This window comes from Tiliqua scincoides, chromosome 2 (assembly GCF_035046505.1).
Source record: "Tiliqua scincoides isolate rTilSci1 chromosome 2, rTilSci1.hap2, whole genome shotgun sequence".
NCBI lineage: Eukaryota > Metazoa > Chordata > Lepidosauria > Squamata > Scincidae > Tiliqua > Tiliqua scincoides.
The window spans coordinates 252,197,507-252,341,085 of NC_089822.1; the positions used below are offsets into that span (position 1 = coordinate 252,197,507).

Genomic DNA, 143,579 nt, shown 5'->3' on the forward strand with positions numbered 1-143,579 from the left:
CATACAGTTTGATTGAGTTAAAACAGTACAATGAATAGGAGACACTTAAACAATGATTTAAGATGCCAGACTTCTTCATAGGGAGGTGGATTTAAGATGCCTATATGTGTAACCACAGGGAGGTGGAGGTTGTGTAAGCTTGTGACTTGACCTGACTGTTGAATGTAGGAGACCCTTAGTACATAGTACATAACCAGATTTAGAGAGAAAATCACACCTAAAAGGTAAAAGGGGATTTTCACGTAACACCAGGTATGAATCTCTGCTCCATTGGATGTTGCCAGGCTGCTACACTTGATGACCCCACATCCTCCCTTTCTGGCCAGCCCTGATCTGGATCTCTTGATGAGGAGGGTAGCCCTAACCTGGGGGCATGGTGCCATAAATGAGCTGGAAATCCCTTGGCTGTCCTTTGGAGGAGGTGGGCGTGTTTTGATGGGCACTTCCCCCTGTCTTTGGGCTCTGTGTGCAGGAGCCACCTGAGAGAGAAACAGCCTAAGTATTCCTGCAGAAGCAGTGAGGTGGCATTGAGAGCTCATATGGGAGAGCAGCAGGGGACAGATATCTCTGGGGAATTTGGAACTCCCTCATGTAGAATGCACAGAGATGACAAGTTTCTTTCCTTGAGGGAGAGGTAGGTGTTCAGACCGCAGAAAGAGGAAAATATCTTCACTGCAGACTTATATCAGTGTACTCTGGTGATACCTCTCCTTATAGGAGCCCATTTCATGACTGCACATTGCTTACACAGCACATTTGACAGACTGAACAAAAGCAGCATTCTGGGAGCTTCCTAACTTGGAACAGAGATATTAAAAAACATTTGAAAACCACGGGTGGCCTCACCAACGTTGTGGCCATATTCAATCAAGGAGTTCATACTGATGAAGCAACTGCTCTCCAGAATTAGCTATTGCATGCTTGGTAAGATGCAAAACAATACCAGCACTTGTTTAGGGCTATGGATGAGACTTTGTGGGCTATCAAGCTATAAAACTAAGTTTATTGGTGAGCTCACATCCTAAAAGAGATGGAGTATTGTAACCCTTAGGTGAACCGCTGGGTCCCCTCAATCAAACTTTGGTTCCTTGCAATGTTTCATAGGAAACATGGTCTGTGTTAGCAGGAAATGTGTTACCTTCCTCTCTGTACTGTCAAAGACAAGAGAGTTGGATGTCCCTATGAAAGCAGGCCCTGTGCTTGAAGAATTGGCACTCATGGCCCTGTGAAGCTATGCAGTATATCAATCTGCTAAAAGCAGCCAGGTGCTAATTACAGAGATTTTTGCATTACCTCAAAATTGGGCATCTGGAAGATGTCTGACAGTGACTCCAGGTCAGAATGAATTCCTTATCCAGTATTCAGTAGGATCTAGAAATAATTGGAGTGCCTTGTTCATTTAATTAAGTTACAATCCCCTTCCTGAAGCATTCTTTATGATACGGTTTTGGATGAGAGATGGGATAGGTCAAACAAATATTTCCCCTTTTAGTGAAATTTCCATTCTAGGCTTTTGTGGAGACCGCATTTAGGCTTATGATAGGCTTTGGTGTCCCCCTTCTCAGGTATCCCCGAAGGCTTTATAGTAGGGGAAACCCACTCCTAAGAGGGGGAATTTCTTCACTTTCCTAACTTCATCTTCTCCTCCTCTACTAAAAATCCTCTTGGAGATCCAGGACTCTGCTTTAGGTGGCAACCCTGGTGTAAGATTTTGGGAAATTTCTGCCTTTAGACTAAGGGGTTGTGTGGAGATTTGGAAAGACCCTCCAAGCACCCTTTGGTCCTTTGTCCTTAATGGACTCTGTTAAGCTCACTATGGGCTATGGAGGGTGAACGGAGGTGCTGAACATTAGGAATAAGTGCCTTGTCTTGAAGCACAAGGGTCAGTTCTCCATGTCTTGGAGAACTCTATCCTCCATCATGGGTATCAACAAAAAACATTCCTCCAGACTTCAGAGAAAGGAAACCTCCTACGTCTTCAGGGTCAGGTAACAACCTCTGCTTTCTGCCACCTTATCTTTCTTCAGTATTTGTATTTTCCTCCCAGTAGGCCATCTGCCTGCCAATGGGTCTCCAAGGATGTATGCTGAATCATTTACTGGCACTGGACCAAGGAGTCCTGGAGGCGGGCCTGGGCCAGGACAGGGGGATAGGATCCTGACGTGTACTGCTGCTGCAGAGATCCACCCTCCCTCCTGCCCCCCTCCCTCCATGCTTCCTACCCCGATTCTTCCCCAATCTGCCTCCTTCACCACATGGTAGCTCCATAGCGCACAGCAGCAACAACATCACAGAGGCATTTATGATGGTGGATCAGGAGATTCACCACTATAGAGACCCTTTATAGAGACACTATAGAGACACTATGTAGACTATATATGGATTGGGTTGTTTGACAAGTAACTTCCTGATTGTTCTGGTTCTCTCGTGGGACTGTCAGACCCCCCACCGCCTAGCAACAAGACCAGCAATGCAACACGAAAAGCAGTGGTGGTAGGCTCTGTGGGCAGTCCAGCATCTGATTTATGCACGTTTGAAAAAACCTTCCCATCCATCCTGAGCCTCTTAGTGGAGTTTGTTGCATTGTGTCTCACCTCCTAGTTTGGTAGTAACTGGCAATAACATCATCGCCAGTGACTTTTGATGGTACTTCCAATAGGTGGGCCATTCACAGCAGTATGGAGAGGGACAAACGTTGAGAAATGCTGACCTAGATGCTTTTTTAAAATAATTGTGTTGAAACATATTAGTGGCAGTGTTTGCAGTTTGTCATTATTTTATTACTTATTTTTTTGGTACTGTAAAACAATTGTATTTTTTCTGGGAACAATGTTACAGCCCCTGTCTTTGTGACTGCCAAGCCACCTAGGAGAATCTGCTACCCTCCTCATATAGGCATTGAGACTTGGTCCAGGAAACCTAGACAATCAAATGGGGTCATGCTAAAAACCAGTCACTAACCCTACAGGAAGCACTGCTGCCTGCAGGTGGAACACAATGCATCATGAGACTATTTATGTTTCTCCGAAGGCAGAATTCCTGGTTCCCAGGTGACAGGGACACTAGGGAAGCGTGTTGGCTGGAAAGGGGGCGGGGCAACACATGCCTCTATGGGAGACCGCAAATTAAGGGGTTAAGTCAGTGCCAGTAATGAAGTATAGTGGCAGGATGCAAGACTGAGGGCTCTGTTTTCTTAGCCATCTGCTGCCTGGTCTGAATCCCAGCAATGATGGGGAACTTGGGAGTGCACAGCCATGCTTCACTGATTGTGGTTAGACCACTTCCCCCTGACTCAGGGGTGCTGGAGGTCATGAACGTCACACTTCCCCAATTAGTTGCATTTTCTTCTGCATTACTTTTCTTATTTCAACAGCATCAGTTTGGGACCTGATTGGAAGAAAGAAGGAGCAGGCTCAGTCTTCCCAGCAAAGAGGCCACACAGGAAAGATGCCTTCTAAGATCCAAGAGTGCAGAAAGATTTTCATTCAGAGTAGTGTAAATATCCACCAGAGAAACCATACAGAAAAGAAACTCTATACATGCCAGGAGTGTGGAATGACCTTCAGTCAGAGTGCTCATCTTATAAGCCACCTGAGAACCCACACAGGGGAGAAATCCTACAAGTGCCAGGAATGTGGAATGACCTTCAGTCGGAATGGTCAACATATGAGACATCATAGAACACACACAGGGGAGAAACCCTATAAATGCCTGGAGTGTGGAATGACCTTCAGTCGGAGTGGTCATCTTATAAGACATCATAGAACACACACAGGGGAGAAACCTTATAAATGCCGTGAGTGTGGAATGACCTTCAGTCAGAGTGCTCATCTTATAAGCCACCTGAGAACCCACACAGGGGAGAAACCCTACAAGTGCCAGGAATGTGGAATGACCTTCAGGTTTAATAATGGACTTAAGGTCCACCAGAGAACTCACACAGGGGAGAAACCCTATAAGTGCCAGGAGTGTGGAATGACCTTCAGGTATAATAATGTACTTAAGGTCCACCAGAGAACTCACACAGGGGAGAAACCCTACAAGTGCCAGGAGTGTGGAATGACCTTCAGTCAGAGTGGTCATCTTATTAGCCATCTGAGAACCCACACAGGGGAGAAACCCTACAAGTGCCAGAAATGTGGAATGACCTTCAGTCAGAGTTGTAAACTTAAGCGCCATTACAGAACCCACTCAGGAGAGAAACCTTATATGGCTTAGGAGCTTTAAAACTGGTTTTGGGCTCAGTCGGTGAAAAAAAGTTGATTCCCTTGTTTGCATAAAAAAATTGATGTTTGAAAAATTCCTGCTGTTTCTGCAGTGTTCTTTAGAAATGTAGATGAACTGTCTTGCTTGTTATTGTTTCTCGGAAAATAAAACTTGTCAAAATTGCCCTGTTATTATTTGCGAGAGTCTATGGACTGGGCTTTGTTCAGCCATTGTCCAAGTTGGGGTCTAGCACCAATCATTATGATTCAGTGAATCCTCAATTTATCAGAACTTGATTATACAGACTTCAGAAATGGACACTTTCTGCTCCATTGAAAATTACTTTTATACTTTTTGCAGACGTGCATCTTCAGTGCATTTTGATTTAATGAACTTTCAGCATTAATGGAACCCCTTCCTATTATTCTATCAAATGGAGAGTTCATTATACTACCAACTTCATTTTCTATCCTCATTAGGAAAAGTTATAACATCCTAATATTTCCCTAATAATTGCTTGCCTACAATTTTGCTTAATTTTCACAATCAAAATAACACTAAATTCTCTAGGAGGTGCAGTCACTTGACCCTGTTCTAAACTGTTTGCCCCACCCAGGCCATATTCTGTTAATGGTCTGCTAATGTCTTCAGGAAGCACAAAGGAAGACGATAACCATAAAGCATTGCTGGTGAGCTGGGAATGGCTGCTCCAAGTCCATGTCAGTTTGAAATCAGCCAAGTTGGGGAGTTTCCTGTTCAATAAAGGTATATGGAGGGGGAGGAGGATTTGGAACAAGTTTAGTGACCAGATACTTCTGGTCCAACGCTATCCCTTGCTGGTGTGCAGGGTGGCTGATGTAGCAGCACTTGTATCCTGTGCGCTACCAAAGGAGCAATCCGGCTGGGAGAGGTGAGTAAAGAAAAATTTTACTTTCCTCTCTGGTGGCTGCCTGGTCTGGGGATTCCTCAGAACAACACCAGGTCTTCTGCTGGCATACATCTGAAGAGTGGCAGTGGGTGTGCCTGGGTTGGGCTGGGAAGATAGGATTTGACAACTGCTACTCATATCAGTATTCCCCCTATTCCACCCTTGAGTCTCCCCTGCTGCCAGAAGGCACCAGTTGATGACCAATTGTGGAGTGCTGTTGCTGGCATGAGATTCAGAGTCATACACTGCCACAGAATGGCAGAGGGGTTGCCGCTGGTGGATGCTGGTGGACCTTGCGATCTGACGGTTTATCCCATGGATAGTATCGGGCTGTTAGCTACTTTAAAATTATACCCTGCCTTTCCCCTCCACTCAGAAGTTGTCCTCCTAACATGCAAAGATAAACCAGTGTCAAAATACGATGACCAAAACAGCAGCATCAAATGCATTGAAAACGAGAGGAAGACATTGGCTGCTCACCACCAAAAATGCACAAGACAAGGCATTGTGGGGGTTTTGCACACAAATCTGCACAAGGACTGTACAAACGAAAACTCTGCTCCCAAGGAAGTGCAGATTCCTGAACTGAGGTTCTTGAACTGAGGGAGAAAACAACTGCTGTCCCACCCCTTTTTTGTGACTGGAGGTGATTTCTCAAATGATTTTCTATTATTCCCTTTAATAATCATAGACTGTATATGCGCTTATGCCAAGCCAGGCCTGCCAGCTTATGCCAATGTTGCAGTGCATTCTGGACTGTTTAAGCGTCAATGGACACGGTTGTCTGAGCCCCTGGTCATACATCCAAGGCCCCTGACCTCTAGTGTTACCTTGCAAGAAGACAAGGCTATAAGACACCAGATAGTGGGTGAAGGATGGTGGTGCCATCCAATATGCCAGACCACCCTTTTCGGAGACATTGATTTGAGGGAATGAATATACAGATGAATATCTTTTATACATTTCCAAATAATCCCAATCCCAGAAACACATCTGGGTAGCAGTGGCATACCTAGGCCATCTGTCACCGGGGGCAAACTAAAATTTTGGCGCGCTCCACACACAATTTAATTAATTAAATGTATTATTTGCAAAACTATTTGATTTTAAAAAACTGCCTGACACACAGCTGCCTAAAATAGACAGCACCACATTGGACAAGCAGCACAGCAGCATATTAATGGCGCATAGAAGGCTCAATTTGCAGCATTGGACTGCTTGAGAGCATAGGGAAGAACCCTGCTGAACACACTGAGAGCCACATAGATATTTATGGCATAAAACCACAAGACCAGATTTGCAGTGTTAGTGAGACACTGACAGCAAAACAGACATGTGCATGTGAGTTCACTGAAAGCAAAAGAGACTTGCATGAGTGGTTCTCAAGAGAGCATGGAAACAAGCCATACTGGAAACTGGCCTTGCCCTGGCCTATCTAGCCCAGCTTTCTGCATCTCTGTTTCCCACAGAAAGCAGCGTAAGGTAGACACCACTACATTGGAGAAGCAGCACAACACAGCAGCCATCTCACATCTGACAAATGATTTCAAGCAAGCAAACTGTAGCAAGCAAACCCAGACTTCTGGGCGTGGTGAAAACCACAAGGCCAGCAAAAAGAGACATGTGTGAATCAACCTAAGGCAAGGCCAATTTAGTCCTGCTTTCTTTATCGCTGTTTCCCCACAGATAGCTGCCTAAGTGGCAGACTAAATAACAGTGAAGGCCAGGACAGCACAATAGCATATTACTGAACACAGCACTGTAGCAAGCAAATGCATGATTTGTTTATGTAACACAACAGTAAGGAGCATTGGCGTTAGAGCATTAGAATAAAGCATCAGCAACAGTACTCATTAAGTTCAGGTCTTCATTTTTTACTGCATATATGTTTATTATTATTAACAGTAGCACAGAATAACAGTGTAATAATAGACACCCAATTCCCTGCCTCTCAGCAGATTATGAATGTTTAGTGGCTTTGTTGCAAGGTCCAAAACAGCAAGACTCAGTAGTCAAGGGTGATCGTTTGCAAGCCTTTATTTCATTGCTAGCAACGGGCATCTCATGGGACTCCTGTCCAAAGCATTGAGAGCGAGTATCAATCTTAACCAGACCCTTTATAATATTTTGGGTCCTTTGTTTGAAGATTTGAACTTCCCATTGGTGGAAATTTGACATCATAGATGGGGCTGTAGATAGCCTCTTAATAGGCTGTAGATAGCCTTAGAGACACTTGATAGGTGAGCTTCAAGTTACAGGTTTCCAAATAAGGCAAAATTAAACCATTAAACATATTGAAAACAAAGTTTTCAAGAATCAGTAGAGTGTGCTACTACCTTATTTTATTCAGGTCTGACCTTCTTGGCAGGACTTCAGACCTATTTCTTGGCATACATCTCCCTTCCTGATTAGGATGGCCTTGCTTGAGCCACCTGTCTTATCTCTCCTGTTCTCAGCAAAACACTGTGGGGTTCTCTGCCAACCTCTGTTAAGCAAGGTCCTTTAAACTACCCTTTAACAGTTTTACTCTATGTACTTTGAGTACATTTAAGGCAGCCAGCTTCTTGCGATTTTTCATATATTTTAACATAAAACTAGCCAAACTTTCACTGCATATGTGATTTCTTTTTAAGAAATCCTTCTCCTATTTACCTTTAAACAGATTACATTACATGTCAGGCAAATTGCTTTTCCCCTGCATCAGCCCCCTTTAACATTCATTTCAGTTACAATTCAAACAAAGGCTGAATGTTCTTGCTTATCTAATTAAATGTATTCTTTTTCTAAACTCATCTCTGCAGGTGTCTGTGTCCAGCCAGCTAAACCAATTTCAGCCTGCCAACTGATAATACTAAGACTTTTCTTACTACAATGTTGCATATATGTGTGTTTGCCCAGCTTGGCTGTATACTTCTGCCAAGAAGGAGTTTTATCTATCTTTAAGATACAACTCCCTTTTCCAAATTCCAAAGTCTGTGAAACTAGCAAAACAGCTTTCTAAGCAGCTTTTCTGTGATACTAACTATGATTTTTAGATGGAAATGGCTTTCACTATTCTATATGCCTTTATGCTTTAGCCAGACCTTTAATAAAATCAGGCAGTTAAAATTTACTTCTAATAGCTACCATGTCTCTATATATGTTGGTTACACTTTAAGGGCAAAGACTATTTTAAAGCTTGGAAGAATAACTGGCAGGCAAGCTTGGTGACATCCTTGGCACTTCTGTGAAAATAGGAAACAGCTTCTAAAGTAATTCTTCCAGTGTTTTAATGTAAGGCTACTAGCTAAGACAATGACACTGTCCTTTGCTCTAAAAAGCATGAAAGAATAACAATTTTAAAACTGTAAACTGTCTTTGCTAAGATGGGTTTTCTTCTGCCAAATAATGCCCTTCTGCTCATTGTTATCTGTTTTAGTTTGCTATTCAAACAGAGAGTCTTCAAAGGCAGAAGTTTCCCTGGTATTTTCTATTTCTTCCTCTTATTCTTGCCTCTTTATCTAACTAAAATATGTGTTGTTCTTCTAAAGTTTTATCTCTTGCCAGTGTCTAGATACCTTGTTATTTTGCCAAGAAGCAACCTTGATATTTAGCAGAGCTGCCAATTCAGCTCTTGCCAGCTAGCTTTTTAATTTTTAAGCTTTCCCCTAAAGGAAAATAGTGTAGCTTTTAAGCATTTGCCCTAATGGCATATTACCATTCTGTCATTCTGACCATTCTGTCATTCTGTCACCTTCCATCAGCTTCTATTATTAAGAACATAAGAAGAGCCCCAAGATCTGGATCAAGTCCATCTCACAGTGGCTCACCAAATGCTTCAGGGAGCACACAAGACAACAGCACAACCTGCGTCCTGGTGCCCTGCATCTGGCAATCATAGGCACCCTGCCTCTAAAACCAAGAGCTTGCACATACCTACTATGACTTGTAACCCATGATGAACTTTTCCTCCAGAAATTTGTCCAATCCCTTCTTAAAGACATCCAGGCAAGAGGCCATCACTACTTCCTGTGGCAAAGAGTTCCACAGACTAATTACATGCTGGGTAAAGAAATATTGGCAGGGAGGAGGTGGCTGCAAGACCTTGCTGCTGCTCATTTTCTCAAACAAGAAAATATTTTTTTTAAAAAAGCCCCATGCACAGAAGTGAGCTCCAAGGCTACAATCCCAGCCCCCCTTTCCTCGGAGTAAGCCTCATCCACTATAATGGGGCTTACTTCTAAGTAGACACACACAGGAGCGGACTCTGAGGCTGCAAGCCCAGCCCCCCCTTTCCTGGGAGTAAGCCTCATCCACTGTAATGGGACTTACTTCTGAGTAGACTCATCTCTACCTCTGCTGTGGAGGAAAAGCCTCTACCTGCACTGAGTCGGGAGCTGCTCTCGGGAAAGGCGGGCTGTAAAGGCTGGCAGTGGCTGAGAAGGAGGGCAGCTCACTGGTGGTCAGCCAGCGAAGGGCCCTGAGCCATTCCAAAGAAAAAGCCAGGAGCCTGCTGGACAGTGATTGGCTGAGCTGGCTGGAGACTTGGAAAGGAAAAAAAGCGGGACCTCAGCGGAACTGAAAAGGAACAAAGACGCGAGCGGGGACAGAGCGACAGGACAGGAGGGCAGTGGCTGGGAGGGGGCGGGCAGTGAGCTCAGGGTACAGCCTGCCCGCCCCACACAGGAGGCTCTGAAAAAAGCCTCAAAGGAGCTGCCAGGGGACGATGTTTTTTTCAAAGTGGCGCTCAGCTTCAGCGCCCCTCTCCAGGCTGCTGGGCCTCAGCGCCTGGGGCTTTTGCCCCCTCTGCCCCATGGCCAGGCCCGCCAGTGCTGGTTAGGATCTCCCAGCTTGCCTCATCCTGATCAAAACCTGAGCAGTCCCCCAGCGTCCAATAAATAGTGTGTGTGTGTGTGTGGGGGGGCCTATGTGCCTTTGTGTCTCCTGGAGTGAAACAGAGATCCCCTTTGTCTGCTTCATGCTCATGTCTCCAGAGCACGAAATGGGACTGCACACCAAGGCTTGGCAAGCTTCTTTCAGGGCAGAAGGTATCGTTGTGCTATAAAAAGAGGCGAGATACTCCAATATGTGTGCATCCAGCCTCAGATCTGTAAAAGAAACTTGCTTTAAAAGGAGCTGAATTAGTGGAAGATTAAAGACATTGCTGTCTTCCAATCAAATGGGAACCCAAGGTGACTGGGGAGGGCTTTTCCATCTCCCTCCCTCTCTGTATTTTAATGGTCTCTCTTTCGTACTTTCACTGCTATACCTTACTTTCTTCCTCTCTTTTGTGTTCCTCTCCTCTTGTGGTTGCTCCTAAGGTCAATCAGTTTGGATGTCTGTCATCACAGTTTTTGTCTTAGGAACCTTCATTAAGGGGGCAATTCTATCCTGCACTGGAACAGGCAAGCCAAGAGGCCTGCACTGTATCAAGTGCAGGATACTGGTCAGAATCGGCTCAGCCAGGGGCAATGGGAAACTTTTCCCTATAACTCTGCATAAGGCACCCTGGCCCTTATGGGTCTCCTTGACCTGCACCACCTCCTGAGGTGGCACAAGTCCAAGAAGAGCGGAGCGACTTCACGCCGCTCCAGCCTCCCCTAGAAGGGGTTGGGATCTGGCATAAGCGCCGGATCCCAGCCGCGCCTCCTACTCCCCGCCCACCTGCCACTGGACCACCCACTGACCACCCTCCCCCACCCCGGAACACCTCCTTCCCACCTCCTCCCTGCCTCCTCCCCACCCACCTCAGAGCCTTGCATTGGCCAAGCTCGGCCGATGCAAGACTCACTCCCTCCATCAGCATGGAGGCATGTTCCAGCGCCGGCATTGCCAACTCCCAAGGAAACGTGCCTTACATGGGCCTCCATGTGCAGCTCAGGATTGTACTGTAAGTATCTGCAGACTTCACTAGTCAAAGCCAACAACCAGACTCTTACCTACATTCTCCTTGCATCCCTTCTGTTCTCCTTCCTGTCCTCCTTCCTCTTCCTTGGCCAACTTCACCAGCTGACCTGCCTTCTCAGACACACTGCCTTCAGCATCATCTTCTCAGTTTCTGTCTCTTCTGAGCTGGCCCAGACGATCATGGTGGTGCTGGCATTCATGGATATAAAGCCAGGAAATGCATAGGGAAGAGAGAAACATATGCCACTGTCCTTTTCTGTTCTGTCAGCCAGCTTGGAATCTGTGTGGTCTGGATGGGAATCTCTCCCCCCTTCCCAGAACTTTCCCAGAACTTTCTCCTCCTTTCCCAGAACTTACATTCCCAGTTTGACCAGATCATCTTACAATGCAATTAAGGGTCTCTCATCATGTTTTACTGTGCCCTTGGCTATATAGGCTACTTGGCAGCCACTGCTTTCATTGTTGCCTTCCTAGCTAGGAAGCTGCTGGGGGGTTTCAATGAAGCCAAGTTCATCACCTTTAGCATGCCAGCAACTGTTGCCCTGCATGTTCCCGATCTTGTCTGATCTCAGAAGCTAAGCAGCTTCAGGTGTGGTTAGGACTTGGATGGGAGACCTCCAGGGAATACCTGGTGCTGTAGGCTTATACCATAGTCTTTCAAGACTGAAGGTTGCCAACCAACCCCCTTTTGCAGTATTTGGGTGTCCTTTGTACCCATCTGCCTGAGCAGAAAGGGGAAATACATGGCAGCTGTGCAGAACTTCTCAGCCTCCAGCGCAGGGCTCCTGGGTTGCATCTTCCTTCCCAAATGCTACGTTATTCTATGAAGTCTGACAAAGAGCACCTAATGAGCACCTAGATGGCTGATTTTTAATATACAGACTTTGTATTATTTTATTATTTGTGTGCACAGTATAATTATAATAATAATGAGTTTTCCATGAAGAGTTTTGCCATGATATGACTTTCAGCCATTGTTGTAATGTTTCCTCCCTGGCTCTTTCAGTGCCATAAAGAAAGCACTAGTACTGTTAATGATCGTAATAAGCCTACACACATTAATAAAATTACTGTATCCAGAACTGAATGAGTGTTCTCTGTTTATGCAATGCATAAAGACCACACAGGGGATGTGTCTGGAGGTTGAATGGTCATCATGCTTGAAGGTCAATTATTTGATTCTCACTCACTTTTAGCAAGCAAGGAGTGAATCAATGCGACTTGCACCTGCAGCAGGCTGGAGGGAGGTGGCAGTGTCAGAGTCAGGGTGAAGTGTACCCCAGATCTCTCTCTCACATCGCCATCCACTGCTGGCATAAGCGGCACCAGGTCAGTTCACAACTGGGCCATCAAAGAGAATGAGGGAGACTAGGGTAGAGATGTAACAATAGAGCCCATGTTCTTTTTGAATTCAGCAGCTTTATAGAAGGGCTAGGTGTCATCTCATGATCTTAACTCATCCAGTTTGATGACTGTATGACATAAGCAACCCATACATCTTTTAAATCCATGCACACAGCTTGATGCTTCTGGTTTGTCATTGATGTACCACATCCACGCAAAGGGCTCACCCACTCCTCAAAGGAGTGCAGAAACCAGACCCCCTATCCTTTTCTTGGACAACATAGCTAAGGACAAAGAAAGGTATTCAACAATTTGCATTCAGGCATTTTATTTAATTTTCCACTTGTCTTTTCAGCTCCATGCCAACTTTTTGCCAACCACCCATCTTGGTCAGTAGGGCTGTGGAATTGGAGAGAGACAGAAGCAATTTTGGATGGGGTCAGAGGTTTTGTGTACTGACTAGTCCTATTATAACTAGCCCTGCTAGTTACAACAGTTGGCAGACCATTGTTGACTGGGTGATGACCCAAGAACAAAGATGTGAAGTTGGTACACAAAACCTTTGACTCCAACAAACTCCATTCAAACATGCATCAGACTCTGACTCCACAACTCCGACTCCAGAGCCCTGTTGGACAGTTCTGGTTTTGAAATGAGTCTTGCTTTTGGGTCCTTTGTGTTCCCTTCCTGTTTTTTGTGTTTTTTTTTAACTTGGCCTTATTTACCCAACTTTTACTGAGCTCCTTTTATTGTTTTTATGCACCTGCTTGATGTTATCATAGGTAGTAGGTTGGCCACATTTCCCCAGATCTCTCAGTACTGTTTTGATGTTTGTAAAAGTGAGATCTCTCAGTACTGTTTTGATGTTTGTAAAAGTGAGATCTCTCAGTACTGTTTTGATGTTTGTAAAATCCAACTCTTTGGATTTTGGGAACATCTTTTTAGATCAGAGTGTATGTTATCTGAGATGTCCACCCTTCTCTCTCTGACTTTCCCTGCCTTGATGGTGGCAGTGGAGACCTACCCAGCCCCCAGATATCCTCAGACCAATCAGTGGGAAAGGAAAGGGAAAGAATAAAAGTAAGAGTTGGTTGGGGTTTCTTGGAAGCATTCAACAATGGTTTTCTTCCTCTCCTATCCCCCAATACCCAGCAGGGAAAATTATGTAAGGGATGCGGGGAGACCTCAGTTGGCCCAAGGAGGTTGGGGAGATAATGAATGCCATTTCATCCCACAAACGCACAAACTATTTCCCTGTAATCTTATCTCCAAGTATGTATGACAAAGAGCAGCCCCTGGACCCCATATCTACTCAACAGGAAGGGTCTTCATTGATCAGATGCTTTTTCTGCTGTTCTGCTCTTTATATTATATTCTGCTCTATGTATTACTTTATATTATCACCCAGAACCCATAACTCCAGTGTTCTTGGTGTTTCCTTTCAGCTGAGCCAACAGACTGAGGCAAAGAGGCAAAGAAGGAAGGCCAATAGCCAGGGCAACAGACTGGGGACACACTATACTTGCTCCCGGTGTGGAAGGGATTGTCACTCCCGAATTGGCCTTTTCAGCCTCACTAGACGCTGTGCCAGAACCACCAGTCAGAGCGTGATACCATAGTCTTCCGAGACTGAAGGTTGCCAACAAGTCCAGGAAAGCTTTGTCTAAGTTCAGCGTTCACTCATTGCCTCACTGTGAAAAAAGCCAAAGCTCTAACCTGTTTTCTTCTGCTATGCACCTGCTCTTGTAGCCACAAAGAGAGTATAGACCTTTGGGGAGGTGATGATTTCCACTGTAATTATCAGTCATTGTGATTTTTCTTCCTACCAAATACTACATGGAGTTCCCAGAGGTCACTTTGAGATCCATAATGAAAGAGTACCATAATGTCCGTATATCTTTGTCAACTAAGACTTCAGGTGTAGTTTAGATTAGGCTGAGGATGATTTCATTGCTAAAACCAGGCCTGGGCTCTTCATTTACAAAACCAGGCACAGTATGTGCCTTGCCAAAGAGCTGGACAACTTATTTCTTGACATGCAAGACCTTTCTTGACACTCTAATGCTCAAACTGGGTAGAAAGCCAGTTAAAAGAGGGTGTCTGTCGCTTGCTCAGCCCTACCATGACTCTGCTGTTAATTTTACTGCTTCATGTGGTCTTCATTTGGCCTGTGAGTGAAAGTGGTCGTATCGATCTCTCTGATCAACAAACACCTCCAAATCATTATTACCGACCAGGAGATTACCTCATTACTGCAGTTGTACCTTTGAGGACAGCTATGTATCCGGAACATACTTTCAAGTTTGATCCCATCCATGATTTTGTTACGTAAGTAGTCACCGTAATTGGATTTGAATTGTTCCCAGCCAGTTCTGGTCTTGGCTGCTACCATCTCTATTTTGAGTTATTTCTCAGAAAGGAGCAGAATAATTCTGTGGAACCCTTGTGATCATTGCTTTTGAACAGTGCTTTGCATTGTGATGGGGAAATCAGAGCATTCAGCTCCTGTTATTGTCTCTATTTACCAGCAATACTGTCCTGATTTCCCCATTTCAGATGAATCGCCATCCGTATTTTGCTTTTTGGGGGGAATTTGGTTCAAGCTGTTTTGAAATTATGATTGTCATTTCTACCCCACCTTTGATCTTCACAACAACCCTGCCCTACCCCTGTCCATTTGATCTTTGTTCTACCCCTGTCCATTTGATCTTCACAACAACCCTGTGAGGTTGGATAGGCTGGTCCCAAACCACCTGATTTAGCTGAGTGAACCCAGATCTTCCACCCCTAATGCAAGACTCTCAGAGCCCAATACTGAGCTCTTAGCTGAGTGCTGCTGCTGAGTGTCGCACACATGCTGTAAGAAACATCTGCAGCCCTCAGCCCAGCATCCAGAGCCTCTGTGTTGGGCCATCAGCCTGCCACAGAGGCTATTGATTCTGTGCCAGCCCAAGGGCTGCTGCAGAATCAAGTAGCCCCATTGTAGGGCTGCTTGCCTTGGAAAAGTCTTACTTGCTTACTTGCCTTACTGCTTGCATTACAAAAGTCCCCTACTTCCAAGAAGCCTCCAGTTACTGCCCTGTTGTGTGCAGGATGCCACGGCAGCTGTTTTGGCACCACAGCAGTCCTGGTGCCATGGGCAGTTCAGGATTGGGCTGCGGCCCATCACTAGACTATACCAGATCCCTTCCTGCAGTTGTTAGTCTGAGTGCTCAAGTTCCTTTTCTTCATGATTCAGCCTCCCTGCCTGAGTATCTAGAAATTGCATCTCTGTGTGGAATGGGCTTGCACGACATCATGTGCATTGCACATGCAACAGCTAGTCAAGTTATTTTGGAACTTGATAATATATTATAGTAGAATTAGCACAATAAAAACATTTTTTTGTTCTAGTGCTTTGAAAGCTAGACTTATTCTTGGGTATGTTTGGGGCGCTGTGTCAAAAAAATGGCATCGTTTTTGCTCTATGAGCTCTAGTTTTGGAGATACACATTTCATAGATTCAATGGGATTTTGACTGTCATCCATCCAAATCCCATTGAATCTATGAAACATGTTATCTCCAAAATTAGAGCAGAGAGGGCAAAAACAATGCCATTTTCTGAATCAGTGCCCCAAATATATCCAAGGATGGGTCTAAGGCACCGAAATGTGTGTTGGGCTGTGTTATGCTTTTTAGGTATATAGATAGACTTTGGATAGATTTCTGGGCTAATATAGAGCATGTCCAGTGTTCTTAAAGGGAATGAATTTAAATATTTATAGCTGATTTCATGAATAAAAACATTTATACCCGAGTGTCTAGATTCTCCAAATACTTAACCAATTCAAACCATTATGCCACGAGGAAGAAGCAGGACTCTGACTGTATTTTAATTGGCTGATGCTCCACATCATTTTCATTCCAGGGTATTGGAGAGGAATTACCAGCATGTCCGGGCCATATTGCTGGCCATAGATGAGATCAATGAAAATCCCCAGCTCTTACCCAATATGACTCTAGGCTACAACATCTATGAAAATTCTTTCAGTGTAAGGATACCCTCTGAGGCCACCATAGACCTGCTCTCCACTGGCCATTGGATGGTCCCTAACTTCAAGTGTGGACGGCAAGAAAGCCTGTTGGCTGTCATTCAAGGAGGGGCAGTTGAAGATTTTTGGCAGATAGCCACCATGTTAGACATTTACAAAGTCCCTCAGGTATGAATGGCAGGAGGGATCAGTCTGAGAAAATCCTCAGAAAGAGGAAACCTACTCTTAGCTGTTCCAATTGCAGTACCTTCAGAAGTGTGAAACGTGGGGCTTATGGGCACTGAAGCGCAGGGATGTGTGGTGGGTGGGGAGGCAGAGCCTCCCACCAGAGTCCTTCAGAAAGCGCCGCTGCATGTGAGGTATGCAAGCACTCACAACCCACATGGGTTGTGTGTGCTTGCACAGCTCAGACGTGGTGGTGCTTGTCAAAGGACTCCAATGAGGAGACTCTGCCTCCCCACCCACTGCATGTCCCTGCCTCTTTCCCTGTCCCTTGGTCGATTTCTGATGGCCTCTATTGTACCTCAGAGAACCAATGTGAACACTCAGTGTTTGCCCATCATAACTGTATGCTTTTAGTGAGTTGGAAGCATGAGGGGATTTAAAACAAAGGCTGATGGAGCAGTGTGCAGTCCCAGGAGCAGTGCGGCAGCAGCACACTCTCCTAGACACCAGGGGACAGGGCTTAAGCACAAGAGTAAACGTGGTAGTGGCAGGCAGGTCGCGGCTGCAGTTGCCAGCCCAGGCCGGATGCAAAGGGGGGGAGGCAAGAGTGACCAGAGACTATGTTCACTGTCACCACCACCTCTCCAAAGGAAAAACAAAAAGATTCAAAGTGTGAACAGCAGCAAAGCAGAGCTAGGTGGCTTTGTTACCTTGGTAATGCCCAGAAGAACACACAAAAGAATCAATAGTACCAGTTCATCAAGGAGAATTGCCTTCCTCAGTGGGGTAGTTGAAGCAGAGGTGTTACTTCCAGATGTTATTCTGACTTTGCCCCCCCCCCCCCCCAGCCATGTGGTTTGTCTTGGTTCTCTCTAAGGCTGTGTTCTTTTTTTAGCCGGGGAAATAGGCAGAAATGACATCTCTAGCAGGCTATTGTGTGCTTCCTGCGCAGGTCTTTTAAAAACAGAAGTCAAAGAGTGTTGAACATACTTCGGGGTGTTTTTGTAACATTTAATCATTGTCTCCAGTCATTAAAGGTAACTTAACATAACTTACCTCTGTACAATCCTTTTACAATCTTGATAATGGATGGCTGTTTGTGTGCAAGTTCAAAACCCCCTCCTCCACCGTTTTCCCAACTCACTGTACAAAATGCAGTGTGGCTAGCACACTAGAACCTAAAAAAAAGAGCATACCCCTAGAGTGCTAGAAGCTATAAAAAAAAGCCCAGCTCTCTAGTGCTCTAGCAAGCTAGCTCTCGAGTGCTCTAGAAGCTAGCACTCTAGTGCTCTAGCACTAGAAGCTAAATAAAGAACCCAGTGTAAGTCTAAGTTGAACTCTTGGTGAATTTCTTCACTTCCACTGCTTCAGAAATCTTTGTGTACTTTTAATTAAGTATTTCACCTACAGAGCTTGCTGTAGGTAATTCTGACCTCTGATCAGAAAGCGGCCAGGAGGGAAGAAGCCTAGCTGCTCTGTTCACCAGGAACTGGGGGAGGAGGAAGAGAAGGAACCTAGAAGAGCTCCAAAAGCTTTTGTTCAAACTTTGAAGAGAAAGAGGGTCATGTGGATGCTAATGGAATTAAAACATGTAGGTCAAGCATGGTGGGGGTGGCAAAATTAAGGGCAGCCAGGTTGTCACCCCCTGGCAATGCCCCCTGGCAGCATGGAGTCCATGACTTTTGCCCCCACAGCCCCCCTTTGCAACATCACTGGTGGTAGCTTTCTTATGTACAAGTAGATCATATTCATGTACTCTTGACATCAGCTAAATACCCGAGACCTGAACAGAGGTACTCTGCAATGTTGGTTTGAGTTTCTCAAATGAAATACATGCCAAAAACCTAATACATACATAAATAAATTGGGTTGATCTGCATTTCCCTGATAATGTTGAAGTGACAAAATGCATGACTTGGAATTAACTAGGCATTCCACATACATTCTCCACTGAAAAAAAATGTGAATGATATCCTAAGATTTTCTATGTCCTGCAGAAGGAAGCTAGTTTTGTAAGGAACCCTCAGGGTAGACTTCAATTATGTGATGTGTGCAAAGGAAAATAGAGTTACTTTACACTTTTTCAACTGCATGCTGTGCAAAATGTTGGTCAGTGATTGTCATATATTTACCTAAATGTGTAATTTCGGCAAGATGTGCAGAGATGTTCTCTCATGATGTTAAATAAAAACTGACTTTAAGAAAAGTGAGGAAGTGGAAGTTATGTTCATATTCATAACTAAAGCATTGGGACATGAAAGAAACGTAGTAAAATGGAGCAAAAGGTGTTCTATCTCAATCCAGCTTTGCAAGGGTACCAAATATATATTAACTGGGGGAAAATGTTCAGATGGAACCCATTTGAGACCTGCAGTTTTTCTGAGCTCAATTTCCAGTGCTAAACATCCTTCCCTTTCCCTATTAGCTCACTTACAGTTTTGTCAACCACGTTCTGAGTGATCAAACTCAATTCCCTTCCTCCTACTGGATGGCCCCAAAGGAAACTCCCCAGTATGAGGGTACAGTTACACTGCTCCTGCATTTCAGATGGACATGGGTCGGTTTCATTGTTCCAGATCATGATGCTGGGGAAAGGTTTGCAAGAACCATGAGGACAATGGTTTCCAGAAGTGGCATTTGTGTCGCCTTCATGCAGAGGATATCGACATTATTTTCTCTTCGCCAACAAGAATTTATTGAAGACGTTTTATGCTTTCTTAGACAGGTTACACAGAGGAAAGCCAATGTGCTTATTTATTATGGGGATTTGAACTCAATGCTTCTGTTGCCTCACATGCTACACACAGCTGAAGAGGAGAGCAATGCTCCTCTAGGGAAGGTTTGGATCACCACAGCTCTGTGGGGCTTCACCTTAAGCAACTCTTTTGAATACTGGGATATCAAATTCTTCCACGGAGCTTTGACCTTCACCACACAAATGAACAAGAAAGCAAAATCTCAGAATCTTTTCTTTACTCAGGATGAATATTTCATGGTTTGGTCCGAAACGTTTAACTGCTTCAGTTCCAGCCACAGGTCATCTAGTAAGACATGGAATGTCTGCATTGAGAGGGAAACACTGAAGGGTCTTCTCTCAGCTTGGCAAGAAAAAGGCCTATCTGCTGAGAGCTACAGTATTTACAATGCTGTCTATGTTGTAGCTCATGCTGTCCATGCTATGATCACTTCCACACCTAACCGCATTGTGATGGCCAAAGAAGACAGATGTGACCTTTGGAATATCCAGCCATGGCAGGTAAGAAACAGAGAAATCCCAGCTGAGAGGAAGAAGTGGTCTACTTTCATTTATGGCATCCATTTGCCCTTACTCATACGCTGGGGACTCCCTGCGTAGTTTGCCTCTGTTGTTCTGGTAATGAATTGAGGCTATGTTTGACTGCCTTATTAGTGACTTCCTAATGCCCCCAAATGGTGTAGTGGCTAGAGTTTGGAGACAAGGATCAAGTCACCCTTCAGCCATGATGATTCGTGAGTGATTGTAACGGCTGGCGCAAGGCCCGGCCACCCTCTTCCATTCTGTGTGCCTCTCAACCATCTTCAGTGTGACTCAATTCCCTGGGAACTACCTTCTTTCTTGTTGAGCTGTTCCCATGGGAAGCAACAAAAACTTGGTCTCCATCCAAGGGCCTCGGCCACTGCACCTGCTCATGTGCTGAACACAAGGCAATAAGGAGTGTCCACCTCTTGACCCTAAGCTATTTTAATTCTCCATCTAGCTGCACCTGCCGGGCAGCTCCCTTTCTCCCTAATGGTGGGAACATTTCTTTCTGGCATCAGCTTGACTGTTGTCAGCTGTATGTGGCTTGATAAGATGATGAGAACCCCAGCAATGGTCATGCATATATATATCATCTACTGTCAAGTAGTCCATCTCCTGCCACTTAGTACAGAATTCCTGATAAGGTAGTGATGAAAACAGATGGCTATAAAAGCCTCTACATTCAGCTATTGCTTTGCTCTTGGAACTTGCTGGACACTTGCAGGCTGTGTCATCCATAGAGTCACCTGAAATGCTGTGTTGAGGGATGCCTCTAAATGCCTGGAGGTGTTCCTGTAAGTAGATGCTATTAAGTTCTTGCCAAATAAAGCTCTCTACTGACAACCCTGAATTTGGACACTCTTCTTCCTCTGATCCAAAAGAACCTGGCCTGAAAGCGCTGGCTAGAACAGTGACCTTGGCCTAGTCACATTGACCTGGTTCAGACTGCCCGGTTTGGAACAACGAAATAAACCATGGTTTGTTCAGTTGGGTACTCAACCTTGAGTGTGACCATTTCCTCCTCCTCAGCTTTGTTGCTACATCATGCTGTTTATAGACCTGACCTGCTGAACCACAGCTTCAAGGCTTGTGCAAAGTTGGAACGTTTTTCAAATGCCTGCTTATGGACCAAATTACAATCTGAAATAAGCTTCACAGGGCCAGCAGCAGGTAGCTGGAGGTCCTTGGGCAAAACCCTACAATGAGTGTCCTATAATATTCCAGTCCTCCTGGTGATAGTACATTGAAAAGAGTAGTAATGGTATAAGGGGACTTGTGGATTGCAACCAGTTTACACTTTTGTTTCTGCTGTTTGGGGTATGAAATGCTGCAGGAATCATGGGATTAGGGTGCCAAGACCAAGCAACCTCCTGGATTGAAAACAGGGTGCAGAAGATGGGAAGTGCTTACCCAGAGGCTAGTCTTAGCAGTTCAAGGAGGAAAGCAAGGCAAGGGAGATGGAACTGCATTCCTGGGAGAAGGGGCACACTGCCAGGCAGCCCACAAAGTCCAGTCTGTGCTGGCACAATGGTTTTTTGGTTGTGCACAAGGAAGAGTATTGGGAAGAAGGTTGGAAAGGGAAGGGAGCGGCCACTCCAGTCTTCGATACCAATTTGGCACAGTGGTTCTTGGGTAACATCTGGAATGGGAGTGCTTCACATAGCACCAGTGGGCCAGCAAATGACAAAACAGCAGCAAGACACTTAAGCTTGAAGCTTGTTGACGACACTTGGGATTCTGCGGTCCAACCTTTTGTACCTTCTTCCCCCATAGAAACCTATGGGATATTTCATGGGATGAGCTCATCCAGAAACCTTCTTTTGTGACTTGATGGCCCTTGATTTCTCATGCCCAGCCTAAATGGGTGCTTGGGAGGCCAATGGAATCATGACCATGGTCTCCTTGATTGGGTTGAGCCATGAAGTTGGTGAGGGAAGCTAGGCTTGGGGAATCTTCATCTGTATTGCTAATGACTTGGTTAAGTCCAAGCCAGGAAGCTCCCCAGATGTGGCTGTCGCTCTTACATTCAATTGTGATGAGCAAGCAAGTTGTGGCTGCCCATGGACTTTTGCAGGAAACAAAAGCCAGGCAAAGCTTTTCCCAAGCCAACATACAAGAGTGGAGAGGGGGTGTGGTATTCTTCACTGCCCATGGGATCTGAGCCCTCTTGCCATCAGCCCAGCTTTAAAGTCAAGTTGTTGGCCTGGGTGGTGCTCTTCTGGCATGCAGTCAGTGCCCTCCCCTTAGCCTTACCTAGCCGCATGGCCACACAGCTTGAATCAGAGCCTTGTGAGCTTCTGAAATTTTGCTCTGGAGCTTGGCAATTATGATGGCATCAGCTCCATTACCTCAGAATACCAGATGCAAGGGATGGCACCAGGATGCAGTTCTCTTGTGGTCTCGTGTGCTCCCTGGGGCATTTGGTGGGCCGCTGTGAAATACAGGAAACTGGACTAGATGGGTCTATGACTTGATCCCATGAGGCTGTTCGTATGTTCTTATTAGGACTCTTGTGCGCTCCCTGTAAAATTAACAGGGAGCATTGCACATGTATACAATGTTGTCATGTGCGATGCGTTCAAATTTTAAAAAAAAGTTTGTCAGGCAACAACTGTTGAACTACATATATCCATTTTGTATAAACCAAAGATTCATGGGTAACAAGACTGGATGTCCAGCAGCACACAAAGTAAAGAGGAAATCAGAAAAGGCGGCCTATTTGCTCAGGTCATGCTCCCATTTAGTAAACTGATGGCACATGGGGCATCAGATAAATAGCTGTGTAATTTTGGAAAAAAGCAATGATTTCCCTGCACTATGTCCCTAAAACATAATTTCTTGTCATAATTCACTTATTTCTGTCTAACCCATCAGTTTCTGCCAGAGAAATGGTAAAACTGGTGGTAGGGAGAGCAACAGAGATGTGTCTCTATGCATTATGAGAATGATGGTATTTTATCTCTTTCTAGCTTCACCCTTTCTTGAAAAGCATTCGCTTTAACAGTACAACCATGAATGAAGTTTATTTTGATGAAGATGGAGAGCTGGCAGCCGATTATGATCTTGTGAATGTGGTCACCTTTCCCAATGAATCTGCTGTAAGAATAAATGTGGGGAAGCTGGACACCCAGGCTGCATCAGGCCTCACACTGACCATTGAGGAGGAAGTCATTGCGTGGCCCAGTTGGTTTAACCAGGTGGGAAATATATGTCTCTTTTACAACTGTTGTAATATAATCAGGAATTGATGTACAATTTGGGAGCGTTCCTGGACTCACAGTTCTCCCTGGAGAACCAGATGGCAGAGGTAGCTAGGAGGTCCAGCTTTGGCTGATGTGCTGGCTGTAGTCATACTTGACTGGACCTCATTTCCAATCCCAATTCAAGGTGCTGGTATTGACCTTTAAAGCTCTTCATGTTTTGGGTCCAGGCTGATTGACCACCTTCTCCCATACATCCCAGCTGGTCATCTGAGGGGGCTCTTCTTCAAGTGCTGCCTCTGTCCCAAGTTAGACGATGGTGGCACGGGGGCAAGCCTTCTTTGTTGTGGCACCACAACTATGGAATTCCCTTCCAGGGGAATTAACCCGTTTCTGCCCAGCCCACAGGTGTACACATTTGTTCCCTGTTGATTTCTGCAACATTGGGCAGAAATGGCTTAAGACTACCCCCTCCTTCATAGCTGTTCGGCAAGGGCTCCAAACATGACTGTTTCATCTGGTATTTGGGTGATGGGTTGACGTCTACCCTATGTACCTCTTTAATAATGCTGTGGCTTGCCTGTTTCTCTCTGTATCAAAAGGTTATCCCCCAATTGCTCTACTTTTTAAAGTTTTGTTTTGATTTGTTTGTTCGAATGATTTTATTTATTTTTATACATTGTATATTTTATTGTAGAACTTTGTAAGCTGTCTTGGGCATTTGCTTTGACAGGATATACATTTTTCGAACAAATAAAAATAGATAAATAATCACTATGAGGCACTTTTTCAAGTGGGTGCTCCTTTTTTTAGCAGGGGGAGAGTAACTGGCCCACCTCACCCCAGCACTGTCTGTTCTAGTGGCTGTCTGCTGGTATTCCTTGGCATCTTTTTAGATTGTGAGCCCTTTTGGGACAGGGAGCCATTTAGTTATTTGATTTTTCTCTGTAAACCGCTTTGTGAACGTTCAGTTGAAAAGCGGTATATAAATACTGTTAATTAATTAATTAATTAATATGAGCGTGAGCAGTGACCAGGGAAATTCCCAGTTCAAAGCAATGATGAAGAAGAACATAAGAACGTAAGAACAGCACCACCGGATCAGCCCATAGGCCCATCTAGTCCAGCTTCCTGTATCTCACAGCGGCCCACCAAATGCCCCAGGGAGCACACCAGATAACAAGAGACCTGCAAGGCCTCCTGGGAATTGTAGTTAAGAACATAAGAACAGCCCCACTGGATCAGGCCAAGGGCCCATCTAGTCCAGCTTCCTGTATCTCACAGCGGCCCACCAAATGCCCCAGGGAGCACACCAGATAACAAGAGACCTGCTTCCTGGTGCCCTCCCTTGCATCTGGCATTCTGACGTAGCCCATTTCTAAAATCCGGAGGTTGCACATGCACATCATGGCTTGTAACCCATAATGGATTTTTCCTCCAGAAACTTGTCCAATCCCCTTTTAAAGGCATCCAGGCCAGTTGCCGTCACCACATCCTGTGGCAAGGAGTTCCAAAGACCAATCACACACTGAGTAAAGAAATATGGTTAGCCATGGAAATATGGAGTAAAAATTATGGTCAGCCATGCGGGCACCCTCCTGGACTTAGTCAAGCCCTTCTTCCTTCGCGGTATACACTCCCGCTGGGCGTCTATTACTGTTGATTTGAGCAACCTCCATACACTCTGTAGAGAATGGTTTCTTTTTACCTTCCCTTTCAACCTCCTTCTAACCAGCCTCCTCATTTGAGGGAAGTCCGTTCGTCGGAAGTCAAGGGTTTTTGTGAGAGATTTGCCCGGTATTCTTCCCCCGATGTGCATGTCGAAACGGATCGCAGCAAGATTACTGTTCCCCAATGGCTCAGTAACATTGACATCAATAACCAGGTCCTGAGTACCACACAATATTAAATCCAGAGTCACCTGTCCTCTGGTGGGCTCCATGACTAGCTGCTCTAAGGCACAGTCATTTAGCATGTCAAGGAATCTTCAATCTCTACTTTGCTGGATTCTATCCCTTCCTTAACATAAACGGCCACCCCACCTCCAACACGCCCCTCCCTGTCCCTCCTGTAGAGTTTATAACCTGGGATTGCGGTATCCCTCTGATTCTCCACATTCTACCAGGTTTCCGTTATGCCTACTTTGTCAATGTTTTCCTTTGTCACCAGACATTCCAGTTCTCCCATCTTTGCTTGGAGACTTCGGGCATTCGCATAAAAGCATTTGTACATGGAATGCCCCAGGATGGGCTGCTTATTAGCTCCTTTATCCCTGAATCCTCTCATTGTGCCAAACTGTCTATCACATCCCATCACGCTACCATTCCCAATTTCTTCTCCTACTCTGTCTTTGCCTGAATCTGTAGGTAGCTTTATTCAATGTGGTTTCTCAGCCTCAGTTGGTTATCTGGAGAAAGTAGTATATAGGATTTTTAATTCCTTCTGAAAAGGGGCAGGGAGAAGGCTGGGCCTTTATATGGGAACAGGGGACAAATGTCATCCTTACCCCAAGGAGATCTCCAGGTTGCTCCTTCCCAGCACTGGATACAGTGTGGGCTGCACCAGTGCTGGGAAGGATTGTGTTGCTCATGAGTAAATTCTCCAGACATGTGCTTTCTTCTTGCCTTTTAGACAAGGCCCCGTTCTGTGTGCACTGCGTCCTGCCAACCTGGATTCCACAAGGTGGTCCCAGAAGGAAAGCAAATGTGCTGTTATGACTGTCTTCCATGCACAAAAGGGACAATTTCCACTCAGGAAGGTAGGTGGCCCTGAAGGAAATGATACCCATTTTTACCAATAGATGTAAAATGTAATGGTAGGTTCTTTTGAATGTGTTCTGAGGCAATAATTTGTTAGATACAATAACTCACAGAATAGTTCCAGGGAAGCTTCACCTGTGGTCTGATCCTCTAGATCAGGGGTGCCCAAACCCCAGCCCAGGAGCTACTTGCGGCCCTTGGGGACTCCCAATCCAGCCCGCGGGCAGCCCCCAGTCTCTAATGAGCCTCTGGCCCTTGGAAGAATTGCTAGAGCTTGTGCTGGCCCAACACAACTGCTCTCAATGTGAGGGCGACTGTTCAACCTCTCGTGTGAGCTGTGGGACAAGGGCTCCCTCCACTGCTTGCTGTTTCACAACTGTGATGCAACAGCAGCAGCAAAGGAAAAGCTGGCCTTGCTTTGTGCAAGGCCTTTTATAGGCCTTGAGCTATTGCAAGACCTTCATCCATTCATATAAGTTCCATCTCTAATATAGTCATTTATGTAAATTTAAGTAAATTTATTCAAATTTGAAATGTAAATTAATTTGTTTTTTTCCTGGCCCCCAACACAGTGTCAGAGAGACAGTGTAGCCCTCCTGCCAGAAAGTTTGGACACCCCTGCTGTAGATGCCACAGCTGCACTTCACCTGTGCAATCCACTCAACACTATGGTCTCACGGGTGTCCTTCAATAGTAGGGGTGGGCAAACCCTGGCCCGGGGGCCATTTGTGGCCCTCAAGGTCCCCCAATCTGGTCTGCAGGGAGCCCCCAGACTCCAATGAGCCTCTGGCCCGTTGGAGTCTGTCGGAGCCCGCGCTGGCCCACAACTGCTGGTTGCAACTGCCAGACACGAGCTGTGAGCCAAGTTAGAGCAAAGCCTTTCATAGCCTCCATGTGTTCATAGTTCTCATGTGGTTACATGCCTGTATTATAGCTCTCATTTGTATTATAAATAAGCTCAGTAAAATTCATTCATTCATATGCTCCATATTTAATGTATTCATTTATATAAATTTATTTAAATTTGAAATGTAAATTAATTCTTTTTTTTTTTTCCTGGCCCCCGACACAGTGTCAGAGAGATGAGGCCAAAATGTTTGCCCACCCCTGGCATGTAGGTACGGGCCACACCATCCATGGCTCACTTCACTGAGTGGAGGAAGCTGCAACCTCCTCATCTGCATGCATCTCGCTAACACTTTTCTCCTAAAGGTCCACACATTATTACAGGGTCCTGGGAGGGGGAAAAAAAAAAAAGCCCATAGGCTGATAGGAGGTTTGACAAGAAGCTGCAAGATGCTATTTTTTATACTTCTGTGTCCAACTCCATTCACAGCTCCCAGAGGCGGATCTATCCTTGGTGGCTTTTGTGTGTGCCTGGGCCTTTGGGCCCATGTCCATTAAGACTCCACCTCTGACTGTGGCCCTCTGTGGAACTACTCACTTGATTTTCACTGTGGGTCTTCAAGAGAATTTGCTAAAGATGTCATTTTTGTCCTCTACATTGGTTCAGCTATCCTTAAGTGCCTTAGAGCCTAATCCTACCCTTTTCCCTGCCATAGCTTGCAGCTGCACTAGAAAAGGGGGCCAATCAGGAGATTTGGGAGAGGTAGGGCTAAATATTTTTCTTACCCATCTGTAATCCCCTTGATCACCAGTGGGTCTCCTCAGACCTGCACTAGCTCCTTAGTTGGCACAAGTCTAAGGAGACCAAGGGAGCCTCTGAAGCCTTCCAGTCCCCGTCCCCCAGCTATAGCACACCCATCCTTACTACAGCTGCACCAGCCAGGGGGGGGGGGGCGATGGGATTGGGCTCAGAGTAATATAATAAACCTAACTACAAGAAAGAAAGTGCTTGGAGTATGAAATTGTTCTGGATTTTTTCAGATGCTGATCATTGTGATGAGTGTCCCGAAGATCAATACTCCAATGGGAACAAAGTTCAATGTATCCCCAAAGTTATAGTTTTCCTGTCCTATGTAGAGCCTCTGGGGATCACTCTGACTTTCTTTGCTCTCTTTCTTTCTCTTACCACAGTTTTTGTCTTTGGAATTTTCATTAAGTATCTGCAGACTCCATTAGTCAAAGCAAACAACTGGACTCTCACCTACGTCCTCCTTGCATCCCTCTTGCTCTCCTCCCTGTCCTCCTTCCTCTTCCTTGGCCAGCCTAACCAGCTGACCTGCCTTCTGAGGCAAACTGCCTTCAGCATCATCTTCTCAGTGGCCGTCTCTTCTGTGCTGGCCAAGACTATCACGGTGGTGCTGGCCTTCATGGCCACCAAGCCAGGGAATAGGATGAGGAAATGGATGGGGAAGAAGTTGGCAAATGCCACTGTCCTTTTCTGTTCTGTCGGCCAGTTTGGCATCTGTGTGGTCTGGATAGGAATCTCTCCCCCTTTCCCAGAACTTGACGTGCATTCCCAGTTTGACCAGATCATCTTACAATGCAACGAAGGGTCTGTCACCATGTTTTACTGTGCCCTTGGCTACATGGGCTTCCTGGCAGCCATTTCTTTCACTGTTGCCTTCCTAGCCAGGAAGCTGCCTGGGGGTTTCAATGAAGCCAAGTTCATCACCTTCAGCATGCTGGTCTTTTGCAGTGTTTGGGTATCCTTTCTGCCCACCTATTTGAGTACAAAGGGAAAATACATGGTAGCAGTGCAGATCTTCTCCATCTTGGCCTCCAGCACTGGGCTCCTAGGTTGCATCTTCCTTCCCAAATGCTACATTATTCTACAGAGGCCAGATCTGAATACAAAGGAGTATCTAATGAGGAAATGAAAAGACAGCTGATTATCAATGCATTATTATGTACAGGCTCAGTACAATTGTAGTAACACTAAGGCTGCAATACTAACCAAACTTTCCTGAGAGTAAGCCCCATTGAACAAAACAGGACTTCTGAGTAGACCTGGTTAGGCTTATGCCCTTAGATTGATTTACACCATAATATGATTTTCAGTTGTTATTGTGATAATTCCTCTCTGGCTCTTTAAATGCCATAGAAAAATCCTATTTTTGCCAATAGTGATAATCCTAAGCATGTTCATAAAAAACTAGGAATGGTATGAATGTTCTTCTTTCATGTAATGTATGTATTCTTGGAAGTAGCGCATATTGTCAGTATGGTATTTTAGATTGTAAGCTTCTTGCAGTAAAGATCTGGTTTTGTCATTCTTATGTCACTCTGTAAGATGCTAAATATAGAAATATTATATCAGTTAAAATAATGAATATCGTAGCATGAAACCCTTTTTTGTTTTAAGAGAAGAGCCGAGAATCTTACAGGTTTGCTCGTGCACCAAAGAACATGGCCATTTTAAGAACTTGAATCAGCCGCCACACCTTCATAAGAACATAAGAAGAGCCCGCTGGATCAGGCCAAAGGCCCATCTACTCCAGCTTCCTGTATCTCATAATGGCCCACCAAATGCCCCAGGGAGCACACAGACAACAAGAGACCTGCATCCTGGTGCCCTCCCTTGCATCTGGCCTTCTGACATAGCCCACTTCTGAAATCAGGAGGTTGTACATACACATCATGGCTTGTACCCCGTAATTGATTTTTCCTCCAGAAACTTGTCCAATCCCCTTTTAAAGGCATCCAGGCTAGATGCCATCAGCACCTCCTGTGGCAAGGAGTTCCACAGACCAACCACACACTGAGTAAAGAAATATTTTCTTTGTCTGTCCTAACTCTCCCAACACTCAATTTTAGTGGCTGTCCCCTGGTTCTGGTGTTAAGCGAGAGGGAAAAGAGCGTCTCTCTATCCATCCCCTGTATCATCTTGTATGTCTCAATCATGTCCCTCTGTTTGAGCTGTTTTGTTCTCAATATCTTTTCTAATGCTAAGCTGGGTTCCTCGCAATGTTCAGGCTGCTGTGTGGAGCCTTTCCATGGCTGTGTGGCAGTGCCTCCTCAGTGTTCAGTAGAGGTGTTTGAAAACGGTGCCATTTACCTTTCTCAAAAGTATGCCCATTGTATTCAGTAAGACGTGCAGTGCCATCCCATCTTGCACTGCAACAGGCAGGCCAGGAGGCCTGTGCTGTATCCTGCACAAGACTGGGGATAGAAGTGCCTCAGCCAGAGGCAAGGGGAAACTCTTCCCCTTACCCCTGGGTACGCCACCACAGCCTCAATGGGTCTCCTCAGACTTGCATCACCTCAGGAGGTGGCATGAGGAGAACAAAGTGGCTTTCAGGTGCTCTGTGCAGCTCAGGGAACAGGGTTGGGATCCGGCATAACAGCAGGGTCTCAGTCCCACCTCCTGCTCCCTGCCTGCCCCCAAGACTGCTATGCGTCCGCCCCAAAATGCCTCCCTCCCACCTCCTCCCCATCTCCTCCTTGCATTGGCCCAGCTTGGCTGACGCAACCGTCCCTTCCCAAGTCGGCGTGGAGACAGGATGCAGTCTCCGTGGCCGCCACGCGTCCCTGTGCTGGCCCAGGAGATTCTAAAGAAGGTGCAAACGTGCTTTATGGCATGTTTGCGACCCTCCTGCGCCAGCACAAGGGACTTGCACTGGCCTAGGGCGCAGACATAATTGTGCCCTTAAGCTGTAATTATATTTTAGTCACTGGAAACAAACACCTCTAGTGACTGGTGATGTGCGGTTGCATAGTGGCCAGGGTGTGTGTGATAATATTGGGGCATTTGAAGAGCATATTACAAATGCTGGTGAAACATTCCCACTTGTGCACCTTTGGATGGAGCAATCACTCAGAGGTCTGTGCTCTCCTCCAGTTAATCCAGTTAGTGTTGTGAAGAGAGACTTGGTATCTCACCATTCTGCTCTCCTCCACACTTTCTTTTCCATCCATTCTCCTCTTCCCTTTCCAATTCAGGAAGCACAGAGTAGGGGGAGTGGCAGGGACCCCTTGCATCTATTGGTAGTGGCAGAGTGTGACAAAGTGCAGCACACTTCTGAATAAGGGTGGAAGTGGCAGCATTTGATACCCCACCTCCAGTGTTGACTTATGCTAGCCTTTGTTCCGAAGCAGGGGTGTCCAAAGTTTTTGGCAGGAGGGCCACATCATCTCTCTGACACTGTGTCAGGGGCCGGGGGGGAAAAAGAATTTTTACAGTTAAAATTTGAACAAATTTACATAAATGAATATATTAAAGATGAACTTATATGAATGAATGAAGGTCTTGCAATAGCTCAAGGCCTATAAAAGGCCCTGCATAAAGCAAGGCTGGCCTTTCCTTTGCTGCTGCTACTGCATCACAGACCTGAAAAAGCAAGCAGTGAAGGTAGCCCTCATCCCACAGCTCACGCGAGAGATCAAACAGTCTCCCTCATGCTGAGAGCAGTTGCATCAGGCCAGTGTGGACTCCAACAAATCTCTGGAGGGCCAGAGGCTCATTGGAGACTGGGGGCTCCCTGAGGGCTTCATTGAAAAGCCTCGATGGCTACAGGTGGCCCCAGGGCCCGGGTTTGGGCACCCCTGAGCTACAAGCAGTTCTGCTGGTAAATTGGCATAGGGGGAAGGCAGTGGGAGGAATGGGACGGGGCAAGGAACATGAGGGTGTCTGGATGATAAGGCTGCAGGTGGAATGGAGGAGTGAGAGGTGGATCCTGGTGGAACCAGAACGTGCCAGGACCCTATGCCAGTTCCTTTCCTCTCTCGTATTGGTTCTGTACCAGGAAAATGACTGGCACAGATCCAAGAAGACACACTGGGGCAGCAGAGGCTTGGCCTGGTGTAGCAGAACCAAATTTCCTTACCTTGAGGCCAGGACCTAGGAGAGGAGGGTAAAGAGGGTAATTTGTACCCAGGCCCAGGGTCAAAAGGGGGGCCCAAGAGCCAATGGAGGGGGCCCAGAAATTTCCTGGGATCTTCTTATCAGAATTGTTGCCCATATGGGATGCTGGAGACACTACCATGACCAGGGATGCTGGGAACTCTACTGATGCCACATGGGTGGATAGACCTGGGCTCCAAAGACTCTTCCAGCTGTGTCTACCCTCCCCTCACCCTGCTTCGCCCCTCCCTCCCATTTTGCTCGCCTGTCACCACCCTCCCCCGCTCTGTTTCACCTCTCCCCCTTTGCAAAAGGGCCCAAAAGAAACTTTGTACCCCCTGATAAAATTCCTTTCAGAGGCCCTACTTGAGGCGGTCTCTGAGATTCCCACTTGCTCCCTGCAGGATGCAGCATGTGCTCTGTTGGCATGGTTGCATCAGAGGCAGGGTTTATTTTGAATTGTGCTGTAATTTATATTAATTGATACTGAGCAGGACATATACTTAAGAATATGTAATGTTTGTGTGCAAGATGAGATCCAAATCCACCCTATCCAGCATTTTTTGCATCCTGGGGACTAGGAGATGCTTGTTGTGCCGCCCAAAAGGGGGTAGAAGTGCACTGGTGGACCACAAATGATGTTTGCAAATCATCCTGCAAACTAACAGATGAGAGGTGTAGTGCCAAAAGTGAGTAAGTGAACCTTTAGTGCAGGGGTCTCCAAACCCCAGCCCGGGGGCAGATGCAGCCCGAGGAGAGCCTCTATCCGGCCCGCGGCCAGCCTCTGACCCCGAGAGCCTCTAGCCCAGTTGACCAAACACAACCAGAGTTGTGCTTGTGGGATGGGGGAACGGGGGTCTATTTAAGTGAGTGTGCTTTATTTCTTGGGCTGTGTTGGTGCTTGGAGACCGACATTTGAGCCCATTCATTCATTTCAGTCATTCATCTAAGTTCCATCTCTAATGTATTTATTTAAATTTTATATTTAATTTTCTTTCCGGCCCTCAACACCATGCCAAATATTTGATGCGGCCCTTTGACCGAAAAGTTTAGAGACCCTGCTTTAGTGGCCCACAATCTGCCTCTCTTCACCTCCTGCTTTAAACATTCCTCCCTGAATCGAAGGTGTGGATGCTGCTACCAGGTCATGCCCAGTGCAAACATTGACAGTTCTTCCCTTTCAAAAAGAAATGTGATATTCTTACACTCCTGTCTTCTTTTCTTCCATTCCAGGAAATGGGCTCTCTTATTGTATGTTTAAAGGGGCTTGTCAACAGCCCAAGAAGAAACCAAATCTTAGGTGTTGCAGCAAAGATTTCTGCAATGTTATAAAAGCCTCTCCAAACTCCACCTCATCCAACCTAAGCCTCAGGGAAGGACCTTGAGTCCTCACCATCATCTGGTCCTCCTGACACAACCCACTGGGTATATTGTCTGACTTAAATGGTCATGTTGGGTTGATGAAGTAGTGGGGGATGAAATTTCAATAAAGCTACACCCAGAAATTCTGAGTCTGATTTCTGTCCTATGCTTTTACCTTCCATTTGCCAGGCACATGTGAAAGACTGCCGTGGAAAGTATCAAAGGTTGGGAAAGGAGGGCAATAGATGAACTTGGTAATCATTTAAATACCCAAATGCAAGACACCACAGGTGAGCCTTGAACCTGGGATGGGGGCTGAGCCTGAAGACGGGGGAGATCGAATTTCCTATTATTTGTTCTTTTGCATGTCTTCTCCAGTAGAAAATCATCTTCCCAAAATCCTGAGCAGTGGTGCACCAATATAGGAATGTGCAGGTCATAAAGTTACTGTCTTGGCCACTTAACTAGCAGAGATTATGAAGGGGAAGCCCAACTGAGTGATTCCACCTGCTCTTGGTGTGAGCAAGAAGCGTCTTGGCTGCCCTCCATGTGAGAGATGGAGCTGCTTGTCAGCCTGCGTGGGAGAACTGGAGGCCAGAAGTGAGACCAAACCAGAAAGATCCATCCTGAAATGTTGGTTCTTGAAAGAGAGAACCTCTATGATTGTAAAAATCCCCTTGAGGGATTTAGAAACACCTGCCTACGTAAACCGCCTTGAATAAAGTCAGAGAGTAACCCGATGACCAGAAAGGCGGTATATAAATACCTAGTTATTATTATTAAGATGCACTTGCCCTTTGAAAAAGAGTATCAAAACATAGGGAGAGTCCCAAGATCTGGACCAGGTCAAAAGCTCATCTAGTTCACCTTCCTGTATCTCACATTGGCCCACTCAGGGATCCCACAAGACAACAAGAGAACTGCATCCTGGTGCCCTCCCTTGCCTTTGGATGATGCAAGACTTAAAGAGGCATCAGCCATCAGAAGTTCTCCCGACCCAAGGCAAGTGATGATAAACAGAGTTCAAGATGAAGTTCAGGGTTTGACAAGTTCACAAGGTTGTGTCCATGATTCCTGTTACAGTCGATGGATGAACACAGAGACTCTAGGAAAAGTGTCCAGAATCCAGTGCTAGTTAATTAGGATGTTGGCAAACAGAGATGGCTTGAGCTGTTCTGCCTGATGTGCACTTATAGGCATTTAAAACCTATCCATAGTCTATAGATAACATAAGTATCACAAAAAAATATAAAACATGCTAAAAGACTTGTCATCACTTGTAATATGGTGGTGAAACTGTAGCAGGAGGAGGCAAACCCTCCCATCCTCCAGGCAGGCAAAGGGCCTGGGCAGGTGGGCATGGAAAATGACACAGCCCCATTAGTTCACCACCCCTCCCAGCCTGCCACCTAAGGGTGAGGGGCTCAAGCACTCTTATGGAAGGGTCAGGCCAGCTTCTTGCAAACAAGCTCATCCACAGCCCAAGAACACCAACAAGCCAAGTTCAACTAAAAGCTGCTTCACATCACTCAGTGCCAGTTTGAGAATAATGAGTGATGCCCCAGAAGAGGAATCCCATTTCATTGCTCATTTCCAGTATCCCTGTTCATCCAGTTTGGGGGGGGGGCAGGTTGAGGCCAGTCCAGGGGTATAGGATATCAGCAGTGCTGCTTCCAACAATATCTGCCTCCAGCCAGGGGTGGATCCAGTGTTTGGGGGGGGCATGATAACTACCAACTCCAGAACCCAGGTTAACCGGGCGGGTAGACCTTGGCTCCTGGTTAATGTGGCCTCCATGGCCAAGGTTTTCTGGGTGGATAGACCTGGGCTCCCACATGGATTTGGAGCCCAGATCTACCAGCTGGGTTGACCTGGGCTCCTGCCTGGACTTCGGCTGGAATGGGAGCCCAGTCTACCCTTCCAGTAGATCTGGGCTCCAAGTTTAGGCAGGAGCCCAGATCTACCTACCCACCAAACCTTGGCCACAGAGGCTGCAAGTTAAATCGGAAACTCAGGTTGAACCAACAGGTAGATCTGAGTTCCAAGTCCAGGAAGGCGCCCAGGTCTACCCAGCTGGTAGACCTGGGCTCCTGCCTGGACTTTGAGCCATTGACTGGAATGGGAGCCCAGGTCTACCCGACCAGGAGATCTGGGCTCCAAGTCCAGGCAGGAGCCCAGGTCTACCCACCCACCAAACCTTGGCCACAGAGGCCAAGCCAAAGATGGTTTCATTTATCCATCCTGACCTTTTGTCAGGGTTCATGTTGGTTCCTCCAAAAGAAGGGAGTAATAATCTCAGGGCTCTCAATAAGATCCAAACCAAAGGGAACATGCAACACAGGGTTTATTAGGATCCAATTAACAAATAAAAAAAGCTTTAATATAAACCCAATATGCAGTTACTAAAGCACTACTAAAACAGGAGGCTCCTAAACCTGCAGGACTCCAGGACCCAGGCAAAAAAACTCTTTTATGAACTTGCCAAGAAAAACAACTGCAAAAATTAAAAACCTAAGGCAGTCTAACCCCTTTTTCCGACTAGCCAGAAGTACTGAAGATACTTGCCTATAGTATGTAAAATTTTTGACAAGTAGTCAAGCTCCAGTTATCACTTTGCCTTATCTCTGGGTCAATCAGAGGGCAGAGCTTTAGAAGCCATGCAGAGATCACTTGTTTCTATAGTAACTTTCCTGGGAAATTCCAGCCAAAGTTAACCTTTTATTCCATTTTGCTGCTGCAACCTGGTTCCTTTTTGCAAATGCTGCATTTGGCAGAAGATTTTTTTCACCACCAGGATGGGATCCTCCTTTCCATTAGAAACAAAGTCCCAGGCTACAATTCAGTGCACCATTACTTAAGAATAACACCCATGGAAAGCAGTGGGTCTACTTCTGAGTAAAAAGGGTTGCAAATATATGCAGCTGCATCTCTCTGCAGTGAATTGAACTGCACACTCCCAGTTATATGTTATAAGTTGTATGTTGTAAGTAGAGCTTCTGGCTTAACACACCAGACACCTTAAAGGTGGATTTGATTCCTGGATCTCCTGCAGTGGTTCCCAACCTTTTTCACTTGCATATCCCTTGGCAGCCCATTTCCATAAATTGTACCCTTCATATTAGCAAAATGTTTGTAATAATACAAGCCCTCATCTCCTCTATATGAAAACCCAGACTTTATTCATCACATACTTTCTCTTTTCATCTGTTTGAAGAACAGAAGATCTTCCTTTGCACTGTTTTGCACCAGAAGTGTCCTGAGAAATTCTGGGTGATGGATCACTTTCCACATTATGTATGTTTCAGCTTTTTTACTGTGCTGGTTTTCAATCACTGGTTCATACATGAATTGATGACCAAAAACTAGCTATTGGTGGGGCTTTCACAGCCAACTAGCTCCCTCCCTTCCTGGTCCTGGAACAGGACCTGCTTTTTTCTGCCATTATTCCATTCTTTTTCAAGTACCCCTAAAGGTCCTGTTGAGTGTCCCTGGGACTACATGAATACCAGGTTGGTAACCTGTTATGATATGTGCCCCAGGCCTATAGTGAATTTGCAGGCTGGATAGGGCAAGTCTAGGCCCTGATGTCTTGGCCTGCATAGATGCAGTGTAGCCCAAGTGCATCATGGGATTGGCTGATGCAGCAGGGATGATGCAACACCCTGCAATACTCTGTCACAAGACCATGAGTTATATTGTAATGAGTCATCATACCCTGCTTGCCATTGGCCAGTGCCTATATATACTGCAGCCTGTGCAAGCTGCTGTGTGCAAAGCTATACTGGTGATCTGAGCATTGAGAAAAGTGCTGTCTTTGCTGATTGCTTGCTGAGCTGCCTTTGCACTGTAAATATTGTATATATCTTCAAGTAAAGGACATCTGGTGGTGGAGCACTGCCTGTCTGTGCCTTGTTATTTACCGGGAGTATCTGCCTGACCTTGAGTCTCTGGGGCTGTGGTGTCGGCTGCTACTTCAACAGAACCACTGTCTTACAGGTATGTTGTTTACACTGTGCTTACTCTGATAGTGTTTACAAAAAGGTGGTGAAGACCAGAATTTAAAAAGAATAAAAATGTATTTTATGATCTTTTACTATGTTTTAAATAAATTAGAGACTACAGTTCTTAGGTAACCATTAGTGGTTGGTTATTTTTCAGGATCTGGCCTTGGGTAAAGTCAGACAAAAGTATAGTCAGACACCCCCCTAAGTTTAACCCCCAGCTTATCTGAGGGTCATAGAAAATTCTATGATTCTTTGGCTCAAAACCTGCCCTTAACTTATCTGTGGGATTGACTTATAGGCAAATATCTGCAGTAGTTCAACTCACAGTGCCAAGCTGCTACTCCTCCTCCAGATCCCCTCCAACCAAGGAGACAACAAAGTTTGCTTCTCCACAGGGTTTTATTCTCTGTACTAATAGGCCAACACTTCTCACCTGGATCCTTTACACCTGAGGAATCCCAACTAATCTAATACCAATGGAAGGAAAGTAAAGACCTACATAAAACAACAGTTTCATGACAACTTTAATAAATAAACCCTTCATGAGTTTTATCCAATCCGGTGGCTCCCAAACTGTGGATAGGGACCCACTGGTGGGTCATGATTTGATCTTGGGTGAGACACCCAAAAGATGATGGAAAGATCAGATAACTAATTATCTCAAGTTATTCAAAAACCCGGATACTGTAGCTACTAATTACTCTGCAAAGAGCTCAGCTCCTGCAGTTTGCAAGATAACTGCTACTATTATTTCTTACCAGATCTTCTTTTTAAAACATCTGGTAAGCCTTGTGGGATTTCATAGAGTGTTGTTTAAAAATGCGGGTCCCAGTGCTAAAAGGTTTGGGAACATAAGAACATAAAAACAGCCCCACTGGATCAGGCCATAAGCCCATCTAGTCCAGCTTCCTGTATCTCACAGCGGCCCACCAAATGCCCCAGGGAGCACACCAGATAACAAGAGACTTCATTCTGGTGCCCTCCCTTGCATCTGGCATTCTGACATAGCCCATTTCTAAAATCAGGAGGTTGTACATGCACATCATGGCTTGTAACCAGTAATGGATTTTTCCTCCAGAAACTTGTCCAATCCCCTTTTAAAGGCATCCAGGCCAGACGCCGACACCACATCCTGTGGCAAGGAGTTCCACAGACCAACCACAAGCTGAGTAAAGAAATATTTTCTTTTGTCTGTTCTAACTCTCCCAACACTCAATTTTAGTGGATGTCCCCTGGTTCTGGTGTTACGTGACAGTGTAAAGAGCATCTCTGTATCCACTCTGTCCATCCCCTGCATAATTTTGTATGTATCAAAGACCACTGATCTAACCTCCCCTTATAGCCACCTGTCTCCATCACCTCCCATGGGAGTGAATTTGCAGATGCATTACAGGTACTTCCTTGTGACCAACCTGGAGCTTTTAGTGTGCATGCTGTGTGATCTAATCTGAGGACCACTAGTCCCTTAAAGTACCATGTAGAACAGTGAATAGCTCCCTTGCCTCTGTGCACATCTCATGAGTGTGGATGATGCAGTACGGCTTCCTACATGTTAGTGAGAGACAATTGATGTTTCTGTGGGACCTCAGCAATGTGTGAAGCTTGAAGAAACTTTGGAAAATTTCATGTAAATTATGACTTATTTATGACTGAGAGCCTAAGCCTATGCTTCTCTACTCAGGAGTAAGTTCTGTTATAGTCAAGGGGGTTTACTCTCTTTCACTGCCGCAGCCCGGCCCAGAAACTCCCTGCCAGGGGGTTGCACAACGTGCTGCCTGCAGCTCACTCCTGACACATGCCCAGCTGGCCCTGAACCCCACCCTGATCCTTGCTCAGAATGCCTGCGGTGCCACCGGTTTGCCTGCTGTGGCAGGAGCTGGCATTCCACTGACACACAGTCAAGATTGCCGGCCATTTGCACTACCTGGGCCGTGTGCTGGTGCAACACAATTTCCATCAGAGCAAGGCCTGGACACGATTGGGTCATCAGGGCGGAGAAAGACGTAGCCAGGGATGGGTACAAGTCAGGTGACTCAAGTCTGAGTTGCAACACAATGTGTTTTTGGCTGACGTGAGTGCACTGATGGATAGAAATTGTCCTTTGGTTCTTTTAGCTGAGCAGCCAAGTAGCATGACAGAGACTTGCACTGTTCTTAGTCCATCTTTATTGCTCCAGCAGATATGCTATATAGGACAGAAGCAAGACCGTCAGGACATAGGACCACCCCCAAGTAACCTCCCCTTTGCACACAAATTTATAGCAATGCGTAAACAAGTTTAATGATGTAACTTGGCTCTCATCCTGGGACTTTTCACAATTCTCAAATCCAGAGGTCACCTTGCCCTGAACATCTTTGACATGCTTCCCGTATCTGTTCTTCCAACAAAAGTCCCTGCCCCCAGCCGACTGAGCTTTTGGTCATAAACATGTTTTTCACTTTATCTGCGCAGGCAGACTTTAAGCTAGAGCTGCAAGCCTCTGCCTGCAGCCATGACACTAGGCCCTCAGCTGTCAATTTGCAGAGCAATATTCGTTTCTGGCTTCTTAGGATAACTCACTGGATATAGGATTACATAGAAAGATGATAAAACAGGTAAACCCCTAAAATCTCTCACAACACTCAAGTCGTTTGTGTCGATGATCCAGGCACCGACTCATGCCTGAGGCCACAGACTTGAAATGAGCCCCCATTCATGCAGGCTCAAGTCTGTCTGTGTCTGGGTGCGCTTGCTTCCTTTTTCGTGGTGTGCAAGACCTCACGGGGCCATCATTCAGCCTGGGCAAGCAGCAGGGACTGCTGGGAAGGGTTAATGTTTGGCTTTTGCATTGAGGGGGGAGGCAGGAGCAGGTTGTGCTTCATAGGGCTGTTCTAAGAAAACAAAAGAATACCGTCCAGTATTTCTCAATGTTGGTCCCTTGACATACCACTTACTCCGAGGCTCTCCGCAGAAGTACCAGAAGAGATGACATCATCATCAGTTGCTTCCTAGTTCGGAGACTGCAATGAGAGAGTCCAAGAGTAGTAAGAGGCGCAGGGCAGGCAGGAGGGTTTTTACTAGCTTGTGAAAACCATGCACTGGAGCTCAGCTTCCTGAGCTGAGGCTCCTACTACTGTTGGACACTCATGTCATGGTAAGAATGCTGTGTGTACCATCCAACACTGCCCGGCATACCACCAGTTGAGAACCTCTGATATAGACACATATACATCAGCCATCCAGATTAACGACTTTGCTTTAAGTCAAGTTGAACCTCCTCCTTCCACAGGAAGGTCAAAGCATCTCTAAAGAAGGCATACATTTCTGAGTCGATGTGCAAGTAACCCATCCCACCAGGGAAGAAACCTCAGCCTATAGGAAGAAGAGATGCAACTCTCTCTGATCAACAGTGTAGAAGGATTTTAAAATCAAGATGCCCTTTGTCATGGAAGCAGCAAAAGAGCAAAATGGGAGGATGTGCTTAATTTAGCCAATGTTGTAGGAGCAAGAGGATAGAGATCAAGAGGATCAAGGGAATAAAGGACATGTTCTAATTGTGAGATGCGAGTCTAAAACAAACACCAGAGGGTGTGTGTGTGTGTGTGTGTGTGTGTGAGAGAGAGAGAGAGAGAGAGAGAGAGAGAGAGAGAGAGAGAGAGAGTCTTTTTCTCTGTAGTGTACACTTTGACCACGTTGTGTAAGCTACACATCTTTCACTATTTTGAAAAGGGCCTTGTGGTCCAGTGTTGACAATATGCAAATCAGTTGCACGTAATATATTTATTAATTGGTTAAAAAGGTAGTGATTAGTTAGCTAAACCTTTGGCATTGGTTGACAGCCCTGATTATAAAAACATTTCTCCAGGGGACAGGAACGCATTGAAATAATGGAGGATCCCTTCTCCTGTGAATTCTCTGCTGACATTGCCCCTCTCTTGTGTCCAGTCCTATCTTCCTCCACACCAGAGTCTCTTCCAGTCGGCATCACTCCTGCCCTCTCTCTCCCCCTGCTTTTTCCACCCCTTCGCCGGGCCCTCAGTCACATCTCAGTTTTCAGATTGTCCTGGCACCCTGGGCAAAATGTCCCATCTGACTCCTCAGAATTCCCATCCTAACCCTTGAAATGGCCTCAGTGCTCTGCTCAGACTATTCCTGGAACTGATGCTTTTCTCCTCAGCAGTCCTACTGGGTTTGCCACAGGCTTCCAGAATTACTGAGAATTCCCCTTTCTCATGGGCAGCCTACACATGAGGCAGGGTGGAGCATCCAACAGTGTGCTGGGGGATGCAGGAAACTGACTTAGGGTGTCTGCACCAGTGACCATCCCCCAGTTCCTCATCTGCTCAGCTGTGTCCCCACCTATTCTTGCTCACTTCTCCTGTAGAGTGCACATGAAGAGGGGGGCTGACTGGTTGGGAGCGGAGGATCTTGGGAGTGGAAGCTCACTTTCTAGGAGCAGTCTCAACAGTGTGCCAAGGCTATTGGAATTCATATGGGCCCGGGCAGTGAGCAGGTGGAACACTTGGCCCCATGTGCCTGAACAGCTATGGAGGCTGGCAGTGGAAAGGCTGATATGTCACCTAGAGCAGGCAGTGTCACAAGAATGAGGTGGGGTAGTTGGAGGTGGTTGAAAGCATGGGAAGGGATGGAGCAGAAATAACGAGAGGCTAAGAGACTAATTGTCTATTGTGCAAGGAGACAACTCTCGAACACAGAGCAGTGCTATTCCGTTGGAGCATCAAAAGCAGAAGAAATGCAATTCTTTACATTTTTTGCCACCCCGGGTCAAAGGTTGTTTACAATTACAACACAAAACCAATTTATAACATTTCCTTTAAATCATTTCTGCCCAATCTTGCATATATGCAACAGGGTTTAAATGTGTACCCCTCTGTGCTGGGCAAAAATGGGTTAATTCATCTGTACAATTAAACAGAGTAGTTTGCCACTCTGTTGCCTACAGGGTGTTGCATCTGGCAGAAAGGCTGGTATCCCACATGCACACAGCCATGTCACACAGGTGGACTAGGGCAGCAATCGGGCTTGAGGAGGAGGTGTATTGAGGCAGGACAGGTGCAGATCTAGGCTTCAGTGGCATCTGCTGGATCCTACCTCCCCTATCCCAGGCCTGACATACCCTCTTTGACCTAACAGACCAACTGGCAATTGGGAGATAAAAGCATGGGATAGAAATCAGACACAGGATGTCAGGGTGTAGCTTTATTGCAATTTCATCCCCCACTTTTTCATCAGCCCAAGATAACAATATAAACCAGACATTATGGCTAGTGGGTTATTTCAGGGGGACCAGATGATAGTGTGTACTCAAGGGCCTTCTGGGAGGCTTAGGTCGGATGGGGTGGTCCCAGTGCAAACTCCGCTGCAACACGTAATATTTTTCTTTGGAAATAGTTTTTGCTTATGTTCACAAAACGCTTTAGTAATACACATAGCATTTCCGTCCCCTGGAGTGGAAGAAAAGACATGAGTGTAAGGATAACACCTTTCTTTGTAAAAGGGAGGAACTGTCAAGGATTGTAATGGGTGTGACTTGTAAGTAGTATTCACGTATTCGAAACAGGGAGGAATGCTTCAAGCAGGAATTGAAGAATTCAAGTGGTCCACTAAAAGTTCACTTGCTCACTTTTGACACTATACCTACCATCTGTTAGTTTGCAGGATTATTTGCAAACAGATTGTGGTTCACCAGTGGACCTCTGCCCCCTTTTGGGAAGAAGAATAAGTGTCTGTTGGTCCCTAGGATCCAAAGAATGCTGAATTTGGTGGATTTTGGTCTGATTTTGCACACAGACATTGCATATTCTTAAGTAAATGTCCTGCTCAGAATCAATATAAACTACAGCCCAGTCCCAGATAAACTCTACCCCTGAGGCAGCCATGCCAACTGAGCACATGCTGCATCCTGTGAGGAGGGGGGCAGTCTCATAGACTTCCTCAAGGTAAGGAAACTTAGGTGCCCTTACAGCAGGGCAAGCTCCTGCTGCTCCAATGGGTCTTCTTGGAGCTGTGCCAGAGGAAGAATAGGACACTGCAGTGTAGTCTGCTCCTAGTGTCATATTTAGAATTGGGGGTCAAGATACACATTCCAAAGTTCATCATTTCCAAGACATTGTTTCCACGCAACCTATGACAATAGCAGGAGACTCTGCGTCTTACCTTTTTCGTTCAGTTCTGTCATACAAATTATATTTCGTTGGAATCCTTTACATATACTTTTTCCTTTTATGCATTCAAAGTTCTTATATTTGTGGCACGAATCGCATTGATGATAGTCTGTGAAACAAAGGATGGATGATCACTACAGAGAAATTCTGGATTCCGGTTAGTGTGCTGCTCTGGAGTGGACTGGAGTGTGCTGCAGCGAGTGGAGGCCATAGTGAAGGGACTCAGCTGCGTAAGGAAGGATAGGAAAGCTGCAAACGGGGCAGAAAGATCAAAGGAGGTCTGAGGAAAGAGCTGAGCTGACACAAAAGGTTAGGAAAGAAGGAAACTGCTGAACAACACACTATTCAGAAACATATAAAGTAGAAGAAGAAGACAGAAAGTGACTGATTGATTGATTGAACGAACAAAGAGACCACTACGAGTGAATCTGCTCCCCTTTTTATTCCTGGTTCTGCTATTCTGATCTCAAGCAATATTCCATATGCCAGCATGCTGGATGAACTGTTCTCCCAGAGTCACTCTGCACATCATGAACCAAAGACATGATCCACTCTGACATTAGGTAACAAGCCAACTGCCTCATTCTCCAGAGTAAAGTCACCCCAGGGTGACTTAAAACAATTCAGAAAATAGATCTGTGAAGGGGTGAGCTTGGATACTTCCTCCAGGTCCTGGAGAAAAAGACGGGGAACCCCAAAGTGCTGAGGAGATGTTATTTTTGATACGCTCCAATACGCTCAGGAGCCTGAGCAGGAACCCCCCTCAGTGAACTCTCAGGCACCCAAGAGGATCCTCATTAGAAACCCTCACACAGTCATGCAGCAGCTGTAACATCATCCTCCAGAACTCAACTCTTCTCAGCTGGCCAGGTCTGGGGTTGCAGGACTGAGGTGAGGGGAAATTCCCCCTAAAGAGGACCTTTCCTGCAACTATCCCCTCCTTTTCCTGTCTGGAGGATCAGAATTGTACTCACCGCCACACATCACCCAGGCGCTCCCCACTTCTCCTCCCAACCATCTGTTGAAAAATGACAAGCAGGACTCACCAGAGCTCCCAGAGAGCAGGGAGATAGATAGATGCTTACTATATCCGTGTTCCCCTTGCCATCAAACATTGCAGTTCCCCCATCTTTGCTCAGAGACTTCAGGCATTTGCATAAAAGTACTTGTATATGGAGTGCTCCAACAGGGGCTACTTATTTGCTCCTTTATCCCTGCAACCTCTCATTTTGATGGACAGGCTATTACATCCACCATGCTTCTACTCCCAATTTCTACTCTCTCGCTACCTTGTTATTCCTTAATCTTTCCATCCTCATTCCACAGAGATGAGGGGTCCTGAACTGGATGCCCCTCGGTCCCTGTAGGCTTTCCCCAAGTGTCAGTTTAAAAGCTGCTCTGCTACCAGTGGCGTAGCTAATGATCATGAAGCCTGGTGCCAAGTTGAAAATGTTGCCGGGATGTGAAGTCACAACCGGAAGTGACATCATGCCCAGGCTTTTTAAAAGGAGAAAATTGGGAGGAACCCACCTCCTCCCCCCAGCAGATCACCATTCTGTTGCCTTCCCCAGTCAGTGGCATAGCTAAGGCATCTACATGCTACCTGGGGTCAAAGAAGATTTTGTAGCTCCCCCTCCATGACAAAATCAGATTTAATTAATTAACAAAGTTATTGGTTCCATGCTGTATCATTATAACATTTCATTGGCGCTCAGAACAATCAGTTTCAGGTTGGTTTTGAGTTAAGCAAATCCACTTTTTGTTCCATAAAGACAGTTGTGCTTTCATTTTCTGGTTAGTTGGCCATAACTTTTGATAGAATACAGAGGTTCCAATGCTGTTTGTTTCACTACATTCTGCATTACATTACCTTTCCAATGATCTATAGCATGATGGTATTATTCATACATACCAAGATTTTTACAATTTTGGTCACTAGTGTCAAGCTCAGCTTGTTGCCCCCCTACAGCTTGATGCCCAGTGCAGCTGCTTCCCCCTTCACCCCGTTAGCTATGCCACTGTTTGCTACCTTTTTAATGTTACATGCCAGCAGTCTGGTTCAAGTGAAGCCTGTCCCTCTTGTACAGGCCCGACTTGTCCCAAAATGTTTGGCAGTACCTAATGAATCTTCCTCCAGACACCACCATCTCATCCACTCATTGAGACCCCTGAACTCCACCTACCTAGCTGCCCCTGCACGTGGAACAGGTAGCACTTCTAAGAACACTACCTTTGGAATCCTGGCTTTGAACTTCCTACCCAGCAGCGTAAATTTGGCCTCCAGGGCCTCACGGCTACATTTCCCCATATCGTTGGTGCCACAACAGGACCACAACAGCTACCAGGACCACAACAGCTACCTCCTCCCCAACAGTATCTACTAGCCTATCTAGATGAGATGTGATGTCCGCAGCTTTCACACCAGGCAGGCAAGTCACCATGCGGTCCTCCCATTTGTCACAGACCCTCCCTTTATGTTCCTAACAATTGAATCACCCACTACAAGAAGCCCCAAACCCCCTCCCACCAAGTAATAAGTGCAGCTACATACGTGGCGGTCCCATGAAGAAGTGGGTCCTTTCAGGGAATTGTTCCTCTCCTTTCCAGAATGAGCCGCCTTGAGTTCCTTCGGGGAGAAAGGCAGGGTAAAAATAAAGTATAATAATAATAAAGTATAAATGACATCCTCTAGCCCTGAGACTTCCTACCCCAACAGCTGGGGAGCTGCCTGCCTGAGGGTGGAACAACACCCACACATCCCTGGAAGTCTCATGGTGGTCCCTCGCTGCCTGCCTCTGCTTCTCCAGGTTGGCAACCAAAGTTTCAAGGGAGCAGGCCCGTTCCCTGAGTCCCTGGAGCTTCCTGCACTGAGGGCACACCCATGACCCCCAGAGGCACATAGCCAGACGTGTGACACTCAGTGCAAAACACTTGATAGCCTCCAACCTGCTGCTGGCTGTCTGACCGCATAGTTTTGTGATACTTAAGAAAGCTTACCCGGCTTTGCTACCCCCTCTTCTCAAGGGAGCTTCTTTGCCCAGCTTCTGAACTGACACAGATACTTAACTCACTCTATCTTGGCACTTTGTCCCAGGAAGCCAGAAGCTCACTTCCTACCTGACCCTAGCTTTATATTCTTAGATCAGTGGTTCTCAAACTGGTGGGTCATGACCCACCAGTTCATGTAAAGGTTCTCCCAACCATCTTTTGATAAATGACAAGCAGGACTCACCAGGGCTCACGTAAAGCAGGACAACAAACACAAGGAGCAGAACCTTATTCATCCTGCTGGATGTGACAGGCAAACCGAGATCACAGCTGAGGCAGACAGGAAGAGAATCACCTTCAGACCAGAAAGCTCTTCTCTGGATACCTCAGGACAGCTCTGTGCTGATCTTTTATCCTCTCCGAGTCCCTAGGAAGAGCCAAGGTGTGAAGCAAGAGGGTGCAGCCAGGCCTTCTTACTGGAAAGGGGTGCTAAGCTCATCGTGTACCTCTACTGGAACAGGAAGACTTGGCAATAGGTTTCAGACACTGATTATCACTCTTGTCACCCCTGGGAGGGGCCTGGCCAGAAATGCTGGATGTTCAGCTCATTTGTTAGAATCAGGTACATTGACATTCGTGGCAGTCCATATACAGGGGGCTGGTGGTGCTTTTTAGCCTCGAGCATCGTCATCCTTGGGGTACTCCTTAGTTATGTGGCAAGAATGAAGAGGAAGAGAGAGATAAAGGTGAACTGAGCAGCTTGCAGACAGATCCCAATGAAATCTCCCCCCCCCCCATGCAATTGTGCCAATTGAGCTGCATCCTGCATCAGCTGTTGCAGAGTTGGGGACGTTCATTCCCTTACCTTGGGAAAGCCTCTGCTGCCCAAATGGGTGTCCTCTGACCTGCACCAGCTGTTGTGCTCTGGAAGTAACTGGTGTGTGATGGTGATTGATCCTGAATGGCGGGTTTTCCAAATATCTGAGAATTTTAAAAATGCAGGAGCAGAGCTATCTGCAAAAGCTGTGATTCCTCCTGCAGATAATGGTATCAGAGGGGGGAAGCAGGGCTCCCATTCAAGTGCAGTGGGAAGGCGCTGCAGGGGAAATGTGTTGCCTTCCCAACCGCCAGTGTTCCTACACTGCTAGGCTGTCACCCACTCCGCCTCCCCCAATCCACAGAACTCTGAACCAATGAGAAAGACTCAGGTTCATCCCAAAGGTTCTCCTCAACAGCATGATGAGATGCACTGAACTTGTTACACGATATACGGGACCAAGTACATGAACAGCTGACGTTGAATCATTAATCCACCACTTAGATCCTTTTCAAACATGCTGCTGCCAAGTCAAGTTTTTGCCACCCTGTCCTTATTCCCCTGATTTGCTGAATATGCAGAATATTGTAGTTGTTTCCATGGAGCTGCATCTAATGGGTCTGGGCCCAATGATCAAGCCTGTCTCAGTCATTCTGAATCCTCATTCAATCTTCCAGGTTGTAAGATGTCCCTCTCCTTCAGTTCAGTGTCATGGGCCAATTGTACAAGCAACCCACTATGACAGGGCTTCTCAAACTGGGGTATCCCGACGCCGCAGCCTGAGGGCCCTGGAGTCCTTCCCCTTAAAGGGTGGGGGCAGGGGGGAGGCAGCGACGTGATCTTCAGGATCGAATTGCTAAGGGGCTGCAGGGACTGGCTTGTACTTACCAGTCCCTGCAGCAGCCTCCTGGAATTATCCAGGAAACACCATCAAGCAAATTATAATAAATAATTGTAAATAATAAAATAAAATAAAATAAAATAAGGGGAAGCCAGCCCTGTCCCATCATGTGAATCCTCTCTGTAACCTGCCTGCAATAACATAAAAAAATCAATGAGATTTTCAGTTCTACCCGGTGCCCAGTTCAATTTAAGTTCTTATATTTAAGTCATATCACAATCAGGACCCACCTTCACAAGTCTAAAATAGAAAAAATTAATCTTATCATCTGAAGCCTCTGTTTTAATCCTTTTCAGTGGGGGGAGGGGGTGCCTTCGGGAGCATTTGTTGAGCTCCACGTTCATCAGATCGGGACCATTCTGATGGCTTCACATTCCCTTTTGCCTGACCTGTCAATGAGCCAAGGCACATTTGCTTACTCGTGAATAAAGGGACCGTGTGGCTTAGTTTTGCTTTCCATGGGGCTGGATACATTTGTCAGCTTGGAGGGAGGGACTTCCTTCTTGGGTGTTTTTGGGCAGCTGCTTTCATTGAATCAGGACCATTCTGGTGTTGCTGGATCCCTCTCAGTCCGCCCTTTTCGATGGACAAAGGGATGTTTGCCCACTCACGAGTAAACATGGGTATGGATCAGTTTCACTTTCCATAGGGCTCCAAGCATTTTTGTTTTCTGGTTTTTTGGCCATAACTTTGGGTAGAATGGAGATATTTCACTCTGGTTTTTTCATTGCATTCTGCTGTAAACTCCACATCCAGTGGTATATAGCATGATGGTATTATTCCTAAAAACCGCAATTTCTCCAATTTCTTGGAGAAGCAAATCCAAGGAATTTCTTCAATTCCTAAAAACCGCAATTTCTGGTGGGAAACTTCAGCTGTTGCAAAAGGAGGGCTAAGGACAGCCCTTAAGGCTGGCCTTTCCTTTGCTGCCGCTGCTGCATCACAGACATGAAAGAAGCAGTGGAGGGAGCCCTCATCCCACAGCTCACATGAGAGGAAACAGTTGCCCTCACGCTAGTTGCATCGGGCCAGTGTGGGCTCCAACAAATCTCCGGAGGGCCAGGGGCTCATTGGAGACTGGGGGTTCCCTGAGGGCCGCATTGAGAGGCCTCAAGGGCCGCAAGTGGCCCCAGAGCCAGGGTTTGGGCACCCCTGTTATGAAGTAATCTTCACAATGCAGGTTTCAAGGGAGAACTGGAGAAAAAAATGCTCATTTTTCGCCTTGCTAATCATTAAAATGCATTAGATTATGCATGTAGTAAATACAGTACAATACTCCCACGCGTCCCCTCCCCCACATTCACCAATCATTTGCTTGTACCTTTATGGCCCAATTCTATCCTTTGCCCCAGCCTGCAAAATGGCATGCATTATATCCAGGATTGGGGGGGGGGGGGTAAATCTGAAGGCTTTAGAAGGGAAAAGGGATTTAAATCCTCTTACAAAAGAAAGTATTTCTTTACCCAGCACATAACTAGTCTGTGGAACACCTTGCCACAGGAAGTAGTGATGGCATCTTGCCTAGATGCCTTTAAGAGAGAATTGGACAAATTTCTGGAGGAAAAGTTCATCACGGGTTACAAGTCATAGTAGGTATGTGCAAGCTCTTGGTTTTAGAGGCCAGCTGCCTCGGATTTCCAGATGCAGGGGAGGGCACCAGGACGCAGGTTGTGCCTGTTGTCTTGTGTGCTCCCTGGGGCATTTGGTGGGCCACTGTGAGATACAGGAAGCTGGACTAGATGGGCCTCTGGCCTGATCCAGTGGGGCTGTTCTTATGTTCTTATGTTTATGTACCCTTCTGTAAACCTCCCTCTCCGCAATGGGTCTCCTCAGACCTGTGCCAGCTCTTTAACTGGCACAAGTCTAAGGAGAGAAAAGGGGCAGGGAGGCTGCTAAAAATGATGATAGGATCAAGAACACACTATTGCTACTGGGTCCAACCCCTCCCACAACCTCCCTGACCCATTCCTCCCCCATCCTTACCCAGTTTTACCCCTTGTCCCTCTCCGCCCACTCTCTGTCGCCTCCCTGCCCCTGCTGTTCCCTTATCTGCTCCAGCAGGACCACCAAGATCTGCTGACCTTCTGGAACTGCTCCCAAAATGGCCACCAGCTGAGCACTGCACCTTCTGTTGGCAGCCGCTTTGTGACAGCAGAACAGCGGGTGTAGCTAGAGGGGGGTGGCGCAGTCAGTTTTGCAGGGAGCCTCCCTGCAACCTGCAAGCAGCTCCTCCCCCTCCCCTTGGGAGTCATTCGCCTCCATTTCCCCCCCCCCCACATGGCTTGAAACACCAATTCTGAATACGTTAACTGGTTTGGGAATTCTAGTACCAATTCTGTTTGACACCTTGATAACTATTGCCAGCTCTGGACCAAGCACTGCAGCAATCCAGATCGATGGGTGCAAAGTGCTAAAGTGATGGATGAAATGATGGGAAAATAGGCTTCCAAAAGGGGGTATTGGGGTTGGAGATAGACAGGCTGCTGATGCCCGGATCCTCTTCCTGTTTGATCCCAGAAAGTGAGAAGAGAAACCGACTGAAGTGACCAGGTGGACAGCTGGTCAGGAGGGGTGGCAGGCAGATGTGGGTTGTAGAGCATCCATCATTAGTTCTTTGCTCCCTGAAAACCCACTGCTCAGAGCAGCTACTCAAGCACCCACTTCAGTTTGTCACATTGCTGACCTGCTAATACTAATGTTCAAAAGGGAATAAATAAGGGAGGATTGGTGCATGCAAAAGGTATAATTAAGGCTGAAATCCTATCTACACTTCACTGGGAGTAAGTCCCACAGACTATATTGGGACTTACTTCTAAGTAGACATGCATAGGATGGGGCTCTAACCCAAAAAAAGTAAGATAAAAACTGCAGTCAGTCATACCCTACAAAGGGCACAAAGATCTAGATTCCGCTTTGCCACTTTGACATGCTGCCCAAGTGAACTTGCAAAGAGGACCCGGTGCCCCTCTTCCAGTTTCTATTCCAGCTCCTTTGTAGCTCTTCCCCTCTTCCAGTTTCTATTCCAGCTCCTTTGTAGTCTCAGCAAGATGGGTGTCCCTTGCTCACCAGTCAGTCTAGAAGCCTTGTTCTCGTTGGCATGAAGGACCGGGGTTACCAATGCCAATGTCAAGTGTCCTACATGTCTTCTTGTGAGTAGTACGAAACTTTAAAAAGAGGGGGAAAGTTGAGCATCTGGGTCTCAAGATGGCACTAGAAGAGTCTGGAATTCAGGTCCTATTTTTCAGGATAACATTACAGTGAAAGGAAAGCTATGCTTCTGGCTCTTATCAACTTTGTTTTCCACTCAGTGGTTCCCAAACAGTGGGTCCCTGGCCCACCAGTGGGCTCACTGCCCAATTTTTGGTGGTTTGCAAAATTGACAGGGTTGATTAGGCTATGTGCATCAAGGGTTAAACAACCTGCTACTTGGGGGAGGAAGCAGGGGCCTAATCACAGTTATAGGCGCAGAGGCTTGAGGAGCAGTCTTTACCACTTCAAAGTGGGTCCCCATGCTAAAAAGTTTGGGAACTACTGCACCAGATATTCCAGTAAATATTTGTCTCAACCCAGCTTCCTGTTCATTGCCTCATTGCAAAAAAATGCCATAGCTCAAACATGTTTTCTTCCGCTATGCACCTGTGTATGTGGCCGCAAAGAGAGTCTAGAACTTGGGGGAGATAATTATTTCCACTGTAATTATCAAAACCATTGCAATTGGATTTTCTTCTAACCAACTACCAAATGGAGCTCCCAATTATCATGTTGAGATCTATAATAACCAGAAACCAGCATTGTTGATCATTCCTTGCATCATGTTTGGAATGAGTATTCTTACATTTATATCTTGAGATAATGAGGGTTTGGGTTTAGTCTGTCAGTCTGATATTTGATTGCATTTTCACTTGTTGAGACCAGTCTGAGCTCTTCATTTATAAAGCAAACCACTGAATACATCTTGCAAGACATCTGGACTACTTATTTCCTGCCAATTCTCTGCTAAGTCCAAGCGGTAATAAAGCCAGTTGTAGGAGAATGAATATAGCTGCCCCATGCCTCAAATGGCTCTGCTGTTAATAATATTACTGCTTCATGTGACCTTCATTTGGCCTGTGAGTGAAAGTCTAGATTTATCTGATCAGCAAACACCCCCTAATAACTATTACAGGCCAGGAGATTACCTCATTTCTGGAGTTATACCTTTGAGGACAATCACATATCAAAAACATAAATTCAAGAATAATCTTGTCCGTGATGTAATCTCGTAAGTAGTATTCACACTTGGATTTTAACTATTCCCCAGTCAATCCAGATCTTGGTTTCTATCTTCTACATTTTGTGTTATGTCTCAGAAATCAGCACAGTGATTATGTGAGAGTCTTGAGATCATGAGCTTTGAACCATGTCTTGCCGTGGGACAGGGAAATTGGAGAATGAGAGTTCTACGGTGCAATCCTAACCAACCTTCCAGAACCGAGATAAGGGCAATGCAGTTCTGAGGTAAGGGAACAAACATTCGCTTACCTTGAAGAGGCCTCTGTGACTGCCACCCAACTGCAGGATGCAGCATGTGCCCCATTGGCACAGCTGTGTCAGTGAGGGAAAGTTGGTTAGGATTTGGGCCTAAGACACATACAGTACACTCATTGAAGGCACATGCTCCTTTTTACATAGAATAGATCAAGCTACCTGCTTCAAGTCAATCACCATCCCTGCAGCATGAAAACAGACTGAAAACTTGATATATTTTTTATACTTTACTCTTTATGACCGTTTATTTGAGGTTGTCCAAATCATGCATATTCTTGATAAACACTTATGTTTATATAATACAGTTGTTACAAACAAATGTAAAGTTTCTTGAATTTGGATAACTAATAGCTCTGAATTCTTGTTTTTAAAATGTTCAAAGAAATAGATAGTATTATTCCTTATCTGATTTAGGGCCCAATCCTGTCCAGTTTTCCAGCACCGGTGCAGCCACAATGCAGCCCCAAGGTAAGGGAACAAATGTCCCCATACCTTAAGGGGCCCTCTGTGACTGCTGCCTCACCACAAGATGCAGTGCATGCCCCATTGGCGCAGCTGCAATGGCGCTGGAAAACTGGATAGGATTGGGCCCTTAGGGGTCCAATTTTCCAACTCTCCAGCACCAATGCAGCCACAAAGCAGCCCCAAGGGAAGGAAATAAATGTTCCCTTACCTTGAGAAGGCCTCCATGACTGTCCCGCCCCCCCCCCCAATGCAGTGCACACCCCATTGGCATGGCTGTGTCAGCGCTGGAAAGTTGGATAAGATTGGACCCTTGCTCAAGAATTGTTTCATGATTGTGTTTTAATTTCCAGCAATTACAATTTCTGACCCTACAAAATTGAGGGTCAGAAAAGTTTGTCCCAAACTTTATGGTGGTTTGATATGAATTTGGGGTGCCAATTCCAAAAATGGCATCCGTTTTGCCTATCACGTATACTTTTGGAGATATAGCCTCATTAGAGAATGGTTCAAGCAGCTTCCTCATGAGAAAGCCGTGGTGTAGGCTTCCTCATGAGGAAGCTGCTTGAGCCATTCACAAATGAGGCTATACTATATCTCCAAAACTAGACGTGATAGGGCAAAACGGATGCCATTTTTGGAATCGGCATCCCAAATATACCCAGGAATTGGTGTAACGTTTAAGGAAGCAAAATGTGTGTTGGCCTGTGTTATTTTTCACTGTCTTAGACAATTCAAAGCTTATAGAGGTTGAATGAATAATTACACAAGAAAACAGCATAGTTCTTATGTTCTTAAAGAGGTATACATATTTATAGCTCTGTTCTCCAAGTAATCCACCAATTCAGGTGAAATAGGTCATTAATATTAAGACTTTAACAGAATTTTAATTGGCTGATGCTCCACATCATTTTCGTTTCAGGGTACTGGAGAGGAACTACCAGCATGTCCTGGGCGTATTGATTGCCATTGATGAGATCAATGAGAATTCAGACCTCTTAACCAATATTACCCTAGGCTACAACATCTATGAAAACTCTGTAAGCACAAGGATACCCTCTGAGGCCACCATAGACCTGCTGTCCACTGGCCACTGGATGATCCCTAACTTCAAGTGTGGAAAGCAGGAAAAATTGTTGGCTGTCATTCAAGGAGGGGAGTCTGAAGACTTTTCTCAGATGGCAACTATGTTAGGCATCTACAAAGTCCCGCAGGTATGGATGGCAACAGGGATCAGGCTGAGCAAATCTGAAACCCGCCCCTTGCAATTCCGATTGCAATAGTTTCAGAAGTGTGAGGACTCAAGGGCCCTGAAGAGTGTGCAATCCCTGTTCCTGTTGGAGGTTTCCATTGGCATTTGCCTCACAGTTATATCTGTACTGATCTCGCTTGTCTTACCTCTTGTAACTCTACAATGCTAGTAAGATCAAAATATGATAACATTAAAAAAATTAAAACAATTGTTGGAGAATTGTTCTTGCTTCTCAATGCAAAACAAGATTTCGTATTTTCCTCTTTCAGAATGAAGTGAGAAATAATATTAAATTTCCTAACAGTGATTATTATAGAGATCTTGTATGTTTTCTAGAGATCCTCTGGGGAAGAGCAGGAAAACTCAAACATTTCATTTATGTATGTGAGAATAACGTTCATTTTCTTTACAGCAATCTTGACATCAACGGGAGGTTTCCAAATTCAAATAATATAAGTATCATTTTTGCTTGCCAAAATTGTGATGGCTTCTATTTTCAACACTTTTCAATTCTTTTCCTTATCACAAGCTGACAAAAGGAGTGCTTAATCATTTCATATAGCTTCAATCTCTAATCATGGATATAGTTGCAATTATTGTAGAAACAAAAATGCAGAAACATGCTACTGAAGGTTTTCAGAAAGCTGTCCTAGTCCAAAGAAAATTCTTTGAGAAGTGTTCTTTGGGGGCAGGGGTTACCCGCTTCCTCCTCAAAAGTGGAGTGGTTGCAGCTCATTTGAGTACACAAAGATCACATTCCCATAATATTGAGGCAAGCTAAATACCATTTTCATGGCCCGAGATCTCAACAAAGGGAATCTTGTATGCTTGCCTCAGCTGCTGAAGAGACACATAGGATCAAAATGTAAAAAATACATTGCATTGATCAGCATCTTCCCAATAAGGTCTAGGAGAAAAAAATGCATGCCCTGATGTTAAGTTAATATTCCACATGGATACCCCACTGCAAGCAGTAACCAATGGGTTGAATCCTAAGCTCATCATTGGGATGAATCCTATTTTTGTTGGCAACCTTCAGTCTCCATGATCATTCATTCATGCATTCATTCATTCATTCAAAAAACCTTATATCCTGCCATTCCCATGCCATAGCAAGTGCCCAAGGTGGATTACAAGTTCCATACTTAAAGGTACAGAATATAAAAAAATAAATAAAATCATTAATTAAAAAAATAAAGCCATAGGCAGGGGAGGAACCATTTGAACTAAAGCTTTATTACAGAGGCTCAGAGGGCGGACATCAATCCATCACCCAAACACCAGAAAATCCATCCATCCATCCATCCATCATCACCAGACCAAACAGAAGGATTTTGAGCCCTTACTGAAAAACCATGAAGGGGGGACAGTTCTTAATTCCCTCCCCCCCCCCCCCCCCGCTGGTAGGGAATGTCATAATTGCAGTGCCACTACAGAGAAGGCTTGCACTTGTGCCACGATCTCACTAACTTGGGACAAAGGTGGCACTTTTAGGAGAGTCCCTCAGATGACCTAAGGGGGTGGGCTGGAATGTATGGGAAACAGCAGGCCATGATATAGCAGTGATATGAAATAGAACATAAATGCTAAAATAGAGCAAAAGGAGTCCAACTGAGAGCCAGCTTTGCAGAACTGAAAAAAATACTGTTGAAAAGAAATGGACTCATTTTGATCTAGCAATTTTTCTGACCTCAGTTTGCAACATAACCACCCTTCACTCTCCCCCCAGCTCACTTACAGTTTTGTCAGCCATATTCATTCAGGCGATCACACTCAATTCTCTTCTTGCTACTGGATGAGTCCAAAGGACACTCACCAGGAGAGGGGGATCGTCAAGTTGCTCCTGCATTTCAGATGGATATGGGTCGGTTTCATTGTCCCAGATCGTGATGACGGAAAAAGATTTGCAAGAACCATGAAGGCAATGGTTTCCAAAAGTGGTATCTGTGTAGCCTTCACACACAGGATACCAAAGGCATTTTTTCTTCACTTTTATACTTGGAATGAAGAAGTTTTATGCTTTCTTCAACAGCTTACACAGAGGAAAACCAACGTACTTATTTATTATGGGGATTCGGATTCAATGTTCTTGTTGCCTCACATGCTAATACAAGCTGAAGAGGAAAGCTGTGCTCCTCTAGGGAAAGTGTGGATCACCACAGCTCTGTGGGGCTTCACCTTAAGCACCTCTTTTGCATACTGGGACATCAAATTCTTCCATGGTGCTTTGTCCTTCATCACACAAACTAACAAGAGGTCCAAATCCCAAGAGCTTTTCTTTGTTCAGAATGAATATTCTGTTGTTTGGTCAGAAACAGTTGACTGCTCCAATTCTACAAAGACCTGGACAAGATGCACAGGGAAGGAGAAGTTAAAGGGTCTTTCTCCAGCTTGGTTTGGAAAAGTCCTGTCAGCTGAGAGCTATAGTATTTACAATGCTGTCTACATTATAGCCCATGCATTCCATGCTATGGTCACATCTACATCTAATCGCATGGGGACTGCCAAAGAAGACAGATGGGACCTTAGGAATATTCGGCCATGGCAGGTCAGAAGCATTGACATTCTAGCTGGAAGAAACAGTGATTTGCTTTGATTCCTGGTGGATTGGGCTGTTGGCTGTTGGAGTCCTCCATTTGTTCCCTAACCCCAGGGTCAACTCCTGCCAGCCTGGTGGGCCTACTTGAACCTGCACCAGTGATATTGCTGGCACAAGTCCGCTTGGACCCATAAAGGTGGATCAAGTCTGGGAACGAGGCTTGGATTTGCCAGATGCTGCTGCTGCCATTGAACCTGCTCCATGACCAGTCCTGATCTGCCCTCATCTCTGCCCCTGTTGCTGCCCCATTGCACCCACCCTGTTCTGTCCACCCCTCCCTCCCTCCCACCCCTTGTGCAATCTTTCCTGGGGCGGTAGGTGTCCAGAGTCTGCTGCCACATTCAGCTAGACACTCACCACTTGAGTCAGTGGCTAGGCTGCATGCCCCGGTGTGTGGCCTTTTTCTACTGCCAAAAAGCATCTAGTGCCACCAGAAAACTCCTTCTGGCGGCACTAGGCACTGATAGGGTGGAGCCTTTGTTCTGCCTAGAAAGAGTGCATGGTGTGGTGCAAGGCTGTCAAACTCGTTTCATACAGAGGGCCGAAGTCAGCATTCATGGTGGCTGCTGAGAGCTGGAAGTGACATCGCTGAGCAGAAAGTGACATCATTAAGCAGATGATGACCAGAAATAAGCACTTTGTTCTCACATAGAAACTCATTAGCTGCAAATGACAATGTGCCAATCTTGTTCACATTTTCAAGAGATGAGAGAGCCCAATTATCAAGCTGGGAGAGCCCATTTATAGCAGGGGCTGGATAAATTGCCTGCGGGCCTTATGTCTGACACTCCTGGTGTAGTGGCTAGGGTTTGGGGCAAGGATCAAATCACCACTCAGCCATGGTCATTAGTGCCCTGGGGGTAAAACCCTGCACTGGCTGTCCCATAGTTCCCCTGCTGTTCCTACCAGAGATATTGGGGGGAGAGCAAGGGAATTGCATCCAGTTCGTTTACACATTATGGAAATGATGTCATTTTATCTCTCTCTAGCTTCACCCCTTCCTGAAAAAAGTTCGCTTTAACAGTACTACCATGGGTGAGGTTTATTTTGATGAAAAGAGGGAGCTGGGAGCTGATTATGATCTTGTGAATGTGGTCACCTTTCCCAATGAATCTGCCATAAGAATGCATGTGGGGAGGCTAGAGACGCAGACTGCATCAGGCCTGGTGCTGACCATTGAGGAGGAGGCCATTGTGTGGCCCAGTTGGTTTAACCAAGCACTTTTTATGTTTATTATATTAATAATATAATTTATATTTGGGATTCACCAGAAGTGTTGTCCCGGCTGGAGGTTACACCATCAAGCAAATTATAATAAATAATTGTAAATAATAAAATAAAATAAATAAGGGGAAGCCAGCCCTGTCCCATCATGTGAATCTTCTGTGTAACCTGCCTGCAATAACATAAAAAAATCAATGAGATTTTCAGTCCTACCCGGTGCCCAGTTCAATTTATGTTCTTATATTTAAGTCATATCACAATCAGGACCCACCTTCACAAGTCTAAAATAGAAAAAATTAATCTTATCATCTGAAGCCTCTGTTTTAATCCTTTTCAGTGGGGGGAGGGGGTGCCTTTGGGAGCATTTGTTGAGCTCCACGTTCATCAGATCGGGACCATTCTGATGGCTTCACATTCCCTTTTGCCTGGCCTGTCAATGAGCCAAGGCACATTTGCTTACTTGTGAATAAAAGAGACCCTGTGGCTTAGTTTTGCTTTCCATGGGGCTCGATACATTTGTCAGCTTGGAGGGAGGGACTTCCTTCTTGGGTGTTTTTGGGCAGCTGCTTTCATTGAATCAGGACCATTCTGGTGTTGCTGGATCCCTCTCAGTCCGCCCTTTCTGATGGACAAAGGGATGTTTGCCCACTCACGAGTAAACATGGGATAGGGATCAGTTTCACTTTCCATAGGGCTCCAAGCATTTTTGTTTTCTGGTTTTTTGGCCATAACTTTGGGTAGAATGGAGATATTTCACTCTGGTTTTTTCGTTGCATTCTGCTGTAAACTCCACATCCAGTGGTATATCGCATGATGGCATTATTCCTAAAAACCGCAATTTTAGCTATTTTGTTCACTTGTGGTGTCACCTCCCCTAGGCTGGTCGCTAGGGCGGACTACCCCCCTGCCTCTTGCTAGCTACGCCACTGCCCTTTGGCACTTGATTCCTCCCTCCCGGCTGACACAGAGTCATTTCATAGCGCTCATTGACATGCCTGTTCAACCAGAGTTCAGCCTGGCTGAGAGTAGTAGCGTCTTGCCCACCCTTGACTCTTTGATTCACAAGGATATCACAGCAGATATTTCCCAATGCCTTTCTGAAATCTAGCTGCAGTCTGTCAGTGGTGTTTCCACAGTCAGCCAGACAAGTCACTCTGCCCAAGGAGATGAGACTGGTCTGGCATGACGTGTTCCCGGCACAACCCCTGCTGGCGCCTAGAAATCCTGCCAGGACAAATGTTTCTCACCTCTGATGCAACTGAACAGGACCCAGAACTACAACAAAGCTCTCCATTGCGAGGAGGAAATCAACAAGTCTTGCGACTGGGGGGTGTACTTGGCTTCAAGCTCTTCTCCTGACAGCCTCCCTTTCCCACACATGTAGCCAGTGTGTGTTCCTTTCAGCCTTTGTGCTCTGTGTCTTTTCTTTTGGGCTCCATCTAGTTCTTTTTCTACTGGGCCTCTGCACTGCCAGAAAACTGTTGTTGACGGTGGTCTCAAAGCGGGACCTGCCGTACTGTGCAGCCAGGGCACTGCTACAAGCAGTGAGTGGCTGCAGCCAAGCACCAGCTGCCTCCAGAGAAGCCCAGTGCTGGGACAGAGGGTGGGGGGAATGGGGAGCGGAGGTATAGGGCAGAGACCTGGGAGAGAGAGGTGTTTTGAGGCTGGGAAGGGGGCAGTAGCAGCAGCCGTGGCTCTGCTGATGTCCTATCAGATTGGTACACAGTTCAGGTTGTTCCTGGGATGGACACTTTTCCCATAAGTGGCTGGGGCTTGTCAGAGGCTGCCAGACTTCTGGAGACATGTACCCTGAAGTGAGTAGACTTCTTGTCAGGCCTTTGGCATCTCTCAGGCCTTGAATTGTTGTCAGCCAGGATGTGGCAGAGGGGCCTTGATGTCCAGGCCCGGTGAATGTAAACAAATGTAATTACAGCACTGATCAGTAATTAGATGCACCTGTGTAAGGTGGGAGCCATGTGACTCAGGGTGTGTGTGAAGACTACGTAGCCCATGGAGGTGCCATGCACCTCTGGGCAGCCAATCAGAACATAAGAACATAAGAACAGCCCCACTGGATCAGGCCATTGGCCCATCTGGTCCAGCTTCCTGTATCTCACAGCGGCCCACCAAATGCGCCAGGGAGCACACCAGATAACAAGAGACCTCATCCTGGTGCGCTCCCTTGCATCTGGCATTCTGACATAGCCCATTTCTAAAATCAGAAGGTCGCACGTACACATCATGGCTTGTAACCCGTTTTGGATTTTTCCTCCAGAAACTTGTCCAATCCCCTTTTAAAGGCATCCAGGCCAGATGCCATCACCACATCCTGTGGCAAGGAGTTGCACAGACCAACCACATGCAGAGTAAAGAAATATTTTCTTTTGTCTGACCTAACTCTCCCAACACTCAATTTTAGTGGATGTCCCCTGATTCTGGTGTTATGTGAGAGTGTAAAGAGCATCTCTCTATCCACTCTGTCCATCCCCTGCATAATTTTGTATGTCTCAATCATGTCCCCCCTCAGGTGCCTCTTTTCTAGACTGAGGAGGCCCAAACGCCGTAGCCTTTCCTCATAAGGAAGGTGCCCCAGCCCCGTAATCATCTTAGTCGCTCTCTTTTGCACCTTTTCCATTTCCACTATGTCTTCTTTGAGATGCGGTGACCAGAACTGGACACAATACTCCAGGTGTGGCCTTACCATCGATTTTGGACACAGGGGACAGATGGTGCTCTTTAACCTTGAGCATCATTATTCTTGGGGTGCTCCTTAACTATGTGGTAAGAAGGATGAGGAAGCGAGAGATTGGCAGGAACTAAGCCGCTTGCAGCCCAATCCTAATGAAATCTCCCATCCCCAAAGCAGCTGTGCCAATGGAGGGTTCGCTGTATTCTACATCTGGGGATTTGGGTTTTCCAAATGTCCAAGAATTAAAAAAAAAAAAAATCAGGAGCATTAGCTAAGCTAACTCGAAACACTGTGATTCCTCCTGCAGATGATTGAGTTAGATTGGGGGGGGGGAGCAGGGTGTTCTATTCTAATGCCATGGGAAGGAGCAGGGGGACGGGACTGGGTTGCCCTCTCAACTGCCACTGCCCCTGCACTGCTAGGCTGGAACCAGCTCTGCCCTCCTCACCTCCAGAGATCCTGAAAGACCCATGTTCATTCCAAGGGTCCTCCAACATAACTGCCAACATGGCACTCATCACGTTACATGATATTCTGGTTCAAGAGTATGAACAGATGACATTCACGTGTTACACTGAGTCAGATCATTAATTTGCCACCTGCATCCTTTTTAAACATGTTGCTACCAAGTCAGGTTTCCCCCACCCTGTCCTGATTCCCCTGATTTGTTGACTCTACATGCAGGACATCACATTCGTCTCTACGGAACTGCATCTGACTGGTGTGGGCCCAATGATCAAGACTGTCAAGATCATTCTGAATCCTCATTCAATCTTCCAGGTTGTAAACTGTCCCTCTCCTCCAGTTCTGAATCACGGGCACATTTTATAAGCAACCTCGTGCGACATCATCCATATCGTTAATAAAAACTGTGGCACTTGATTCCTTCCTCTGGTTTACACAGAGCTGTTTAATAGCACTCTTTGACATGCTTGTTCAACAAGCTTGGAACTCAGCTGTCAATAGCATCATCTAGCCCACCCTTGTCTCTGATGCACAAGGATATCGCAGGAGACTTTGTCCAATGCTTTGCTGAAATCTAGCTGCAGTCTGTCAGTGGTGTTCCCACAGTCAACCTGACTAATCACTAAGAAGATGAAATCAGTCTGGTATGACTGGTGTCCCAAGAAGGTATTGACAGTCATTTGTCCTGCATAGATTTAATTTGATCAGATCACAGAGCGTGAGAACACAACATCCCATCAGGGTACATGTCTCAAGAAGTCTGGCTGTCTCTGACAAGCCCAGCAGGACCTCTTATGGGAAAAGCTCCCATCCCAGGAACAATTTGAACAGTGTACCAATGTGCTCATGTGAATGAATGCGGGGACAGTCGGTAAACAGACGAAACACTTTGTCCAGAGCAAAGTGTACCCACTGGTCATGATGACTCTGGGAAGATGGTCTTGTTTTTCTACTTGAGTTGAAGACTAGATGAAAACTTTTTGCAAGCATCACAATGATCCCAAGACCTCATTAGGAAATGTGAAATGTCTGCAGCTCTGGCCCTACCATGTAAAGGACATTTTGACTGTGTTTATGAATGCATTGAGGTCCAGATGAATGCATTGATGGCAACAGCTCCTGGTTTTATTTTATTGTATTGTCATATGTTGTTCTTAACTGTATTTTTCCAAATGCTCACAGTGTTTGGTGTACAATATTACACAAAAACAATAAATTGTACATCAAACACTGTGAGCATTTGGAAAAATGGGTATATAAATGGGTATATACATCTTTTCAGTACATATATTAAATGATTAGTCCCATCTGGATTAAAGCTCTCTTTGTGGGGTTGCCATTAAAGATGTTTTGGGAAACTTCAGCTGTTGCAAAAGGAGGGCTAAGGACAGCCCTTAAGGCTGGCCTTTCCTTTGCTGCTGCATCACAGACGTGAAAGAAGCAGTGGAGGGAGCCCTCATCCCACAGCTCACATGAGAGGAAACAGTCGCCCTCACGCTAGTTGCATCGGGCCAGTGTGGGCTCCAACAAATCTCTGGAGGGCCAGGGGCTCATTGGAGACTGGGGGTTCCCTGAAGGCCGCATTGAGAGGCCTCAAGGGCCGCAAGTGGCCCCAGGGCCAGGGTTTGGGCACCCCTGTTATGAAGTAATCTTCACAATGCAGGTTTCAAGGGAGAACTGGAGAAAAAAATGCTCATTTTTCACCTTGCTAATAATTAAAATGCATTAGATTATGCATGTAGTAAATACAGTACAATACTCCCACGCGTCCCCTCCCCCACATTCACCAATCATTTGCTTGTACCTTTATGGCCCAATTCTATCCTTTGCCCCAGCCTGCAAAATGGCATGCATTATATCCAGGATTGGGGGGGGGGGGTAAATCTGAAGGCTTTAGAAGGGAAAAGGGATTTAAATCCTCTTACAAAAGAAAGTATTTCTTTACCCAGCACATAACTAGTCTGTGGAACACCTTGCCACAGGAAGTAGTGATGGCATCTTGCCTAGATGCCTTTAAGAGAGAATTGGACAAATTTCTGGAGGAAAAGTTCATCACGGGTTACAAGTCATAGTAGGTATGTGCAAGCTCTTGGTTTTAGAGGCCAGCTGCCTCGGATTTCCAGATGCAGGGGAGGGCACCAGGACGCAGGTTGTGCCTGTTGTCTTGTGTGCTCCCTGGGGCATTTGGTGGGCCACTGCGAGATACAGGAAGCTGGACTAGATGGGCCTATGGCCTGATCCAGTGGGGCTGTTCTTATGTTCTTATGTTTATGTACCCTTCTGTAAACCTCCCTCTCCGCAATGGGTCTCCTCAGACCTGTGCCAGCTCTTTAACTGGCACAAGTCTAAGGAGAGAAAAGGGGCAGGGAGGCTGCTAAAAATGATGATAGGATCAAGAACACACTATTGCTACTGGGTCCAACCCCTCCCACAACCTCCCTGACCCATTCCTCCCCCATCCTTACCCAGTTTTACCCCTTGTCCCTCTCCGCCCACTCTCTGTCGCCTCCCTGCCCCCGCTGTTCCCTTATCTGCTCCAGCAGGACCACCAAGATCTGCTGACCTTCTGGAACTGCTCCCAAAATGGCCACCAGCTGAGCACTGCACCTTCTGTTGGCAGCCGCTTTGTGACAGCAGAACAGCGGGCGTAGCTAGAGGGGGGTGGCGCACTCACTTTTGCAGGGAGCCTCCCTGCAGCGTGCAAGCAGCTCCTCCCCCTCCCCTTGGGAGTCATTTGCCTCCATTTCCCCCCCCCCCCACATGGCTCCAAAGGGGAGGGGGGGAGCCGCTTGCACGCGGCAGGTAGGCTCCCTGCAAAACCGACTGCGCCACCCCCCCAGCTATGCCAATGCGGACAGAGGATCCTCTGCAACAGGATAAGATAAATAGAATTATTAATTAATTTATTAATTATTCCAGGTTGAGTACCTGATTATTGAAACACCAATTCTGAATACGTTAACTGGTTTGGGAATTCTAGTACCAATTCTGTTTGACACCTTGATAACTATTGCCAGCTCTGGACCAAGCACTGCAGCAATCCAGATCGATGGGTGCAAAGTGCTAAAGTGATGGATGAAATGATGGGAAAATAGGCTTCCAAAAGGGGGTATTGGGGTTGGAGAAAGACACAGGCTGCTGAGGGATCCTGTTTGATCCCAGAAAGTGAGAAGAGAAACCGACTGAAGTGACCAGGTGGACAGCTGGTCAGGAGGGGTGGCAGGCAGATGTGGGTTGTAGAGCATCCATCATTAGTTCTTTGCTCCCTGAAAACCCACTGCTCAGAGCAGCTACTCAAGCACCCACTTTAGTTTGTCACATTGCTGACCTGCTAATACTAATGTTCAAAAGGGAATAAATAAGGGAGGATTGGTGCATGCAAAAGGTATAATTAAGGCTGAAATCCTATCTACACTTCACTGGGAGTAAGTCCCACAGACTATATTGGGACTTACTTCTAAGTAGACATGCATAGGATGGGGCTCTAACCCAAAAAAAGTAAGATAAAAACTGCAGTCAGTCATACCCTACAAAGGGCACAAAGATCTAGATTCTGCTTTGCCACTTTGACATGCTGCCCAAGTGAACTTGCAAAGAGGACCCGGTGCCCCTCTTCCAGCTTCTATTCCAGCTCCTTTGTAGCTCTTCCCCTCTTCCAGTTTCTATTCCAGCTCCTTTGTAGTCTCAGCAAGATGGGTGTCCCTTGCTCACCAGTCAGTCTAGAAGCCTTGTTCTCGTTGGCATGAAGGACCAGGGTTACCAATGCCAATGTCAAGTGTCCTACGTGTCTTCTTGTGAGTAGTACGAAACTTTAAAAAGAGGGGGAAAGTTGAGCATCTGGGTCTCAAGATGGCACTAGAAGAGTCTGGAATTCAGGTCCTATTTTTCAGGATAACATTACAGTGAAAGGACAGCTATGCTTCTGGCTCTTATCAACTTTGTTTTCCACTCAGTGGTTCCCAAACAGTGGGTCCCTGACCCACAAGTGGGGTCACAGCCCAATTTTTGGTGGTTTGCAAAATTGACAGGGTTGATTAGGCTATGTGCATCAAGGGTTAAACAACCTGCTACTTGGGGGAGGAAGCAGGGGCCTAATCACAGTTATAGGCGCAGAGGCTTGAGGAGCAGTCTTTACCACTTCAAAGTGGGTCCCCATGCTAAAAAGTTTGGGAACTACTGCACCAGATATTCCAGTAAATATTTGTCTCAACCCAGCTTCCTGTTCATTGCCTCATTGCAAAAAAATGCCATAGCTCAAACATGTTTTCTTCCGCTATGCACCTGTGTATGTGGCCGCAAAGAGAGTCTAGAACTTGGGGGAGATAATTATTTCCACTGTAATTATCAAAACCATTGCAATTGGATTTTCTTCTAACCAACTACCAAATGGAGCTCCCAATTATCATGTTGAGATCTAGGATAACCAGAAACCAGCATTGTTGATAATTCCTTGCATCATGTTTGGAATGAGTATTCTTACATTTATATCTTGAGATAATGAGGGTTTGGGTTTAGTCTGTCAGTCTGATATTTGATTGCATTTTCACTTGTTGAGACCAGTCTGAGCTCTTCATTTATAAAGCAAACCACTGAATACATCTTGCAAGACATCTGGACTACTTATTTCCTGCCAATTCTCTGCTAAGTCCAAGCGGTAATAAAGCCAGTTGTAGGAGAATGAATATAGCTGCCCCATGCCTCAAATGGCTCTGCTGTTAATAATATTACTGCTTCATGTGACCTTCATTTGGCCTGTGAGTGAAAGTCTAGATTTATCTGATCAGCAAACACCCCCTAATAACTATTACAGGCCAGGAGATTACCTCATTTCTGGAGTTATACCTTTGAGGACAATCACATATCCAAAACATAAATTCAAGCATAATCTTGTCCGTGATGTAATCTCGTAAGTAGTATTCACACTTGGATTTTAACTATTCCCCAGTCAATCCAGATCTTGGTTTCTATCTTCTACATTTTGTGTTATGTCTCAGAAATCAGCACAGTGATTATGTGAGAGTCTTGAGATCATGAGCTTTGAACCATGTCTTGCCGTGGGACAGGGAAATTGGAGATTGAGAGTTCTACGGTGCAATCCTAACCAACCTTCCAGAACCGAGATAAGGGCAATGCAGCTCTGAGGTAAGGGAACAAACATTCGCTTACCTTGAAGAGGCCTCTGTGACTGCCACCCAACTGCAGGATGCAGCATGTGCCCCATTGGCACAGCTGTGTCAGTGAGGGAAAGTTGGTTAGGATTTGGGCCTAAGACACATACAGTACACTCATTGAAGGCACATGCTCCTTTTTACATAGAATAGATCAAGCTACCTGCTTCAAGTCAATCACCATCCCTGCAGCATGAAAACAGACTGAAAACTTGATATATTTTTTTTTATACTTTACTCTTTATGACCATTTATTTGAGGTTGTCCAAATCATGCATATTCTTGATAAACACTTATGTTTATATAATACAGTTGTTACAAACAAATGTAAAGTTTCTTGAATTTGGATAACTAATAGCTCTGAATTCTTGTTTTTAAAATGTTCAAAGAAATAGATAGTATTATTCCTTATCTGACTTAGGGCCCAATCCTGTCCAATTTTCCAGCACCGGTGCAGCCACAATGCAGCCCCAAGGTAAGGGAACAAATGTCCCCATACCTTAAGGGGCCCTCTGTGACTGCTGCCTCACCACAAGATGCAGTGCATGCCCCATTGGCGCAGCTGCAACGGCGCTGGAAAACTGGATAGGATTGGGCCCTTAGGGGTCCAATTTTCCAACTCTCCAGCACCAATGCAGCCACAAAGCAGCCCCAAGGGAAGGAAATAAATGTTCCCTTACCTTGAGAAGGCCTCCATGACTGTCCCGCCCCCCCCAATGCAGTGCACACCCCATTGGCATGGCTGTGTCAGCGCTGGAAAGTTGGTTAAGATTGGACCCTTGCTCAAGAATTGTTTCATGATTGTGTTGAAATTTCCAGCAATTACAATTTCTGACCCTACAAAATTGAGGGTCAGAAAAGTTTGTCCCAAACTTTATGGTGGTTTGATATGAATTTGGGGTGCCAATTCCAAAAATGGCATCCGTTTTGCCTATCACGTATACTTTTGGAGATATAGCCTCATTAGAGAATGGTTCAAGCAGCTTCCTCATGAGAAAGCCGTGGTGTAGGCTTCCTCATGAGGAAGCTGCTTGAGCCATTCACAAATGAGGCTATACTATATCTCCAAAACTAGATGTGATAGGGCAAAACGGATGCCATTTAAGGAAGCAAAATGTGTGTTGGCCTGTGTTATTTTTCACTGTCTTAGACAATTCAAAGCTTATAGAGGTTGAATGAATAATTACACAAGAAAACAGCATAGTTCTTATGTTCTTAAAGAGGTATACATATTTATAGCTCTGTTCTCCAAGTAATCCACCAATTCAGGTGAAATAGGTCATTAATATTAAGACTTTAACAGAATTTTAATTGGCTGATGCTCCACATCATTTTCGTTTCAGGGTACTGGAGAGGAACTACCAGCATGTCCTGGGCGTATTGATTGCCATTGATGAGATCAATGAGAATTCAGACCTCTTAACCAATATTACCCTAGGCTACAACATCTATGAAAACTCTGTAAGCACAAGGATACCCTCTGAGGCCACCATAGACCTGCTGTCCACTGGCCACTGGATGATCCCTAATTTCAAGTGTGGAAAGCAGGAAAAATTGTTGGCTGTCATTCAAGGAGGGGAGTCTGAAGACTTTTCTCAGATGGCAACCATGTTAGGCATCTACAAAGTCCCGCAGGTATGGATGGCAACAGGGATCAGGCTGAGCAAATCTGAAACCCGCCCCTTGCAATTCCGATTGCAATAGTTTCAGAAGTGTGAGGACTCAAGGGCCCTGAAGAGTGTGCAATCCCTGTTCCTGTTGGAGGTTTCCATTGGCATTTGCCTCACAGTAATATCTGTACTGATCTCGCTTGTCTTACCTCTTGTAACTCTACAATGCTAGTAAGATCAAAATATGATAACATTAAAAAAATTAAAACAGTTGTTGGAGAATTGTTCTTGCTTCTCAATGCAAAACAAGATTTCATATTTTCCTCTTTCAGAATGAAGTGAGAAATAATATTAAATTTCCTAACAGTGATTATTATAGAGATCTTGTATGTTTTCTAGAGATCCTCTGGGGAAGAGCAGGAAAACTCAAAGATTTCATTTATGTATGTGAGAATAACGTTCATTTTCTTTACAGCAATCTTGACATCAACGGGAGGTTTCCAAATTCAAATAATATAAGTATCATTTTTGCTTGCCAAAATTGTGATGGCTTCTATTTTCAACACTTTTCAATTCTTTTCCTTATCACAAGGTGACAAAAGGAGTGCTTAATCATTTCATATAGCTTCAATCTCTAATCATGGATATAGTTGCAGTTATTGTAGAAACAAAAATGCAGAATCATGCTTTTGAAGGTTTTCCACATGGATACCCCACTGCAAGCAGTAACCAATGGGTTGAATCCTAAGCTCATCATTGGGATGAATCCTATTTTTGTTGGCAACCTTCAGTCTCCATGATCATTCATTCATGCATTCATTCATTCATTCATTCATTCATTCAAAATACCTTATATCCTGCCATTCCCATGCCATAGCAAGTGCCCAAGGTGGATTACAAGTTCCATACTTAAAGGTACAGAATATAAAAAAATAAATAAAATCATTAATTAAAAAAATAAAGCCATAGGCAGGGGAGGAACCATTTGAACTAAAGCTTTATTACAGAGGCTCAGGGGGCAGACATCAATCCATCACCCAAAACCAGAAAATCCATCCATCCATCATCACCAGAACAAACAGAAGGATTTTGAGCCCTTACTGAAAAACCATGAAGGAGGGGACAGTTCTTAATTCCCTCCCCCCCCCCCCGGTAGGGAATGTCATAATTGCAGTGCCACTACAGAGAAGGCTTGCACTTGTGCCACGATCTCACTAACTTGGGACAAAGGTGGCACTTTTAGGAGAGTCCCTCAGATGACCTAAGAGGGTGGGCTGGAATGTATGGGAAACAGCAGGGAAACACTGGATAAATAGCAGTGATATGAAATAGAACATAAATACTAAAATAGAGCAAAAGGAGTCCAACTGAGAGCCAGCTTTGCAGAACGGAAAAAAATACTGTTGAAAAGAAATGGACTCATTTTGATCTAGCAATTTTTCTGACCTCAGTTTGCAACATAACCACCCTTCACTCTCCCCCCAGCTCACTTACAGTTTTGTCAACCATATTCATTCAGGCGATCACACTCAATTCTCTTCTTGCTACTGGATGAGTCCAAAGGACACTCACCAGGAGAGGGGGATCGTCAAGTTGCTCCTGCATTTCAGATGGATATGGGTCGGTTTCATTGTCCCAGATCGTGATGACGGAGAAAGATTTGCAAGAACCATGAAGGCAATGGTTTCCAAAAGTGGTATCTGTGTAGCCTTCACACACAGGATACCAAAGGCATTTTTTCTTCGCTTTTATACTTGGAATGAAGAAGTTTTATGCTTTCTTCAACAGCTTACACAGAGGAAAGCCAACGTACTTATTTATTATGGGGACTCTGATTCAATGTTCTTGTTGCCTCACATGCTAATGCAAGCTGAAGAGGAAAGCTGTGCTCCTCTAGGGAAAGTGTGGATCACCACAGCTCTGTGGGGCTTCACCTTAAGCACCTCTTTTGCATACTGGGACATCAAATTCTTCCATGGTGCTTTGTCCTTCATCACACAAACTAACAAGAGGTCCAAATCCCAAGAGCTTTTCTTTGTTCAGAATGAATATTCTGTTGTTTGGTCAGAAACAGTTGACTGCTCCAATTCTACAAAGACCTGGACAAGATGCACAGGGAAGGAGAAGTTAAAGGGTCTTTCTCCAGCTTGGTTTGGAAAAGTCCTGTCAGCTGAGAGCTATAGTATTTACAATGCTGTCTACATTATAGCCCATGCATTCCATGCTATGGTCACATCTACATCTAATCGCATGGGGACTGCCAAAGAAGACAGATGGGACCTTAGGAATATTCGGCCATGGCAGGTCAGAAGCATTGACATTCTAGCTGGAAGAAACAGTGATTTGCTTTGATTCCTGGTGGATTGGGCTGTTGGCCGTTGGAGTCCTCCATTTGTTCCCTAACCCCAGGGTCAACTCCTGCCAGCCTGGTGGGCCTACTTGAACCTGCACCAGTGATATTGCTGGCACAAGTCCGCTTGGACCCATAAAGGTGGATCAAGTCTGGGAACGAAATGAGGCTTGGATTTGCCAGATGCTGCTGCCACCATTGAACCTGCTCCATGACCAGTCCTGATCTGCCCTCATCTCTGCCCCTGTTGCTGCCCCATTGCACCCACCCTGTTCTGTCCACCCCTCCCTCCCTCCCACCCCTTGTGCAATCTTTCCTGGGGCGGTAGGTGTCCAGAGTCTGCTGCCACATTCAGCTAGACACTCACCACTTGAGTCAGTGGCTAGGCTGCATGCCCCGTTGTGTGGCCTTTTTCTACTGCCAAAAAGGATCTAGTGCCACCAGAAAACTCCTTCTGGCGGCACTAGGCACTGATAGGGTGGAGCCTTTGTTCTGCCTAGAAAGAGTGCATGGTGTGGTGCAAGGCTGTCAAACTCGTTTCATACAGAGGGCCGAAGTCAGCATTCATGGTGGCTGCTGAGAGCTGGAAGTGACATCGCTGAGCAGAAAGTGACATCATTAAGCAGATGATGACCAGAAATAAGCACTTTGTTCTCACATAGAAACTCATTAGCTGCAAATGACAATGTGCCAATCTTGTTCACATTTTCAAGAGATGAGAGAGCCCAATTATCAAGCTGGGAGAGCCCATTTATAGCAGGGGCTGGATAAATTGCCTGCGGGCCTTATGTCTGACACTCCTGGTGTAGTGGCTAGGGTTTGGGGCAAGGATCAAATCACCACTCAGCCATGGTCATTAGTGCCCTGGGGGTAAAACCCTGCACTGGCTGTCCCATAGTTCCCCTGCTGTTCCTACCAGAGATATTGGGGGGAGAGCAAGGGAATTGCATCCAATTCATTTACACATTATGGAAATGATGTCATTTTATCTCTCTCTAGCTTCACCCCTTCCTGAAAAAAGTTCGCTTTAACAGTACTACCATGGGTGAGGTTTATTTTGATGAAAAGAGGGAGCTGGGAGCTGATTATGATCTTGTGAATGTGGTCACCTTTCCCAATGAATCTGCCATAAGAATGCATGTGGGGAGGCTAGAGACGCAGACTGCATCAGGCCTGGTGCTGACCATTGAGGAGGAGGCCATCGTGTGGCCCAGTTGGTTTAACCAGGTAGGTGCTTTTGTAGACACTGATGTAATGTAATCACTAGGAGAGTGAACTGTGAGCTGGAAAAGCCCCAGTTCAAATAAATGATGAATGTTTAGGTAGCTTTAGTCCAAGTTGTGTTCTCAGACTCAACCCCTTTATCTGGAACATGGTGTAATAACATAAAGGTTTTTTTTAAAATTCCTTCTGAGATGCTTGCAATATAAATGCCAAAATATTAATTAATATTTAGGGAGTAAGGGCCCAATCCTATCCAGTTTTCCACTGCCGGTGCAGCTGTGATAATGGGGCATGCGCTGCATCCTGTGGTGGGGAGGCAATCATAGAGGCCTCCTTGAGGTATGGAAACATTTGTTCCCTCACCTTGGGGCTGCATTGTGGCTGCACCAGTGCTAGAAAGTTGGATAGGATTGGGCCCTCAATCGCCCTAAAAGTTTGAGAAATGCTGGTCTATAGAATCTGCCAATATCCATCCTTGGAGCAGTTGAAGGATAGTCTGGAATAGGGGTTCTCCAAACTATAGCCCAGGGGCCGCATCCAGCCTGCCACAAGATATTATCTGGCCCTCAGCAGCGCATTTATTTATTTATTTATTTATTTATTTATTTATTTCACAGCATTTCCTAGTGTTTGACATTTTTATTCATATATCATTTCTCAGCTGAAGGGCAGCATTGTTACTTTGTAATGGTTATACTTCTCTTTTATTCTGAATCTTATCAAGCCGATTACAAAAAAGATCCTTTTTAAAACTTATTCAAAAATCCCCTGCAGGATCAGGCAAAAGTCACTTTGGCGCCTCTGCATCACTGCATGGGGATTTAGGCTTCCACTGTCCCTGGCAGGCCCACAGATTGCGTTCCTTTTTGTTCAAGAACAAACTCCCAAAACGTTTGCTTTCTTCCCACCCTCTAGACAAGGCCTCGTTCTGTATGCGCTGAATCTTGCCAACCAGGTTTCCGCAAGGTGGTCCCAGAAGGAAAGCAGATTTGCTGCTATGACTGTCTCCCGTGCACAAAAGGGACCATTTCTACTCAGGAAGGTAGGTGACCCTGAAGGAAATGATGCCCATTCTTACAAATAGGTGTACAATGTAATGGTAAATTCTTCTGAACAAGTTCTGAGGCAATAATTTGTGAAATGCAGTAATTCAGAGAATAGCACCAGTAAAACCTCACTTTTAGCCTTCCTATGGCTTCACTTCCACCTTCTCTCAACCCTATGGCCCACTTAGGTTGCTGAATTTGGGGCTTCATCTTCTTGTTTTCTGAAATTTGTCAGCTTCCTGATAGCTGTCTTTCTAAAGAAGAGGACATGACATGGCGCCATGGCCTAATCTCTTCTCTTGCTTTTGACATGAATTGTTGCACTGGTATCATGACAACTTAGAGTCCAGTCCTATCCTGCACCACACTGTAGCATGCAACTGCACCATGGAAGTACACGCTGCTTGCTGTTGTGGGGGAGGGAGCAATCCGGGGGCCTGGGAGAGGTATATAAGTACACTAAGCATGAAAGTTTTGAAGAAGCAAAATGCAATGAGCCAGAGATGTTAATTCTGGATTCTTTCAGATGCAGATTATTGTGCTGAATGTCCTGAAGATGAATACTCAAATAAGGACCAAGATCAATGTATGCCCAAAATCATCATCTTCCTGTCCTACACAGAGCCTCTGGGGATCACCATGGCTTCCTTTGCCTTATTTCTTTCTCTAACCACAGTTTGTGTCCTTGGAATCTTCATTGAATATCGACAAACTCCATTAGTCAAAGCCAACAACCAGACACTCACCTACATTCTCCTCTCCTCCCTCCTGCTCTCCTTCCTGTCCTCCTTCCTCTTCCTTGGCCAGCCTCACCAGCTTTCCTGCCTTCTCAGACAAACTGCCTTCGGCATCATCTTCTCGGTGGCTGTCTCTTCTGTGCTGGCCAAGACTATCACGGTGGTGCTGGCCTTCATGGCCACAAAACCAGGGAATGGGATGAGGAAATGGATGGGGAAGAAGTTGACAAATGCCACTGTCCTTTTCTGTTCTGTCGGCCAGCTTGGCATCTGTGTGATCTGGATGGGAATCTCTCCCCCCTTCCCGGAACTGGACATGCATTCCCAGTTTGACCAGATCATCTTACAATGCAATGAAGGATCTATCACTTTCTTTTATTGTGCCCTTGGCTACCTGGGCTTCCTGGCAGCCATTTCTTTTGCAGCGGCCTTCCTAGCCAGGAAGCTGCCTGGGGGTTTCAATGAAGCCAAGTTCATCACCTTCAGCATGCTGGTCTTTTGCAGTGTTTGGGTGTCCTTTGTGCCCACATATGTGAGCACAAAGGGGAAATTCATGGCAGCCATGCAGATCTTCTCCATCTTGGCCTCCAGTGCTGGGCTCCTGGGTTGCATATTCTTTCCCAAATGCTATATAATTGTATTGAGGCCTGATCTGAATACAAAGGAATATCTCATGATGAAAAAGAAAGGGAAATGATCAATATACTTTTCTTTATTGTTATAGTTTTATTTATGTGCACAGTATAACTGTAGTAACACCAAGACTTATTTACAAATTTATATCCTTCTTTATCTCCTTATCATTCAAAAATGCATTCAAGGATCTTCCAAGAAGATGAATACTATAAATTGATTTTCAGCCATTATTGTCACTTCTCTGATTCTTACAATGTCATCATCATCATTGGCAACCTTCAGCCTTCGGAAGACTATCGTATGGGTAAAGTAGGTATGGAGGATAGGCTGTTACCCATGCAGCAAATCCCCCCTCTCCACATTGCTCAAATAGTCCAATGGAAAGGCAGAAGCCAATAAGGTTGGTTCCAGCGGCGTCACAGGAGTTGCCTGAGCGTGACTGTATACAGCCATGAACTGCCTCAGGGACTCCGGCTCCAGATTTTGCCTCGAGGTTGACTCCTGAAGCCTTTTCCATAACTGGATGTAGCCACAAGGCAATGGAGGTTTGAAGTCAGAGTTTCCTTCTCTTAGATGAGCTGCCTTCCCAGGCTGACGAGTCCCATCTACCCGGTGGCTGTTTAGTCGCCTCTTACGACAAGTACAGCCAAACTGAGGGACTATTCTTATCCCCAGCACCTAGGGAAATGTCATAAATAAAGCCTATTATAGGTTCAGAATGCATTTCAGTAAAATAATCAGAAGCTATAGGAATTGCTTCTCTTTATGTAACCTGTGAATCTTTGGAAGTAACAAAAATTGTCAATATGTTATTGACATATAGCTTGTCATTGACTGTAAACTTATATATTGACTGTAAACTTCTTAGTCATTTTTATGTCACTCTGCAACATACTATGTACAGTGGTGCCCCAGTATCCATGGATACATGGGACACCCCCTCCCCCACTGCTTGCTGTTGGGTGTCATAAAGCTCTGGAGGTTCTTCTGAGCCCTGCAGAGGTCGCACGCTTTAGAAGGAAAAAAAATGACAGTTCTGGCTTTTATGCCTTTGAAAGGCATTATGAGAGCCCTCAGTGGCTTCCCTGATCCTCATAATGCCTTTTAAAGGTCTAAAAGCATCACTTCTGGTTTTGCCAAAAACCCAGAAGTGCTCTTCCCCTTCTAAATGTCACTCTGAGCCCTGCAGAGGCTGCAAGTAGATGCAAGCAGCCTCTGTGGGGCTCAGAAGAGCCTCCAGAGGATGCAGAGGGGAGTGCAGGGGGCCCTCACATCCGTGGAATCATGGATAAGTGAAACTGTGGTACGGGATCTGTGGATACGTGGGCCCCCATGTATAGCAAAGATGTGATATAAAATAAAATAATGAATATTCTAACATAAAATCCTTTTTTGTTGCTGCAAGAGAAGAGCTAAGGATCTTACAACCTCACTCATGGACCAAAGAGCACGGACATTTTTGGATCTCATCTGAACTGCCATGTCTTCTAAGAAATAAACACTTTCATGGGTTATATTTAGTTGCAGTTTTGATGTTTGTACTTGAAAACCATGGCTTCCTTTCTGAATGTCTTTCAATTTCTGCTTTTCTTTGATTGGATTTAGTTTATATTATTTCCTTGAATATTCACAATAAAATAAATATATTGATAACTACAGGAGTTGGTGCTCTTCGTATATAGCGCTATCCAGCAATTGTTCTACAGCTGTACCAGATTTGGTTTGTGACTGACTTTGGCCCCCACCAGATGTGAAGTTGTTCTGTGGCAAACCACATCCCTGAGTCACATATCGTTGGGTGACTAAGCAACACCCAAGAGGGCAATGTTCTCCCCAGTAACTCATGTAACATTGGTAGAAAATCACCATTGCCAGCCACAGGCTTACAAACATTGGGTCAGTCCAAGTTGAGAAGGGAAGTTCTTTCACCACATTCTGTTCCTTGGTCTGGAAGGTGGGGTTCTCTCTAAGTCCATTGGCTCACCTGTAGGGTCACTCTGACTGGAAACAGGGAAGGGAGCTGGTGGGTTGTCAGACCAGATGAACAGCACTGCTGGATCTGAACCACTTCTGCCAAAGAGATCAGAGACACTCTTTCCAGCCACTGCAAGAAGAAGGGGCTGGGTTGATCAGTGGCTCAAATTAAGTGATGAGATGGATGTTTTTAGTACAGACAAGGCTTTCAAAAAGAAAAAAATTGGTGTCCTGTTACCTCTTAATAAATTTTCCAAAATAAATTTTAACTGGTGTGTTTTCTGCATTCCAATGCAAGAGCACATCAATACAAATGCACACAAAACAAGTGCCATGGTTCTATGTAACCACATATGCCCCTAGTCACACTTCTGAGTTTGCCTCCTGCTGAGAGTGATGGTTCTTTTGGGTTCAGAGTCTTTGAGAAAAAGTTTCAAAGGCAGCGCCTGCTGATGACATCATTGCTCCTGCTGTAAAAGAAGTCCCGAGACTCTCATTCCCCTCCCTGCTCCCCTCTGAGTCCACCCTACTGATGAATATTATGCTCCTGACTTTTCTCAGAACAATTTTTCCACTAAGGATTAATCAAAGGTCAGTTCTCCTCTCATTATCTCATTGCACTGAATGCCACAATGCGGGTGGGCTGGTGCAAACTTGTTTTGACCTGTTACAGAGCTGCACGTGGTCACCGAGAGAGCACAGAACAAAGTTCTGTGAACAAAGTTCAGGCTCCAGTGATTATTTGGAATATCAGTGAGTTTATTATTTGGAATGACTTTGGAATATCAGTGATTATTTCTCCTGTAATTATCCAAATGGTTGTGATTTGTTTTTTCTTCCTAACAAGCCTATACAGAGTTCCCAGAGGTCACTCTGGAGATCCATAGTCAAAAACGCAGATAGCCAACACAGCTGATCTTGCATCAGATTAGGAGCAAGTACTAAATAAATAGTGACCTCATGAGGGTTTGGGTGGGATTTAGATCAGACTGTGGTTAGTCTGGTGCTTGATAATATCTACACTAGTTGAAATCAGATCTTTCTTCATTTACAAACCAAAACACAATGTGAGCCTTACAAGTGATTTGCACTCCTTTCCTGGCAGGTTTCTCCGCTAAGGCTGTAACTTCTCGTAAAGCCAGGGGAAAAAGAGTGTTTCCTTGTGCCTAAAATGATTCTGCTGCTGCTGCTAGTCCTTCATTTGCCCTTTGGGGTCCTGATCAGTGATACCATAGATCTCGCAGACATACAAATGTATCCAAATAATTATTACAAACCAGGCGATTACCTCATTAGTGGAGTGATACCTTTGAGGGCAGCCATGTATCCGAAACATAAATTCAAGAAAGATCCCATCCATGATTTCAAACCGTAAGTGTTATACTTGTTGAATCAAAATTTGCCTGCCTGCCTGCCTGTCTGCCTGGTGAATTTCTATCCCACATTTCCTTCACATTAGTAGAATTCTTCAAGACATTTTACCTCTCAGAAGGCAACCAATGATTTTTAATGCTCTTGAGTTAGTTAGGTTTGAATGACTTCCAGCACCATCCTAGGCATTCTGTCTACCATTCTGTTCAGTGGCGCTTACTCCCTGGAAAGTGTCATAGGATTGCAGCCTTCATGTGACAGAGAAAGCAGACCGTTCACATTAACATGCTCTAATGCGCAGCATTCATCACCCTCCCTTCAGTACCTACATGCTGCGTCTCTGAAGTGGTACTAGTTGTATCTTAATTCTAGATGCATGTGTGTCAATGTATATAACGACTAAGGATGAAACCATATGTATGCATCTTGAGCATAAATCCCATTGAATTCCCTGGTAGTTAAAAATGCATGCGTTTTGGCTATATACAGTTTACCACTTCACACACTGCAGTTGGTGACCAAACAGTTCATTCATTCTGAACAGTTGATATCAGACAATAATTATTCTTTATAGTAGACAGTTAACAAAAACAAACACACACCCCAAACACTTTCTGATTTTACATGAATTTAGAATATCCTATAACAGAGTACGTGGATAAATATAGTGTACAGCAGGTGAAGTAATAATACCTCCATATCATTGTATAGTGTGATCAGATATGCCTGTGGGGGTCATGATTGAGACATATAAAATTATGCATTGAATAGAGTGGATAGAGTGATGCTCTTTTCCCTCTCACTTAACACCAGAACCGGGGAATGTCCACTAAAACTGAAAGTTGGGAGAGTTAAGACAGACAAAAGAAAATATCAAAGGAAAAAGTATCAAGGGAATTAATTACATATTTTTATTTTATTCCATATAGAGGCGAAGGGATAGTGTAAACATGAAGTTTCTTGGACTTGGACCTTCAACCATCTGTTATGAACTGGGAATGAAATGATTCTATTCCATTTTGAAAATCCCTTGATCAACAATTTGAATTGTCCATTCATTGTCTTGGAGAAATTCCTGAATGAATGGAGTCAATAGCAGTTAATATACACTCAAAAAGTAGGCTAGAAACCTTAGGGCACAATCCTACCCAACTTTCCAGCACCGAGATAAGGGCAATGCAGCTCCAAGGTAAGGGAACAAACATTCCCTTACCTTGAGGAGGTCTCCACGACTGCCCCCCAACTGCAGAATGCAGCACACACACGCCCCATTGGCACAGCTGTGTCAGTGCTGGAAAGTTGGTTAGGATGGTGCCCTTAGTGGTTTTTAAAATGAAAATTCTTGAGAGAACAAAGGACTTGGCTAGGAGACTGGCAGCACAAGAGAGTAAGAAATTGACAGTGTGGTTTGGGGTGGGGCTGTGTAGCTGCAGGTAGTAGCGTAGCTAGAGGGGGTGCAAAGCACTAAGTTTTGCAGGCGTCCAAATGCGCCGTGCAAGGAGCCCCTCCCTTTTGGAGACACTAGAGCAAAACAGAGATGAATGCATAGTTAAATAGTATTTTTGAGTGCCAGATACTGGGAATAAAGAGGGCTTGATGCTATTGGAAACACAGACTGTTGAACAAGGTGGACTTTTGATTCAGCAGTGCTCATCTTCCATTCTTAAAGGGCATGAGTAGAAGTATTGATAGCTCTGTTATCCAAGAAGTCAAACCATTCGAGTTCTAATGCCACAGCTATTAATACTTGTATTAGGATTTGGGCGTTATTTTAATTGGTGGATACTCCATATAATTTTCATTCCAGGTTATTGGAGAGGAACTACCAGCATGTCCTGGCCATATTGCTCGCCACTGAGGAAATCAATGCAAATCCCCAGCTCTTACCCAATACTACCCTTGGTTACAATGTCTATGAAAATTCTTTAAGTGCAAGGATACCCTATGAGGCTACCATAGATCTGCTCTCTACTGACCATAGAATGGTTCCTAATTTCAAGTGTGGGAGGCAGGAAAAGCTGTTGGCTGTCATTCAAGGAGGGGAGTTTGAAGACTTTTTTCAGGTGGCGACCATGTTAGGCATCTACAAGGTTCCCCAGGTATGGATGACAGTTTTGAGATCATGTTGAGTATATCCGGAAGCACACTTGACCTGTCTGTTTGCAATCTTTTCATGATGTTATACTTGGTGGAGGGGGGGGGGATCACAGGGTATTGAGGATAGCTTTTCCCAATTTGGGCATTTTCTTCTGTTATCTAACTGAGAAAAGGTATATACTAGTGAACATACATTTCTAAATTTGAAAGGCATTGAGAAATGTCTCATTGCTTGGTTTTTGCTTCACTGCATCATGAGCACGATGAAAGATTAGAGAGAAAAGAAGGCATTTTGTCACAACAAAACCCTTTGTTGTGCTCTCCCTTTCTTTCCTGAAGGACTGAAGAGGCAACCTCAGCTCAAAGAACGCAAGGTGGAGAGATGTTTGGATGCTGTAGAGCTTTGCCTTCCTAGTAACACGAGTTTACAAAAATGGTTGGATTAATATCGTTTTATGTCCTCTCCTCAGTCAGCGAGCTGAGGGGTAATATGTGGTGGGGAAACTCTTACAGAGTTATCTTAAGTTCCTTTTTAAAATTTCATGTTATCATCTAGTCCTGTGGTTCTCACACATTTAGCACCGGGACACACGTTTTAGAGTGAGAATCTGTCAGGACCCACCAGAAGTGATGTCATGACTGGAAGTGACATCATCAAGCAGGAAAATTTTTAACAATCCTAGGCTTCAATCCTACCCAGACTTACCCAGGAGTAAGTCCCATTTACTATCATTGTTATGATACTGAGGCTGCAATCCTAACCACACTTTCCTGAGCCCCATTGGACAAAACAGGACACTTCTGAGTAGACCTGGTGAGGATTGTGCCCATAGTAGCTTGTTAAAAGTCCAGGTCTGTAACATTTCCCCAAATGCAGTTACATACCATGATAGCATCAAGTCTAATATATTAAAAAATAAAATATTGAAATGAATGGGGACCCACCTGAAATTGGCTAGTGGGTCCCGATCCACAGTTTGAGAAAGACTGGTCTAGTTGATGATACATTTGATTGCAATAAAAAGAAGTTTATTTTTTTTTATACTTTATTTATTTATTACAGATACAGGTAAGGAAAATTGGATAGACTTAGGGCTAGGACTACATAGGTTACACATGAGGGTGGTGGCCATCGATTACAACAAACATTAATCCAAACGAAATTAATAATCAATAGAAAAATTATCATATTCTTTAACCCTACTGGTTAATACTTTGACATTCCATATTTTTCCTCTAACCTTATCTATCCCATCATAAAAAAAAAACAGTTCAGACTTTTACTTATACACTCTTCTTACCACTGAACTAGTCTCTAAAATAAAATCTTTCTTATCTAATTCTTAATTTCTAATATGACATCTAAAAAAGAAGTCACTGATTACAATGGTATTACCTCCTTTAATATCTCTTATAACATGTTATACATCATTTTCCATAACTATCCAATCAAAAAAGGCTTCAAATTTTTACTTATAGATTCTTCTTACCACTAAACTAACCTCTAAAATACAATCTCTTATCTGATTCTTAATTTCTAATATCACATCTAAAAACAAATATCTCCAATTACAATAATATTATACTTCGCTTATCCACAATACTTATATTCCAAAATTGCAGTTCCATCTAATTTATTTCATATATTAACCACTTTAATTTTCACGATACTTATATTCCAAATTCCCTTTTCATCCACTTTAATTTAATCTAATTAATAAAATATTATATCTTAATACCACTTAATTTCCGCAATATTTATATTTCAAATTTTTATTTACATCTATTTTAATTTAATATATTTTAAAAAAAATTCTATTTATTATTCAACTATTTTGCCCTTCTTCTTATTGTTTACTTTGTACTCTATCTTATTGGTGTTCCCTCTTAGTCTTCCTACTGGTTCTTCCACTTCTTCTTTTTCTTCTTAAGTTCCCCCCCTCTGTTTTTCTTTCTTCTTTTTCATTCTATTATTCTTGAATTCAATCCATAAATTCTTCCTCTTCTTGAGACAGCTTGCTCTCTGAACATTTAAATAAATGTTCAATAAAAAGAAGTTTAGTTGTGAGACCAAAAAGGGTAAAATTTAGAGAACTGAAGATTGTGCAGACCATATATGCCCTCAAGCTCCACCCATAAATATTATTTATCTAAAGCCAGCTTTCCATTAATAATAATAATAATAATAATAATAATAATAATAATAATAATAATAATAATAATAATAATAGGTTAAAACAGAAACCATTTTGGGTTCTCAATGTCACTAATTGCCCCTTCCTTTTCTTTCTAGCTCACTTACAGTTTTGTCAACCAGGTTCTGAGTGATCAGTCTCCATTTCCTTCTTCCTACTTGATGACTCCAAAGGAAACCCCTCAGTTCAGTGGGATAGTTAAGTTACTCTTGTATTTCAGATGGACATGGGTCGGTCTTACAGCCTCAGACAATGATGGTGGAGATAACTTTGTGAAAATTATGCAAGGACTGTTTTCCGTGAGCGGTATTTGTGTAGCATTCGTGCAGAGACTACCAAAAGTGTTTGCTGTTGGCCTTTACGCCTGGCATGAAAAGGTTTCCGTTTTTCTTGAACAACTCACACAGAAGAAAGCCAATGTGCTCATTTATTATGGGGACTCAGATTCCATGATTGTGTTGCCTCTTCTACTAGTCAAAATTGAAGAGGAAAGCAGTGCTCCTCTAGGGAAAGTTTGGCTCACCACAGCTCTGTGGGGCTTCACCTTAAGCACCTCTTTTGTATACTGGGATGTCCAATTCTTCCGTGGTGCTTTGTCCTTCATCACACAAACTAAAAAGAGGTCCAAATCACAGAACCTTTTCTTTGCTGAAGATGAATATTCTGTTGTTTGGTCAGAAATATTTAACTGCTTCAGTTCCAGTCACAGTTCATCTAGTAAGACATGGCATGTATGCGTTGGGAAGGAAACTTTGAAGAGTCTTCTCTTAGCTTGGTTTGAAAAAGTTTTGTCTGCTGAGAGCTACAGTATTTACAATGCTGTCTACATTGTAGCTCACGCTATCCAGGGCATGATCACATCCATATCTAAGCGCATGGTGACAGCTGAAGAAGAGAAACTGAACCTTCACAATATCCAGCCGTGGCAGGTAAGGCTCACCACAGCTGAAATGAACATGTTACAGTATGTGCCCCATACAGCAAGGAAATTTGGTGGCTGGATAAGGCAGGCCCACCAGACTGCTGCTGTGTGTAAGCAAATGTAAGCATACCTGTCAGACAATGGGGCAAGGACCAATCAGGGCAAAGTGCTGAGTCATTGCACAGAACAAGGAGAGATGGGAAAAGCTGATGCAATCCCCACCCAGGATGATGCAATGACATTCCTCAGGGATGAGGTCATGGCCTTTCCCATTGGCTGACAGGAGTATAAATGGCCAACAAGCACACTCCACTGGGTGAGTTGTAGGAGTGAGTTGCTGCATGAATCTCTGCTGGATGGATACCTGATTTCCTGACTACTTGGACTGTTTGCTGGACTGCTTCTGCTTGCTGATTTCTGGAACTGCCTTCTACCTGTAAATACTGCCTGTAAATAGACTCTGGTGTTGGTACTTCCCTGGGTCTTGCCTGCTTTTTGGGGGGGTTCTTCCCTGTGCTCTGAGCACCACACACTGCAGCTGCCGGTTTGCACTTCCGCTATCTCTGTGTTTTGCCCAATTATCTCTAACAGAATTTCTTGCATTTCTAGCACCCATTTTCTTTCACATATATTCTGGGAGCTGAGTAGCTCACCTCTACTTGCTGTCCTGTTTGTGGTTTCATCTGACTGCTTGACTATGGCTGCCTCATTCTGCCTAAAGACTTCCCAGTTTCTTCTATGGCAGCGTTTTGTCACCAACTAACATTTGAAAGATTTTAAAGCACTTTTCTTTTTTACATTGATTGTCCATTTAACATTACAATTAATCACATTCTTAGATTTTATAGCTCAGTATGTGTGGTTATTGTGCTCACTACATGTTAAATAAAGTCTTGTGTAACAGAAAAACTCTGGAAGAAATTAATATTCAGTGTCTGGTCTTGGATTCATCAAGGGGCTGCAGGGAGTCCTGCCTCCCTGTCAAGTCAGCACAGAAATCTTCAGTGCACTTGACAGTTGCTTCCAATCCTGCAGCCTGACAGACTCCTCTTGCACCAGTGCAGGCCAACATGAACTCTCTTACGCCATCATGCACATCTCCTCTCATGAGTTCAGCCAGCACTGGGGGCATGGCCATGCTGTCAGAGGTTTACAGGCTGGATGAGGTTCCAGTGGCAGAAGGCAGGGCTGCAGGATATGCTTGCAGTACACTGGGGATGGGTGGCGGCCCTTTAGCTGATGATCTAATAAGATGTAGAGCCCACAGGTCTGCAGGCGCAACCTGTAAGCAAGGTCTGAAAGGGGTGCATAGTGACTCATAGCCCAATCCTGAGCTGCCCCAAAATGGTGCCAACAGCATCCAACATGCCCTAGACAGCAGCCGCCATCTCCTTGGGAGAAGGGGACTTTTGTCTCCTTCCCCCACATAAGGAAAGTAGTCCCTCAGTGGGCTATTCTATTCTGCGCCCACTATCAAGCAGGCACAGAGTTGTGTTGAGCCTAGATACGGGGCTCTGGATCCAGTGGAGCCAAGCTCCACTACCAGCCTCCCACCGGCAGTGCGGGCTTGCGCTGGGCTAGCTCTGGTGCTGGGCCAGCTCAAAGCCCCACAAACATTTTTTTTTTTTGAGGACATTGTCTCTGAAGCCGTGTTCCTCTCATGGTGATCTGCATGCCCACTGGTGTACTGGAGAGGAGTTTACATCCATACTGTATATTTTACACATAAAATTCAATAGGAGCAGCCATTTTTCCTCCAAAGTCTGATATTATAATATAAACCCTTTTTCCCCTGAGATTAATGTACTATATCCCGTTAACATAGGCATTATGGCTGATTTCCATATTTTATCCAGGCATTCTTTTCATTTTGGTGTCTCAAAATGTGGCATGAGACAACTGTTAATATGTCAAGAGAAACCATGTGTCAAGGAAAGGGGGGACTCATATAGTGGACCCTGCCACCACACGGGACAAATGCTAAAGAAGGAGGAGGAGGAAAGGGGGGACCCTCTGGGACTGTAGGGTGGCCCAGAGCAGTAGTACCTAGTGTTTAGCATGGTTGCTTCTCCCCTATTTGGACGCACAGCTAAATGGGGAAAAGCCCTGGTAGAATGTATCTGTTCGCATCAGTCCAGGCTATCAGGCCAGGCAGAGGGTGGCCATGTGGGCAAACTATTTATACTATTTATTTATATATACTGCCTTTCTTTGGTCGTCAGATTTCTCCTCAGACTTTAATCCAAGGCGGTTTACATAGGCAGGCTGTTCTAAACCCCCGTAGGGATTTTTACAATTGAATCGTTCTAGTCTTTCATAGAACGCCTCCTTCCAGCCCGAAAAATACGGAGCCTCAGGGGTTCTTATGAAAACTACTCTCACAGTGTATGACAGGGCCTTTTTGGTCGTGGTCCAAAGTCTCTGGAGCTCATTCCCTTGGAGGTCTTTTTGGCTCCCTCACTTGTGGTTTATTGTTTGATAAAAGTTTTTTTGATTAGAGAGCCAGTTACTTTCACCCTACTATAGTTTTTCCTTAATTTACCTTAACTATTGGTGTTATTTAGATGGATTGGTGGGATTTACTTTTATATTTTTATAATTTTATGCTTGCAAAATGTTGGAAGCTGCCCTAGGGACATCCTTGGAGGCAGAAAGGCAGTGTGTAATGTTTGGATAAAGAAATAAATAGTTCAGTTTTGTGGTGCTAGATTCTAGTCTCAAGGGCTGCATTCCTTGCCCTTGGCGCCCCCCCCCCCCCAATAAAACATGTTAGAAAAAGGCTTGGATTTAAATTGGGTCTCTTTATTACTTATTATTTCAAATCACCTGCAGCAGGGACATACTAAAATCCCTTCCCTCACATGTGGGCATCTACCAGGGGAAATGGTAAGAGACCATATAGTCCCCAATTTACTGGGCGAGACCATTCTGACTCCAAGTCATGATCCATCTGAAGGCAGCTCAAGTTTTTCATGATCAACCCTGAAGGATCAAGGCAGCTGGACTGCCCAGACTCCCACAGGCCAGGGAGCACTTGAGTTTGCCTTTGCGAATCCAAGCCAGAGGGCTTTGCTTTCCTCACCTTTCTCTCACATGACTGATGGATGCTTTCCATCACCTTTCTTTCCCCACCTTTCTCTCACAGGGCAAGATTGGCCAGTGCCATGTCACAAGGGTTCCTGCCAGAGAAACAACATGACTGGAGGTCAGGAGGACAAGAAAGAGATATACCCATTTCATTTACCCAGTTTATCTCCCTCTTTAGCTTCACCATTTTCTGCGAAATGTTCGTTTTAACAGTACTATGCTGGATGAGATTTATTTTGATGAAGATGGGGAGCTGGTAACTGACTATGACCTGGTGAATTTGGTCACCTTTCCCAACGAATCAGCTGTAAGAGTTAAAGTTGGGAGGCTAGAAACCCAGGCTCCCTCAAGCCTAGAGCTGACCATTCATGAAGAGGTGATTTTGTGGCCCAGTTGGTTTAACCAGGTGAGAAATGGATTCCTCTTTTACAAGATGATCTAGTATAATAGCTAAGAGTTTCTCTCCATTAAGCTTATCAAGGTCAGTTGGTGTGGAGCAATGGTATCCATAGATGCAGTGGAAAAGGTACAAGCAGTTTGGTTACTGTTCTGCTTCTCTCCCTGCAATTGTACCCAGCACCTGAAAAACTAACCAGGAATCATGGGAGGAAGCAAACTGCAGGATGGAGTCAAAACACAAGGTTTTGGCTGAGAGACCCCTGCTAGCTGATGTCAACCCTACAAACAGGTCCTAGCCAATAGGATCACAATCAAAATGCAACAAAAGGAAAGCTGCCTTGGAGAGAAAGGGAAAAACTTTGCACCAGATATATGGTGCAAAGATTATGGTTAGATTAGAAGCATTAAGTGTACTACCCCTGCTGCCTCAATCCCACTTCCCTCTTCTCTTGTCTCCCTTGTGTCAATATCTAAATTGAGCCTTTAGAGCTGTCTTCTCACTCTGTGTAAAACGAACATGCTCATTGATATCATGAGATAAGTGGCAAAGGTATCAGAATGATCTTATTTTAGAAGAAATAAAAAAGAATATCGAGGAAGACGTGTAAGATGGAAAATAATAATAAATAATAAACTTTATTTGTATCCCGCCCTTCTCCCTGAAAGGGACCCAGGGCAGCTTACAACATGTAAAAACAATTTTAAAAAGCATGATTTAACACAGATAAAAACATTAAAAACACATTAACAGAGGCCATAAAAAAGGTGAGGTTATCCTGTCATGGGTTCAAGGAGGGATTGCAAAGTATCAGGTGTATTAGGTTTATTTTCTCCATTGTTTAAGGGCAGGGCTGCTCAATATGTCGATCGCGATGCAAAAGGAGTCGATCGCAGAGCCCTGTCTCTCCAAACTGTTAATATGCTCTTTCAGCCCTCTGCTGCGGCTCTGTTCTGGAGCGCGGCCATTTTGTTGAGGCAGAGAGCCCGGAAGAGGCGAGGCTGGTCTGAGAAGCGCGGGAGAGGCAGCGCTGCTGAGGCGAGGAGCGAGGTGAGCGGCCGTGGCCTCTGTGCAGCCCTCCCCGGGGGCGCCTTGTTAGAGCCTCAGCCGCAGTCCCTGCGTCGGGGGCTGCTCTTGTAATGCGGGGGCGCTCTGCGGCAGGACTGCCCTCTGCCTGGACCCCTTTTGTGGAGGCAGAGAGCAGAGGCGAGGCTGGTCTGAGAAGGGGGGAAGGCGCCTTGTTAGAGCCGGGGCTGCTCTTGGGCTGCACTACTGGGGCTGACTCCTGAGTAGACAGGCAGAGCAGCCGCTCCCAACTGCTCCCCTGTCCATGCATCCCTGGGATAAAGCCCCCTTGACACTTCTGGGGCTGACTCCTGAGTAGACAGGCAGAGCAGCCGCTCTCAAGCTGCTCCCCTGTCCATGCATCCCTGGGATGAAGCCCCCTTGACTCTGTTGGGGCTGACTCCTGAGTAGACAGGCAGAGCAGTCATTCTCAAGCTGCTCCCCTGTCCATGCATCCCTGGGATGAAGCCCCCTTGACACTGCTGGGGCTGACTCCTGAGTAGACAGGCAGAGCAGCCGCTCTCAAGTTGCTCCCCTGTCCATGCATCCCTGGGATGAAGCCCCCTTGACACTGCTGGGGCTGACTCCTGAGTAGACAGGCAGAGCAGCCATTCTCAAGCTGCTCCCCTGTCCATGCATCCCTGGGATGAAGCCCCCTTGACTCTACTGGGGCTGACTTACCTTTCCCCTGTTTTTGCACTGGTATGTATGGAGATCTGCCCCCCCCCCCAACTTCCATCTGTTGGTTCTGTGTGCAAGGGGTTTTGCACTGGTCTTATTGTGATGTCTATATAGAGATCTTCCCTCCCCCACACTCTGGTAGATCTCCAGGCCTTGCTGGGTTTCAAAGTAGCTCTCGAGCCAAAAAAGTGTGAGCACCCCTGTTTAAGGGGATGATTGCTTAATCTAGTGGTTCCCAAACTGTGAGCCATGGCTCCCCAGGAAGCCGTGGAAAACAGCCAAGGGAGCTGTGGAATTCTTGTGAAAAACCCACTACCCTACACAGTGAGTAGGACTGTAAACCTAAGGGGGAGCTGCAGTCAATGGTCCAGTAGGTCAAGGGAGCCACCAGTCAAAAAAGTTTGATAACAACTGGCTTAATCGCTTTCAGGGCCATAATTTTCTATCATCCATTTGCTTGAACAAAGAACAAACTCCTATTAAAAAAAATAAAAACTGTTTTCTTGTTTATCTGTAGACAAGGCCTTGTTCTGTATGCACTGAGTCCTGCCAACCTGGATTCCACAAGGTGGTCCCAGAAGGAAAGCAAATTTGCTGTTATGACTGTCTTCCATGCACAAAAGGGACAATTTCCACTCAGGAAGGTAGGTGGCCCTGAAGGAAATGATACCCATTTTTACAAATAGCTGTAAAATGCCCAGCCATCTTGCTTCTTTGCTACATTCTGAGTTCTGTAGCAGCTAAGCTCGGAGTGGCTGAGCTCAGAGCCACTCAGTCGAGTCATTTATGTGTGCTTTGTGAACAGGAAGCAGCTCAGAATGGCTGAAGATAGCCAAGGCCAAGCTGAATGGGCAACAGCCAAGGCCAATGGCTGAAGATGGCCAAGGGTGACACTCCTCCCTGAGGAGTGCTGCCTTTGCTTGGCCTCAGTTGACATTGGCCATTCCAAGCTGCTTCATGTTCTTGAGAGCTATGCTTGGAACAAGACCAGTGAACCTGGGTGGCATGGGCTTTTCCTGTGTTGACACCCCCACAGTAGGTATCACCCAGGAAGTCCTGCACCTCACACCCCCTAGTGACACCTATGTTTGAGGCTATAAGGCTATAAAGACACACGACCCAAAAGAAGCTACAGTTATAGCCTGTTTCTCTGGATACTTCCAGAGGGCTCCTGCCGCATCACCACCACCACCACCACCACTTTTGCCCATGCAGAGTACCAAACACCCTCTGAGGTTATGGGCCTTGAAGTCCGTTTGAGAATAGTAACCTGCATACTAAAGCAGACTTATTGAAAAAGAAAAAACAAGATAAGAAACCCCTCCAGCTAGTTAACTAGCAGTGTCGCCTCCTTCAGGTGCAGGGTGATTGTGCAAAGTTGTTGCACCTCTCTCCTCTTCCAACAAATTCTTTGTGATTCTTTCAGATGCAGAGCATTGTGAAAATTGTCCTGAACATCTATGCTCCAGCACGAATCAAGATCAATGCGTGCCCAAAGCTGAAGTCTTCCTGGCCTATAAAGAGCCTCTTGGGATAGTTTTGACTTTCTTTGCACTGTTCATGTCTGTAATAACAGTTTTTGTCCTTGGAATCTTCATTGAATATCGACAAACTCCTCTAGTCAAAGCCAACAACCGGACTCTCTCCTACATTCTCCTTGTCTCCCTCCTGCTCTCCTTCCTGTCCTCCTTCCTCTTCCTTGGCCAGCCTCACCAGGTGACCTGCCTTCTCAGACAAACCGCCTTCAGCATCATCTTCTCAGTTGCCGTTTCTTCAGTGCTGGCCAAAACGATCACGGTGGTGTTGGCCTTCATGGCCACAAAACCAGGGAACCAGGTGAGGAAATGGATGGGGAAGAAATTGACATACGCCACTGTCCTTTTCTGTTCCGCTGGTCAGCTTGGCTTGTGCATGGTATGGATGGGAATCTCTCCTCCTTTCCCAGAACTTGACATGCATTCTCAGTTTGATCAAATCATCTTACAATGCAATGAAGGGTCTCTCACCATGTTTTACTGTGCCCTTGGCTACATGGGCTTCCTGGCAGCCATTTCTTTCACTGTGGCCTTCCTAGCCAGGAAGCTGCCTGGGGGTTTCAATGAAGCCAAGTTCATCACCTTCAGCATGCTGGTCTTTTGCAGTGTTTGGGTGTCCTTTGTGCCCACATATCTGAGCACAAAGGGAAAATACATGGTAGCCGTGCAGATCTTCTCCATCTTGGCCTCCAGTGCTGGGCTCCTGGGTTGTATCTTCCTTCCCAAATGCTACATAATTGTAGTGAGGCCTGATCTGAATACTAAGGAATACCTGATGGTGAAAAAGAAAGACAGCTGATAATCAATGTATTCTTTTTTTAAATTGGGGTACTATATGCACGATGCCACTGTATTAATATCAAGATGATTACCGTATATATTATGTAGTGCCAAGATTATGATGCTTCCTTTCTGACATTGCTAGTGAAAGAATGCCTGTAAAAATTTCTGAATGCATATTAACAGACAGTTGTGTATCCAAGGCATCTTCTACCCAGGACCAAAGACGATTTTGTAGTCCCCATCCCAATAATGAAATAAATTTTAATTTATTAAGTAAATAAATAAAAGGTTTTCTGGTTAAATGGTCATATCTTTTGATAGCATACAGATAATCCAGTGTGGTTTGTTTCATTGCATTCAAAATTAAATTAACTTTCCAATGATATATAACATGATGGTGTTATTCATACATACCAAGGTTTTCACAATTTATGTAAGAACATAAGAAGAGCCCCGTTGGATCAGGCCAAAGGCCCATCTAGTCCAGTTTCCTGTATTTCACAGTGGCCCACCAAATGCTTCAGGGAGCACACAAGAGAACAAGAGACCTGCATCCTGGTGTCATCCCTTGCATCTGGCATTCTGAGGTAACCCACTTCTAAAATCAAGAGGTTGCACATACACATCATGGCTTGTAACCCGTGATGGACTTTTCCTCCGGAAATTTGTTCAGCCCCCTTCTAAAGGCCTCTAGGCCAGACGCCATCACCACATACTGTGGCAAGGAGTTCCACGGACTAATTACACTATGAGCAAAGAAATATTTTCTTTTGCCTGTCCTAACTCTCCCAACCATCAATTTTAGTGGATGTCCCCTGGTTCTGGTGTTGTGCAAAAGGGAAAAGAGCACCCGTCTATCCATTCTATCCATTCTATCCACCCGTCTATCCATTCTATCCATCTATCCATAATTTTTTAAGTCTCAATCAGACCCCCCCTCAGATGTCTCTTTTCTAGACTGAAGAACCCCAAACGCTGTAGCCTTTCCTCATAAGACAGGTGCCACAGTAGTGTCATGCCACCTGTTGGCCACTAGTGGCCACTAGTGTCATGCTCAGCTTGTTGCCCCCCCCCAAAAGCTTGTTGCCCAGTGTCACCCCCTGCTCCTTCTTAGCTTCGCCACTGTTAGCAGCCAATCCTAATGAGGCCTTGCACTGCCAGAACTAGTGTTCTGGTAGTGCAGAGTCCTTTACGGTTATTGCAAAATGCCTGCAGGCTATTCAGCACGGCCAGGCCAGCACACCAAGTGGTGAGCGGGTGCAGCTGTGTGCCAGCAGCTGGAGAAGGAGCCTCAGTGCTGGTAAGTCAGCATGGGGGGCTGTTGGGAGGTGGGTTGGGCAGAACGGGGTAGAGGCTGGAGAGGGAAGGGGCAGATCAAGGCCAGAAAAGAGGTGGTGTGTGGACATACATCCCCATGGTCAGCAACTCAGAACATAACCTGTTCTAAGTGCCTGGAGAGAGAATGATTGATGAATTGTCAGCCAGCTGCCCTCTCGAGGTTATTGTTAAGCAACTTTTTTTCCTTTAATTTAAAGGTCCCTTCTCCTCGTATTCAGATAAAACCGCAGGTGAAAAATCATTGGATAATTAGGCTATACCTGTATATGTATTGCACTTCCTGTTCTAATTCAGATTTGGATCCACGTCTCCTTCTCAATGCCCAAGAATATTATAGCTCTTGGGAACTTTTGCAAATCTGTTTTCTCTTGTTGTGTACCTGAGCATAAGGCAATGAAAGTCAGTATAGAGCTTTGGGCAGGTGGTTACTTCCCTATAATTATCAAAATCCTCATGATTGATGTTTATTTGCACCAAATCCCTGTGGGGTTTGCAGAGGTCACTTTGGAGATCCATCATAATATCTTGTGTCATACTTGGAATGAGAACTGTTTAAATCTACTTGGTATTACTGAAACTTCAGGAAAGATTTAGATCAGGCTGGCATTTGTCTGATGTTCAACTGTATCTTCAATAACACTGAAATCAGGCCTAAGCATTTTTAAAGTGAGCCACAGTAGGGGTCTTCCAAAAAGGGGTCTGAGCTACTTATTTCCTGGAAGAATCCCTTACTGAAGTTAGAAACTGGTTATAAAACCATCTGAAAGAGGGTGACTGAAGCTTGCTTCTTGCTACAATGATTCTGCTGCTACTGCTGCTCCATTTGCCCTTGAGAGTACTGATCTATCATGGTCTAGATTTCTCAGGGATAAAAATGCATCCACACAATTATTACAGACCAGGAGATTACCTCATCACTTCAATGATACCTCTGAGGACAGCTATGTATCCAACGCATACATTTGAGCATGATCCTGTCGGTGACTACATGCTGTAAGTGGTATTTGTTACTGCATCTTAATTGTTCTTACCTTGGCTGCCCATGCAGTCTTCTTAGTATAATAATAACATAATAATAATAATAATAATAACAGGTATTTATATACCGCCTTTCTTGGTCTTTATTCAAGACTTTATTCAAGGCGGTTTACATAGGCAGGCTTTATTAAATCCCTATTAAATAGGGATTTTTACAATTTGAAAGAAGGTTCTATCTTTCAAGAACCACTACATTCAAGGTGTTTCGTTCCGATCTGGCTTCACATTCTGGCCTCCATCCTCCCACGCTCAGAGCAGATGGAATGGCTCGGCTTCAGCTTGTCAGCTGCTCCAAGGTTGCACGGTGCTGGTGGCCTCGAACTGGCGACCTTGTGGATGTTATCTTCAGGCAGACGGAGGCTCTACCCTCTAGGCCAGACCTCCTGCCCTAGTATACACCATGCTACCTATGAAGCAGTATTGCTTTTACACAAAGCCACAGAGTAGCCAGGCACATCTGCTATCATTTGGTCACTTCATTTTAAGAAGGATATCACAGAACTGGAGAAGGTGCAATAACAAGAAATCAGAAGAGATTAGTGGCTGAAGCATTAGTGGCTGATGAGGAAAGTGACCTTAGAAATTTTTTTACTTCAGAAATTACAAGAACTCAAGGAAAACATAAATAAGTTATGGGTTTATGCAATGATGCAGGAGGAAATGGACTGAATGGAAATTCTTCCTTTCCAATAATACTCATCCAATGGAAGTGATCAGCAGTAAATTCTACGCCATCCACAGAAAGTACTTTCATGTGAACCTCTGGCTGATATGCTCTTGCTTTCATGTGAACCTCTTGCTGTGAACCTCTTACTGATAAGCAGACCCAAGGGTGATATGTGCCCCATTTCAGGCTACTCAAATGTCATATCCAGCAACTGGGAATGCAGATTTTGTTTCCTTCCGCAGACTGGGAACCACCCATCAAAGCCATAAATGCCATCTGATCTGGTGGGTCAGACTGAAAAGAAGTATGTATACAAGCTGTAGCCATGACCTCTTATATGAGCAGGATCAGCATTCAGGGTCAAGGGTGCACAAAGATACATCAGGAGAGGTGCTGATGTCAAAATAGGTAGGCAAACTGTTTCTCTCTTGAAATGGTCCTGAATTTCAGGACTATTCTTGGAAGTGTCTCATGATGTTCCGTGGAGCCCACTCCCTGCTAGTATGTCTAGTATAGTAGCTTTAAGCTGCAGTGCTGGGGACTATTATTAAACATACTGGAACAGCTTTCGAAGTATTCATGCAGGGGATCAAGCTGTTTATCTCAATCTCCTAACCAAAAGTTTTGCAGGTCAAAGAAGCCTCTGTTGGGCCCAAATAAAATACATTACACTGTCCTAACGAGTCATAAAAGAATCACAAACTTGTATATGCCCTGTTCTCTAGTAATTCTGGTGTGGTATACAGTAAAACAGAAGTTTCTTGAATTTGGGAAAAGAAAGCTTCAACATAAGGGTGATAAGGGGCCACTGAGGTTATGATGGCGCTGGAGGCGGGGGATTGTTGCTACAGAGTGAGTTTTTGTATTCCCTTCCTTGTGTAGTCCTCAGAGGAATCTATAAGATGGTGAGGCCTATTTCAGAAGTGAGGAGATGTTTGCAAAATATGGTGAAGGGATGTTCACATCCAAAGGCTCCTTCACTTGCAAAGGAGAAGAAGGATTCTTCTTTTGGAAACTGCAGGCAGATGGGCTGGGACAACTAGGAGAAACAGGGCACAATCCTAGCCAACTTTCCAGCACCGAGGTAAGGACAATGCAGCTCTGAGGTACGGGACAAATATTCCCTTACTTTGAGAAGGCCTCCGTGAATGCTCCCCCATCGCAGGATGCAGCACATACCCTATTGGCACAGCTGTCGGTGCTAGAAAGTTGGCTACAATTTGGGCCACAGTAAGAGCACTGTGCCTTCCCACCCACCAGTAATCATTTCCTCTGACTACCCTGGAGGAAGGGAAACGAAAGACAATCAGAAGGCAACTTTCTCATTTGGATTCTCCTGGCAGAACCCTGAACCTCAACATTTTTACCATAGACACTTGTATCTATGTACGGACATGTTGCCTATCCCTGTATACTGACTGTATGTGGCAGGCATGAAGTGCAGACTATATGGGATAGGGATAAATACATGGATTATTGTATGTCTATGAACAACTCATAACCATGATAGCTAAGTGGTAATCCAGGATACCAGATGCTGAGAATAGACACAGGAGCGATGTTGCTTTCTCTGCGTGCTTCTGAAACATTTTGCAAGCACTGTCTAGCAGACTGCTAGATAAGATGGACTTTTAATTCAGTAGTGCAGTTCTTATGTTCTTAAAGGGCAGGGATGTGCCTGTCCATAGCTCTGCATGCCAAATTACCAGCTCATTAGAACTGTAATGCCACTGGTATTTTTGGTTGAAGACTCATGAATAAAAATGCATTCAGACTCCATTTTAATTGATTGATCTTGGGTATGATTTTCTTCCCAGGTTATTGGAAAGGAACTATCAGCATGTTCTGGCCATGTTGTTTGCCATTGATGAAATCAATAAAAATCCCCAGCTCTTACCCAATGTCACTCTAGGTTACAACATCTATGAAAACTCTTTTAGCGCAAGGATACCCTCTGAGGCCACCATAGACCTGCTCTCTACGGGCCACAGGATGGTCCCAAACTTCAAGTGTGGGAAGAAGGAAAGGTTGTTGGCTGTCATTCAAGGAGGGGAGTTTGAAGACTTTTTTCAGATGGCAACCATGTTAGGCATCTATAAGGTCCCTCAGGTATGGTGGCAACAGAAGTGCACTGAGCAAATCTGAGACCAAACTTGACCTGTTTATTTGCAATTTGATTTTAAGTGTTAAATTAGGAATAGGGGGCATTGAAATGGGGCTTTTTCTCAGTTTGGAAACTTTTTCTTGGTATCTGATTCAGAAGAACTACAGTAAGGATAAGTCTCTGACTGTGAACCTTCACTGTTTGACTTTTTTTATATCACTCCGCAAGCAAGATGAAATTTTGGAAGGGAAAAGAAAGTGTTTTCTCAACATTTTCTCAAAATTTTTATTGGGTCTTTCTTCCTTTCTTTTTGCAAGAATCAAGGAGATGGGAAACCTGTAGGGCCAAAAATCACACTACTGGAGATGCATGGACATTGTTGACCTGTGCTTCCCCAGGACCATGGAGTGGAAAAAATGAAGGGGTTGACATCTGCTAGCATTTTCCCTCTCTCTATAGATAACAGCCAGTGAAGGAAACTCTAAGGCAATGAGAAAACTCTAAGGCAATGACACCATATCATGAGGTTTTAAAATGCCACATTATGGTAGAAATACTGATCAGCATTGCCCATGCATTAAAGCCTTGAGACATATACTTTGGGGGCATTGTGCCAACAGATCTCTTTCTGACGTTAAAGTAATCAATTTCCATAGAAATGTAAGAAATATAAGCCCTGTGCCCCAGGCCAAAAGGTCCCTAATGGCGCTCCCCGTGGGCTGTTGCTGCCCCTGTGCTCAAATCCACCCCCCTCCCCACACCTGAAGCTTACAGAGCCTTGTGTGACCTGAGCCCACATCAGGGAAGCCTCTCTGAGGTTCCCTGATGCTATAAACTGTGCTTCCGGAAAACCGGAAGCACACGTACGACCCCGTCTGGAGCCTCAGAGAGGCTTCTGTGAGGTGCTAGAGGCTTGTGCCCCATAGACTACTATGGTAGGTTCTCAACTGCCTGTGTAAATCCCCACTCAGCCATGAGGTTTCCTCAGTGACCAGGGGTCAGTCACGGTCTCTCAGCCTCACCTACCTCTCAGGGTATTGTAAGGGCAGAAGGAGGAGAGGAACTGTGTAGTCCACCCTGATCTCTGTGGTGGAATGGCAGTATAAAAATGTCAAGAATAAATAAATACATACTTAAATAATAATAAATAGCTTAATCCAACGTAACTTCCCCCGAGTCAATGCAGCCCAACTGGATTGGGCAAAAACTGGAGAACAATTGTGAGAAATGAAATATTTCTTTAAGTGAAAAAAATGAAGACAAAGGTGTGCAATTTAGAAAACTGGACATTGTACAGAGCATAGATGCCCCCAAATTCCACCATACAAATGGCATATTTGTCTCTAAAGCCAGCTCTGCATGAGTGCCAAGTCTGCAGTTATTCAAAAATTACGATTATAGCCAAGCCATGTTAGGGCCCAATCCTACCCAACTTTCCAGCACCGGTGCAACCATAATGCAGCCCTAACGCAAGGGAACAAATGTTCCCAAACCTTGAGGAGGCCTCTGTGAATGCCTCCCCATCAGAGGATGCAGTGCATACCCCATTGGTACAGCAGCACCGGCACTGGAAAATTGAATAGGATTGGGCCCTTAGGCTTCCAACATCTCAGTAGCATTTCCAACACTAAACATCATTTCCTGCCCTCTCCAGCTCACCTACAGTTTCGTCAACCATTTTCTGAGAGATCAAACTCAGTTCCCCACTTCCTACTGGATGACCCCAAAGGAAACTATTCAGTACAGAGGGATTATTACTCTCCTCCTGCATTTCAGATGGGCGTGGCTTGGTCTTATTGCTCCAGATGATGATGCTGGTGATCGGTTTGTGAGGGCCATGAAGAAGATGATCTCGGAGAGTGGTGTTTGTGTAGCCTTTACGCATATGATTCCACAAATATTTTCACTGCATTTTCACGTTCAGTATCAAGAAATTTTGTGCTTTCTTGAACAGCTTTCCCAGAAGAAAGCCAACGTGTTTGTCTATTATGGGGATATGAATTCAATGCTTCTCTTGCCACCCATGCTAAGCAAAGCTGAAGAGGAAAGCAACGGCCCTCCAGGCAAAGTGTGGATCACCACAGCTCTGTGGGGCTTCACCTTAAGCACCTCTTTTACGTACTGGGATATCCAGTTCTTCCATGGTGCTTTGTCTTTCACCACACAAACAAACAAGAAAGCAAAGCCTCAGAACCTTTTCTTTGTTCAGGATGAATATTCCAGAGTTTGGTCAGAAAAATTTGACTGCTTCATTTCCAACCACAGTTTGTCAACAAACACCTGGACCAGATGCATAGAAAAAGAAACACTGGAGGGTTTTTCTTCAACTTGGTTTGAAAAAGTTCTGTCTGCTGAGAGCTACATTATTTACAATGCTGCCTACATTGTAGCACATGCTTTCCATGCTATGATCACTTCCACATCTAAGCACATGCTGACTACAGATGAAGACAGACTCAGGAATATAAAGCCATGGCATGTAAGAGATAGATTTATGGAAATCACAGTTGAAATGAACAGTGATTCTTTTTTCCATTTCAGATTCAATTTTCTTTTTGTCACCCACATCAATGATGAGTGTGGGTACACTGATCAAAGCACTGTTGATAATTCAGGAATAGATGTGATGTCTGGATAATGACATCAAGACATGTGCTCCATAATCCTGGCCATTCTTACTGAGCAGAACATTTGTGATGGACAGTGGAATTGCAAGGGGGTACAGGGGGTGTGGGTCACACTAGGTGACATATATGGGGGGTGTGACACTACAAATGGCCAAAATTTTTAAAATCTTGCTGTTGTTGAATAATGTTATATGTCATTTGATGTGTATTTTTATGCAGAATGGAATGGATCAAGCCATGTTGAAATATCTCTATTATATCAAAAGTTATAGCAAAAAAATAAAATAAAAATAAAGCCAGCAGTGGATAGGACAATGATGCATAACCATGTTCACTGCCCAGAGCATTACCCAGCCCACTGCATGGGAGCAGGTCCATCATGGGGGTGACATGCTGGTGTCCCACACTGGGAGACGCAAACCCTTGATACACCACTGGTGATGGATGGGATTTATAGATACAACCAGTTCAATTAGTTTGTGATGAGCAAAAAATCCATTCAGAGCACTACATTTCTTAACTTCGGTTTTGTGTACCGAACATTGAAACTCTGAAAAATACTTTTCCTGCAGTTTTTCTCCAAAATAATATCATATCTGGACTCATTCATATGTGGACTCAAGAATGACATCAGCTGCTGCAACAAGGGGGACATGACAAACTGGATTGCTTGACCTGGTTAGAAAATGATGACATTCTCCCTCTCTTTCTAGCTTCACCCTTTTCTGAGAAATGTTCACTTCAACAGCACTACCATGGGTGCAGTAAATTTGGATGAGGACAGAGAGCTGGTGGCTGACTATGATATAGTGAATTTGATCACCTTTCCCAATGAATCCGCTATAAGAGTGAACGCTGGGAAACTAGAGACCCGGATTGCCTCGGGCCTGGAGCTCACCATTCACGAAGAGGCCATTGTGTGGCCCAGTGGGTTTAACCAGGTGGTGAAGACATTCTTCTTTCACAAGTTGATTTAACAGTTCGGATAAGAATGTTTTTTGGGACCTGGAAAGTTCTCTGTTTCAATCAACCATGATCTCTGTTATTAAAATCATGTCCCCCTTCAGGCGACTCTTTTCTAGACTGAAGAGACCCAAATGCCATAGCCTTTCCTCATAAGGAAGGTGCCCCAACCCAGTAATCATCTTAGTTGCTCTCTTTTGCACCTTTTCCATTTCTACTATGTCCTTTTTGAGAAGTGGCTACCAGAAGTGGACACAATACTCAAGGTGTGGGCTTACCATCGATTTGTACAACGGCATTATAATATTAGCCGTTTTGTTCTCAATACCTTTTCTAATGATCCCAAAAATAGAATTGGCCTTCTTTACTGCCGCCACACATTGGGTCGCACATTGGGTTTATCATTGGTCGCCACACATTGGGTTTATCATTATTGATCTGTCTCTTTGCCTTGTTATATTTATTATTATCATTGGACTTTTTATATGGCAATAAAGGTTTACCAAAGTAAAAGTAAGTAAGTAAGTCATTATTGATCTGTTAGTATTTACACTAGATGAGTGAGACCAGGTGAAATCATGCAGAGTATACTCCCTAACTGGCTATACTAGTATACTCTAAAATCTTAACCTACACGTAGGAAAATGATTTTTAAAAATGAAATAGAACATAAGGCTTTAAATAGGAGATAGAAAGTTCAGTTTTTAGAAGTGATGGTTTAGGGAGAAGTTGGAAATCCATCAGGATTAGGCTCTCCTTTTTCAGCGACAAACTCCATAATTTTGCATCATACATTTGTTTAAAGAGCAAACTCCCAGACATCTGTTTTCTTCTTGCACTTCAGACAAGGCCCCGCTCTGTATGCACTGAATCTTGCCAGGCTGGGTACCACAAGGAGGTTCCAGAAGGAAACCAGATTTGCTGCTACGACTGTGTTCCCTGCACAAAAGGAACCATTTCCACTCAAGAAGGTAGGTGGCTCTGAAGAAGCAGCAGATTTGTCCAAACAAGTGTAAAATGTAACATCTGAATACATTTCGAGGCAATAATCTGGCAAATGCAATACTTCACACAACAGCCCCAAGGAAGCTTCAGTGATCGCCTATTCTCCAAGTTGTCTGCTAAAGGCCATTAATGCACAACCACGTTCACCTACACAGTCTATCGACACCACTTGCACCTACGCAGCACTCAACATCCAGCTCCTGGTGATCTGTGAGAGGGTTGTGGCTTCCTATCCTGTAGAATTCCCTGAGAGGTGAGGGGTGGCTGACTCTCTCCCTTGTTTGGTGTCACCTCAAGATGTTTCTGTTTAAAGGGCTTTTCATAAGAACATAAGAAGAGCCCTGCTGGATCAGGCCAAAGGCTCATCTAGTCCAGCGTCCTGTATCTTGCAGGGGTCCACCAGATGCCTTTGGGAGGACGCAAACAACAAAATAGCTGTATCCTGTTGCCACTCCTTTGCATCTGGCATTCAGAGATAGGCTACCTCTAAAACCCATAATAATAATAATAATAATAATAATAATAATAATAATAATAATAATAATAATAATAATAATAATAATAATAACTAGGTATTTATATACCGCCTCTTTCTGGTCATCAGATTACTCCTCTGACTTTATTCAAGGTGGTTTACATAGGCAGGCATTCCTAAATCCCTCAAGGGGATTTTTACAATCATAGAGGTTCTTTCTTTCAAGAACCAACAACATTTCAAATGGATCTTCCTGGTTTGGTCTCACTTCTGGCCTCCAGTTCTCCCATGGAGGCTGACAAGCAGCTCCATCTCTCACATGGAGGGCAGCCAAGACACTTCTTGCTCATACCAAGAGCAGGTGGAATCACTCAGCTTGGCTTGTCAGCTGCTTCAAGGTCTTGCCATTCTCAGCCGTTCAGGGAGCTGCTGGTGTCCTCGAACTGGCGACCTTCTGATGTTATCTTCGGGCTAACGGAGGCTTTACCCTCTAGACCAGACCTCCTGCCCGCATATAGGCCTCCTGGCCAAAGTTGCATACAATCATCATGACTTGTCAGGGTGCATAGGATTGCAACCTCAACCATGTCTCCCCTCAGGCACCTGCCTTCTAGACTGAACAAACGTAGCCTTTCCTCCTAAGGGAGATGCCCCAGCCCAGTAACCATTTTTGGTTGTTCTCGTCTACACCAGTGTTTCTCAATGTTTGTCCTCCACTGTACCACTTCATATGGTCCACCTGCTCAAAGTACCACTAGAAGTAACTGGTATTAACATCATCACCAGTAACTTCTGAGTATGGAGGCCAGATGTGATGCGATCAACAAAAGTAAGAGGCTCAGGGTGGACTGAAGGGCTTTCTTGAGAGTGAATAAGCATGCTTTGGAGCTCTGCTCACAGAGCCAAGCCTGATGTTGCATTCTTGTTCTCGCTATCAGATGGAAGGGGTCCCACAAGTTCCACCAGATACCATTTCAAGTAGCACTGGTGGTACTCCTACCACTGGTTGAGAAACACTGGTCTACATCCTTTCCATTTCCACTAAGACCCCACCAAAAAGTGCATATATTTTGGCTTTCTCTGACACAACAGTCTCTCATCTTTCTTTACTTCAGCTGCGCTCTTGTTTTCCTGCCCCAACTATTCTAGCCTGAACATATTGTTTCAAATCACAGAAAATGTGATTAGTAAAATGCAGACTAGTATGAAAAGAGAAGAAAACCAATAAAAAGGGAAACAATGTCACAGATCAAACGTTATTAGACTCTGAAATGGTTCAGTCATTCTTGATTGTTTCAGATGCAGTGCACTGTGACAACTGTCCTGAACATCAGTATTCAAACGAAGACCGAGATCAGTGTGTCCCCAAAGCTAAAGTCTTCCTGGCCTATGCAGAACCCCTGGGAATCACCTTGACTTCCTCTGCACTCTTCATGTCTGTCGCCACAATTATTGTCTTGGGAATCTTCATTAAATATCTACAAACTCCACTAGTCAAAGCCAACAACCGGACTCTCACCTACGTTCTTCTTGTCTCCCTCCTGCTCTCCTTCCTGTCATCCTTCCTCTTCCTCGGCCAGCCTCACCAGCTGACCTGCCTTCTCAGCCAAACTGCCTTCAGCATCATCTTCTCAGTTGCTGTATCTTCGGTTCTGGCCAAAACTATCATGGTGATTCTGGCCTTCATGGCCACCAAGCCAGGGAATGGAATGAAGAAATGGCAGGGGAAGAAGTTGGCAAATGCCACTGTCCTTTTCTGTTCTGTCAGCCAGCTTGGCATCTGTGCAATCTGGATGGGAATCTCTCCCCCCTTCCCGGAACTGGACATACATTCCCAGTTTGATCAGATCATCTTACAATGCAATGAAGGGTCTGTCACCATGTTTTACTGTGCCCTTGGCTATCTGGGCTTCCTGGCAGCCATTTCTTTCACTGTGGCCTTCCTAGCCAGGAAGCTGCCTGGGGGTTTCAATGAAGCCAAGTTCATCACCTTCAGCATGCTGGTCTTTTGCAGTGTTTGGGTGTCCTTTGTGCCCACATATCTGAGCACAAAGGGAAAATACATGGTAGCTGTGCAGATCTTCTCCATCTTGGCCTCCAGTGCTGGGCTCCTGGGTTGTATCTTCCTTCCCAAATGCTACATAATTGTAGTGAGGCCTGATCTGAATACTAAGGAATACCTGATGATGAAAAAGAAAGATGGCTGATGATCAATACGTTTGTGTATATTTTTATTTTTGTTTTTTTACTTATGTATTCTGACACTCTGTAGAAGGTATTAGTACCAGGGTGATTGCCTTCCTTGGTCACTGGAATACTCCTCTGAGTTTATTGAAGGCAGTTTACATGGACAGACTTTCTCTAAACCCCTGATGGGTTTTTTTTTTTACAATAAAGAAAGAAGTTCTGTATTTCAAGAAGACACTACATTTCAGATGGATCTTTTCTGTCTGGTCATCATTCTGGCTGTGTTGCCTCCCACATTGACAAACAGCTGCAGCTGGATTCTTCATGAGAGAGTTCCGCGAAGCTTGTGAGCTTCGAGGTTACGCTGCACACAGAAGCTTCCAGTGAACTGGAACTGGAGACCGTCAAATGTTGCCTTTGGGGTTATCAAGCAGCTCTACACTTTAGACCAGACCTTCTGCCCATTATTAAATATATGTATTACCGTATTTTTTGCTCCATAAAACACACTTTTTCCCCCAAAAAAGTGGGGGGGGGGAAGTGTGTGCGTCTTATGGAGCGAATACTGCAAAGCTGCAGGCATTCTCAGGGCAGCAGAGCCTCCTTGGCAGGTGCTTCTGCCCCTGACCAGGGTCCTGCCTGTGCTCAATGGTAATGCAAATGCAAATGCAATGGTAATGCAAATGCAAATTGAAATGCAAATGCAGGCGCTCAGTGGTAATGCAAATGTTCATCGATTAGTGACAATGCACTTGCAGAAAAATACTACAGTACCTCATTCTACCAGTGCAAGGATGATAAAGCAGAAAAGGCTAGCATATAAAATTCCTTTTAAACTAGAGGTAGTAAAATATGCTAAGCAGCATGGAAACAGAGCAGCGGAGAGACATATTTTATTACACTATTTGGTTCAGAATATTTTTTTCCCTGTTTTCCTCCTCTAAAAACTAGGTGCGTCTTATGGTCAGGTGCGTCTTATAGAGCGAAAAATACGGTATTTTACGGGACATACATTTTTTATTGTTGCTTCTGTCACTCCTTAAGGTGCACATCATCAGAATGATGCTATAGAGATAGAAATAAGCGGTAAACAAACTTTCCATCCTTTCATGCTATGCTAACCTATAATTTAGATTTTACCCTTGAACACTTTTGTTTGAACTTTTAAAGTGGAGGTGCCTAGAGCCTAATTTGTATAAACAGTACAAACCCTTTACTGCTTGAGCCCCAAGGTAAGGAAACATTTGTTCCCTTATCCTGAAGAGGCCTCTGTGATTGCCTCTCACTGGGGGGTGCAGTGAGTGGACATTAAGGGCACAATCCTAACCAACTTTCCAGCACTAAGCTAAGGGCCATGCAACTCTGAGGTAAGGAAACAAATATTGCCTTACCTTGAGGAGGCCTCTGTGACTGCCACCCAACTGTAGGATGCAGCACATGCCCCACTGGGACAGCTATGACAGTGCTGGAAAGTTGGTTAGGATTGAGCCCTTAGTCACACTTTTAACTTGCAGTTTTCCATGCATTTTGGAGCATGAGGGGAAATTGTAAGTGGCTTAACTTGCCACATAAACTAACATTCTTCCTTTTCCTGGGGGTACACCTGCACTGTCTCGATGGGTCTACTCAGAGCTGCACTGATGATCTTGCTGGTACAAGTCCAAGTAGATCTTGGAAGGAGGACTGAGGCAATGGGGGGATATAATATTGGCAGCTGTTACCGTCACCTTCCCAGACTCAATACATCCCCTCCCCACTATGGTCTCCACCCTGTTTCTCTCCAATTCCACTTTGCCCCACCCCAACTCCATACTGGGCTGTTCAGGAGAACAGTGGGACATGGTCACTCACTGCCTGCAGCGGAGGCCCAGCTATACGGAATGGTGGGTCACATTTTGCATTTGCCATAAACCACATTGTGCCACCAGAATGCAAGTTCCAGCAGTGCAGCAGGCCAATAAGTGGTTTAAATATCTGCTATAATCCTAACCCAGCTTCAATTTCTTGCCCCAACATGCAGAAGGAATAGATTTTCTTCTCCAAAGACATCACTTCTATACTAATTTCCACTTATGCACAGTGACAGAGCAGCCTGCGGCAAGGTCTCTGACAACTCTGAGTCACCCACATGTGCTTGTTTGTAGGTGTTCATGAGAGAAAGGGTCAGAGGGGAAAAAGAACATCTGTGGAGATGCTCCTCCCTCCTCAGGTAACTCAGTGAGAGGGCTGTCAGTTGACTAACACACTCACAGCTGGGTGGAAGGCTTCTGCTTACCCCTACCACACATGTATAATGTGGAAGGCTGTACGTGAGGTTTGACATGGTCAGAGGGTAGGGTGAAGTACCAACACACAGAAATTCTCAGGGCTCAGGGCTCCTTCTGAGATCACCACACTTCCCCATGAAATAAAAAAAATTATTTGCTGCTAAAGTGTCCTTTAATAGAATAGAATTCCTGATTCTACAATGGAAATGAGTTCCAAGGATACATAGAAGGGAAGGATGATCCTCGATTCTGTACAACATTGTCCAGTACAACATAAGGGAATGCACATGGTGCTACGAATGCATGCAGAGCTTTGTAACCAGTTCTTCAAAAATTGTCTGCCTTGTCCTAGAGTCTGCATTGCCAGTTGCCACCTCAAGTGACTATTTATGGAGGCTCCTTGCAGGTTCCTTTCCAGCTTCATTGAATTGTAAGAATATTGCTTTCCTTTCTTGTCAATCAGGCCAAGGACTTTGACAAAAAAATGACAGCATGAGAAAATAATAATAATAATAATAATAATAATAATAATAATAATAATAATAATAATAATAATAATAATAATAATAATAATAATAATACAGGTATTTATATACCGCCTTTCTTGGTCGTCAGATTTCTCCTCAGACTTTAATTCAAGGCGGTTTACATAGGCAGGCTATACTAAATCCCTGCGATACAAGGACATCTGCAAGAGGGATCTGAAGGCCTTAGGGATGGACCTCAACAAGTGGGAAACCCTGGCCTCTGAGCGGCCCGCTTGGAGGCAGGCTGTGCAGCATGGCCTTTCCCAGTTTGAAGAGACACTTGGCCAACAGTCTGAGGCTAAGAGGCAAAGAAGGAAGGCCCATAGCCAGGGAGACAGACCAGGGACAGACTGCACTTGCTCCCGGTGTGGAAGGGATTGTCACTCCCGAATTGGCCTTTTCAGCCACACTAGACGCTGTGCCAGAACCACCTTTCAGAGCGCGATACCATAGTCTTTCGAGACTGAAGGTTGCCAATACAAAATACTAAATCCCAATAGGGATTTTTACAATTGAAGAAGGTTCTGTCTTTCAAGAAACACAACATTTCAGATGGATCTTTTTATGATCTGGTATCACATTCTGGCCTCCAGTTTCCTCTCACGCAGGCTGACAATCAGCTCCTTCATATCTCCCTTTAAGGGCGGCCAAAGAGCAGGTGGAATAACTCGGCTAGGCCTGTCAGCTGCTTCAAGGTATCGCCATTCACGGTGCCGGTGGCCTCGAACTGGTGACCTTCGGGTGTTATCTTCAGGCAAACGGAGGCTCTACCCTCTAGAGCAGACCTCCTGCCCTGACCTCCTGAAAACAGACCTCCTGAAAACAGAGTTACTAGTTAATACCAAGGGCCAGGTGCCCCACAGAATTTCATCTTTTACTTGATGAGGACAAGGAAAAGAAGTTTATATTGTGAGCTTTAGCATCACCTTGAAAGTCTGGAATCCAGATATTACCCAAATTTTTGAGGCAATACAGTTGCAGACGTGAAGGATAGGCCCCTAGTTCTTCTAAAAAGCTGTTTTCCGCTAAGTATTATTCTGAAAGAAAAAAACTAAACATCAAACATACACCCAAATGGGTGTAATTAAGGTTAGGGTTAGGGTTGCGATTAGGGTTAGTTTTGACCACTTAATTATAGATGAACAAATAGAGCAGGAGTATTTGCAAAATAGCTCCTGCCACAATATGTGGCCCAATAGCTTACCCCCAGAAAGAAAGAAACTTCTGTTGAAAGAATAAAAGCTTTGTTTCCCATAAATAAGAACTCTGACAGGACTAAGAGCCCAATCCTGGGCTCGACACACTGGCTTACCACTGGTGTGCACGGTTGCAAACGTGCCAAAAGGCACGTTAGCAAGTCTAACGCCAGGCGAGCGCCGAGGCACAGAGAGGAAAGGCAGAGAGGAGGCATTCCGGAGAGGGGAGAGGCAGGTGGAGGGTGGGGAGAAGGCGGGGACAGCATGCCAGGGGGAGGGAGGGAGGTGGAGCAAAGCTCCACTGGATCCAGACCCTTCTTGTCAGGCTGGGCACCTGACACGAAGGCTCTTACTTCACCGCCGACCTTCTGGTCAGTTTTTGGTTGCAGCAGCCGTTTTCAGTGCCACCGCAGCTGCGCGCCACGGGAGTTTAGGATTGGGCTCTCAAGCCCTCCAACTTGCTGCTGTAGTTTTGTGTCATATGGCAAAAGATTTTCTTAGGCAAATGGTTTATAAAATAAACAATTGAATAAACAGCCATATTGCATGCATGGCTGATTTTACCCAGAGGTCAGCTGCCCACGTGTTATCCTGTTACCAAAACATGTCAGTGCACTTCTGCAAACATGTTTTCTCCTGCTGTGCATGTGATTGCAGAGAGAGAGAGGGAGGGAGGGAGGGAGCAACAAGTGTCAGAGTATTCATTTTCCCTGTCATTATCAGAATCATAGTGATTGATTTTTCCTTCCACCAAAACCCAGTGGACATCAGGTTGAAGATCCATAGTCAAAACAATGGAATCCAGAATTGTTGATCATTTCTTGCATTGGATTTGGAAAGAGTACTATATAAAGAGATCTCAGGCTCCTGAGGGTCTGGGTGGGGTTTAGACCGGGCTGAAATGAGTCTGTTAGTTTGATGTTTGATACTATCTCCGCTAGAGGAAACCAGGTTTGGGCATTTCTAAACTCAATCAACAGTATGGGACTGGCCTGGAATTTGGACTTCTGCTTTCCTGGCAAATTATTTTGCCGTTCATGAAGTAGTCATAAAGCCAGGTGAAAGAGAGTGGCTGTAGCTTGTTTGCGTCAGAAATGTTTCTGCCGCTTCTACTGCTGCTGCTACTTCATTTGCCCTTTGGGGTACTGATCAATGCAAATCTAGATTTCTCAGATATACAGATGTTTCCACATAATTATTACAGACCAGGGGATTTCATCGTTGCTGGACTCATACCTTTGAGGACATTTATGCATCCCACACCGGAATTCAAGAAGGATCCCATCCATGACTTAATCCTGTAAGTGGCATTTGCAAGGGGTTTTACATACTTGCTGGTTTTCAACCAGTGCTGCCGTCTACGTCTTGAGTTTCCTCTGAGAAGGCAGTGGAATGATTCTGTAATACTTCTGAGCTCCTTGACAAAAGCTTTGCAGGAACAGAGGGAAAGGTGAAGGGTCATCTGTTAATATTAATGAAACATAATAATTAATGAAACACACCAACCATGGTGTGGCTAGAGGGGTGCAAAGCACTAAGTTTTGCAGGGAGCCTCTCCATGGCATGCAAGGGGTCCCTCCCCCTCCCCTTCAGAGCTATTTCAGGTGGTGGGAGCAAAATGGAGCGCATGAGAGGCAGTCAAGGCATATGCCTCCATTTTGCTCTCACTGCCTGGAATGGCTCCGAAGGGGAGGGGATGGTGCCCCTTGCACCCTGTGGTGAGGCTCTCTACAAAACTTAGTGCTTTGCACCCCCTCTAGCTATGCCACTGGCTCCAACTCTCCATTATTACAGTTCCATTATATCATACCTGCTTTTGGAAAATCACTATTCATATATTCCTTTTGAGGAAATTTTGCAGATGCTGTTTGCAATAATTACTATTAGTTAGACTTGCCATTAGCCCAAGAAATGGAAGGCCAAATCTGCCATTTCTCATGCTGCTGCTGTGGAAGTTCATTTTGAACTTTGATAGGACAGAACAACACTATGAATTTTAGGCAATAATGGGAAACAAAAGAACAAACACTTTCTGATTATAAGTCCATTTAGGATTGGCCATAGCTAAGTAATAAATACTGTTAATAATAATAATAATAATAATAATAATAATAATAATAATAATAATAATAATAATAATAATAATAATGAATGACTGCAGTCGGTGAAGAAGAAATTATTCAAATGCATGGGGCAATTGGGGCTCATCTAGAATAGTAAAGTGTGCACTTCTGACCAGCCAGTCACAGAAAGGATCTCCTAAAACTGGAGAAGATGCAATATAAGGAAAACAAAATGTTGAGTGTTTGGAACACTCCCCCACTTAGGGAAAAATACTTGAGGTTTTTGACTTTAGAAATCCTTAGAACTAAAGGAATGTACAGTTAACTGCATATTAGAGATGCATTAATAAGGAGGAGGGAGCAGATAGTTAATACTCTTCTGAAGAAAGTGACTGGCAGGAGATTCCAGACTGTTCAAAGAAACGACTCCTTGTGTAAACCTTGCTAAGCATGAACCAAACAGACCACAGGGTGCTGTACACCCAGGTACAGGCTACTGCAGTAACACATCCAGCATCTGAGAATGCACACTTTGTTCTTTTCAGTGCAGGGGCAACATGTACCTCTGCACCATCTAAATCTACCACCCACGGCCACCTCTGCTCCCCACTCCCATGTACACCCATCATACGGAGGGCAGGTAGGTGAACGAGCGAGTGCCATTCCACCCCCCCTTTCCCTGTACTTATGAAAATAAGATCGATGCTGCAGCTTCATTTGTTCATGCCTCCTTGGTTTGAAATGAAAACATGCAGGGGATGCTGGAAGCTCATGCTTATTGCAAACAGAAGATGGGTGAAGCGGGGAGACTGCATCTGGCAATCTTCATAAGTTCAGGTAGCAGCAGGCAGGCTCCTAATTGCCTTTACCTCCAATTTGGTGCTTCATAAGCACCAAGTAGTTTGGGATTCGTGATTAAGAGCTGTGGCTGCTTTTTTCTTCTTCTTTCCAGGGAATATGGCCCATTGAACATAAAGGGACCTACTTCTGAGCAGTTGTGCATAGGCTAGCAATGTAAATGGCATGAATATATAGCTCTGACTCCAAGGAGTCACTCATTAGAATTACAATGAACTGATCTTTTCAATGGAATAACTACGATTTTGGCAGTATTTTGATATTCCACATAATTTTCATTCCAGATTATTGGAGAGGAACTACCAGCATGTTCTGGCCATGTTGTTTGCCATTGATGAGATCAATGAAAATCCTCACCTCTTGCCCAATGTCACTCTAGGCTGCAACATCTATGAAAACTCTTTTAGTGCAAGGATACCCTATGAGGCCACCATGGACTTGCTCTCCACGGGCCAATGGATGGTCCCTAACTTCAAGTGTGGAAGGCCGGAAAAACTGTTGGCTGTCATTCAAGGAGGGGAGTTTGAAGACTTTTTTCAGATGGCAACCATGTTAGACATTTACAAAATCCCTCAGGTATGGATGGCAATAAGTAGGAGGATGAGCAAATCTGATTCAAACTCTACGTGGTTATCGGCCAGCTTTTAAAAAATTTTTTTATTACAGATAAACTACCATTAAAGCAGCCATTTTTAACTACTGAGCTGTGACACATTTGCATGCCACGAGTGGTCCATGGGTGTGCCACAGGAATGTAGGGGAAGGTCATTTATTATTAGGACCAATGGTGATGTGAGCCCCCCACTGGCAGCATGGTGTGCCTTATCAATTGTCAAAAACACAATGATGTGCCTTGACCATTTTGTGCCTTGTCAGTGTGCCATGAGCTGAAAAGGGTTGAAAATCGCCGCATTAAACAATATGCTGGTGGTCAACGACCCAGGGCAATGAAAAGCAAAATGAATTGCAAAGAACTCCAAAAAGATCTCTCCAAACTGCGTCGATGGGGAACAAAATGGCAAATGTGGTACACTGTAAATAAATTTAAGGCAATGTACATTGGGGAAAAACTTCATGTATACACTGGTATAGTCTGAGCTGTCACTTACCAAACAGGAAAGAGATGGAGATGGGGTGGGACAATTTTATATATACAATTTTACTTCTTTATAAATTTCTATTTCACTTTTGAGTTGAGTTCTCAAAGTCCCATACTGTGCTAAGAAAATAATACAGTAAATATACTTCATTCTCATTTTATGTGAATAGAAACAGATAGGGTAGTTGATGTTTCTGTAAATGGCTTATAGAAGGTTTGGAGGAGAATTGCCTACCTTTTTCCTCTTTCATTTAATCATACTAGTATTTGCCTCCCACCATCACAGTCTGCAGTCAATAAAGTGAAGCAGATGGACAATTTCATCAGGTCACATCCTTTTCCCTGTCGTAGCGGCGATACTGGTCAGCAGTACACACACACTGCTTGGTAACATGTGGTTTGGGGCTTGCCATACAGTGAGGGCTCTTAATACACTTGAATTCCAAGTACTAAGAAAAGTCAGGAAGTTAATGATGCTTTTAGGTCTGCAATAAAATGGAGATCACCTGCGAGAAATGCTGTATTTTTCTTTGCACAGAAAAATACAGCAAAGGAGTGTAGTTACAGAATGTTGTACAGATGCCACTACATTCCAACCCAGAGATGCAATATTGGTCTTAAAAGCCAGCAATGCACAGGTGCCAAAACTACAATGGTAAGGTTCAGGCAGAAACCATTCAGGCTAGCTTTATCTGAGCACCTGTTCCTTCTCTGAACACCCATCCCTTTCCTTCCTAGCTCACTTACAGCTTTGTCAACCACATTCTGGGTGATCAAACTCAGTTTCCGTCTTCCTACTTGATGACCCCAAAGGAAACTGCACAGTACAGGGGGATCATTAAGTTGCTCCTGCATTTCAGATGGACATGGGTCAGCCTCCTGGCTCCAAAGAATGACGGTGGAGATAAGTTCCTGATCATCATCAAAATGATGTTTTCCATGAGTAGCATTTGTTTAGCCCTCATACAATGGATTCCAAAAATATTTGGAGCTGACATTAAAATTGCTTATCAAGAATATTTATCTTTCCTTGCACATCTAACACACAGTAAAGCCAAAGTGCTCGTTTATTATGGGGACGCTGAGTCAATGCTTTTGTTGCCTCATATACTAGTCAGTATTGAAGAAGAAACTGATGTCCTTCAAGGGAAAGTGTGGATCACAACAGCTCTATGGGGCTTTACCTTGAGTACCTCATTTACGTACACAGACATCAAATTATTCCATGGAGCTTTATCCTTTGTCACACAAATGAACAAGAGGTCAATATCCCAGGACCTTTTCTTTGTTCAAGATGAATACTCCAAAGTATGGTCAGAAACTTTCAACTGCTTCATTTCCAACCAGAGTTTGTCAACGAAGACCTGGGCAAGATGCATGGGGAAGGAAAAGCTGGAGGGTCTCTCTCCAGCTTGGCTTGAAAAAGGGATGTCTTCTGAGAGCTACACTATTTACAAGGCTGTCTACATTGTAGCTCATGCTCTCCATGCTAGGATCACATCCACATCTAACTACATGGTGACTTCTGAAGAAGACAAACCTGATCCTTGCAACATACAGCCATGGCAGGTAAGAAAAAAAAATGAAATTACAGCAGAAATTTGAAGTTGTTACAATGAACTTGCTGAACATGAGCCAGCAGTGTGATTCAGCTGCAATAAACAGGTGTGCACCACTTAATGACAGGGATACGGTCTCCAATCCCCGTTGTTATGAGATTAGGTTATTAAGTGAACATTCAGTCCAAATTATTGCCTTTGCTGTGTAAACAGACACTCCCTGCCAGACACTAGCTGGCTGCACTGACTGCTGGAGATAGATTGCCTCTTCTCTCTGTTGTGTAAACAGACACTACTGCAGGCCATGGGAGACGCAATTGTCTCATTAGGAGTATCTTTACTATGCTTTGACCACCGTCATATATGTGGTCCATCATTAAGCAAACAGTTGTTAAGTGGCACATGCCTGTAGTTAATACCCTGATGATCAACCTTAACAAATAATAATAATAATAATATACAGTATTTATATACCGCCTTTCTTGGTCTTTATTCAAGACTTTATTCAAGGCGGTTTACACAGGCAGGCTTATTAAATCCACGCAGGGATTTTTACAAATTGAAAGAAGGTTCTCTCTTTCAAGAACCACCACATTCAAGATGTTACACTCCGATCTGGTTTAACATTCTGGCCTCCATCCTCCCACGCTCCGAGCAGATGGAACAGCTCAGCTGCAGCTTGCCAGATGCTTCAACGTCGCACGGTGCGGGTGGCCTCGAACTGGCGACCTTGTGGATGTTAATCTTCAGGCAAATGGAGGCTCTACCCTCTAGACCAGACCTCCTGCCCATTCAAATTAACTGCTTCTATTGGGTTAGTACCAGATTCATAAGGAAATCCTCATGGTTCCATGTGTTAATGAATGTTCTACAGTGCACGTTGTGTGCAAAACCGCCACAGCTTTCAGGTCCTTCAATTTATGTCATCCTTGTCTTTTCACTAACATGATGGAAGCGCATGTGTGCATTGATAAAAACATTGCAAAATACCCTCTGGCTACGATCATATGTCAAAAGAAGGATTGATCTTTTTTGTATGAGATTTATGGCACAGTCCTATCCCCCCGCCCCCACTGATGCAGGCCAGCCAAAAATCTCACCCCACAATGGGTCTCCTCCAACCTGTGCCAGTGAAATCACTGGTGCAAGCCCAAGGAGAGAAAGGGGGCTGGGGGGCTGTGAATAAGGAGGATAGGATCTGGCATGTGCCATCGCCACTGTATCTACCCCCTCCCACAGCCCCCCCACCCCCTGTTCCCCCCATCCCCACCCCCTCCAACCTCCCACACTGGCGTACTTGCTCCAGTGGGTGGCCAGTATGGCAACAACTCATGCTCTGAACACGCTGCCAGAGCACACTTCACGGCTGCCTAACAGTAGGAGGTCTGGGGTCTGGGGTAGGAGGTGTGGTCTGATGGTTGAGCTGTGGCACTGCCTGAAAAGCTAAGCAGGATCAAACTCTGTTGTGCCTCTGGAGGGAGACTAGAAACCAAGCTGACAAGCTTCTATTGCCCATTGTGAGTGAGCAGAGTTGCTAATGAGCCTGTGATGAGAGAATGGGGAAGTGTGGGCAGCTGGCAAGAAGGTATAGTTTACATCACTTCCACCAAGAAGACCTGTTGCCTCCTTCCTGCCCCCTAGTGCCAAAGATGAGTACTTTCTCTGAGAGGAAAAGGAACAGGGAGTTAGAAGCAGTGGTAGGTACATTTCACGGGCGCCTTTGTGAGCAATTGACTTGGTCAATATCAAAGGTTTTTGCTTTTGTGGGCGTGTTCTAGCTTTTTCTCAAAAACATTCAAGCATTCACCTAGAATGTACTCAGAGGTTTGGTTTGATTCAACTGGGACATGTGGTGGGTGGGAAGGCAGGGGAGGCACAGCCTCCCCATTCAAGTCCTTTGAAAAGTGCCGCCACCATTTGAGGCATGCAAGCACTCACAATCCCTGCACTTTTGCACATGGGTTGTGAGTGCTTGTGCACATCACACGGCGGCAGCACTTTTTGAAGGACTCCAGCGGGGAGGCTTTGCCGTCCCCGCCTCCCCACCCACCACACATCCCTGGATTCAACTATTCTTGGGAATTATTTTATTACATTTTTTGTCAAAATGTCATAGAGTATCAGCATTCATGCATTTGCTTCTAGATTCAAGGACCACATCAGACTCTGCCAGAGGAAGAACAAAATTGGAGACTGGAACTGGGCAAGAGTAACATCACGTCCAACGGGAAAATGATGACTGTCCATTTTTCTTTCTAGCTTCACTCTGTCCTGAGAAACGTCCGCTTTAACAGTACTACCATGGAAGAGGTCTATTTTGGTGAGGATGGGGAATTGGTGGCTAACTATGATATTGTGAATTTGGTCACCTTTCCCAACGAATCTGCATTCAGAGTCAAAGTTGGAAACCTAGAGACTCAGGCTGCCCGAGGCTTATTGTTGACCCTTCAGGAGGAGAGCATTGTGTGGCCTAGTGGCTTCAACAAGGTGGGAAACATATTCCTTTTTAAGAAACTGATCCAAAAATGTGCTTACGGGTGACAATTCCAATCCACAAGGAAATCTGTTGGTAGCCTAAATCAAGCTGCTGTCTTCTCAGGATCAAACCCTCACCTGAAATATGAGGGTGATAATATGGGGTTTTACAACTTCCTACTGAGCTTATTTCAAGATAAATGCTAAGGATTATAGATAAGAAAGCATTTATATTTAAATATATAGATATGTAGATATATCAATATAGATATATTTCTATTGAAATATAAAGGTATCATTTTATGAACCATTAGCCATTGTAGGGGCTATGTACAATATGAAACATAAGCTACAGTAGAACCTCCGAAGTTGACCACCTCTCTATATTGTCCACTTCCTTAAGTTGACCTAATTTCACAGTATGGACAGACACTGCATATACACTATGGGAGACCAACCTCTCTATATTGACCACCTCCGTAAGTTGTATCTTGACCACTTCGACCGTTACACAGCGTATTAATTTACCCTCCATAAGTTGCCCACTGAACGCGATACTGTGGGCCTGTGTTTTGTCTGGTTTGTCCCATCTTGGAAAAGCAAGAAACCATGCGACAATCCCTCCCCTACACCTGCTAGCGCGTGTGCAAAAGGGTTTTTATAGGTGGGCACACTGCACATAGCTGACAGTCCTGTGCCGGCTGCCGATTGTACCTGGACATGTATCAAGTTGTGAGGGACATGAGGTTGCTTGTGCATAGTGAAGCCACTGTCCTTTCACTTTGGTTCCCATCACCAGTGCGTAACTTTACACTTATATTGAAACACAACTGCTATTTTGCTGCCTATTCTCCCGGTTTGGAGAGATCCTTCTGGAGCACTTCACAATCCCTTCTGGTCTTCACCACTCAGAAATGTTCAGTGTCATCCACAAGCTTGTCCACCTCCCTGCTTATCCCTGTTTCCAGGTCCTTGAGGCTCCACTTTCCACCTCTCTCCACTTTTTTCGTCAATTGCCCATTGACACCCACTCTCTGTTTCCTGATCCTCAACTAGTTCCCAATCCATGAGAGGACTTATGGACCATGTCTTCTTATTCTCTGACTGTGGAGTTTTCTCAACAGCTTTTAGTGAGGGACCATATCAAACACCTTCTGGCATTTAGTGAATCCGAGAAGATCCAGTGGAGGCCAGGCAGCAGAAGTAAAAATGTGTTTGGTTTTTTTTAGCTGTTGGGGCTATGTGACATGCTACATGCTATGGGCTGGCAAGGGATAGCATTGGTCTGCCTGTCTGCTATGAGACCAAGTTGTTTTTTGTAACTTACAATTTTTTTTAAGCTTATGAATTTTCTGGTTTTTTCTGGGTTTTTAAAAAACACTGATTGTGGGCTGTCTCTTGATATAGATATAGATGATAGAAATAGTCAGCATCACAAGAGGAGCAATTCTCATTGATATTTGCAATAAAACTTTTTAAAAATCCAATCTAAATAATAACTTGGCCTTGTATTTGTTGTCCTGGGAGCTTAACATGATAATATTTAAATGCCTTTTTTCCCCTGAATGTTGACCACCTCCCTATGTTGACCAATTTCCTCCAGTCCCTTGGGTGGTCAGCTTAAAGAGATTCTACTGTAATTTCTTTTCATGAGCTATAAGTTCCTCATGTTCATCAGAGTTTATAAGTTTCATGAGCTATAAGTCCTCATGTTCATCGGAGCTCTGATGTTGATCAGACTGAACAGGCAACACCTTGAAGTACTCAGGCTCTGAACCATTTCAGTTTTCAAGACAGGAACTAGAATTCTGAACTGTGCCTACAGCATAAAAGCAAGGTAACCCATGCAGATCAAATTGCGCTGAAGTCCTATGCTCCTTCTCTCCAGAACATACTAGCAGTAGCATTTTTGACCCACTGTAGTTTCCAGAGGCCTTTCAAGAACTGCCCTACATCGTGTCCATATTCCTTGTCCATATTCGGCAAGAAGACCAACAAGGCGGCAGACTGGTTTGAAGCCCACTCTGTGGAGTTGACACCAGTCATTGAGGAAAAGAGGAGAGCTCAAGCAGCATACAAGGCCTGTCCCAGTGAGCGCAACCTGCAGGTCCTCCGAACTGCTCGCAGCAAAGTCCAACAGACTGCCAGGAGATGTGCTAACGACTACTGGCTCCAGCTCTGTTCCGAGATACAGATAGCAGCTGACACGGGCAACATCAAGGGGATGTATGATGGTATCAAGCAGGCCCTAGGTCCAACACAGAAGAAAATTGCCCCTCTGAAGTCTGCCACAGGCGAGGTCATCCAGGATCGGGCACAGCAGATGGAACGCTGGGTGCAGCACTACTCTGAGCTATATTCCAGAGAAAATGTAGTCACCGAAGAAGCACTGAACAACATTGAGTGCCTGCCTGTGCTGGAAGAGCTTGACAGTGAACCAACCCTAGAAGAACTTCACGTGGCCCTGGACTCCCTTGCCTTTGGCAAGGCACCTGGAAAAGACAGCATCCCTGCTGAAGTCCTAAAATGCTGCAAAGAGATCATCGTCACTGAGCTGCATGAAATCCTCTGTCTCTGCTGGAGAGAAGGTGGAGTACCTCAAGACATGAGGGATGCAAACATCATCACGCTGTACAAGAACAAAGGTGACAGGGGTGACTGCAACAACTACCGCGGCATCTCTCTCCTTAGCGTTGTAGGAAAGCTGTTTGCCCGAGTTGTACTAAAGAGGCTCCAGGTACTTGCAGAGAGCGTCTATCCAGAATTGCAGTGTGGATTCCGAGCCAACAGGTCCACCACTGATATGGTATTCTCCCTTAGACAACTGCAGGAGAAATGCAGGGAACAACGACAGCCACTCTTTATAGCCTTCATAGATCTCACAAAGGCTTTCGACCTGGTCAGCAGAGACGGCCTCTTCAAGATTCTCCCCAAGATTGGATGTCCACCCAGGCTCCTCAGCATCATCAGATCTTTCCACAAGGACATGAAGGGCACTGTTGTCTTCGATGGCTCCACATCAGACCCTTTTGACATCCGAAGCGGAGTGAAGCAGGGCTGTGTTCTTGCACCAACCTTGTTTGGGATTTTCTTCGCTGTCCTGCTGAAGCAGGCCTTTGGAACTGCAACAGAAGGCATCTATCTCCGGACCAGATCAGACGGAAAGCTCTTCAACCTCTCCAGACTGAGAGCAAAATCCAAAGTCCAGCTGAAATGTCTGCGTGACTTCCTCTTTGCCGACGATGCAGCTGTCACTACCCACTCTGCCAAAGATCTCCAGCAGCTCATGGATCGTTTTAGCAAGGCCTGCCAAGATTTTGGACTGACAATCAGCCTGAAGAAAACACAGGTCATGGTTCAGGATGTGGACTCACCTCCCTGCATTACAATCTCTGAGCATGAACTGGAGGTTGTCCATGACTTTGTGTACCTTGGCTCAACGATCTCCGACACTCATTCTCTCGATACCGAGCTAAACAAGCGCATCGGTAAAGCAGCTACCACGTTTTCCAGACTCACAAAGAGAGTCTGGTCCAACAAGACGCTGACGGAACATACCAAGATCCAGGTCTACAGAGCTTGCGTCCTGAGTACACTTCTGTACTGCAGCGAGTCATGGACTCTTCACTCACAACAGGAGAGGAAACTGAGCGCTTTCCACATGCGCTGCCTCCGACGCATCCTCGGCATCACCTGGCAGGACAAAGTTCCAAACAACACAGTCCTGGAACGTGCTGGAATCCCTAGCATGTATTCACTGCTGAAACAGAGACGCCTGCGTTGGCTTGGTCATGTCGTGAGAATGGATGATGGCCGGATCCCAAAGGATCTCCTCTATGGAGAACTCGTGCAAGGAAAGCGCCCTACAGGTAGACCACAGCTGCGATACAAGGACATCTGCAAGAGGGATCTGAAGGCCTTAGGGATGGACCTCAACAAGTGGGAAACCCTGGCCTCTGAGCGGCCCGCTTGGAGGCAGGCTGTGCAGCATGGCCTTTCCCAGTTTGAAGAGACACTATGCCAACAGTCTGAGGCTAAGAGGCAAAGAAGGAAGGCCCATAGCCAGGGAGACAGACCAGGGACAGACTGCACTTGCTCCTGGTGTGGAAGGGATTGTCACTCCCGGATTGGCCTTTTCAGCCACACTAGACGCTGTGCCAGAACCACCATTCAGAGCGCGATACCATAGTCTTTCGAGACTGAAGGTTGCCAATACAAATACAAATACTAGCAGTAGCATTTTTGACCCACTGTAGTTTCCAGAGGCCTTTCAAGAACTGCCCTACATCGTGACTATTGGCTCTATGAAGTCTGCTTCCTTTCAGGGGTCCAGACAATGGCAGAAAGATCTAGGAATGTTCATGCTATCTGAAAAATGTGCAGTGTGTTGGCACTTTTCTTTTTGGTCCCCTGGAGATTCCTTGAGTGTTCCTCATCACATTTGCCTCATATTTGACCACATGCGATAGTGAATCATCATAAAACTGTGACCTTCCATACACACTGCCCAATCCTATCCTTGGGCTGTGAGTTCCACCAGCACATGCTTTTGCAAAAGTACCATAAAGTGCTTTGCAGCAGTACTGCTGTGTGCTGTAGTGCGCACGCAGTGTGCTGGTGGGAAGGCTGGAGCTGCCTTGCTGGTGCCGGTTTTTGCAGGGATGCCCTCCAGACCAGGTAAGTCCAGTGCAGGGGCAGGTGGAGGGCAGGGGCGATGCACTTGGGACAAGATGGGACAGCAATGGGTGGATTGGTCCTGGGAGGGGGCTGCACCAATGCATGCCATATCCTAACCCTCTTCCCAGGCCTGATCTGCCTGCATGGATCAACTGGGCCTTGTACCAGTGATATCCCTGGCACAGGTCTGAATTATCACATTGAGGCTGCCGGGGCTTACCTGGAGAGGTTGGAAAAGTACCTGATAGGTTAAGACCCTCCTCTTTTGGATGATTACTTCAGTCCCTTCCAACTCCTTGGTTTTATGTCACCCTCACCCATTGCTTAAAAATTAAACTCCCAAAGTGTTAGTTTTATTTTATTTTTACTGTCCTTTAGACAACACCCCAGTCCATATGCACTGAATTCTGCCAACCTGGCTCCAGGAAGGTGGTTCCAGAAGGAAAGCAAATTTGCTGCCACTCCTGCATTCCATGCGCAAAAGGGACCATTTCTACCCAGGAAGGTAGGCTGCACTGAAGAAAAGTAGGAAGAGAGAAATGAATTCCACTCCTCCCTTGTTATCTATACCTAATTTGTCGTTTGCCCTTATAGCAAAAATCCCAATGAGTACAATTATTCTATAAACAATTATGTTTTAATGGGAAAAATTCTAACTTGTTCCAGGGTCATTCCATGCTTATCCTGATATCATACTGTGAAAGTAAGCATGTCATACAAGTGTCTTGAAAGCATGGGGATGTGCTACCCATCAAGTAGTGTGTCTCATTAGGATGCCTCTTCCCCAGTCATGCTCAGTCCTCCAAGGGTCTTAAAGATCACTTCCCCTAAAGTCCACAAGAGCATTTTCTCTCTGCCCTACTGGGGAGAGAAACCTAAAACTAGAAATGGCCTCCTGGAGTGCCTTCCTGGGCAGGCGAACAAAATTTCAACCCTTTTCCATCTCCAGAAGCACAGTGAAGGTCTACTCATTGGGTGAAATAAGAGGTAGACCTTGCCTCTGTGAGGGTCCTTTTTCTGTCTGCCTGTTCCTGGACCTTATATTAAAAATCTTGGTACAGACAGAGAGGAATAATCTTAATCTATGAAGTACAGATACATGAAAATATGTATAGTGAATGCATAGATGAAGAGGGGTACACATTTTTCCAAAGACACATTAATTTAGTATTAAATACAATGAATATTGAATAAATCTAATGGAAAGCAAACCATGCCATGTATAAGAAGCAAAGTTTGTTGAACTCTGAAATGGTTAAATCATTCTTGATTGTTTCAGATGCAGTGCACTGTGACAACTGTCCTGAACATCAATATTCAAATGAAGACCGAGCTCAGTGTGTCCCCAGAGCTGAAGTCTTCCTGGCCTATGCAGAACCCCTGGGAATCACCTTGACTTTCTTTGTGCTCTTCATGTCTGTCACCACAATTATTGTCTTGGGAATCTTCATTAAATATCTACAAACTCCACTAGTCAAAGCCAACAATCGGACTCTTACCTACATTCTCCTTGCATCCCTCCTGCTCTCCTTCCTGTCCTCCTTTCTCTTCCTTGGCCAGCCTCACCAGCTGACCTGCCTTCTCAGACAAAGTGCCTTCAGCATCATCTTCTCAGTTGCAGTCTCTTCTGTGCTGGCCAAGACTATCACGGTGGTTCTGGCCTTCATGGCCACCAAGCCAGGGTATGGGATGAGGAAGTGGATGGGGAAGAAATTGACATATGCCACTGTCCTTTTCTGTTCTGCCGGCCAGCTTGGCATCTGTGTGGTCTGGATGGGAATCTCTCCCCCTTTCCCAGAACTTGACGTGCATTCCCAGTTTGACCAGATCATCCTACAATGCAATGAAGGGTCTGTCACCATGTTTTACTGTGCCCTTGGCTACCTGGGCTTCCTGGCAGCCATTTCTTTCACTGTGGCCTTCCTCGCCAGGAAGCTGCCTGGGGGTTTCAATGAAGCCAAGTTCATCACCTTCAGCATGCTGGTCTTTTGCAGTGTTTGGGTGTCCTTTGTGCCCACCTATCTGGGCATGAAGGGGAAATACACGGCAGCCGTGCAAGTCTTCTCGATCTTGGCCTCCAGTGCTGGACTCCTGGGTTGCATCTTCCTTCCCAAATGTTACATTATTCTACTCAGGCCAGATCTGAATAACAAGGAACACCTAATGATGAAATAGAAACATAGCTGATGATCAATATATTTGTTCATATAGTGGGCCTACTGAATCTGCATATTCGGGACCCACACATTTCATTATCCAGAACCTGCAGGGTCAGACCCACATGGACCCCCAAAGGCAACTGGAGCTGTATTACGGTCACCTTTGGAGGGCATTCTGAAGGAAGTGGCAAAGTGTACGTTATGACTCCTTCAAATGGTGACACACCATTCAGAATGCCTGGGCCACCACCATAAGCAGCGACCTGCCATGGCCACACTCCACCAGCTCCCCCAAAGCTTGGTTGCTGCTATGTTAACACAAGGGGCAGGAGGGCAGGGTTCAGAAGAACAGAGTGGGAAGGGGGAGGAACTTGGCAGAACCTGGGGTAGGGAGGGGATGTGAATTGAGGGTGGGAATGGCACAGTACCAGCGGCAGCAGTACTGCTGATATCCATGCTGCTTCCTGGCTTTGATCCGCATTGCTGGGTCTGCTGATACTTGTGCCTGCAAAATTGCTGGTGCAGGTCCGAGTAAACCCATTGCAGATAATGAGGCTTGCACCCAAGTTAGGGAACAAATGTTCCCTGTGTGGAGAAGACGTAAGGGAATAGCTCTGCAAGATGGGGTGTGCTTGAATGGCATGGCTGCATCATCAGATGGAGAGCTGGTTGGATAAGATTGAACTGTTTGACTCATATGATCTCACAAAGAAACATGACATTTCTCTTATTTATGATTATAAGGGACACTAATTGTCTACCATAAAATTTCGACTGTAACATTTTTGAGTCAGGGAATCATCATTTGTTGTATTTTTCTGTCACTCTCTAAAGCACAAAATATCAGAATGATATGATAAAAATAAATAGTAAACTTTCTGACCTAAAATACCTTTTTGTTTCAGAGAAAAGTTGAGGCCGTTATGAATAAACTACATGAAAAAGCATGGAAATGGTATGTTAAGGATCTCATCTTAGCTGCCCCATCATGTAAGCAGTAAACAAACCTTCTGATCTTTCATGTTCTGCTAAACTGCAACTTAGGCATCATCCATGAACTCTTTCATTTGAACTGTTAAAGTGTAGGTGCCTGGAGCCTAGTTTGCAGGGATGTGCAAATCCTCTGTGGCTAGACTCGAGTCGAGTCCCAAGTTCCTGCCCCTGACTCAAACTCATACACGAGTCTTAATGGGTAGCCTTTGGGACTTGTCCAGAGCATTTTAGGGACTATTTGACTTGAGTCAGGAGCCTTTCCAATATCAGCGCAGCTCCATGGGGAAAAAAAAGGAGCTGCTAGCTGTGTGTGTGTGTGTGCCAGAGTTCTCATTAAGCACTCCCCTCATGTCTCCAGCCGTGTCATCTGTAAACAAAAGCTCTGCTGTTCTCCGAGTGAAGGCAACAGTGCAGAACGTGCCAATCAGTTCCTGACAAACCCCAGCAGCGACAAACCCGTGTTCGTGTCACAACTCCCAATTCTGCCCTCAGAAGTGGTACAGAGCACGGGCAGACCCACAGGAAGGGAAAGAGGGAGGGAGGAAGCATCCGAGCTCAGCAAGGCAGGAGGGGTGGACAAACAGAGGGAGGAGACAGAAGCGCAAGCAGAAGAAGGATCATGTGGCAGCAGATGGGAGGCTGTTAGAGTACAACCCAATCCTTTGCAGCTCTTCTCAGAAGTAGTCCCTTTACATGTCGTTCAGTGCGGCAGCTTCTTCCTCCAAAGTTACAACTGCCAGAGCCACAAGGAACTGCTTCCTGGCTTCCCTGCCTCCTATTTCTTCTTTCCAGGGCTTCTTTGCCACTCCTAACCCGTGTCAGGTTTCTTGGCCAAGGAGGGTTAGGATATGGCAGCAGAGCCTGCTGCTGACTCCACTCCCATTCTGGGCCTGCTCCACCACTCCACTGACCAGTTTTACCCCCTCCCCACCCTCCACCACCCCAAAACACCCTGCCACCAGCTGGTGGTACAACTTACCGCTGGAAGCCCTCGCTGTGTTCTTAGATGCCACGCCCCACCTCTGGCACAAAAGTGTCTTATGATAGGATTGGGCCCTTAGACTGGCCCCCAGTATTTATTAGGTGCTGGGGGAATGCTTAGGTATTCCTCAGAGCAAGGCAAGGGAAATCCTGACTAGATGTGATGATGGGATTGGGATTATCTGGGGATGCACAAAGGATGTTCTTTGTGTGTTCATTTTTCCAAACCCAAGAAGTAATCAACGCCTCTGAAAAGGGGGCTCTTGGCAGACTGGATGGCACCACCATCTTGCACCCACAAACACAAAGGTATTTTATAGCCTTTTCTTCTTCCTCTGGATATACAACTTGCAAGGTAGCAGCATGGGTTAGGGTCCTTGAAAGTCTGACCAGGGTCTCAGATTGGTATGCAAAACCCCTTTGTCTTGTGCAGACCAAAGAGCGATCACTCTTTTGGTCATCATATTTTCACACTGATTCATCCTTGTGTTGTTAGCTGCCCTGAACAACTTCAGAGTGGAAGGGAAAGGCAGGGTGTATTTTTTACAATAACCAACAGCCCGATACTATCCATGGGATACACTGATGAACCACAAGGTCCAGCGACGTGTCCTGTGGACCACCACTATGGCAACCCCTTTGCTATTCTCAAACTCACACCACTAGCACTCTGCAGAGTGGTGCCAGCTGGCAGGGGGTTGGCTTGATGGAAGCAGCAGCTGCCAATCCCTACTTCCCTGGTCTGGCCCAGGTGCCACGGGCCAGAAAAGTTTGAGAACCACTGCTTTAGACTCTAGAAAATAATAACAGAGCAATTTTGCCCTTTTATTTATTTGTTTGTTTAGAAAATTTTTATTTTTCAAAAAACAAAAACAAGCAAGATACTTCATCTACATTTCAAACGAACATTGTAGAAACAGCAGGAATTTTTGAAAAATGAATTATTTGATGCAGACAAGAGACTCAACCTTTGTTGTCTTGCAGAGCACAAAAACAATTTTAACACTCCTAAGCTGTGGTTTCTCTCCTGAGGGGGTTCTCTGGTGACTAATAAGAATACCGCTCTGTCTGAAGACCTTTCCACACTCCCGGCACTTATAGGGTTTCTCCCGTGTGGGTTCTATGGTGGCTAATTAGATTAGCACTCAGATTGAAGGCCTTTCTGCACCACTTGCACTTATAGGGTCTCTCCCCTGTGTGAGTTCTCTGGTGGCAAATAAGACCACTTCTCAGAGCAAAGGTCATTTCACACTCCTGACACTTATAGGGTTTCTCCTTTGTATGGATTCTACGATGACTAATAAGACTAGCATTCTGATTGAAGGCCTTTCCGCACTCCTGGCACTTATAGGGTTTCTCCCCTGTGTGGGTTCGCTTGTGGCGCTTGTGTACTATTGTGACTGAAGGTCATTCCACACTCCTGGCACTTATAGGGTTTCTCCCCTGTGTGGGTTCTGTGATGCCTAATAAGATTACCACTCCGACTGAAGGTCATTTCACACTCCTGGCACTTACAGGGTTTCTCCCCTGTGTCAGTTCTCTTCTGGGTGTTAAGTACACTACTCTGACTGAAGGCCTTTCTGCACTCAGAAGGCTTCTTTCCTGTGTCTGGTCTGTGCTGGAAAGACTGAGTCTGCCTTTCTTGCTTCCAATCTGGTCCGAAACCGATGCTATTGAAATAAGAAAAGAAATGCTGTAAGAAGCCAAAGGAAGAAACTGCAGCTTGTGGGGGAAGTGTAATGTCCATGTCCTCCAGTGCCCCTGAGTCAAGACTGAGTGGGGTGTCTAACAGGGATCTGTGAAGTGCGGTTGCAGCCTCCCAATTTCCCCCTCATTACTAGGATAAGGATCCAGAGAGCAGATGGCTGTGAAGACAGAGCCCTCAGCCTTGCATCCTGCCACAACCACCTCATTATTGGCACCGAACCCCTTATACTCGAGTCTCCTATATAGGCATGTGTTGCCCACCCCTTTTACAGTCCAGAACCCACATCCCTAGTGCCCTTGTCACTTGGGCAAACAGGAATCCTTCCTTGAGAGAGACATAATTAGTCTCTCGACCCACTTGTGGTTCACCTATGGGCAGCACTGCTTCCTATGGGGTTAGTGACTGGTTTGAAAAAGTACAGCACTTGATTGTCTAGGTGTCCAAGCAGAGAGCTCAATATCTATATGGGGTGAGGGTATCAGAGCCCTCTAGTGGCTTGGTAGGCACAAGAACAGGGGCGGTAACAGTATTCCTAGAAAAAAAAAATACAATTTATGGTACAAAAAAATGAAATAAAACAAAAAGGATAAAGCTCTTAATAACGACAAACAGTTGCCACTTATGTGGGTCAACACAATTATTCAAAAATCATATAGCTGAATAAAACTGTTCCTGCCTATATAAAATGACATCATCATCTAATGCAGACATGCCCATAAATACCTATGGAAAAAGAAGAAAACAAAGGGTTAATGTAACCAAAGAGTCTAGAGATGGTATGGTAGAGGGAGGGGAGAGAAAAGACTGACAGTCTGCTGAGGAATCCCAAGACAAGAAAGCAGACCAAGAAAAAAAGGGAGAAGCAGAACAATCAGGAAGTTACTCGCCAAGCATCCTAATCCAATTCACCATGTACAGTGGCGTGTCTCCTGATCCATCACCATAAACACCACTGTGAAGTTGTAGTTGTCATGTGCTACGGAGCCACCTGCACAAACAGAGTTTCCGTGCACACATCAGCGGCTCCCAAGGCCCTGCAGGAGCAGGTAGTGGAGGGATTTCATAACAGTCAAAGCAGTACGCTGAGATAAGTCTGCAGTGAAAATATTTTCCTCTTTCTGTGGTCTGTACTGCAACTTCTCACTCAAAGAATTGCGGTGGTGTGTGGGTTAACAAACTACTGCCGTTTGTCCCCACTCCTGCACGAGGCACAGGAGGGGCTATCTCTCAGCCAATTGGGTAGGGGGTTATTGGATTGGGGCCACATGGGTGCTGAGCCTTGAGCCCTCTCAGTTAGGACCATGCAGCTGTTACCCGCCAGCCCACCCTCTTTCAGTCTGAAGGCTAGGTAGTCACCATTTTGGGGCTGGGTAGGAATTTTTTACCATCAGCTAATTGGCTGGATGTTTGGTTGGTTTTTCACCTACCCCAGACTGTGGAGATTATGGTGGAACCATCTGGGTTTTTTAATGTTTTAATTTTAGGCAGGTGTCATGCAGGTTTTGGGTAGGTAAAGCAATCTTGGTGTAACCACAGGAAGGCAAAAGCTGAGGGAAGTCCATGCTTGCTCACGCTTGCTTACCCAGCTGGGTGAGGTGGCTGGACAAACCTTGGCCTGGCGGCAAAGGTGCACCTCGAGTTCACCCGGGTGGCCAGTGCTAGTCAGCCACCCTGACCCTTCAGGCTGCAAGGAAGGGGGCGTCAAGCCTTTGGCCAGCTGCAGCCTGGAGTCAGGTGCTGTCGCCCATAACTATTTCAGGGGGGTAGGAGTGCAGCTCTGTTTCCCCATGTAGAACCTGCACAACTTAGTTATAAGTCCCTGCTACATTTGATATGTTGTAAAATAGTTAAGGAAGTGGCTCTTTCTACCATAGACCTTTGCCTTTATTGTGGGGTGGGGTGTAAAGACATTTTCATCCCTGTAAGCTCCATATGAGGAAGTTCTGTATTTCCCGGAGCTGTCAAGGCCACTTCACTATTGATGCAGGAAATAGTTATTCTGTTATTCTGTTAAATAGTTATTCTGTGTGCAGGTGGCTCCTGCACACAGAAGAACCAAAACACAGCAGGAAGTGCCCTCCAAAACATGTCCACCTCCTCCAATGGGTGGACAAGGGACTTCCAGTTCATTTTGGGCACCATGGCCCCAGGTTGTGGCTACCCTCCTCATCATATGAGCCATCTCTGTGCTGGCCAGAAGGGAAGGGTGTGGGACATCAGATGTAGCAGCAGCCATGCCCAACTGATGCAGCCTGACAACATTCAATGGAGCAGAGGATCCTACCTGTGGCATCTATCAATTCAGGGCCAAAGGATCTTCCTTACCTACAAAGGCCACATTTTCATAATTCTCCATCATGACAGCCTCATACAGGAGCCTTTTTGGTGTGGACTCTGCACAGCCCACTCTTCACTGCTGAAATACACAGCTATCTCCTTGAATGAAATCAGATCCTGAAAGACAAAGAAGAAATGTCTATTGGCAACATTGGACCTGCCTGGGTGATGACTGCAGTCCAAAGGGAGAACTGTATTCCACTTTCCATAAGAACATTCTCACACACATTCCCCCTCAACTTTGCAATGCCATCTTTGGGGCTCCAAAGAAGATTCCCATGTTTCCTGAAAGAAGGCTCAGAAGTCAGCCCAGAAGTAAGTCCCAGTGCTTGCAGAAGTGACATACTCACTTTTAAACTATAAAAAGGGGGATCCTTACCACCAATATGCACAGTAGAGCCCTAAGGAAGATTAGCTAGAAGGAGATGAAAAGGGCAGGGGAGGAGAAACTCCTCTGAAGGAGTAGTGCAGAGACAGGGAAAATGCAGGGGTGGGGGGAGGAATGGAGGTAGATGAGCTGCGCTTTTCAGAGGAACCCTGTAAAAGGAAAGGAAGACCTTAGTGCCCAGGGAAAGGAAGTTAGTAAAAAGAAAACAAGGATAGTCCAGACTGAGGTGAAAAGGCTGAGATTGGGAACATTACAGGAGGAGAAGCCTTACCTGGCCTGAAGGAGCGGCAGCCATTTCTGTTACCAAACAGAGGGTGGTTTGCTTTGATTCAGTTTCTCTGCAATCTGTCAGGAAGAGAAAGGAGACCTGTGTGAGTTTGTGTTTTTTTTTACCTTGTGTACCTGCTTCACCTACATGTTTGAATTCCTTTCCACTGCAGAGGGAGACTGAGATGATTCACAGAGGAATGTCACGGCTATTAGTCCTGATGGCTAGACGCTGACTGTCTTCGAAGGCAGATTGCTTTTCTGCTTTCAGCGCTAGAAGCACTAGAGAGCTGGTTTTTCCGCCCTCCTTCTAGCACACTTGGGTCCTGTTGGCTTTTCATTTTCCTGCAGGCTCGCCAAGCTATTTTTCTTTCAAGCTGGAGGCTAGAAAACAAGGCAGACTCCTTGCCTTTGAGTTCTAATGGTAGAAATATGGTGGCTTCCATGCAATGGGGATCTCTATGCATTTGGGTTCAGTGCCTGGAAGCCGTTTGGTCCTTTGTGAATAGAATGCGGATTTCACTAGGCTGTTTTCTAACCGGACAACAAAGGCACCTGGAGTCTTGGGTGGGAGGAGGGCTGGAGAGGAGCTTTGCCTCTCTGCACTGACATGGGGGGTCCAGCAAACCCCCCCCCCTCCATATCTGGCTCAGGAGAACAGGCGGTCCAATGGGCAGGCGAGGCAGGGGTGCTGCAGTCACTGGGGGGTCAGAACCCCCAGAGGCTGCAGGAAGTCCCTCAAAACGGCCACAGTGCCAGAAGATTGGAGGATAGCAAATGTCACGCCTATCTTTAAAAAGGGAAGGAGGGGGGACCCGGGAAACTATAGGCCGGTCAGCCTAACTTCTATTCCAGGTTAGATGGTGGAATGCCTCATCAAAGATAGAATCGCAAAACACATAGATGAACAAGAATGTCAGAATGCCAGATGCAGGGAGGGCACCAGGAGGTAGGTTGTGCCTATTGTCTGTTGTGCTCCCTGGGGCATTTGGTGGGCTGCTGTGAGATGCAGGAAGCTGGACTAGATGGGCCTATGGCCTGATTCAGTGGGGCTGTTCTTATGTTCTAGTAGTCAGGTCTACTGGTCTAGTGGATGTTGCCTACCATGAGCATAAACCAGCATAAAAGGTTGTCCATGGATTCCAAGTCAGTGAAGCTGACATAACCAGCTGGGAGGTTAGTTTTGTAAGTCCATTTACATATTTACATCATAATTGCATCATAATTGCAGCTAAAAACTGCAGTTTTTAGAATTGCAAGGAACTTCCAGTTCCTCTTCCAAAGTCCATCACACTGAAACTCAACGTTGAAGAAGAGCTATGGAAGATGAAGATGGATATATGAGCGTAGATACAACCAAAAGACTACATAATTACAGACCCAAAGGTATGGATTGAAACTGTCTTTTAAGCAGAACTGTTGCTCTCTTCCTTTTGTAGTGTTGCAGTTTTGTTTTTTAAAAGGGGTTAGAGAAGCCAGGATTTAGACAAGATTTAGCATCGAGATAAACCTTGCTCTTAACACTATGTTGAAAATACGGGGCCAAATGAGAAGGTGCTTTGGGGTGTGATCTTTCTGAGTCAGGGTTCTCACTTTCTAGATGTCCAAGTGACATCAAGTCAGGGCTGTGCTCTGTTGAATGTCATGGGACTTGAATAAACTTGTTTCTTTGCTTTCAGTGGGACATGGTTCATGATCAGCTTTATCTAGACTCAAATGTTAGAGAATTTAGAACTGAGCAAAAGTGCTACAGGCAGGCAGATAGTAAACAAAGGCTGCAATCTTATTCACACTTACCTGGGAGTAAGTCTCACTAAATTCATTGGGGCTTACTTCTGTGTAGACATGTATTGGATTTTGCTGAAAAGGATGAAGAGCAGGGAAAGAGGTATACTGTAAGAGTTCCCAAAGTCTGCGATTGGTAAAATCTAATTTAGGGGCTTCATTTGCAGATCTGCCTCTGAAAAATGTGAATTGTTTCTGTACACAAATAGGGCTGTTTAGATCAAGGAAGGGGGGCTGTTCCCTCCCTTGTTTCAGAAATATGAACTTCTGATCTAGAAACATCTGGAAAATTAACTCAGAGCAGTCTCCAGAGCTAAACTGAAACTGACAAGTTCCTTCCAAAGCAAAGATGTGTAAAAAAGCAGAGAAACAAAGTGGACTTTTTGTTCCCAAAGCAGAAGATACATTTTAGGCGTTGTACTAGATCAGCGTTTCTCAACATTTGTCTCCCTCTGTACCACATTGCATGGTCCACCTAATGGAAGTACCACCAGAAGTAACTGGTGATGACATCATCGCCCGTTAGTTCTGGGTTCGGAGGCCAGATGAGATGAAACCAACACTAGTCAGACGCTCAGGGTGGATGAGAGGGCTTTCTGAGTATGCAAAATGTATGCTTTGGAACTATGGCCGCCAAGCCTCCTGCCACTGATTGTTGCATCGTGTCACTGGTCTCGCTGCCGGATGGCAGCTGCCTAGGGGTCTTGGGAGTGCCACTCGACAACACCTCAAGTACCACTGGTGGTACCCGTACCAGTGGTTGACAAACACTGCACTAGGTTGAAAGTCAATTGAAGCCAAATTTGGGGGGATTCTACTTCTGCCCTTACCCAACAGCATTTCACTCCTCAAAAGTAAAACCCCACAATCTGGTTGTAAAAGTTTTGTCATGCTCAGTTCAGAAGTCCCTCTCTGGGGTAGCCAATCAAGGCACTTCCAAAATTGGGGGGGGGGGGGAAGAGATCATGGCCAACTATGAAGTGGTCTAATGTGGGTCTGACACATCTTAAATATATTTCAATATGTAGAGGCCTTCACTGAAAAGGCTCTGTCCACTGGCCCCATTTCTGTGGCTAAGAGCTTTGTGGACATGTCTTGGGCCCAGGTGTTAAAGTGTTAGAGCTCTGCTGATCAAGCCAAAGGCTTATCTAGTCTAACCTCCTATATCTCACTGTGGCCCACCAGATGCCTCAGGGAGCACACAAGACACCCAGATTGACAAGAACAAGAATGTATTTATATACCGCCTTTCTGGTCATCGGATTACTCCTCTGGCTTTATTCAAGGCGGTTTACATAGGCAGGAGTTTCTAAATCCCTCAAGGGGATTTTTACAATCATAGAGGTTCTCTCTTTCAAGAACCAACCACATTTCAGAAGGGATCTTCCTGGTTTGGTCTCACTTCTGGCCTCCAGTTCTCCCACGCAGGCTGGCAAGCAGCTCCATCTCTCACATGGAATGCAGCCAAGACGCTTCTTGCTCACACCAAGAGCAGGTGGAATCACTCAACTTGGCTTGTCAGCTGCTTCAAGGTCTCGTCATTCTCAGCCGTTCAGGGAGCTGCCAGTGTCCTCGAACTGGCGACCTTCTGATTGACAACAAGGTCAATGCGGGTGCTGTTGTTTAACCCAAACTTTTAAAACTAAATGATTGCAGCCATGTGCACTCCTGATGTGCCCATGTCCTAGCCCCGCTCTGCACTTCCTGGTTATTTTCTTTAAAACTACATTTAGAGGTACCTGTACAAAGTAGTTATGAAGTTTTGGGAAATGGAGAAGTGAAGGGAGGAGCTATGGGATCTCTTGCATATGGCTGGTTTGGGCTAAAAAACACCACCCAAGCCAGCCCTATTCATCAACACTAGCAATTTGAATTGAGCCAAGATGTTAATTAGATAATGTTATTTGGATCATGGACAGCCCATGCATGATGCCAGCAGGAGTGGGTTGCATCAGCAGTAGGTTGCAAGGGGGTGAAGGATTTGGGGTGCCTTTCAGTATGCCACAGCCTCCCTCATTTGTGCTGATGTAAGCCACAGAGTTCTGCTTCCCTCTTGCTCAAGCAAGGAGCAGTTCCTCTTTACTGTGTTCCTTGTGTCAAACCCACAAGTGTGGGGTTTCTGGTTTTATTTACATAGTGAATGTCCTGGCTCTGTCCCTGTAAATACAACTGGCATTAAGTCCCGCACTTCTGAGTTTGACAACAGCATCCGAGTAAATGTTTTCGGTTATAGTGGAGATGTTATTTATCCCGGGGTGTAAAAAATTATCTGCACTGGGTGTCAGATGCACTAGCTATGCCACTGCTTGGGCTTTAAGTGTGTATAGGATTGCAGCCTCTGTCTGATGTTCTCCGATGTGTCAGCTAAATGCATGGAATTCTGCTTCTGCATGGGTAAGAAGCACCAAGCAGGCAGGGATGTGAGCTTTAAAGTCTGTCCACAGACCACCCCTTCCAGATACTTAGAAAGGTAACTTCCCTGCTTTGCCCCCTTCTCTTTACAATGAGCAAACCCAGTATCCCCTGTGTCCATTCATCTCACAGGTGAAGGAGGGTGCACAACATGTGCATAGTAAGCAATGGGAAGGGGAGACAGAAGAAGGCCCCCTTGTTCGTCAGCCCTTCTTCCATGCGACGGATACACCCGGGTGCGTTCAAGCAGTGGCACCACTAAGGGGTGCAGGGGATGTGAATTGTACCAGGTGACGCACTCAGGAGGGGGGTGACACCACTAGTGGGCAAAATTGTGACAATCTGCTATTCCATCATGTACCATCATGTTCTACATCATTTGAGTGGTTCTCAAACTCTGAGGAAGTTGAACTCCCTCAGTAAGTCTTTGTTGGGGAGGGGCTAGGGCAGCAACACGATCCCCAGGATTGTGCCGCTAAGGGAGGGCGAGGGGAGTGCTTGTGACTTACTTGATGAAGGCAGGGCTGGAACGTTCTGTAAGAGCAGGCGCAAAGCACCTCCTGCAAAACGGAAGTCCTTTGTGGCCACTTTTTCTGAACCTTCCAAGCCTTGCGCTGTGGAGGGCTGCGCAGGGCTCCCTGCCCCTCCTGCAACCTGCTGCAGCCCTGCCTACATAACATGAGTAAAAAGCACCCCCTCACCCCCCATACGGACACTGGGGGATCACTTCCCTTCCTCTCCCCTTCCCCCACCCCTTAAAGGGACAGGGGACCTTTACACAAACCACCAGTGACCCACTAGTTTGAGAATCACTGCATCATTTGATGTGTAATTTTATGCAGAATGCAATGAAACAAACCATGTTGAAATATCTATACTCTATCAAAAGTTATAGCCAAAGAACCAGAAAAGGAAAACACAATGGCCTCATGTAAGAAAAAGTGGATTTCTAAAACTGACCAATGAGATGATTATTCTGAGAGCCAATGTGGTGTTATTATGACAAAGGAGGGAACCAATAAGGTGTTATTGTAAGTCAGTTGTCATTTCCATGTATCAGAGCTAATACTAATACTCTTATGGCCCAATCCTATCTAACGTCCCAGCAGTGATGCAGCTGTGTCAATGGGACATGCTCTGCATCCTGCACTGGGGAGATTGCCACGGAGGCCTCCTCAATGTAATGGAATGTTTGTTGCCTTACCTCAGGGCTGCATTGCAGCTGCATTGGTGCTGGAATGTTATATAGGATTGGACCCTGATTCAGTTGCATGTCATCGAGTTGGCCAGTTGTTTTTTGTCGGTCACTGACTTATTGGGTGACTTGTACTGTTACACATTTCAATAAAGTTAATGGGGGGGGGATGACATCAACCCTAGTGATGCCACTGCACTTAGGTTCTGCGTATGGCATTGAAATTGATTCTGTGTGGTCTGGTAGGGGATGAGGTCCAGCATGGGCATGACACAATGAGCTCTGGCACCCTATCACTAGCGATGCAAACCCTAGTGAAGCCTCTGCATGTAAGCAGAGTAGACAGTAGGCAGCCACAGAAGATGCAGAGGCTTGTGTCGTCTCTGACAGAACTTCACTGTCAACTTCCATTCCACAGGTCCACCTCCTCCACCTCCTCCCAATCTTCTCTGGTGGAAGATCAGTGTGGGCATTTTGCTGGCTGGAATTGTTGCTCTGACCGTGGTTGTGATCTTTTTCTCTTTCCCAGGTAAATAATGTCTTCTCTGTATCCTCTAAGTTTATAAGGGCTTTTGGTGCAGTTTTTTTTCTTTTCCTTAAACCATATTGATATGGTTTTTAAAAAGAGAGAGAAAAAATAAATATCAGGTTAGTAACTGAGGCCCAAAGCCTAACCCACTTTCCAGCACTGGCATAGCTGTGCCAATGGGATGTATGCTGCATCCTGCAGTTCAGTGGCGCTTGCAGAGTCCTCCTCTAAGTAAGGGAATGTTTGTTCCCTTACCTTGGAGGTGCATTGCCCTTATATCGGTGCTGGAAAGGGGGTTAGGATTGTACCCTCATTTGCTGAAGAGGATCAAAACCTTTTCCCCTTGCTTTCCCAGCAAGTACAGTACCACCGCCACAACCCTGTATCCTCAGGTCCAATATCCATGGTTTCACTTACCTCCAGTTCTCATGTTCCCCCCATCTCAATCATGACTCATCTCTCTTCATTTGCAGTGCTTTGTGGAAAAGTTAAAACTTTTTGGAAAAGGAAGAAGAAAGTGAGAACCTAGACTCGTAGCTGCTAGAGGAGGTGACAGTGAGAACGCTAAAAGAAAGCAAATGGCAGAGGAAGCTGGCACACAGCAACAAACCTAGACTCCGCTTCTTGCTGCCGCCTCCTCTAGCAACTAGGTTCTCACTGTCTCCTTCACTTTCATGAGTGCAATGGGGGGGGGATTTGTGCAGGGTTTGCTACTATCCACAGTTTTGGGAATCAGCAGGAATGTATCCCCTGTGGGCACACAGGGATGGACAGACACACGCCTGTAGGTTGCTGCTTAACAACCTTCCGCTTAACAATGAACTGCATATAAGATGGTGGTCAAAGCACAACAGAGAGGCTGTTAATGAAGCAGTCAGGACTCCCATAGCCTGCAATGGGCAGTTACACAACAAAGCCCCTTAATACAAAGAAGAGGCAATCTATCTCCAGTAGCCTTACAGCCAGCTGGTTTCTGGCAAGGAGTGTCTGTTTACACCACAAAGGCACTAGATTAGGCTGAATGTTCGCTTAACAACATAATCGCATAACAAAGGGAATTGGAGAACATATCCCCATTGTTATGTGGCACACACTGTATTTTGTTGTGGGAAATGGGTCACTACCCATTAAGGCCACATGCACATGGTGACTTTCTTAGTCACAGTCTGCCAGGGTGACTTTCATAGCTGCAATGTCTTCTAACCCATCATGACTTCCCGGTGTTCCAGGGCTCCTCTAAAAGGAAGGAAGCATCCAGAGACTAGCCATTCAAAAGACAGCAGTGTAATGGGAAACCTCTGTATACTCCCAAATCACAATTCATGCACATCAAGTTATGCTTCCTGTTAAGTCAGCTCAGCAGTTGTGTGTGTATCAACAAACTGAATGCGTTCACTTTTACTTACAAACATGAATCTCACCAAATGGAATTCACTGCCACAAGAAGTGGTTAAGCCCAATCCTAACAAGACTCTCACTCTGCTGTGTAATGGGGCCGGTGCGGCCTCTGCCACGTCCAGGGTGGGAATTGTGACTGCTTAAGGTCTCCTTGAGGTAAGGAGACGTTTATCTTACCCAGCAGCTTCTAAACAGCCACACAGATCTGGGCTGCTGGGCTTACCTGGTGAGGGCAAATGCCCTGTGAGCCATGCTTGTGTGGGTGGTGCCCCCGCCTTGCCCCCGCCATCCCTTTATCTTTTTTTAAAGAGAAAGCAGCTGGCAGCTCCGCCATTTTTTTTACTTTTTTGTTGTGTACACCACTCTGGACTGCTTTCTCTCCTTCGGGGAGAGAAAGGGGGCAGCCTAGAGTGGCACAAAATCGCGTGGGCAGAGGATTCAACTCCCAGGGCAATTTTGGAAGTGGTTGTGGTGATGTGACGACATCACCGCAATTACTTCTGGGTCAGGGGGCGGGGCGGCAAAGAGAGGGAGGTCTCGGGCCATCCTGTGTTGGGCTTTCAGGCTTGGAAGGTAGGGGATAGGCTAAGGTGGAGGCTAAATGGAAACACCACCTTCAGAAGCCATATGGATGTCAAATGTTGGGGACAGACAACAGGGGAGGATGGGCTGTCGATTTCATGGTGCAGTAACATTTGCCTTACAGAATGACCAACTGGATTGTATCAGACCAGAAGGGCTGGAGCCCATAGTGGTAGTAAGTGAAAAGTTGAGAGCATGTTGGTTGGCCATATGGCCTGACTGAAAAATCCCAAGTTCTTTCTACTGCACTCGTTTTGCATGCCCAACACGCATGCCCTAACAAGCCACATTCCTCTGCATAGAACATGTGGAAAGCTCTATTTCTCTTTTTTAGCTAATTCAGACGAGGCTGTGGAAGTGCTGAGTCTCTGATTTTGTTTCCTGTCCAAAATAACAGCAACAAACATGTGGACAAATTATGTGTCCATAACAAGTTTGCTGCTTAGATCAAAAGCTCTGTCTAAGTACAAAAAATTATAAACCTCATAACTGGGTGGCAATCCTCTTCTAAAATCCAGTTATTGCATTTTCTAAGTTCCCCATGTCTCTTTAGAGTGGAAGAATGCACCAAACGGGATCCCAAAGTGCCTGCAAAGATGTATTCCTTGCTCATCTGCTAAAAACAGCATAACAGGTAAACTGAGTTCTGAACAACATATCACTGATTAAGGGATGTGCCTTGCTGAGCTTTTGATTTCAAAGATGTCCAAAATGCAGAAGGAGACCTGTTTTGTTTAGGGGAATTATTACACTGCCCTTATTGGAACATTAGGATCGTAGGCTGGATAACAAGATGGCGTAATGCAGAGAAATTCCCTTTTGCTTACAGAGGAGACTGAGAGAAAGGTAACTTTCAACAAAAGATTATGGTTTATTACAAAAGAACAAAGGTAAAATAATGCACATGGAGAAATGATATTTCTTGGTCCTAATAAGTGTACCTAGCTTTCATGGTGGTTGCGTGTGAAGAGTATTTGGTGCATCCAAGGAAAACATAAAGGAAGGGGGTTTTAAGGAAGGCTTTAGGGGTCCCTGCTCTGCCAATCCCAGCTGCTAACTAAAGATGGGGAGTGAAGGGGAGAAAAGGGGGGGGGAGAAGGGAAAGAGATCCAGGCGCAAGATAGTTACCTGTCTTGTAGAGCAGTTGGGGGGGTGTCCTGTGGAGAGGACCCTCTGACACAACACAAATGTGTTGGGCCTTGGAGAGAGAGAGAGTGTGAGAGGAAGCCCTCTCTTATGAGGGGTTGGGAGACAGACTGAGCTGGGAGGTAGCTTGATTGCTAACACAAAGCTGGGTGCTTGGAGTATGCATATATTTGAATGGGGATCAGGATGTATGTATCAGTTATCAACCAAATTCAATGGGGTCAATGGCTGGCTTCCTAGAAGGGGGAGCTTAACAAAGACTGAGTGGAAACAATACAATGAATCAGCAACACAAGGCAGTTCAAGTTTGCATACAGTAATGTAGTGATTGGATTAAAACACAAGACTTCCTCCCATAATGTGTGACTGTGGGGGGTGGTGTGGGGTGGTGGTGGTTGTGTAACCATGAGCTTGTGGCTTGACCCAAGTCTTGGAAATGTGGCCTGTATGCTGGGAGAACAGTTTAGCTTGCATTATATTATAGTCCATTATAGCATAACCAGATATATAGAGAGAAAATCACAGCTAAATGGCAAAGGGGAGATTTTCACTTAACACCCCAGGAGATGAAGCCATCGGTCACTGTGTCGATAAGTACAGGTTGAGTCTCATTATTCGCAAGGGTTCCTTTCCAAGAACTCAAGTGGATGGCAAAAAACGCACTATAGCAATTCAATTTCAAAAACAAAGTTTCTTTGCTCTGGTGATTTAAAAACAGCCTTGCTAACCTTTGTAATGCACACAGAGACAATCAGTCTCTCTCCAGGAGCTTAGGCTTCACTAGCGGGCAGCAATCCCTCCCTTCACCAGGAGCCACAGCAAGGGGGAAAGAATGGAGGAGGTGATAATTGCTGCCATTTAGCCTTCTTTCATGTGCTGGGGCGGGGGGAGGGGAAGGGAGGCATGAAGCCTGCAGAGGGAATGATTGATGGATTGTCAGCCGGCTGCCCTCTCTGGCATTATTAAATGACTGTTTTCTTTTAATTTAAAGGACAGTAAAAAGCAGTTTTTTAACTGCTTTAATCACAGATAAAACTGTAATAGAGGCCCAGCAGAAGTGTATACCACAAAGGAAGAAGGGCTTGACTAAGTCCAGGAGGGTGCCTGCATGGCTAATGAGCCAAGTTAGAGAGGCTGTAAAGGGCAAGGAAGCTTCCTTCCATAAATGGAAGTCTTACCCTAGTGAGGAGAATAAAAAGGAACATAAACTGTGGCAAAAGAAATGTGATACGGGAGGCCAAGAAAGTCTACGAGGAACACATGGCCAGCAACATTAAGGGGAATAATAAAAGCTTCTTCAAATATGTTAGAAGCAGGAAACCTGCCAGAGAAGCGGTTGGCAGTCTGGATGGGGAAGGAGGGAAAGGGGAGATAAAAGGAGACTTAGAAACGGCAGAGAAATTAAATGAGTTCTTTGCATTTGTCTTCATAGCAGAAGACCTCAGGCAGATACCGCTGCCTGAACAGCCCCTCCTGACCACGGAATTAAGTCAAATAGAGGTTAAAAGTGAAGATATTTCAGATCTAATTGATAAAGATCAATAAGTCACCAGGCTCTGATGTCATCCACCCAAGAGTTATTAAGGAATTGAAGAATGAAGTTGCTGATCTCTTGACTAAAATATGCAACTTGTCCCTCAAAATGGCCACTGTGCATTAGGATTGGAGGACAGCAAATGTCACACCGATCTTTAAAAGGAGGGACCCAGGAAACTATAGGCTGGTCAGCCTAGCATCTATACTGGGTAAGATGGTGGAATGCCTCATCAAAGATAGACTCTCAAAACACATAGACGAACAAGCTCTGCTGAGGGAGAATCATCATGGCTTCTGTAACGGTACATCTTGCCTCATGAATCCTTTAGAATTCTTTGAAAAGTTCAAGAGGCATGTGGATGCGGGAGAACCCGTGGACATTATCTATCTGGACTTTCAGAAGGCGTTCGACACGGTCCTTCGCCAAAGGCTGCTGAGAAAACTCCACAGTCAGGGAATTAGAGGGCAGGTCCTCTCCTGAAATGAGAACTGGTTGGAGGCCAGGAAGCAGAGAGTGGGTGTCAATGGGCAATTTTCACAATGGAGAGAGGTGAAAATCGGTGTGCCCCAAGGATCTGTCCTGGCACCGGTGCTCTTCAACTTCTTCAAAAATGACCTGGAGACAGGGTTGAGCAGTGTGGTGGCTAAGTTTGCAGAAGACACCAAGCTTTTCCGAGTGGGGAAGACCAGAAGTGATTGTGAGGAGCTCCAGAAGGATCTCTCCAGACTGGCAGAATGGGCAGCAAAATGGCAGATGTGCTTCAATGTCAGTAAGTGTAAAGTCATGCACATTGGGGCAAAAAATCAAAACTTCACATATAGGCTGATGGGTTCTGAGCTGTCTGTGACAGATCAGGAGAGAGATCTTGGGGTGGTGGTGGACAGGTCGATGAAAGTGTCGACCCAATGTGCTGTGGCAGTAAAGAAGGCCAATTCTATGCTTGGGATCATTAGAAAAGGTATTGAGAACAAAACGGCTAATATTATAATGCCATTGTACAAATCGATGGTAAGGCCATACCTGGAGTATTGTGTCCAGTTCTGGTCGCCGCATCTCAAAAAAGACATAGTGGAAATGGAAACGGTGCAAAAGAGAGCGACTACGTTGATTACTGGGCTGGGGTACCTTCCTTATGAGGAAAGGCTATGGTGTGCGGGCCTCTTCAGCCTAGAAAAGAGGTGCTTGAGGGGGGACATGATTGAGACATACAAAATTATGCAGGGGAAGGATAGAGTGGATAGAGAGATGCTCTTTACAATCTCACATAACACCAGAACCAGGGGACATCCTCTAAAGTTGACTGTTGGGAGAGTTAGGACAGAGAAAAGAAAATATTTCTTTACTCAGTGTGTGGTTGGTCTGTGGAACTCCTTGACACAGGATGTGGTGATGGCATCTGGCCTGGATGCCTTTAAAAGGGAATTGGACAAATTTTTGGAGGAAAAATCCATTACGGGTTACAAGACATGATGTGTATGTGTGACCTCCTGATTTTAGAAATGGGCTATGTCAGATGCAAGGGAGGGCACCAGAATGCAGGTCTCTTGTTATCTGGTGTGCTCCCTGGGGCATTTGGTGGGCCGCTGTGAGATACAGGAAACTGGACTAGATGGGCCTATGGCCTGATCCAGCGGGGCTATTCTTATGTGATTTTAAAAGGGTGCATTTTTCCCCTTCTCTAGGGATCAGTACATTCCTTCTCATTTCCAGGGGCCATTCGTTTGTTGAGTCACATCCATGTATAAAAAATCCGTGTATAACAAGGCTGAACCTGTACAATCCTTTCACAGGCCCAGCTTCTGTGCCTTGGAGAGTGGTCTGCCATTAACAAATTAAGCTGTGACACATTCCCCCTCACTTTGGATATAACCTTATTAAAAGTGAACTGTTTTGAGTGCCATTGTGTACAATGAGAGAGTTAAGCCTATGCTTACGTCTCTCACGCTTTGAGATCAATGGGAAGTGGGCACAGCTTTGGAGGATCTTGCTCAGATGATGCAAACGAAAAGAAGCTGAAAGTCAGAAATTGTTCCTTCAAAATATGCAGGGGATGTTGTGGGTGGTAGAGGGACCCATATTACAAGTGTGTACCAAGTCAAGGAAAATTATTTCTGGGAGCTCTGAACATCTTTTTTTTTTAGTGTTGGGCACTAAATAAATTCCAGGGCAGCTTTATACACCCTTTTCAGAGACTTCTGCCCCATTTATCTGTGGACTCAGGTATCCGCAGTTCACAAATTCCCTCCCCATCACGCTCATCACATTTGTTTTTGTTTCGTTTGTCTCTTTGTAGTCCTCCAAACAGCTTCCTCCTCACACTTGATTGTTGGTGCTAACAAGCAGGCACTATGAGGAAGACAAGCGCTAACAAGCAAGTGCAAAGATGTTCCTCTGCGCATGCCCTCCAAATGGCTTCCTCGTTGTGCCGGCTTGTTAGCACTTGTTAGCGCCTGCGCTCCAAGAGTAAAGAGGAAGCCATTTGGAAGGTAAGTGCTAACAAGCAGGCCTGAAGAGGAAGCAGTGTGGAGGGCTTGCGTGGAGCAACAGTAAGCATAGGGTATGCTGCTATTATAAGAAAATAAGAACGTAAGAAGATCCCTGATGGATCAGGCCAAAGGCCCATCTAGTCCAGCTTCCTGTCTCAAAGTGGCCCACCAGATACCTTAGGGAGCCCACAAGGTACCTGCATCCTGGTGTCACTCCCTTGCATTTGGCATTCTGAGGTAAGAACATAAGAACAGCCCCCTGGATCAGGCCATAGGCCCGTCTAGTCCAGCTTCCTGCATCTCACAGTGGCCCACCAAATGCCGCAGGTGATCTGCTTCTAAAAGATTGCAAGGACTTCTGGTAGCAGCAGGAGCATTTCTCCTGTGGATATGGGGTGAGGGGAAAACCAGTATTATTACCATATTTTGTTATATTGCTGCAAAATTAGCAAAATTGAATTTTCAACCTATTTGTCTGAAATTTCATCGGTACAAGAGTTTAAAACTTCAGGGGGCGGTAATCATGTTGGCCCATATAGCAAAAACAACTGAGAGTCATGTGGCACCTAAAGATGTACATATCTAAATAGTCCCATGGCAGCAAATGAATATACAAACCAAATAATAATTCACAATAACATTCACAGTAGCGCACACCTGTATGGGCACCCCCTCCCCATATCCATGGTTTTTTCCCTCCCGCGCCCATCATTTACCCATTTTCCTGGACTGTGGTGCCAAACACTCCTGTCGCTTCTTTGGCTGCCTGTTATAAAATGCTAGAAGATGAATGCAAGAAGAAAGAAAATATGTGCATTTAATTGTGATTCTCCTCCCCTCCTTCTCCCTCCCTCCCTCCCTCTTCTATACAGCAAAACTAACTCTGGATCCTGCCACAAATAAGCCTCATCTCTACCTCTCTGATGATCTGAAAAGCGTGAGATGGAAAGGCATGAAGCAACAACTTAACAGTGGTCCCCTGAGGTTCGACGTTTTGGCCAGCGTTCTAAGCCATCAAAGCTTCACCTCGGGGAAAATTTGCTGGGAAGTAGAAGTGTTGGATGGGGGAACTTGGTGGGGTGTGGGAGTTGTCAGAGAGTCTGCAAACAGAAATGGGCCAATTCTCCTTGACCCTCGTGGAGGGTATTGGGGAGTACAGCGTATCGATGGCCAGTACGAATCAATCACTCATCCCAGAACGAATTTGTCCTTGTGCCACCACCCCACACGGATACGGGTTTCTCTGGACTACTCAGCAGGACAAGTGGCATTTTTTGATGGTGACACTGATGCTGAGCTCTTCACTTTTCCAAAAGAAAATTTTGGTGCAGAAGGGCTCCATGCTTGGTTCTTGATCTATGGGTTTAACGGTGAGCTAAGAGTCTATCCATGAGACTGGGGGATATCCAATTAGCTCCAGGGATCTGCTCCTCTAGGATTTCAAATCAACATCTGTGGCACTGGAGGACTCAACATAGCTCCTGGTACTTCTCCTCAAAAGAAGTGGAGAGTGCTTGCAACATTATCCTTCATAGTCAACCTTGAGACTATGAGAATACAGCTATCATTTGAAAAATGCCAGCCTCTCACATCCAAAAAAGATAGTACTTTCTTCAGTCTAGTTCTCAGCTTCAGCCTTGGACATAGTTGAGTGGCCTCAGCCTCATGAATCTGAAGTTTTATTAAACGCTTTGGTAAAACCTGTCCAACATAACACACTGAACCTCTTGCCCACAGGGCCAGTGGGGCCTAATGTGGGGTGCTTATGCGGGTCCCCCACACACCAAGCAGTCATGGTAACTACAGCCACAGTGAGCCAGATGCTTGCGGTCTGAAGCACAGCACCAGGAAATAGTGGTGACATAATGTGTGCCCGTTGGGTAAAAAGGCGGGGTACAAATTAATAAAATAATAATAATAAAAAAATAATAATGTCACTGCCAACTACTTCTGGGAGGCCCAGTTCAGGCCAAAGAGTCCCAGGGGAGAGCAAGCAAGTCCACACTCCGCTTGACACACTTCCCTCCCAGCAGTGGCGCCACTAGGGTTTGCATCATCCAGTGCGGGAGGCCAGCATGTCACCCACATGATGGACCTCCTCCCATGCAGTGGATGGGGCAACGCTCCAAGCGGTAGGTGTGGTGATGCACTATTGCCTTGTCCCGCTGGTTTTTTGGCTATTACTTCTGATAGGAGAGAGATATTTCAATGTGGTTTGTTTCATTGCATTCTGCATGAAATTACACATCGAATGATATGTAACATGATGGTATTGTTCAAAAATATCAAGATTTTAAAAATGTTGGCCAGTAGTGGTGTCACACACACCCCTGTGCAGATCACCCAGTGTGCCCCACACACCCCTAGCAATGCCACTGCCTCCCAGGCTGCCAGATGCCCCGTCACCTCAGTGTGGGGGCCCCCCAGAGTGCCAGACCCAATGTCATGACATAGGCTGCATTGCCCTAAGGCTGGCCCTGTTTGCCCATATGGTTATCTGGACTGTAAAACTAGCTTCCTGGATCTCCCCTCACCCACCCACCCAAATTCTTTTACATGCTATTTTCTAGGAATCATAAAACAAAACTATGATCTAAGGTTGCAATGAGAAATATCAAGCAGATTGTTTGAATCTTTTATTTGCTACATTCTATTTAATGCTTTATTATCAGT

General features: G+C 45.3%; 6 protein-coding genes across 6 annotated transcripts in view; all 6 read left to right on the forward strand.

Annotated features, from left to right (window-relative positions):
* The window catches only part of LOC136639491 (zinc finger protein 436-like), a 16,749-nt gene extending 12,409 nt beyond the window's left edge, over window positions 1-4,340 (forward strand). Inside the window, exon 4 of the mRNA XM_066613720.1 lies at window positions 3,374-4,340. Within this exon, the coding sequence (XP_066469817.1) occupies window positions 3,374-4,218 (845 nt within the window). The 3' untranslated portion in view covers window positions 4,219-4,340. The remainder of the gene's footprint in view (window positions 1-3,373) is intronic.
* A 10,146-nt stretch (window positions 4,341-14,486) lies between these two features.
* Window positions 14,487-28,583, forward strand: LOC136639051 (vomeronasal type-2 receptor 26-like). Its single transcript, XM_066613077.1, has 6 exons — window positions 14,487-14,692; window positions 16,273-16,564; window positions 18,987-19,817; window positions 22,811-23,038; window positions 25,673-25,799; window positions 27,688-28,583. Exons 1-6 carry the CDS (start codon window positions 14,487-14,489, stop codon window positions 28,581-28,583), a joined length of 2,580 nt encoding a protein of 859 aa, XP_066469174.1.
* A 2,626-nt stretch (window positions 28,584-31,209) lies between these two features.
* Window positions 31,210-73,832, forward strand: LOC136639052 (vomeronasal type-2 receptor 26-like). The gene is made up of 8 exons (XM_066613079.1): window positions 31,210-31,271; window positions 53,694-53,985; window positions 65,785-65,906; window positions 67,512-67,803; window positions 69,264-70,082; window positions 71,128-71,355; window positions 72,268-72,394; window positions 72,925-73,832. Exons 1-8 carry the CDS (start codon window positions 31,210-31,212, stop codon window positions 73,830-73,832), a joined length of 2,850 nt encoding a protein of 949 aa, XP_066469176.1.
* Window positions 73,833-76,916: 3,084 nt separating this feature from the next.
* Window positions 76,917-89,894, forward strand: LOC136639053 (vomeronasal type-2 receptor 26-like). Its single transcript, XM_066613080.1, has 6 exons — window positions 76,917-77,116; window positions 78,924-79,215; window positions 81,507-82,337; window positions 85,596-85,823; window positions 88,078-88,204; window positions 88,987-89,894. The coding sequence occupies exons 1-6, from the start codon at window positions 76,917-76,919 to the stop codon at window positions 89,892-89,894; spliced, it is 2,586 nt and encodes an 861-aa protein (XP_066469177.1).
* A 2,118-nt stretch (window positions 89,895-92,012) lies between these two features.
* On the forward strand, window positions 92,013-102,302 carry LOC136642230 (vomeronasal type-2 receptor 26-like). Its single transcript, XM_066618592.1, has 6 exons — window positions 92,013-92,209; window positions 94,739-95,030; window positions 96,680-97,504; window positions 98,366-98,593; window positions 99,460-99,586; window positions 101,395-102,302. The coding sequence occupies exons 1-6, from the start codon at window positions 92,013-92,015 to the stop codon at window positions 102,300-102,302; spliced, it is 2,577 nt and encodes an 858-aa protein (XP_066474689.1).
* Window positions 102,303-107,366: 5,064 nt separating this feature from the next.
* On the forward strand, window positions 107,367-121,178 carry LOC136639054 (vomeronasal type-2 receptor 26-like). The gene is made up of 6 exons (XM_066613081.1): window positions 107,367-107,572; window positions 109,478-109,769; window positions 111,031-111,861; window positions 114,111-114,338; window positions 119,382-119,508; window positions 120,283-121,178. Exons 1-6 carry the CDS (start codon window positions 107,367-107,369, stop codon window positions 121,176-121,178), a joined length of 2,580 nt encoding a protein of 859 aa, XP_066469178.1.
* The last annotated feature ends 22,401 nt before the right edge of the window (window positions 121,179-143,579 follow it).

Coding starts and splice junctions, on each gene's coding strand:
- LOC136639051 (XM_066613077.1), top strand. CDS start 14,487: ATGACTCTGCTGTTAATTTTACTGCTTCATGTGGTCTTCATTTGGCCT. Junction 14,693..16,272: donor CCCATCCATGATTTTGTTAC/GTAAGTAGTCAC, acceptor TTTTCATTCCAG/GGTATTGGAGAGGAATTACC. Junction 25,800..27,687: donor GACAATTTCCACTCAGGAAG/GTAGGTGGCCCT, acceptor GGATTTTTTCAG/ATGCTGATCATTGTGATGAG.
- LOC136639052 (XM_066613079.1), top strand. CDS start 31,210: ATGGCTACAGGTGGCCCCAGGGCCCGGGTTTGGGCACCCCTGAGCTAC. Junction 53,986..65,784: donor GCATCTACAAAGTCCCGCAG/GTATGGATGGCA, acceptor TTATCTGATCAG/CAAACACCCCCTAATAACTA. Junction 71,356..72,267: donor GGCCCAGTTGGTTTAACCAG/GTAGGTGCTTTT, acceptor CCCACCCTCTAG/ACAAGGCCTCGTTCTGTATG.
- LOC136639053 (XM_066613080.1), top strand. CDS start 76,917: ATGATTCTGCTGCTGCTGCTAGTCCTTCATTTGCCCTTTGGGGTCCTG. Junction 79,216..81,506: donor GCATCTACAAGGTTCCCCAG/GTATGGATGACA, acceptor TTTTCTTTCTAG/CTCACTTACAGTTTTGTCAA. Junction 82,338..85,595: donor ACAATATCCAGCCGTGGCAG/GTAAGGCTCACC, acceptor CTCCCTCTTTAG/CTTCACCATTTTCTGCGAAA.
- LOC136642230 (XM_066618592.1), top strand. CDS start 92,013: ATGATTCTGCTGCTACTGCTGCTCCATTTGCCCTTGAGAGTACTGATC. Junction 95,031..96,679: donor GCATCTATAAGGTCCCTCAG/GTATGGTGGCAA, acceptor TGCCCTCTCCAG/CTCACCTACAGTTTCGTCAA. Junction 99,587..101,394: donor AACCATTTCCACTCAAGAAG/GTAGGTGGCTCT, acceptor TGATTGTTTCAG/ATGCAGTGCACTGTGACAAC.
- LOC136639054 (XM_066613081.1), top strand. CDS start 107,367: ATGTTTCTGCCGCTTCTACTGCTGCTGCTACTTCATTTGCCCTTTGGG. Junction 109,770..111,030: donor ACATTTACAAAATCCCTCAG/GTATGGATGGCA, acceptor TTTCCTTCCTAG/CTCACTTACAGCTTTGTCAA. Junction 111,862..114,110: donor GCAACATACAGCCATGGCAG/GTAAGAAAAAAA, acceptor TTTTCTTTCTAG/CTTCACTCTGTCCTGAGAAA.